The sequence below is a fragment of the Oryzias latipes genome, chromosome 18, assembly GCF_002234675.1.
Source record: "Oryzias latipes chromosome 18, ASM223467v1".
NCBI lineage: Eukaryota > Metazoa > Chordata > Actinopteri > Beloniformes > Adrianichthyidae > Oryzias > Oryzias latipes.
In genome coordinates, this window is record NC_019876.2 from 3,106,426 (window position 1) to 3,244,511 (window position 138,086).

The 138,086-nt window shown below is 44.6% G+C and overlaps 12 protein-coding genes across 22 annotated transcripts in view; 8 read left to right on the top strand and 4 right to left on the bottom strand.

The window, feature by feature from the left end:
- Positions 1-6,863, top strand: part of LOC101170709 (tyrosine-protein kinase Tec) — a 39,440-nt gene extending 32,577 nt beyond the window's left edge. For all 6 annotated transcript variants that reach the window (XM_023966087.1, XM_023966090.1, XM_023966088.1 and 3 more), the window contains 11 exons: positions 918-983; positions 1,253-1,307; positions 1,420-1,502; positions 1,825-1,958; positions 2,848-2,922; positions 3,188-3,359; positions 3,431-3,647; positions 3,719-3,783; positions 3,862-3,980; positions 5,164-5,321; positions 6,456-6,863. In XM_023966087.1, the coding sequence (XP_023821855.1) occupies positions 918-983; positions 1,253-1,307; positions 1,420-1,502; positions 1,825-1,958; positions 2,848-2,922; positions 3,188-3,359; positions 3,431-3,647; positions 3,719-3,783; positions 3,862-3,980; positions 5,164-5,321; positions 6,456-6,524 (1,213 nt within the window). In that variant the 3' untranslated portion in view covers positions 6,525-6,863. The remainder of the gene's footprint in view (positions 1-917; positions 984-1,252; positions 1,308-1,419; positions 1,503-1,824; positions 1,959-2,847; positions 2,923-3,187; positions 3,360-3,430; positions 3,648-3,718; positions 3,784-3,861; positions 3,981-5,163; positions 5,322-6,455) is intronic.
- Positions 6,864-8,261: 1,398 nt separating this feature from the next.
- LOC105356328 lies at positions 8,262-11,409 on the top strand. The gene is made up of 3 exons (XM_011487230.3): positions 8,262-8,517; positions 8,871-9,224; positions 10,080-11,409. The coding sequence occupies exons 2-3, from the start codon at positions 8,871-8,873 to the stop codon at positions 10,725-10,727; spliced, it is 1,002 nt and encodes a 333-aa protein (XP_011485532.1). The 5' UTR covers positions 8,262-8,517; the 3' UTR covers positions 10,728-11,409.
- Positions 11,410-14,883: 3,474 nt separating this feature from the next.
- Positions 14,884-41,091, top strand: LOC105356329 (endonuclease domain-containing 1 protein-like). Of its 3 annotated transcripts, none has more exons than XM_011487231.2 (3): positions 14,884-14,967; positions 15,986-16,333; positions 17,913-18,896. In XM_011487231.2, the coding sequence occupies exons 2-3, from the start codon at positions 15,986-15,988 to the stop codon at positions 18,603-18,605; spliced, it is 1,041 nt and encodes a 346-aa protein (XP_011485533.1). In that variant the 5' UTR covers positions 14,884-14,967; the 3' UTR covers positions 18,606-18,896. The 3 variants fall into 3 exon arrangements, with proteins under 3 accessions (XP_011485533.1, XP_020567131.1, XP_020567130.1); XM_020711472.1 differs by lacking the exons at positions 15,986-16,333; positions 17,913-18,896 and adding exons at positions 38,351-38,707; positions 40,409-41,091 and having other exon boundaries at positions 14,920-14,967; XM_020711471.2 differs by lacking the exons at positions 14,884-14,967; positions 15,986-16,333; positions 17,913-18,896 and adding exons at positions 37,724-37,923; positions 38,351-38,707; positions 40,409-41,091.
- A 3,831-nt stretch (positions 41,092-44,922) lies between these two features.
- Positions 44,923-47,079, top strand: LOC105356330 (endonuclease domain-containing 1 protein-like). Its single transcript, XM_011487232.3, has 3 exons — positions 44,923-45,421; positions 45,606-45,953; positions 46,052-47,079. The coding sequence occupies exons 2-3, from the start codon at positions 45,606-45,608 to the stop codon at positions 46,682-46,684; spliced, it is 981 nt and encodes a 326-aa protein (XP_011485534.1). The 5' UTR covers positions 44,923-45,421; the 3' UTR covers positions 46,685-47,079.
- A 114-nt stretch (positions 47,080-47,193) lies between these two features.
- LOC101171197 (tripartite motif-containing protein 16) lies at positions 47,194-52,413 on the bottom strand. The gene is made up of 2 exons (XM_004079615.4): positions 52,109-52,413; positions 47,194-50,485 (listed from the first exon to the last, which is right to left on the bottom strand). The coding sequence occupies exon 2, from the start codon at positions 50,425-50,427 to the stop codon at positions 48,745-48,747; it is 1,683 nt and encodes a 560-aa protein (XP_004079663.1). The 5' UTR covers positions 50,428-50,485; positions 52,109-52,413; the 3' UTR covers positions 47,194-48,744.
- A 9,921-nt stretch (positions 52,414-62,334) lies between these two features.
- Positions 62,335-78,854, top strand: LOC101171440 (F-box/WD repeat-containing protein 7). The gene is made up of 13 exons (XM_004079616.4): positions 62,335-62,602; positions 66,122-66,204; positions 67,683-67,818; positions 68,360-68,494; positions 68,567-68,690; positions 71,697-71,836; positions 72,387-72,500; positions 75,461-75,642; positions 75,830-76,055; positions 76,132-76,198; positions 76,280-76,423; positions 76,569-76,718; positions 77,630-78,854. Exons 1-13 carry the CDS (start codon positions 62,564-62,566, stop codon positions 77,761-77,763), a joined length of 1,674 nt encoding a protein of 557 aa, XP_004079664.1. The 5' UTR covers positions 62,335-62,563; the 3' UTR covers positions 77,764-78,854.
- A 797-nt stretch (positions 78,855-79,651) lies between these two features.
- On the top strand, positions 79,652-81,158 carry LOC101171697 (tripartite motif-containing protein 16-like). Its single transcript, XM_011487267.3, has one exon. The coding sequence runs from the start codon at positions 79,707-79,709 to the stop codon at positions 81,054-81,056; it is 1,350 nt and encodes a 449-aa protein (XP_011485569.1). The 5' UTR covers positions 79,652-79,706; the 3' UTR covers positions 81,057-81,158.
- A 920-nt stretch (positions 81,159-82,078) lies between these two features.
- On the top strand, positions 82,079-84,806 carry LOC101171944 (tripartite motif-containing protein 65-like). Its single transcript, XM_004079617.4, has one exon. The coding sequence runs from the start codon at positions 82,763-82,765 to the stop codon at positions 84,398-84,400; it is 1,638 nt and encodes a 545-aa protein (XP_004079665.1). The 5' UTR covers positions 82,079-82,762; the 3' UTR covers positions 84,401-84,806.
- A 1,616-nt stretch (positions 84,807-86,422) lies between these two features.
- On the bottom strand, positions 86,423-89,010 carry anapc10 (anaphase promoting complex subunit 10). Of its 2 annotated transcripts, none has more exons than XM_023966107.1 (6): positions 88,852-89,010; positions 88,253-88,368; positions 88,094-88,184; positions 87,878-87,998; positions 87,748-87,798; positions 86,423-86,835 (listed from the first exon to the last, which is right to left on the bottom strand). In XM_023966107.1, the coding sequence occupies exons 2-6, from the start codon at positions 88,365-88,367 to the stop codon at positions 86,656-86,658; spliced, it is 558 nt and encodes a 185-aa protein (XP_023821875.1). In that variant the 5' UTR covers position 88,368; positions 88,852-89,010; the 3' UTR covers positions 86,423-86,655. The 2 variants fall into 2 exon arrangements, with proteins under 2 accessions (XP_023821875.1, XP_004079652.1); XM_004079604.4 differs by having other exon boundaries at positions 87,748-87,801.
- A 5-nt stretch (positions 89,011-89,015) lies between these two features.
- On the top strand, positions 89,016-95,345 carry abce1 (ATP binding cassette subfamily E member 1). 2 transcript variants are annotated; one of them, XM_020711491.2, is made up of 19 exons: positions 89,016-89,136; positions 90,311-90,467; positions 90,548-90,633; positions 90,703-90,800; positions 91,350-91,467; positions 91,548-91,685; positions 91,764-91,833; positions 91,911-92,007; positions 92,080-92,169; positions 92,239-92,360; positions 92,445-92,569; positions 92,924-93,020; positions 93,620-93,679; positions 93,760-93,818; positions 93,889-93,999; positions 94,075-94,217; positions 94,689-94,811; positions 94,884-94,995; positions 95,063-95,345. In XM_020711491.2, exons 2-19 carry the CDS (start codon positions 90,365-90,367, stop codon positions 95,108-95,110), a joined length of 1,800 nt encoding a protein of 599 aa, XP_020567150.1. In that variant the 5' UTR covers positions 89,016-89,136; positions 90,311-90,364; the 3' UTR covers positions 95,111-95,345. The 2 variants fall into 2 exon arrangements, with proteins under 2 accessions (XP_020567150.1, XP_023821863.1); XM_023966095.1 differs by having other exon boundaries at positions 89,028-89,136; positions 90,308-90,467.
- A 2,853-nt stretch (positions 95,346-98,198) lies between these two features.
- On the bottom strand, positions 98,199-113,705 carry otud4 (OTU deubiquitinase 4). The gene is made up of 21 exons (XM_023966067.1): positions 113,101-113,705; positions 112,813-112,896; positions 109,124-109,174; positions 108,993-109,039; positions 108,760-108,832; positions 108,567-108,648; positions 107,157-107,316; positions 106,342-106,396; positions 106,140-106,242; positions 105,963-106,027; positions 105,792-105,892; positions 105,622-105,722; positions 105,399-105,549; positions 104,777-104,909; positions 103,043-103,117; positions 102,493-102,973; positions 101,732-102,283; positions 100,868-100,908; positions 99,813-100,467; positions 99,663-99,736; positions 98,199-99,229 (listed from the first exon to the last, which is right to left on the bottom strand). The coding sequence occupies exons 1-21, from the start codon at positions 113,239-113,241 to the stop codon at positions 98,837-98,839; spliced, it is 3,618 nt and encodes a 1,205-aa protein (XP_023821835.1). The 5' UTR covers positions 113,242-113,705; the 3' UTR covers positions 98,199-98,836.
- Positions 113,706-119,295: 5,590 nt separating this feature from the next.
- Positions 119,296-136,915, bottom strand: LOC101172442 (zinc finger protein 483). Of its 2 annotated transcripts, none has more exons than XM_023966082.1 (9): positions 136,589-136,915; positions 135,090-135,529; positions 134,485-134,670; positions 133,674-134,297; positions 130,747-130,807; positions 130,594-130,664; positions 124,426-124,480; positions 123,515-123,700; positions 119,296-122,439 (listed from the first exon to the last, which is right to left on the bottom strand). In XM_023966082.1, exons 2-9 carry the CDS (start codon positions 135,316-135,318, stop codon positions 121,800-121,802), a joined length of 2,052 nt encoding a protein of 683 aa, XP_023821850.1. In that variant the 5' UTR covers positions 135,319-135,529; positions 136,589-136,915; the 3' UTR covers positions 119,296-121,799. The 2 variants fall into 2 exon arrangements, with proteins under 2 accessions (XP_023821850.1, XP_023821851.1); XM_023966083.1 differs by lacking the exon at positions 136,589-136,915 and adding an exon at positions 136,194-136,395.
- Positions 136,916-138,086: the final 1,171 nt, after the last annotated feature.

Consider the following 138,086-nt stretch of genomic DNA (forward strand, 5'->3'; position numbering starts at 1 on the left):
CATTTCTGAGGTACCATGTAACCGGTATGGAGAAGTTAGCACGTTCTTAAGTACATAGTAATAGGTACAGATGAGTCAGAACTTTCTTAAGTACATAGTGACAGGTACGGATGAGTCAGCACTTTCTAAAGATTCAGTGTAACAGGGACGAGTGAGTCAGCACTTTCTAAAGATTCAGTGTAACAGGGACGGGTGAGTCAGCACTTTCTTAAGTACATAGTAACGGTACGGATGAGTCAGCACTTTCTAAAGATTCAGTGTAACAGACGGGTGAGTCAGGACTTTCTTAAGTACATAGTAACAGGTACGGATGAGTCAGCACTTTCTAAAGATTCAGTGTAACAGGGACGGGTGAGTCAGCACTTTCTAAAGTACATAGTAACAGGTACGGATGAGTCAGCACTTTCTAAAGGTACAGTGTAACAGGGACCGGAGAGTCAGCACTTTCTTAAGTACATAGTAACAGGTACGGATGAGTCAGCACTTTCTAAAGATTCAGTGTAACAGGGACCGGAGAGTCAGCACTGTCCTAAGTACATAGTAACAGGTACGGATGAGTCATCTCTTTCTAAAGGTACAGGGACAGGTGAGATGGAGATGCTTGAGGCTGCTGCTGTCAGGTCTAATCTGTCCAAGCCGGAAACCATGATAAGAAATGGTCTGAACCCAAACTGGACCTTTTTTTTGGTAGTTAAAACTCTGTTTTACCAGCAGGGGGAGCAACTTCTGATCTTGTCTGTCTTTGTTGTCTTTTCCTAAAACACTGAACAGGAAGTTTTCAGGGTTACTGTGTAAAAAATGGCTGCTGCTTCTTCCAACAGACTTAGTTTGACTTGTTCCTGTGACCTGAGAGCAGATATGTTTCCGCGGGTTTTCAATTTTTTTGCTTACGTTTTTTGCTAACTGTGTGTTTGCAGTGAGGAAGGCTACATTCCAAGTAACTATGTCACAGAGAAGATATCTGGAAACCTGGTGCAGTATGGGTAAGTGGCCCGACTGAAAGATGCTTTCAGCATTTTTGCCTTTTATTAATTTTATAAAAAATAAAAGCAGGGTTGTTGAACCCAGTGATGGGACCAGAGGATCTTAATCTGAGAATCCTTGGAGGGGCCTTGGGCTTATTTTTAGCCGTTAGTTTGAGCTGCCAACAGGAAGTGGTTTGTTTCAGCGGCACCACAAACAAAACACATCTGTACTCCCACTGGGGTTTAAATAAAGTTTTGTGTTTTCAATCGTTGTGTGGCTTTTGCAGCTGGTACAGTAAACAGGTGAACAGGAACAAGGCAGAGGAGCTGCTGAGGAACGAGGTGGGTCTCCTGTTCCACGTTTTCCCTCTCTGGATCATCAGGAAAACACTTTTTTTCCCCCATTGAAGTAAAACTGAAGTTTGTGAATTCAGGAGTTTGTCGCCCCCTGCAGGACAAAGCGGGAGCCTTCATGGTGAGAGACTCCAGCACCCCGGGAACCTACACGGTGTCTGTGTACACCAAGGCCCCCGCAGGGTACCAACAAGCTTTATTCATTTATTTGATACTCGATCGACGTTTTGATTCTGCTTTTGTTTTCACTTTCAAACATTTTTCTCATCGTCTGTTTTTGACGTTTGAGGATAAATGTAGTTCCGATGACCTTGTTTGTAATTTTATCACCATTTGATTATGAATTCTGTAGTTTATTATTAGCAAAATTACTTCTTCTAATGGGGTTTGAGGTCATTTTGGTTTTTGTCTCTTGGAGATTGGGATCTGAGGATAAATCCAGGATGGAGGACTCTCTGACCATCCGTCGCTTATCGGAAATCCTTTTCCTTATTTTTGCCTGCAGAGACGGCGGCGGAGCCATCAAGCATTACCACATTAAGAAGACGGAGGCTTCACCCCCCCAGTTTTACCTGGCTGAGAAGCACCTGTTTTACTCCATCCCGGAGCTGATCGAGTACCACAAACACAACGCAGCAGGTAACTCCGCCCCTCCCACAGCTACGCTCCATCTGCAGACGGGAGCGCCGGGGTCGCTTCACCACGTCTGTGGAAACGTATGATCATTTGGACCAAATGAAGTTCTTCAAACTCTAAATCCTAAAAGCAATCTCCTTTTTATCTTTGTGGAGCAAATGTCTCCTCAGGAAGATGTGGTGAATTACCTCATTAAAATCAATCAATTATCTTTTTTTATATACATAGAAACTTCTATGTGGAGCTGTTGCTCGTGACACAGAAATGAATCATAGGAGTCCTGAGTTTTTGATCCTGGTTACCAGGATCACATGGATCCGCTGATCCTGAAGTATCTGGATGGATCAGGATGGTTTTGACCCGCTCAGCGTTTCTGCGTCACAAATACTGTCTTTCATTTTAAACGGCATTTTTTTTACGACATTTGAACAAAGAAATGAAGCTTAAGAGTCTTTGTAAATGTGCTCCATGGTCAGAAAAAGAACATTTTAACAGCACCGTTTCCATTGGAGGAGGTCTTCAAATGTTCACTGCAGCCTGTCGTCCACACGTGGAAAATACGTGCACGGACATTTCCTCTCGACGGGATCCCCAAGCTTCCTGCGGGTCACCCGCCTGCCCCGTACGGGCTGGACCACAGACCGCCCTTCTCCCCCCGGAAATGAAGTTGGAACTGGACCTACATTATCTCAGCCTTCCGTGTTTAAACTCCTGCATCTCTACGCACATTTTTTAAGTCCGTATGCAGGTTCTACGTTGAAAACACACTTCAAGTTAAACGAAAAAGTTAACAAAATAAAGTCAAACGAGCTGAACTTTGACCTATCAGCAGATTAGCTTTGACGTTTCCCACTGAGCTGATCCTTCATCCCCGCTCCTCTGCCTCCTTCAGGTCTGGTGACCAGGCTGCGATATCCGGTCGGGAAACCGGACAAATCTGCTCCGTCCACGGCCGGCTTCAGTTACGGTGAGTTACCGCCCCGCGGCGTCTTCTTTGGGCGTCTACCCCGCGGCGTCTGCCCCGCGGCGTCTGTCTGCCCCGTGGCGTCTGCCCCGTGGCGTCTGCCCCGTGGCGTCTGCCCCGCGGCGTCTGCCCCGCGGCGTCTGCCCCGCGGCGTCTGCCCCGCGGCGTCTGCCCCGCGGCGTCTGCCCCGCGGCGTCTGCCCCGTGGCGTCTGCCCCGCGGCGTCTGTACGGCGCTCTCCCCTCACCTCTGCTGCCTCTCCTCCTCAGAAATGTGGGAGATCAACCCGAGCGAGCTGACCTTCATGAAGGAGCTGGGCTGCGGTCAGTTCGGACAGGTGCGGCTGGGGAAGTGGCGGGCTCAGCACAAAGTGGCCATCAAGTTCATCAGGGAGGGGGCCATGTCTGAGGAGGACTTCATCGAGGAGGCCAAGATCATGATGTGAGGAGAACGCTCATAGCAGAGGAGTCTGTGAGGGAGCAGATTGGGGAGTCTTTTGCGTGTCCCAACAGGAAACTGTCCCACCCCAAGCTGGTGCAGCTGTACGGCGTGTGCAGCCAGCAGAAGCCCATCTACATCGTCACCGAGTTCATGGAGCACGGCTCCCTGCTCCACTTCCTGCAGCGGGGGCGGGGTGGCTTCAGCCTGGGGTCCCTGCTGAGCATCTCACTGGACGTGTGTGAGGGCATGGAGTACCTGGAGGCCCACGGCTTCATCCACAGAGACCTGGTGAGCTCCTCGCCGCAGAACGCCCGCCGGCCTCTGCGCGATGCCTGACATATGTTCGATTCCCCCTGAAGGCTTCCAGGAACTGCCTGGTGAACGACTCCCTGGCGGTGAAGGTGTCAGACTTCGGCATGACCCGGTAAGAGACCTTCTCTGCTCTCTCTCTCTCGGACCGACTCGCTGGGCGGCGGGTGACGGCGACTCTTGAACGCTGCAGGTTCGTGTTGGACGACCAGTACACCAGCTCGTCCGGCGCCAGGTTTCCAGTCAAGTGGTCACCGCCGGAAGTCTTCAACTTCTGCAAGTACAGCAGCAAGTCGGACGTGTGGTCCTATGGTGAGTCTGTTTAAGCCCCTCCCCCCCGCCATCTCTTTCAAAACGATGCAGTTCCACATATGACCACTGGAGGCTGGTTTCAGAAGGTTTCAAAGATCAGCTGTTTGAGTTGATTGGATCTTGTTTTTGAACCATTATGGGCGTGTCTTTTTTACCTTCAGGTGGGTGGAGCCATAGGTGGACGCAGTAGAACCCTCACTTTACTTTGTCCCGCCCAATCACCTTTTTTCAGACTGTTGGGTGGAGTCAGAGTTACGAAAGAAGAGCTTAGAGACAGGAATTCTGTCTGTAGAAAAGTAGAAAAAATAAGAGCGGCGAATGGCGTTAAAGGTGCGACCCTCCCCCTCACTGGCTGCCACACCCGCTTATCTCTCCCTTTTGGCCCATTCCTTTCTTCCAAATGGTAAATTTTCTGTTGTTTCATCTCCATAGCAACCATTTCATGTCTTAATTGTCTGGGGGTGACAAACAGGTCTTTGTAGTTTTTAGAAGAATCGTCAGAAGTAAACTATTGCATTTCCTTGGCTACTGACGGTTTTTATTATTAACCACGCCCACAATCATGATCGATTCAGCTTCAGCCAACGATTCATTTACTCAGTTTTTATAATATTCTGGTAAAAACGATGCTGGCAACAGGGGAACGACACTTTTCGGAGCTTGCTACGCTAATGTCTTAACGTCTAAAAATCGAAAACCTCCAACTTTAGCATTTTTCCTCGCATAGCTTCCCTTCAACGCTCCAGGACTCCTTTAGATGTGTCCTTCTTTAAGAACAGCAAGGTTCCCGCGGTTTGGTCTTTTCCACGTTTCGCTTTTGCTGCGTCTGCAGAACCTGAAGGTCTGAAGAGACCCTGGAGGTCTCAGAAAAACCTGGAGGTCTGAGGAGAACCTGAAGGTCTGAGGAGAACCTGAAGGTCTCAGAAAAACCTGGAGGTCTGAGGAGAACCTAGCCGAGAAAATGATGGTCTCTGCTTTAGAGCAAAGACCCCAAAACCCAAATGTGTTTAAACTAAAATGATGCTAAGAGCAGGAAGTGACTCCTCGCCCACGCTGATGTGGGCTGCAGATAAAGTCAGACAGGAAGTGGTAGGTGACGCAGCGGTGCTGCGTTCCAGAACCACGCTGGCCTGAGGCCTGAACTCCGTCCCGCAGCTTTAATCGGGTCTCTGTTTGTGTCCAGGTGTGTTGATGTGGGAGGTGTTCACTGAGGGCCGCATGCCGTTCGATAACAACCTCAACCACGAGGTCGTTACCCTGGTAATGCAGGGACACCGCCTCTACAAGCCCAAGTTGGCCACGCCCACCCTGTATGAGATCATGCACCTCTGCTGGAAGGAGGTAAATGCACTAATCACACAAACGTAAAAAAAAGGCAAAGACGGCAGAGACTTAACAGGAAGAGAAAGTGACAACAACCAATGACTGACTTCCTGATCAGGTTTATGCCTTTTTACCAACAAGGAGATGTTTGTATCTGTGGTTTGACTGCTGTCACTGCTGTGTCTGTATCTTTATCTCCCTCACTCTGCAGCTTCAGAATCTGTTGGAATTACATTCATTGCGTAAATGACTAAAAAGTAACTGTTGTTCAACGAATGTGTGCGATTTTGTGCCGTTCGATGTTTCATGACCACCCCAACAAATTTCAAAAAAATTGTTGGCATCCGTCAGGCAGGAATTACAGCAAAAGGAAATCAGGTGGCAGCCGGGCGGCAGCCGGGTAGCAGCTGGGTGGCAGCCGGGTGGCAGCCGGGCGGCAGCCGAGTGGCAGCCGGGCGGCAGGTGGATCACCGGATGGCAGAATCTCTGATCAGACGATGTGTAAACGTCTCCAGACGGCGGCCGTCCTAATCAAGTGCCAAGTGGGATCTCCAGATAGACATCTGGTCATCGCCCAGCCCATGTCAACAGCTAATGAAGTGTTCTCATTGCTATCGTACGATTTCTAACCATCAGATGGTGGCACGGGGGCGGGAGGTGGTCTGGAGGGCGGCAGTCTGAAATTGGCCGAACGTCAGACCTTGGCGACCCTTCCATCAGTAAATTATGGCGCTGCTGCCTTCCTGTCACCCGCCTGTCACTGGACTGCCACCATGTGACCTCCAAATGAACCCTGACTGTCAAATAATCGTCCTGTCGCCGTTTCATTTGAACCTTTTCCTAAAACCTCAGCGGCCGCCATGCGGTTTGTGAAAATGCGGCTGACGCCGCAGGATTACAAATGTCGCAGAAAAACGGCATTTAGGTTGCTGAGCTGGTGCATTTTGGGAAATGTGACTGGAATCTAAAGCTTTGGCCGTGTGACAGATTACTTCTTCTTTAGATCCGTTTGAATATTTTTATTTTAAATAAACGACTCCCCAGTGAAGCTTTAGACACGTGCAGACTTTTATTTTGGACTGAAAGGTTCATGTTCCCTCTAAACCTCATCATTGTCTCTGTTCTGAATGACTGAAAGTTCTCCGTCCACAGAGACCCGAGGACCGGCCCAGCTTCTCCAGACTCTGCGTCATGCTCTCCGACACTCTGGAGGACGGCTGACCTCCTCCACGCTGCCTCTGGTGGCCACATCACGCTGATGCCAGCTTCAGTAGAACCGACCGATGAAGAGGAGAAGTGAAGCAGCTGATTTCCCGCCGAGAACTGCCAGCAGTTCAGGAAAACGTTGGATCAGGAGGTCAGGCAGAACGGCTGACCCGGACGAGCCGCTCCATCACAAGGTTCTGGTTCTGTTAAAGAGGAACAGATGTGTAGATTTTTGCTGAAGATCCTCACAAAGTCTAGATTTTTTTGATGCTGTTGTTTTTCTCAAAGATCATGTTTTTTGATGTTTTGTGTCATTTTCACAACCTTCTAATAAAGCATTGAAAACTAAAAGCAGGAGGGATTTTCTGTGTGATCTTGTGGAACCTTACGGGGGTCAGAACGGCACCAAAGTAGATTTTGACCTCATTTCAGTCAGACAACTCATGCAGTAGAGATTAATTTATTTTCCATATTTTTCTCTTAGTTTGGCATAAGACTCCGTTCAGATACAATAAACAAAGATCTCCATAGAAAACTCCGGGTATAAAATTACCCTAACGGAGCTCACAGGTGGTGGGGGGACAAACGCAGAGCTCGTGGAAATGGATGAAGAAGGCGTAGAACACACACCAGGTTCTGTAAGTCGGACCTGGAACAGGTGAGTTAATTGGACTGAACCACCTGTGGGGAGGAGTAAACAGATAAACGCACCGCTGAGCTGCCAGCCTGAAATCCCCCCAGGGTCGTTCATTTAAAGTATCAGGGCCCCCACATCCATGTGGGTCTTTGTAGACATGAAGAACTTTCTGATCGAGAAAGTCCAACAGAACAGACGCTGGTGGATGTTTATACTGGTTTTCTGCCTTCCTTTGAGGCCTAAAGGACTTTATTCATTCACACACTGATGCACTAACCTGGAACCACCAGGAACAACATGAAACAGTGTCTTGGCCAAGGACACTTCAACACATGGACGAGAAAGGCAGGAACCGGCCTGCTCTGCCTCTGCACCACAGCAGCCCTAACAGTGATGCAACACAGAACCAGTAGAGGGCAGTGTCACAACTAACGTAGTTAAAACCCTTTTCAGGGCACTCACTATCATTCTTTCTGATTTTTGCTTTTTTCTGATTTTGCTATAATTTATTTTCATTATCATATCTTCTGATTTTCACCATAGTTTTTTCTGAATTAACATTACATTATTTTAGAAAAAAAATAAACGAAGATCATCAGTTTTATTTATTTTTTATTGAGTATAATACACTTCCACATTGGGGCTATAAACATGTTTTTCTGTTTTAGAAGTTTTCTGAAGAATACAGTGTTGCGGGCAGAGAGAACGTTGCTCATGTCATAATTCCTGTTTATCGCTATGTTTAGAAAAATACCACAGTTTTCATGCAGGTCATATTACTTTGTTGTACTGTAGTGTCGGTCACGTAAATGTTTGGTCTGCTGTCGGCGTTCCACAGGCTGCAGGGGTCACTGTCGGAGCTGGCATCACAGGGAATTATGGGATACAATCCCCTTTGCCTGCTTTGGTCAAAATACGGTTGAACACGGTGTTTCTTTTTGCCTACAGGTCCTTTCATCTGGCAGTTCTGTTGTTTCACCCTTAGTTATTTCTTCCTGTTGTGTTTACTTCTTTTTAGCACCATGAGTGTGGGAAGGGGAGAGGATGATGACACCTGTGCGATGTACAATGTTTAGCGTGTCAAAATAAAAGCTTAGCGTGGACATGTCACGTCTGTCTGCCTCCTGCTACAGTGTTAGTCCATCACATTTAAATGAGCGGTTCATGAGAAGTTAATCTGACATCAAACCGGTGTGTGACACAGTGAAGATTAGGGACCGCTGATCTAAATCACCTGAGTTTCTTGAGAAACTTCCTTTTTCTGCTTTACTTCCTTCACAGTCACAAATAAAAGGTTTCCAAGTTCTCTTTTTTCAGAACATTTGAAGAAATCTGTGAAGCAACAAAGATAGAACAGAACTCAGTTTGAAGGTTTGTTTTAGTCTCTCTATATCTGTTTTTTGTTCTTATAGAATTTAATGTTCTTTTTTTTCAATGTAAAGTTCAATTGTTAGCATTTTAAATTCAGATTGGTGGTAAACATTTCAACAGGACATTATTTTTAGTCTATGTTTTATTTTTAATCCAAGAAAATGGCAGAACGAGGTTTAATTTTGGATTAGCAAAAACCAATAATAGTTTATCTGTTTTATGTTCTCTTTATAACTGTGACTTTTTTTGCATTATTTTCAACAAAAAAAACTGTTTCAAAACATAATTTTATTTAATTTTAAATGTTCCATTTTTGGTGATTAGTGACCTCTTTCTTTGTCTTCTCTGGACAGATGATGTTTCTGCCTCTGGGGTGTTTTCTGCCCCGCACAGCCTTCCTCCTCCTCCTCCTCCTCTTCTTCTTTTCGTCTTTCAGGCCCACACAAACTGAAGTGGTGAGGTCCATTTTGAACTGTGCCGACTTCCTTTTGAACCAAAGTCCTCCTCAAATTCCAAACATCCTGGAGGACGGGAAGATCCTGGACCAGAACCGATACAAGCCCATCTGCCAGACCTACAGGAACACCAGAACCTTTCTGACGATTTATGACACCACAGAAAGGATCCCTGTGTTTTCTGCTATCAGGTTTGTTCAAGACCAAAACCCTGAAGGAAGACCCAAAAACAACTGGATGATTGAACCTCAGGTAACCTCAATAAAAAACACGTTTTATCAACATAGAATTTAAATACTAGAACAAGCTAAACTCGCGTTCAGCCTCTAGTGTTCACACTGTACAAGCAGGGAGGGGCTTCTTTTTCTTCTTCTCTTTACTTCTACACTTAGATGAGGCTTGGTGTGACATTTTGTCATCGTGGATTTGGAAGCCACCTACAACGCGTGAGGCTGGTTGCTTCCAGGTCTTTGTCTGACGGGGTGCTTGGATTGGCCGGGCTGCCGAGCTCTGGGGTGTGGGGTGCCGGGCCTCCTGCCCCTGCTGAAGCATTCTATGTGATCAAAAAGCACACTTTCAGTCAACCCACCTGCCTATTTACTTTTACACAAATATGGGCATGGGCACAGTTTTTACACCCTTCTTGAAGAATATTGTACCTCAAACGCAAAAGGGGTTTATACAAATTTATACTCTGCTTAGCTGTTGGACGGGACAAGTTAGGAAATAAAACATACAGACAGCTTCTGTTCAGAAACATTTACACATCGTCAAATCACATCTCCTGCTGGCCGACAAATTCGGGCGCCCTGTGGCTGCGCAGCTTTGTCATGACCTTTTCCCCTCCTGACCACGCCAACAACTGTCAAAGAAATGGGGCGGCAGCAGCTAATCTGGAAGGATTTGCTGATGCCTCCCCACCACACAGCAGCAGTCGTACATGTAACCGTAGCTTAAACGGTGTCGGAGGTTGGAGGAGTAAATTCTGTTTGGTGTTTCAGACTTCTCCCACTAGAGGGAGCTTTTGTCAAGAATTTTGGAGGAGAACTGTTTATGTTATTTTGTGTGTCCATTTATATAAAGATGTCAACTTTTCTGCTTTTACAGCTTGAAAATAAATCTCCTAACAAGAACATGAGAAGGGACTATAAGAAACAAGGAGCCTACAAAGACCAAGCGTCAAATTTTGATTACAAAAGCAGTGCAATATATGACAGAGGTCATTTATGTCCACGCTCCTATGGCTCCACCCCAACGGCCAAAAACTCCACCTTCACCCTGACCAACATTGTTCCACAAGTGAAATCGTTCAACGGTGGAAGCTGGGAGAAGATGGAGACCTGCGTTAAATGTTTCATGGAAAAGTTCTGCAAAAACAGCAATGGTGTTACTGAAGGCTACGTGGTGACTGGAGCACAGAGCGGTGACAAATATCTCAATAACCGGGTCAACATTCCCTCCCTCATGTGGTCGGCGTTCTGTTGCTATAGTGATGACCAAAAGGCGTGGTTAGCAAGTGCGCACTGGGGTGAGAACGTTCCTGATGAGCCCAAAGACAAATATCTGCCGACAAAGAGTCTGAACGATCTCAACGAGGCTATGGACAAGCTCTACAAGGATCCGAAGGAAAAAACCTTCAGCGTCTTTCCTGGAACAAAGTGTCCTCCAGAAATGAATGTCGCCATGTCTTACCCAAAGTTAGACAAGTCCTGCAAATGCCCCCCGCCTACCTTTAAGCATAGGCAGACCAAGTAGATGGTCTACAATATTTTTTATCTTTGGTTAAAAAAAAAGGGAAAGCTTTTTCTTGGGTTTTTATACTAATTAACTACGACAACTCACAACCAAAACATAAAACTGATCAAATGTACAGTAAAAAGCTGTTTTCTACTTCTGTGAAGCGTCCGGACAAACCAAAATAATAAATAATTACATAATCATTGCAGGACCTGAAATGAACAGTAAATACTTGGTGTTGGGCTGTCAGAGCTACAATCATTCAGCTTCTGAACTGTGAGTGATTGGAGAACACAAAAATAAATAGTAAGAACCGGAGAATCCGGATGCAAAATATGATCATAAACACATCTATAAGTCAAATGTCAGAAGTCAGAACTCTGGCTCCCCCTCTGGTCATCGGCAGGAACCGTCTTCAGAGTACTTCCTCTCCCAGCAACCCCAGCGCACACTTCCTGGATGCCGCACACCTGACTGTCAATCATCAATCAACCACAGTCTACTTAAGCTCTGCACTGAGCCTCACTCAGTGTGAAGTATTGTTTGTGTTACTCTGCCTTCATTAGCGAGTGTCATATTTGAATCTGATCTTCTGTTTGCCTGCCCCGTCTCTCTTCTGATGATCTCATGCCTGTTATTGACCCTGAATTAGCTTCGTTGACCTTTAGCTGACCTAATAAACCTGCTGCATTTGGATCCAGCCGTCTGCCTGTTCTTGTGACATCTAATAATCAATAACAATTAATCTATAAGAGTTTTGTTTACAATAACACAATCATGTTGAAGCATGAATGTGTTCATTCATATTTTTTTGCTAAAAACAAAAAAATGTAAATGGAAAAGATTTCTCATGTTAGGAAAGTTTAGACACATTTTTAAATATAAAGATTCTCATTTGTTTGTCATTTAAATCATTTTTTCATCATTTTTTTCTGTCCTTTCATTCACTTTTATTTGATTGCTTGATTTCGTTACATTTTTTTAAATCTAAAATACTATTGGATTTGTCTTTTTAAAATCTTTCTGTTAAATCTGTAAATCCTCTAAAGTGGAGTTCGCTTTCAAAAAGTGATAAATAAAAATTCCAATCAGGAAGATCGACAGTCCGTCTGGAGCTCTTGGCTGCTGCTCCCTCCCTCTACATGCCACTCACCCTTAGACCTTCATTCTGACCAATAGCTAAATGGCCCACATTCTTCTCAGCCAATCACCATCCTGTTGTCCCCTTTGGACTCAGAGGTTCGTGGCTCCACATTCCAGACGGTGCCAGGCTCTCCTTCGCCATGAGTGCTGCTGTAACACGGTCCACGGAAACGAGTGTGTCCTCACATTATGACATCACAAAGTGAGGAACCGCCCCTTCCAGGAAAAGTCTGTGCTGCCAGCCCCGCCCCCAGGCTAACACACACTCACTTTCTCCATTGAGCTAGCAGCGATCGGCTAAAATACCTTTCAGGCTTCACACATAAAGATATAAAACTGTAATCTTTTGTGAGGAATAAACAACAAGTGAGGAACATTTAGGAATTGTAACGAAATTTATTGGATATTTCTAACCTTTTTCACAAATAAAAAACTATAATAGTGGGCAAGCAAATTTATTCCGCATTGGAGACACACCAAACTTGTGGAAGGAGGAGCTCCGGTCAGGTGAAACAGACCGGAACCTGGCAACAATGCTAAATGTTCTGTTTGGCATAAAAGCAACACAGCTGAACACACCATCCCCACTGTCAAACATGGTGGTGGCAGCATCGTGGTTTGGGCCTGCTTTTCTTCAGCAGGGACAGGGAGGACGGTTAGAATTGATGGGAAGATGGGTGGAGAAAAAATACAGGAGCATTCTGATGGAGTCTATTTTGATTTTTGCCATATTATCTAATCTTTGCAATAATCTTTTCTGATTTTGGCTATTATTTCTGATTTATGCCATCTTTTTTTCACTTTGATATTTTCTGATTTTTCAATATTTTTTTCGGATTTTTGTTGTCATTTTTTTCTGATATTTGCTATATGTCATGTTTACTATGAATGAAAACAGACCTGGTTGCTGGACCCCAAAAGATCACAGACACAGGGATCGAAATAGTCACTGATTTATTGCCCAATGGAGGAGTTTGAGACTCAGTGGAAGAGGAAGTGAGAACTGGATGCAGTCCAAGAAGGGGAGTAAAGCACTCCTCTGTTCTGTAGCGATGCGTAGTTCACTTTTGGAGCGGCCCAGCGGTGCTTGTCTTGAAGGATGGTGGTGGCGGCTGCATGGCATAAAGTCGTGGCGTGGCTGGAGGTCAGGAGCTCAGGAGTAACCAGACAGAGAGAGTTGATGATGTATCACCACTAGTGGACCCGACACTAGTGGTGATACATCATGTTGACAAGAAGGCAAACGTGAGTACATGAGAGAGCGAAGGTCTAGATATAATTTCAGGTTATTAGATAACATCAAACCAAGAACTGCAGCATAACTGAAAAGAACTGGTGATGAATACTGGAGCAGGTTCATCTAGCAGTCAAAGCAGAGTGCTGATGGGGAGAGTACCCACAGCTGGGTTCCATTTGGAAGGGTGGAACCCAAGGAGTGGGTTCAATCTGAACACCTGAAATTCTGCTACAAAAGTTAAGTTAAAGTCCCATTAGCTTTGTTCTCTGCATCTGACCCCTCCCATGGGGGAGTGGTCACGCTTGAGAGCCATTTGGTGGTTAAACCCCCCAATCCAACCCTTTATGCTGAGTGTCAAGCAGGGAGGCACTGGGTCCCATTTTTAGAGTCTTTGGTATGACTTGGCCTGGATTTGAAATCACAGCAATCCAGTCACAGGGCGGACACTCTACCACTAGGCCATTGAGCTATGACAAAAGTCTTAAAAGGAACATTGCATTTGTAATGTACCAGCCTGAACATTAGAAATCTGAATTAATAAAGAATGATGTCATCTTTCCTTTGGAAGTAACAAGTAAAGATCTGCTCAAATGTTGGCTTTTTTCAGAATAATTTAGCATTTTGTCTCAAATCTTTTTTGGGGCAAACTTGTATAAAAGTTTTTTTTTTAAATACCAAGATGCATTTCTCTGCCACGTAGAAACTCTGGTGGTCTTTGGTCTGGTGACATTTTCCTCTGCATGATTGTAGTCATGAGTCTTAAATGCACAAATATTATTGTCCTTAAACTGCTGACAGGGTTTTAGATCAGTGATTTTAACCTTTTTTGGCCACGACACACTTTAACCTTAACAAAAATCCTACGGCACACCAGCATCCAAAAATTATAAAAGGAGAAACTCAGTCTATATTGATCTACAGTCTCTCCACAATCTAATGCGCATTTTTGTAATTACTGTGGCAGAAAAAGCTTGAAGCTGCAGCTGTTTTTTCTAAAAGATGGAATAAAAGTTAAGTTAGAAGATTTAAAAACTGTCTGATGTGTGTTTGTTGTTGTTTCAAGATGTTTAGCAATGAAGACTCATTGTGCGCTGAGATGCTGTCACTTTAACCCAATGCATCATGGGAGATGTAGTGATGTCAGACAGACTCTCGTCTCTGAGCTTCATGGTTTTGTTGACTTGTTCCACGGTCTGACACTGGATTCTGTGGGAAGCTACACCGCTAAAGACGAGCTTTAGCTGGTATTTTTGTTAGTACTGAGCCACTTTATGAGCAGATTCAGAACAAGGAAGTGAAAACTTGAACCACCTCTGATTGGTCAGACTGATGACATGTGATTAAGACTCCAAGAATGATTGGTGGAGACAGTTATAGGGGCGGGACTTCTTCGCAAACAGCTTTAGCTGCAGCCAAATCGCGGTACCGTTATTCTTATCAAAATGTCTTTAATAGAATCAAATAAACACAAAGAAAAAAGTATTTTACGATCTTTCACATTCCTAACTACTCAGTGCTTTATCAGTGTTTGTTTGGATGAACACAGAGCTGAAATCCTGGAGATGGAAAATGTTTTTAGATCAGTGAATGAGGGCAATTTCCCACGGCACACTGGTTAAAAAACACTGCATTAGGGGACCAATTCTTGAATAAATACACATTTCTAAAACCTTCATGTTCTAATGTTCTCTAGTTAGAAATGTTAAGTTCTACGCAGCAGACAAGTTTAATCATCTAAATCATCTGAGTTTTTTGAGAAACTTCCTCTTACTGCTTTACTTCCTTCTCAGAAAAATAAAAGGTTTCCAAGTTCTCTTTTCCCTGAACATTTGAAGAAGTCAGTGAAGCTACAAAGACAGAACAGAGGCGACTTTGAAGGTTTGTTTGAAGTGTTATTTGTTCTATTTGTATAATGTTCTATTTTTAATGTAAAGTTCAATTATTGGCATCATTAGCATTCAGATTGGTGGTAAACATTTCAACAGGACATTATTTTTGATCTATGTTTTTTTTTAACCCAAGAAAATGACAGAATGAGGCTTAACTTTAAAGTAGGAGAAATGCTTCGTCTGTTTTTCTTTCAACAGTTCTGCTTTTTTGCCATTTTTGTCAACAAAAAATGATTTCAAAAGATTTGATTTGAAATGGTTTCTTTCAAGCAATCAGATAAGAATAATACACAAAAACAATACAATCATCAGTTATACATTCATGCAATAACTAATGAAACTTATTATTATGAGACATATTAATAAATATTGCTTGAAAGGGGGTGGAATGAAGCAAATTTATATAATCCCACCCCATTATACTATAACCATTTATTACATGATTTATCAATATCCGGTTCATAACTTTTATCAGACAGAATTAAGAATCCTGAAATATCAATAAAGCACATGACAAAATATGAATTACTTAATTATTATGTGAAAAATAACTTTTAGAAATCAACATGGCAAATGCAGATCAGGTATCCAAAATATATGCAAATTATGTCACTTAGAAAAGTCATTTATATGATTAATGAAAATAATACTATATCAGTAAAATAGACATAACACTGTTTCAGAAATCTTCATAGCAAAAATTGCTCAGGTATCAAAAGTTAAAATATGTGCAAAATTGTTTTACATTAGGAAAAGTCATGAATCAATTTTTTCATTTTTTTGAGCAAGTGAAGTATTATCATTAGAAATAAATCAATTTAACGATTTTTAATATTTGATTAAGCATTTATTATTTTTTTATTTTTAATGACAAGTTAATGCTGTTGAGTAAAATGAAAAGGGTCCATAATCTGTCAAATGACCAATGTTGGTAAAAGATAATTTTGTTTAATTTTAAATATTCCTTTTGGTGATTTGTGACCTCTTTCTTTGTCTTCTCTGGACAGATGATGTTTCTGCCTCTGGGGTGTTTTCTGCCCCGCACAGCCTTCCTCCTCCTCCTTCTCTTTTTCTTTTCGTCTTTCGGGCCCACACAAACTGAAGTGGCGAGGTCCATTTCAGACTGTGCCGACTTCCTTCTGAACCAAAGTCCTCCTCAAATTCCAAACATCCTGAAGGACGGGAAGATCCTGGACCAGAACCGATACAAGCCCATCTGCCAGACCTACAGGAACATCAGAACCTTTCTGACACTTTATGACACCAAAGAAAGGATCCCTGTGTTTTCTGCTATCAGGGTTGGTCAAGACCAAAAAGCTGGAAAAAGACCCAAAAAATGGATGATTGAACCTCAGGTAACCTATATATATATACATGTTTTATCAACATAGAATTTGAAGTTAATTAATTTGCAAGTTTGTCAGCAAAACGCAGGCGCCAGCGCTGCTACATTTGTAATCGGGAGGTGTCAGTTGGATTTCATTTGGAGGTTGCGCGGTTGCAATCCAGTGGCAGGCGGGTGGCATTCCAGTGGCAGGCGGGTGGCATTCCAGTGGCAGGCGGGTGGCAGTCCAGTGGCAGGCGAGTGGCAGTCCAGTGGCAGGCGGGTGGCGGGAAGTCAGCAGCACCATCATTGACTGAGGGTCTCTTGGGAGGGTCTTCAAGAACCCCATTATCGTCTGATCTTTGGCCGATTTCACACTGCTGCCCTCCAGCCCCCCCCCCCAGCCCCTGTGCTGCCATCTCATTGCCACCCTCCAATTTCTAGTGATTGGAACTTAACGACGACTGTTGACGTGGGCCACAGAGTCTTGGCAATGTTTAGAGGTCAATCTGGCGATCCCGGCCACTGTGAGTCCCGCATATAAACACAGCTGTGCTTGGAACGCTTGGACCTTCGTTTTAGGCACTGAGGCTTTGCTGTTGATGTGTTTTTGAGAGGCATGTTGTCTAAAAATTACAACTTGTGCAGCTTTTTATATGCTACCGGGCAGCTGGTGGCCGCTGGCACTTGACATGGACAGCTGTCCAGGCAGTGGCGAGCCTCTCATTTGGCCACCAGTGTAGGTCTTAGAGCATTGGGTCTGGGCCGGGAGCGCCTTGGGGTGGGGTGGGTCCCTGCCCTGGCGGGGGGCTCTTACTCTGCGGCTCTGGAGTTCCTCCTACTCCATGCTCGGGGGGGCTGCCAGGTCTAGTCCTCAATCGCGTTGTGTGGGGTCCAGTGCTCGTGAGGGTGGCTGCGTCCAGGTCTTTGTCTGACGGGGTGCCTGGATCGGCTGGGCTGCCGAGCTCTGGGGTGTGGGGTGCCGGGCCTCCTGCCCTTGCTGGAGTATTCTATGTGATCAAGAAGCACACTTTCATTCAACCCACCTGCTTATATACTTTTACACAAATATGGGCATGGGTACACCCCTCTTCAACAAGATTCCACCTCAATTACAGAAGGGGTTTATACAAATACAGTCTCTGTTTGTCTAAAGATCCATAAACCCCCATTGTAACAGTAAAATCTGTCCAACACAAGAGGCTTTCAGCTCTGACCTGCTCCGCTGTTGGACAGGACAAGTTAAAAAACAAAAAAACATACAGGCAGCTGCTGTATGGAGACATTTACACATCGTCCAATCACATCTCCTGCTGGCTGATGGCCCGAATTCGTCATGACCTTTTCCCCTCCTGACCACACCAACAACTGTTAAAGAAATGGGGCGGCAGCAGCTAATCTGGAAGGATTTGCCGATGCCTCCCCACCACACGGCAGCAGTTGTAAATATGACCGTAGCTTAAACGGTGTCGGAGGTTGGAGGAGTAAATTCTGTTTGGTGTTTCAGACTTCTCCCACTAGAGGGAGCTTTTGTCAAGAATGTTGGAAGACTGTTCATGTTATTTTGTGTGTCCATTTATCTAAAGATTTAAACGTTTCTGCTTTTACAGCTTGAAGATGAATCTGCTGACAAGAACATGAAAAGGGACAATAAGAAACAAGGAGCCTACAAACACCAAGCGTCAAATTTTGATTACAAAAACAGTGGAATATATGACAGAGGTCATGTATGTCCAAGCTCCTATGGCTCCACCCCAACGGCCAAAAACTCCACCTTCACCCTGACCAACATTGTTCCACAAGTGAAATCGTTCAACGGTGGAAGCTGGGCGAAGATGGAGAAATGCGTCAAATGTTTCATGAAAACTTTCTGCAAAAACAGCAATGGTGTTACTGAAGGCTTCGTGGTGACTGGAGCACAGCCCGGTACCGGAAAACTCAAGAACCGAGTCAACATTCCCTCCCGGATGTGGTCGGCGTTCTGTTGCTATAGTGATGACCAAAAGGCGTGGTTAGCAAGTGCGCACTGGGGTGAGAACGTTCCTGATGAGCCCAAAGACAAATATCTGCAGACAAAGAGTCTGAACGATCTCTACAAGGATCTGGGGACACCAACCTTTAGCGTCTTTCCTGGAACAAAGTGTCCTCTGGGGACGACTGTCTCCAAGTTTTACCCAAAGTTAGACAAGTCCTGCAAATGCCCCCCGCCAGTTTCAAACAGAAGCAGACCAAGTGGATGGTCTAAAAACAATTTTTATTTATTTTTTTATTACTTTATTTTTATTAGTTTTTGTTACATGTAAACAAAAGAAAAACCACAACAACAATCAAAAACAAGGGTCAATTCTAGGTGCTTCTTGTGTCTATTTGTTGTAAAGTGTCCATTTTTCTCATTTTCGGTGTAATTGTGCCTCTTGCAGTCTCAGCCTGTATGTTATTGTTTCCTTTGAATAGATGTTAATTGTTGAAGTTCATTGCTCCTTTGATGGGATGGACTTACAGCCCAAGTTCCTGGTCAATGATTTTTTCGCGGCTAGTGACATAACTTTACATAAGTATTCCTAAGAACATATATAAATAAAACAGTTCTGGTTCCAGAGGATTTGTATATCCCAGCACTTTACATGCTACATCACACACCATCTTCCAAAAACCTGTCACATTTGAACACTTCCAACATACATGAGAATGGTCTACATTTACTTCTCCACATCCACACCAACAGCTCTGATTTGTTTTTATCTGTTTGTTCTTCAGTTTCGGTGTTATAAAAAAATCGTATAAGCTTCTTCCAGGCGAACTCTCTCCATGTTTGTGATCCAGTGGTGGTATGGTGGTGTCTCCACATGTCTGACCAGTCCTGCTGAGGTATCTTTATGTTTAATTCTTTTTCCCAGTTACATTTTACTTTTAAAGTTGTGTTTTTGTCATACTCCATTAAAGATTTATATAGCGTACTAATCACTTTAGAATTGCTGTCTCTGTATGCCTTTATTATTGTTTGAATGATCCCACCCTCATCCCCAGAAGAGCCACTGTGTATCACAGTCTTATAATCAAAGTCAAAGTCAACTTTATTGTCAATTCTTCAAATGTGCATCACATACAATGAATCGAAATTCCGTTTCTTGCTCTCTCGTGTCTGTTCAGGAGAAGAAAAATAAAAAAGTATATGTATAAAATAAAATAGAATAAGTAGAAAGAAAGAAAAAGATACAATTTACAACGTTGAGCAATTTGCTATTAAAAGTGTGAGTGCACTTAAGGCAGTGTCTCAAAGCAGCGGGGGGGGGGGGGGGGGGGGGGGTCATTTGAGCACTGTTCATGGGGGGAGATGGGTGGATGGAAAGGGTGTTTGGCATCCTGATGGCCTGGTGTGTGAAGCTGTTTCTGAGTCTAGTGGTCCGGGAGCGGAGGCTCCTGTACCTCCTCCCCGAGGGCAGAAGGCTGAACAGGTTGTGTTCAGGGTGGTGTGTGTCCTTGATTATTGTTAGTGCTTTGCGGGTGAGGCGGGTGATGTATAAGTCCTGCAGGGAGGGGAGTGGTGCTCCAATGATTCTCCTGGCTGTGTTGACTATGCGCTGCAGGGTTCTCCTGTTGCTGTGTGTGCAGCTACCATCCAACACACTGATGCAACTGGAGAGGATGCTCTCAATGGTTCCTCTGTAGAATGTGGTCATGATGGTTGGTGAGGCACCTGATCTTTTTAGTTTTTGCAGGAAGTAGAGACGTTGTTGACCTTTCTTTGCCAATGATGTGGTGTTGGCGGTCCAGGAGAGGTCCTCACTGATGTGAACCCCCAGGAATTTTGTGCTGCTCACTCTCTCCACAGCAGTACCATCAATGATCAGTGGCAGGTGTTGAGTGTTGCCCCTCTGGAAGTTGACAACAATCTCCTTTGTCTTGCTGACATTTAGCAGGAGGTTATTGTCTCTGCACCATTTTGTCAGCAGATCCACCTCTTCCCTGTAGTGGGTCTCATCGCCCTTGGTGATGAAAACCACCAGAGTTGTGTCGTCTGCAAATTTCACAAGGTGGTTTGTGCTGTGGGTTGTTGTGCAGTCATGTGTCAGCAGGGTGAAGAGCAGCGGACTAAGCACACAGCCTTGAGGTGCCCCGGTGTTGAGAATGATTGTATTTGAGGTGTTGTTGCCGGCTCGTACTGTCTGTGGTCTTTGGCTGAGGAAGTCCAGTAGCTAGTTGAAGATGGGGGTGTTAACACCCAGCTTGTCTAGTTTGCAAATGAGTTGCTGTGGTATTATTGTGTTAAATGCAGAGCTGAAGTCTATGAACAGCATTCTCACATATGCGTCCTTTTTGTCTAAGTGGGTGAGAGCTGGATGGAGAGCAGAACAAATGGCGTCCTCTGTCGATCGTTTGGGTCGGTATGCAAACTGAAAAGGGTCCAGGGTGGGGGGAAGGGTGGATTTTATGTGTGACATGACTAGCCGTTCAAAGCACTTCATGATAATGGGCGTTAGTGCTATGGGGCGGTAGTCATTGAAGCAGGATGGTGATGGTTTCTTTGGCACAGGGATGATGGTTGTAGCCTTGAAGCATGATGGGACGATGGCTTGCTCCAAGGAGATGTTAAAGATGTCTGTGAAGACGTCCTTTAGCTCTTCTGCGCAGTCCTTCAGCACACGGCCTGGGATATTGTCTGGACCCGCTGCTTTCCGTGGGTTGATGGTGGAGAGTGTCCTCTTCACGCTGGCAGTTGTCAGGTGCAAATGTGACAGACAGGGCTGTGGGTGGTAGTTTGTCCCTCATGGTGTTCCATAGATGAACATTCATGGCCAGCACCTGTTTGTTGAGCTGTGATTGGCTCACAAGGCTGATAAATAGCAGCAGTGGGAGTTCCATCTAGGTGCTGGTTTCCTGGTTTGGCCTTGGTGGGTGAGCTTGACATGTGGACCTTTTTTACTAAAGCTTTTAATCATTTGAGTCCTTTTAAAGTTTTTAAGCATTTGAGTTTGCAAGATTTTAAACTCTATTTATATTAACAGGTGGTGGCATGATTTCTGACCCTGGGGCATGAGAGGTAATATAAGGGTTTGTAAAACATGTGTTTTTTCCCAGGGGAGAACTAACTTATTTTTCTTTTCCCAGCAGAGTTGCCACTGCTGTTTTGCTTAGCGTTTTTAGTCATTGTTTTTAATGTTTTAATCAAGCTTGACACCCTTGCTTTTATCCATTTTTAAACTGTTTTGTGCTCGTTTTTAGTATCTTGGTGTCTGGACCTGACTGAAGGTGGCTGCCTCCTCCTTTTATCCTTATGGTAGCTGGTGGGTGCCATATTTAGTATTGTGTAAGGGGGACCCCCCTGTTTTCAGCCCGTAAATTAGTGGTGACCTGCTCAGGTGCACCTCTTCTGTTTTGTATTTTCTTTTAATCACTGTTTGGGTTGTGGTGGGTTTTGTTTGCATTTGGGCCCTGAGCAGGTACTCCTGGTGAGAGTTGGATCAGAGATCTCCCTTGGTGGTGTTTGTGGCTACCCGCCGGTGCAGTGGGGCTGAGTCGATCCAGGAGGCAGCCGCCCTCATGCAGTGTTGGAGTGCGGTCCAACTGTCCGAGTCTATTTTAACTTTCTCTTTTATGGAATTTGTGTCAAGTTTTTAATAAATTGTATATTCTTAACCTTTATGAAATCCAGTCTCCATTTGGGGTGCACATGTAAGAGGGCGTTTGGTCACACAGAGTTTGATCCTGGGGGCAGGGGGGCGTCTTCTGTGGGTGTGTGCTGTTTAGTACTTCAAAGCGTGCAGGCTTGTAGTCTGTGATGGCCTGGATGCCCTGCCACAGGCTCCGTGCATCTCTGCTGTCGTTGAAGTTGGAAGAGACTTTGTGCATATAGTCCTTTTTTGCTTTCCTGATGCCCCGGGACAGGTTGGCTCTTGCTGTTCTTAGGCCAGCTTCATCCCCTGCTCTGAAGGCCTTGTCTCTGCCTCTCAATAGCCATTTGACTTCCCCTGTCAGCCAGGGCTTCTGGTTGGCTCGAATGATGATGGTTTTTGTGTGTGTCACATCATCGATGCACTTTGTGATGTAGGAGGTTACTGTGTCTGTGTACTCCTCGATGTCTGTCAGGTTGTTGTAGGTGGCAGTTTGTTTAAACATTTCCCAGTCTGTTGTTTCAAAGCAGTTCTGAAGGGCAGAAGATGCTCCCTCTGGCCACACTCTTATTTTCTTCAAGACAGGTTTTGCAAGTTTCACCCTTTGTCTGTATGCAGGCGTTAGCATGACACTGAGGTGGTCTGATGTTCCGATGTGGGGGAGGGGGGTTGCTCTGTAAGCTTTTTTGTGAGGAGTGTAAACAAGGTCCAGTATGTTGTTTCCTCTTGTTGGAAAGTGCACATGCTGATGAAATTTTGGTAGGACTGTTTTGGGATCAGCGTGGTTGAAGTCTCCGGCGAGAATGATGAAGCCATCTGGATGTGCTGTTTGTTGTTCACCAATGGCTGGAATAGTTCATTTAGCGCCGCATTTCTGTCACTGTTGTTGGTTGTCGGGGGGATGTATACTGCCAGTAATAAAATCGCAGTGAACTCCCTCGGCAGGTAGAAAGGACGACACTTCAGGATCATGAACTCCGCCCGCGGTGAACAGTGTTTGCTCACCAGCTGAGCGTCCCGGCACCATGCGTCAAGAATGTAAACACAGACCCCGCCGCTGCGTGTTTTTCCTCCGTCTACGATGTCTCTGTCCGCCCGATAGCACGTTAGTTGTTCCAGTTGCATGGCAGAGTCGGGAATGTTGTTGTTTAGCCATGTTTCAGTGAAGATGAACACACAGCAGTTACTCGTTGTCCGGTTTGCTGATCGGAGTAGACGAACATCATCCATCTTGCTGTCCAGGGACCTCACGTTAGCCAGAAGTATAGATGGTATGGCTGGACGAGTTGGGTTAGCTGCCAGTCGGGCTTTGATACCTCCACGATGTCCCCTCCTCCTTGTCCTTGCACACCGTTTTCGGTGCGACCTTCCTGGGGTGGGCGCGGCTGGTGAGTTCCGTGTAGTGGTTTCTGGCTGGCGTAGTAGTCCCAGCTCTTCCAGTATCCCTGGTTTAATGTCCAAAACATCACATAGTTTGCTGTTTCTAATTTCCAACAGTCTTCGTCGACTGTACTTGTGTTTTGTTGTAACATCAAAAAGCATCATAAATAGAACCAAAAAGAAATAAGAAAAATAAAAATAAGATAAGCAAAAAATAAATAAATAAACGCAAACAAAAATAAACACAGACACGCGCACTGAGAGCACGGGGCCGCTGCGACTGCTCGCGCCGCTCCCTACTTAGTGCATCTAATCTGTAGATTAGATGCATAGTTTCTCATTTGTAAATTTCTACAAAAAAATCCAGATTTTCAAAGTGAAATTGTTTAGCCAACTTCTCAAAACTCTCCAGCTGTCCATCCTTCTTTTCTAACAAGCACCATGCCGTTATTCCTTTTGTAGTCCAATAATTAAAGGTTTGGTCATATTCTGCTGGTTTAAATTGCCTATCATGTGCTACACATTTTAATTTTTTGCACTATTTAGGATTTTGCAGTAATTTGAACCGTACATTTAGTGTATGATTTGTTATGGGATTTATTTTCTTTGTTTCATATAGTTCTTTATCTCCATTAATATTTTGAATGGGTTCTTGTAAAGTTTTAGATTCTATATTTTTTTCCATTTTCCAGTATACTGGGGATTACACCAGCAGTAAAAGTATCGTAGTTGTGAAGCGGTATAGTATTCTCTCAGCTTTGGAAGTGCCACACCTCCTTTATTCTGGATCTTTTATTGTCCCATATGAATCTGGTTTTGTCCCACAGTGTAAATTGCGTGTTACAGACCTGTGTTGGTAGAGCCTGAAAGAGAAATAGAAACTGGGGCAAAATGTTCATTTTTACTATTTCAATTCTAGAGCAGAAATCTAGTGGAAGTGTTGACCATTTTTTAATGTCTTTTTGTATCTTTTCTTGTACTACTGAATAATTTTTACTGTTTATATTTTGAAAATCTTGTGTTATTTCCACACCTAAATATTTTAATGTTTTTCATATTACAATTGAATTTAAAATAGTTTCTAATACCTTGAGAGGGAACGTAATTGAATTTTAAAATTTGAGTTTTGTAAATATTTATTTTATATCCAGATAAATGTTTAAATGTTTCCAATATGTCCATAAAATGAGGAATTGATGTTTCTGGTTGTTCGATGTACGCTATTAACCCCTGTGCTATCCTAGGCACTTTGACGTTAGGAGTTGGGTCATCTAGACCCACTAGACAGTGCTCTGAACCTTTTTTCTTCAATGATTTGTGATCTTCACTGGTGTCCATGGATTACATGAAATCTTTCCACCTTTATCCACCTTTGTCATGGTGGGGAGAACCCGTCAAAGTAAGGTGGGGGGGTCATAGGATAGCACAAGGGTTATGTCATCAGCAAACAATCCTATTTTGTGTTCAACTCCATTCAGTGAAACTCCTTTAATGTCAGGTTTTTCATGAATTGCCTGTGCCAGACTCGATAAAGAGAGCAAACAGAGTCGGGGAGGGTCCACAACCCTGCCTTGTGGATCTTTCCAATTTAAATGTTCCTATTAAATTCCCGTTTATTTTAATTCTAGCCGTTGGTTGTGAATATATTGTTTTTATTATTTCTACCGATTTGTTAAATCCCATTTTTTCTAGGACTAGTAATAAAAATTTCCAAAAGCTTTTTCTGCATCTATACTTAAGAGAACTGTACTTCTATGTTCTCTTTGGGCTCTTTCAGTTCTATGCAAGGTTCTCCAAATGTTATCGTGTGTCTGCCGACTCTTTAGGATTCCCGTCTGGTCTTCATCGATAAGGTCAGGAAGTAATGTATTTATCCTATTACAAATTATAGATGTATAGATTTTGTAATCTGTGTTTAGTACTGAAATAGGTTTATAATTAGCACATGACTGTTTGTTTTCCCCCGGTTTTAATATAGTTGAAATTATTGCTAATAACCATGAAATAGGCCTTTTATTATTTTGTAGGGTCCAGTTCAGAGATCTGCGTAAAATTGGGGTAAGTTTCATTTTAAATGTTTTATACCATCAGCTGGGAAGCCGTCGCTGCCTGGTGATTTATTGTTTTTCAGAGTATTTATAGTTTTTAATATTTCCTCTTTTGTAATTTCAGCTGTGAGCAGTTTATTTTGATTCAATCCAATAGATGGTAGATCTGTATTTTCTTTTATCTTGGTCACAAGCTGAGAGAGGCTGGGAATATAGTATTTTTTAGTAGTGAATATTTTTTGGATTTCCTCTGGGCTATTTGTTACTTTATTAGTTTCTGGATCGATAACTTCATAAATTGCATTTAGCACCTGTTGTTTTTTATCTAAATTTTGGCTAATAATTTCGTTGATTTAGGCCCTGCTTCCTGAAAACTTTTGTTCAAAATAACTGTTTTTTTCTAATTCTTCCTCTAACACGTGATTGATTTGTTTTTTAATGTTTTGTATTTGTGAATATATTTCTGTTGTATTTGCTTTTATGAACTGTTATTCAAGTTCTTTCAATTTTGTAGAATATTCTTCATACTTTATATTTCTATTTTTCCACAACCATATTGTTTTTGCTATTAGTTTTCCCCTCATTACTGCTTTAAGAGTATCCCATAATACTGTGGGGTCTGCGGCTCCGTTATCATTTTCCTCCAAATATGGTTTTATATCAGTTTTATGTCTTTTATATTTGGGTCAGTATTCAAAATACCAACATTTAATCTCCACGTTGTTTGTTTTTTCCTGTTTGAAATATTTATTTCTGCTGATATCAGATTTAGAAATGAAAAAATAATCTATTTATAATCATTTATATAATAATCTACTTTGTGACTTGGGGAGTAATGTGTGTAACCTTTCTTATGGGGATCATCAATCAGTCCTAATACTTCTATGGATATTTTGACAAATTTGGTGACAGTCTTTTTATGTTTGTGTATGCTAGTGGTGTCTAACCTGAAGTGTAAGGCTACATTAAAGTCTCCACCGCAGATTAATATCCCCTCAGCTTCCACAGGAATTACATTAAGCAAAGATTTAAAAAAATGTTTATTGCTTTCAGGTGGGGCATATACATTGCCTATTGTTAAAACTGCGTCTCCCATTCGTCCTTTTACTGTAATGTACTGCCCGTCCTTCCCCTTTATCACTTTGTCAATCTCAAAGTTGGTTTTGTTGGAAATCAAAAAAGCAACTCCTCGTTTACGACCTTGTTTATATGAACTGAAATATGTATTTCTGAATTCTAGTTTTTTAAGTTTCTCATGTTCTTGGTCATTCAAATGGGTTTCTTGCAATAGAGCTAACTGTATTTTTTCCTTTCTTAATTTTTGTAGAATTATCCCCCTTTTTTTGGCGTGGTTAGCCCATTCACATTCAGTGAGGCAATACTCAAACTATACATTTATTAATCCCTTCATATCCATGCACCTAGATAGTGGACAACTCAATGACCAACTAAAAAACAAATGTAAAGAACTGTACAACCTGATCATAAAAAAGAACTCTGACTTCCACATGGAGATGGTCTCCGTCTCTCCTCTCATGTCCCTGTTGGTGGGTGGGCAGGGTGACCTCATTCCAGATGGGGGTCTGCCGCTAGACATGAGTCTGGAATTGTCCAACATTCCTCTGTCTTCAGTCTTTGAGCTCTGCCTCGGCATTGTGGCTTGAATCGGCTCCATTTGCAGATTCCATGTGGTTATTTCCTCTGGTATTCCTGAAGACTCTCCTGCGCACGCCGCGCTGTCCCTCCGACCCGCTGCCATCTCTCCGCTGCTTGGGTCCGGTCCGGTCCCCTGGTGCTTTCGCTGCTCGGTGGATTGACATCAATCCCCCCTCTTTAAATCCTGTGCAGCTTCCACCGCACAGTTGTAACTCTGGCTTGTAAACTTGTAAACATACAGCCAAAGCAACTCAGGAGTTTATTAAAGCAAAGAAGTGGAATATTCTTGAACGGCCAAGTCAGTCACCTGATCTTAACCCAATTGAGCAGCATTTCACTTGTTGAAGACTAAACTTCAGACAGAAAGGCCCACAAACAAACAGCAACTGAAAGCCGCTGCAGTAAAGGCCTGGCAGAGCATTCAGAAGGAGAAAACCCAGCATCTGGTGATGTCCATGAGTTCAAGACTTCAGGCTGTCATTGCCCACAAAGGGTTTGCAACCAAATATTAGGAATGACCATTTGGTTTTCAGTTATTTCATTTTCCCAATTACTTACCAACCCATGAAATGAAGGGATTGTGTTTAAAAAATGCTTTAGTTTTTCACATTTTTATGCAATCTTTTTGTTCAATCCATGGAATAAAAGCTGAAAGTCTGCACTTCAATGGCATCTGAGTGGTTTTATTTAAAATTCACTGTGGTAATGTACAGAAACTAAATTAGAAAGTGTCTCTGTTCAAATATTTATGGTCCTGACTGTATATACAATACATCTATCTTTGTAAAAGTTCGGATGTTGTTTGTTTTTGTGGATGAAATGCAGTCACACCGCTCTAAGATGACTTCAGGAAATGGGTCTGAGTCAACGTTTCTATGGCAACTACTGCCACCAAGCAGGAGTGACAGTAGTCCACACCCCTTCCACTGAAAATGGCTTGAGAGAATTTGTCAAACGTTCGAGGTTGGGGGCCAGCAGGCACCACATGCTTTTCCTGAGGCATCCGATTGGTCGAATTAGAACTTAAATAACTTCAAATAAAGAAAAATATCAAGAAAAAAATAGGATTTTCAAGAAGATGTTAAAAAGATGTAGTGAATGAGTAAAGGAAGTCTACAAGATTTTGGCTTCTTGGAGCCACTTCCTGTTTGGAAAGCGAGGGGGAGGAGTCTCTCAGTCCAGCTCTGCACCACAACCTTTACACAGGAGTTCTATTTTCATTCTGCGGCAAGAAGCCGGAGAATCGGAATCAGGTCCAGGTTAAAAAAAGAATCTTCCGTTGTGCCTTCAAGATAAAATGTATTAAAATGTTATTTTATATTTAAGGTAACAGGCCGTCAAGATAACTTACCGTAACACTACACAAAAATAAAATAACTGCCATCCCTTTTCGCCGTGGAGAAGAACTCAGTCAGGAAAAAGAGTTTTGGATGAGCGAATACAGCAGGAAGAAATGTGCAATAAGTCACAGCATCCTTAAAAACAGGAAGCCCAGGTGTCAAAATAAAAGCGAGGGCAGGAATTTGGTCTAAAACCAACACTTCTTATTAAAAAATAAAAATACTGGGCGCGCAAAATGATTCTACCCCTTTCCTTTCAATGCAGCAAACTCTCTCCAGATGTTCAGTGAGGATTTCTGAATGATCCAATGTTGACCTCAATGACAAATGATGATAAATAGAATCCACCTGTCAATCAAGTCTCTGTATAAAGGCTCCTGCTCTGTGAGAGTCTCAGAGGTCCGTTTAAAGCGCAGAGAGCATCATGAAGAGCAAGGAGCACACCAGGCAGGTCTGAGATGCTGTTGTGAAGTTTAAACCTGGATTTGGATACAAAAAGATTCCCCAAGCTTTAAACATCCAAGGAGAACTGTGCAAGTGATAATATGGAAATGGAAGGAGTATCAGACCATTACAGATCTACAAAGACCAGACCGTCCGTCTAAACTTTCAGCTCAAACAAGGAGAAGACGGATCAGAGATGCAGCCAAGAAGCCTATGATTACTCTGGATGAACTGCAGAGATCTGCAGCTGAGGTGGAGTGTCTGTCCACAGGACAACAGTCAGTCGTGTACTGATTGGAGAGACACACCAAACCTGTGAAAGGAGGAGCTCCTCATTTGTTTCTGACCAATGAGGGTCTGATTACACAAAGTTGCTTACAAGTGATTACTGTAGTGCAAGGCTGGCGTACCTGGCAGATATTTTTCATCATCTGAATGAACTGAAAACACAAATGCAAGGCTGAAAGGAAAATCTGCTTACAACTGCAGATAAAATAAACAGATTCTGTTCAAAGGTGCAACTCTGGCAGCAACATGTGGAAAGTGGCAATCTTGAAACGTTCCCACTCACCAATAAATGGCAAGATGTTAATACTGCAGCACTGGGTGAGATAGCAGTTAAACATTTGAAAACTCTTAAGGAGAATATGTCATTGCATTTTCCTTCAACCTCCACGGACTGCCTTGACGGGTTAGGGACCCATTCAGCTCAGCATCAGCTGTTGGAAAGGACAGGACTTTAGAGGAGCAGGAGGAACTAACTGAACTGAGACAAGATCGTGGTCTCAAGCTACATTTTGCTGATTAACGTTTGGACAGTTTTTATTGGAAGCTGCAAAGGAGTTCCCCCTGCTGGCCAACAAAGCTGTTTTGACATAAACAGAGAAAGACTGAGAGCTGTTGAGGAAGAGCTTCGTGTGTGGAAGAAGAGCTTTGTGTGTGGAGGAAGAGCTTTGTGTGTGGAGGAAGAGCTTTGTGTGTGGAAGAAGAGTTTCGTGTGTGGAGGAAGAGCTTGGTGTGTGGAGGAAGAGCTTTGTGTGTGGAGGAAGAGCTTTGTGTGTGGAGGAAGAGATTCGTGTGTGGAGGAAGAGCTTCGTCTGTGGAGGAAGAGATTCGTGTGTGGAGGAAGAGCTTTGTGTGTGGAGGAAGAGCTTTGTGTGTGGAAGAAGAGTTTCGTGTGTGGAGGAAGAGCTTCCTCTGTGGAGGAAGAGCTTCGTTAGTGGAAGAAGACCTTGGTCTGTGGAGGAAGAGCTTCGTGTGTGGAGGAGGAGCTTTGTGTATGGAGGAAGAGCTTTGCGTTAGTGGAGGAAGAGCTTCGTCTGTGGAGGAAGAGCTTGGTCTGTGGAGGAAGAGCTTCGTGTGTGGAGGAAGAGCTTGGTCTGTGGAGGAAGAGCTTCGTGTGTGGAGGAAGAGCTTCGTGTGTGGAGGAAGAGCTTCGTCTGTGGAGGAAGAGCTTCGTGTGTGGAGGAAGAGCTTTGTGTGTGGAGGAAGAGCTTTGTGTGTGGAAGAAGAGTTTCGTGTGTGGAGGAAGAGCTTCCTCTGTGGAGGAAGAGCTTCGTTAGTGGAAGAAGACCTTGGTCTGTGGAGGAAGAGCTTGGTCTGTGAAGGAAGAGCTTTGTGTGTGGAGGAAGAGCTTTGTGTGTGGAAGAATGGCTTTGTGTGTGGAGGAAGAGCTTGGTCTGTGGAGGAAGAGTTTCGTGTGTGGAGGAAGAGCTTGGTCTGTGGAGGAAGAGCTTCGTGTGTGGAGGAAGAGCTTCGTGTGTGGAGGAAGAGCTTCGTCTGTGGAGGAAGAGCTTCGTGTGTGGAGGAAGAGCTTTGTGTGTGGAGGAAGAGCTTTGTGTGTGGAAGAAGAGTTTCGTGTGTGGAGGAAGAGCTTCCTCTGTGGAGGAAGAGCTTCGTTAGTGGAAGAAAACCTTGGTCTGTGGAGGAAGAGCTTGGTCTGTGAAGGAAGAGCTTTGTGTGTGGAGGAAGAGCTTTGTGTGTGGAAGAATGGCTTTGTGTGTGGAGGAAGAGCTTGGTCTGTGGAGGAAGAGCTTCGTGTGTGGAGGAAGAGCTTGGTCTGTGGAGGAAGAGCTTTGTGTGTGGAGGAAGAGCTTCATGTGTGGAGGAAGAGCTTCATGTGTGGAGGAAGAGCTTCATGTGTGGAGGAAGAGCTTTGCGTTAGTGGAGAAAGAGCTTTGTCTGTGGAGGACGAGCTTCGTCAGTGGAGGAAGAGCTTCGTCTGTGGATGAAGAGCTTTGTCTGTGGAGGACGAGCTTCGTCAGTGGAGGAAGAGCTTCGTCAGTGGAGGAAGAGCTTCGTCTGTGGAGGAAGAGCTTGGTCTGTGGAGGAAGAGCTTCGTCTGTGGAGGAAGAGCTTCGTCTGTGGATGAAGAGCTTGGTGTGTGGAGGAAGAGCTTCGTCTGTGGAGGAAGAGCTTCGTCCGTGGAGGAAGAGCTTGGTCTGTGGAGGAAGAGCTTTGCGTTAGTGGAGGAAGAGCTTGGTCTGTGGAGGAAGAGCTTCGTCAGTGGAGGAAGACCTTGGTGCGTGGAGGAAGACCTTGGTCCGTGGAGGAAGAGCTTCGTCAGTGGAGGAAGAGCTTGGTCTGTGGAGGAAGAGCTTGGTCTGTGGAGGAAGAGCTTCGTCGGTGGAGGAAGAGCTTCGTCTGTGGAGGAAGAGCTTGGTCTGTGGAGGAAGAGCTTCGTCGGTGGAGGAAGAGCTTGGTCTGTGGATGAAGAGCTTCGTGTGTGGAGGAAGGGCTTTGTGTGTGGAGAAAGAGCTTCGTCTGTGGAGGAAGAGCTTGGACTGTGGAGGAAGAGCTTGGTCTGTGGAGGCAGAGCTTTGCGTTAGTGGAGGAAGAGCTTCGTGTGTGGAAGAGGAGCTTTGTGTGTGGAGGAAGAGCTTGGTGTGTGGAGGAAGAGCTTCGTCTGTGGAGGAAGAGCTTCGTCTGTGGAGGAAGAGCTCTGCGTTAGTGGAGGAAGAGCTTGGTCTGTGGAGGAAGAGCTTTGTGTGTGGAGGAGGAGCTTTGTGTGTGGAGGAAGAGCTTCGTCAGTGGAGGAAGACCTTGGTCTGTGGAGGAAGACCTTGGTGCGTGGAGGAAGACCTTGGTCCGTGGAGGAAGAGCTTCGTCAGTGGAGGAAGAGCTTGGTGTGTGGAGGAAGAGCTTTGTCTGTGGAGGAAGAGCTTCGTCTGTGGAGGAAGAGCTTCGTCTGTGGAGGAAGAGCTTCGTCAGTGGAGGAAGACCTTGGTCTGTGGAGGAAGAGCTTTGCGTTAGTGGAGGAAGACCTTGGTCTGTGGAGGAAGAGCTTCGTGTGTGGAGGAGGAGCTTCGTCAGTGGAGGAAGAGCTTGGTCTGTGGAGGAAGAGCTTTGCATTAGTGGAGGAAGACCTTGGTCTGTGGAGGAAGAGCTTTGCGTTAGTGGAGGAAGAGCTTCGTCAGTGGAGGAAGAGCTTCGTGTGTGGAAGAGGAGCTTTGTGTGTGGAGGAAGAGCTTGGTGTGTGGAGGAAGAACTTCGTCTGTGGAGGAAGAGCTTCGTCCGTGGAGGAAGACCTTGGTCTGTGGAGGAAGAGCTTTGCGTTAGTGGAGGAAGACCTTGGTCTGTGGAGGAAGACCTTTGTGTGTGGAGGAGGAGATTTGTGTGTGGAGGAAGAGCTTCGTCTGTGGAGGAAGAGCTTCGTCAGTGGAGGAAGACCTTGGTGCGTGGAGGAAGAGCTTCGTCAGTGGAGGAAGAGCTTGGTGTGTGGAGGAAGAACTTTGTCTGTGGAGGAAGAGCTTCGTCTGTGGAGGAAGAGCTTCGTCTGTGGAGGAAGAGCTTGGTGTGTGGAGGAGGAGCTTTGCGTTAGTGGAGGAAGACCTTGGTCTGTGGAGGAAGAGCTTCGTGTGTGGAGGAGGAGCTTTGTGTATGGAGGAAGAGCTTTGCGTTAGTGGAGGAAGAGCTTCGTCTGTGGAGGAAGAGCTTCGTCAGTGGAGGAAGACCTTGGTCCGTGGAGGAAGAGCTTCGTCAGTGGAGGAAGAGCTTGGTCTGTGGAGGAAGAGCTTTGCGTTAGTGGAGGAATAGCTTGGTCTGTGGAGGAAGAGCTTGGTGTGTGGAGGAAGAGCTTTGCGTTAGTGGAGGAAGAGCTTCGTCTGTGGAGGAAGAGCTTCGTCAGTGGAGGAAGACCTTGGTCCGTGGAGGAAGAGCTTCGTCAGTGGAGGAAGAGCTTTGCGTTAGTGGAGGAATAGCTTGGTCTGTGGAGGAAGAGCTTGGTCTGTGGAGGAAGAGCTTTGCGTTAGTGGAGGAATAGCTTGGTCTGTGGAGGAAGAGCTTCGTCTGTGGAGGAAGAGCTTCGTCAGTGGAGGAAGACCTTGGTCCGTGGAGGAAGAGCTTCGTCAGTGGAGAAAGAGCTTGGTCTGTGGAGGAAGAGCTTTGCGTTAGTGGAGGAAGAGCTTGGTCTGTGGAGGAAGAGCTTGGTGTGTGGAGGAAGACCTTGGTCCGTGGAGGAAGAGCTTCGTCAGTGGAGAAAGAGCTTGGTCTGTGGAGGAAGAGCTTTGCGTTAGTGGAGGAAGAGCTTGGTCTGTGGAGGAAGAGCTTGGTCTGTGGAGGAAGAGCTTGGTGTGTGGAGGAGGAGCTTTGTGTGTGGAGGAAGAGCTTCGTCTGTGGAGGAAGAGCTTCGTCAGTGGAGGAAGAGCTTGGTCCGTGGAAGAAGAGCTTCGTCAGTGGAGGAAGAGCTTGGTGTGTGGAGGAAGAGCTTCGTGTGTGGAGGAAGGGCTTTGTGTGTGGAGAAAGAGCTTCGTCTGTGGAGGAAGAGCTTCGTGTGTGGAGGAAGAGCTTGGTCTGTGGAGGAGGAGCTTGGACTGTGGAGGAAGAGCTTGGTCTGTGGAGGCAGAGCTTTGCATTAGTGGAGGAAGACCTTGGTCTGTGGAGGAAGAGCTTTGCGTTAGTGGAGGAAGAGCTTCGTCAGTGGAGGAAGAGCTTCGTGTGTGGAAGAGGAGCTTTGTGTGTGGAGGAAGAGCTTGGTGTGTGGAGGAAGAGCTTCGTCTGTGGAGGAAGAGCTTTGTGTGTGGAGGAAGAGCTTGGTGTGTGGAGGAAGAGCTTCGTCTGTGGAGGAAGAGCTTCGTCCGTGGAGGAAGAGCTTCGTCTGTGGAGGAAGAGCTCTGAGTTAGTGGAGGAAGAGCTTGGTCTGTGGAGGAAGAGGAGCTTTGTGTGTGGAGGAGGAGCTTTGTGTGTGGAGGAAGAGCTTCATCTGTGGAGGAAGAGCTTTGTCAGTGGAGGAAGACCTTAGTGCGTGGAGGAAGACCTTGGTCCGTGGAGGAAGAGCTTCGTCAGTGGAAGAAGAGCTTGGTGTGTGGAGGAAGAGCTTTGTCTGTGGAGGAAGAGCTTCCTCTGTGGAGGAAGAGCTTCGTCTGTGGAGGAAGAGCTTGGTCTGTGGAGGAGGAGCTTGGACTGTGGAGGAAGAGCTTGGTCTGTGGAGGCAGAGCTTTGCATTAGTGGAGGAAGACCTTGGTCTGTGGAGGAGAGCTTTGCGTTAGTGGAGGAAGAGCTTCGTCAGTGGAGGAAGAGCTTCGTGTGTGGAAGAGGAGCTTTGTGTGTGGAGGAAGAGCTTGGTGTGTGGAGGAAGAGCTTCGTCTGTGGAGGAAGAGCTTTGTGTGTGGAGGAAGAGCTTGGTGTGTGGAGGAAGAGCTTCGTCTGTGGAGGAAGAGCTTCGTCCGTGGAGGAAAAGCTTCGTCTGTGGAGGAAGAGCTCTGAGTTAGTGGAGGAAGAGCTTGGTCTGTGGAGGAAGAGGAGCTTTGTGTGTGGAGGAAGAGCTTCGTCTGTGGAGGAAGAGCTTCGTCAGTGGAGGAAGACCTTGGTGCGTGGAGGAAGACCTTGGTCCGTGGAGGAAGAGCTTCGTCAGTGGAGGAAGAGCTTGGTGTGTGGAGGAAGAGCTTTGTCTGTGGAGGAAGAGCTTCGTCTGTGGAGGAAGAGCTTCGTCTGTGGAGGAAGACCTTGGTCTGTGGAGGAAAAGCTTTGCGTTAGTGGAGGAAGACCTTGGTCTGTGGAGGAGGAGCTTCGTCAGTGGAGGAAGAGCTTGGTCTGTGGAGGAAGAGCTTTGCCTTAGTGGAGGAAGAGCGTCGTCAGTGGAGGAAGAGCTTCGTGTGTGGAGGAGGAGCTTTGTGTGTGGAGGAAGAGCTTTGCGTTAGTGGAGGAAGAGCTTGGTCTGTGGAGGAAGAGCTTGGTGTGTGGAGGAAGAGCTTTGCATTAGTGGAGGAAGACCTTGGTCTGTGGAGGAAGAGCTTTGCGTTAGTGGAGGAAGAGCTTCGTCAGTGGAGGAAGAGCTTCGTGTGTGGAAGAGGAGCTTTGTGTGTGGAGGAAGAGCTTGGTGTGTGGAGGAAGAGCTTCGTCTGTGGAGGAAGAGCTTCGTCCGTGGAGGAAGAGCTTCGTCTGTGGAGGAAGAGCTCTGCGTTAGTGGAGGAAGAGCTTGGTCTGTGGAGGAAGAGCTTTGTGTGTGGAGGAGGAGCTTTGTGTGTGGAGGAAGAGCTTCGTCTGTGGAGGAAGAGCTTCGTCAGTGGAGGAAGACCTTGGTGTGTGGAGGAAGAGCTTTGTCTGTGGAGGAAGAGCTTCGTCTGTGGAGGAAGAGCTTCGTCTGTGGAGGAAGAGCTTGGTGTGTGGAGGAGGAGCTTCGTCAGTGGAGGAAGACCTTGGTCTGTGGAGGAAGAGCTTTGCGTTAGTGGAGGAAGACCTTGGTCTGTGGAGGAAGAGCTTCGTGTGTGGAGGAGGAGCTTCGTCAGTGGAGGAAGAGCTTGGTCTGTGGAGGAAGAGCTTTGCCTTAGTGGAGGAAGAGCGTCGTCAGTGGAGGAAGAGCTTCGTGTTTGGAGGAGGAGCTTTGTGTGTGGAGGAAGAGCTTTGCGTTAGTGGAGGAAGACCTTGGTCTGTGGAGGAAGAGCTTGGTGTGTGGAGGAAGAGCTTTGCGTTAGTGGAGGAAGAGCTTCGTCTGTGGAGGAAGAGCTTCGTCAGTGGAGGAAGACCTTGGTCCGTGGAGGAAGAGCTTCGTCAGTGGAGGAAGAGCTTGGTCTGTGGAGGAAGAGCTTTGCGTTAGTGGAGGAAGAGCTTGGTCTGTGGAGGAAGAGAGTTGGTGTGTGGAGGAAGAGATTGGTCTGTGGAGGAAGAGCTTTGTGTGTGGAGGAGGAGCTTTGTGTGTGGAGGAAGAGCTTCGTCTGTGGAGGAAGAGCTTCGTCAGTGGAGGAAGAGCTTGGTCCGTGGAAGAAGAGCTTCGTCAGTGGAGGAAGAGCTTGGTGTGTGGAGGAAGAGCTTTGTCTGTGGAGGAAGAGCTTCGTCTGTGGAGGAAGACCTTGGTCTGTGGAGGAAGAGCTTCGTGTGTGGAGGAGGAGCTTCGTCAGTGGAGGAAGAGCTTGGTCTGTGGAGGAAGAGCTTTGCGTTAGTGGAGGAAGAGCTTCGTCTGTGGAGGAAGAGCTTGGTGTGTGGAGGAAGAGCTTCGTCTGTGGAGGAAGAGCTTGGTCTGTGGAGGAAGAGCTTTGTGTGTGGAGGAGGAGCTTGGTCTGTGGAGGAAGAGCTTCGTGTGTGGAGGAGGAGCTTCGTCAGTGGAGGAAGAGCTTGGTCTGTGGAGGAAGAGCTTTGTGTGTGGAGGAGGAGCTTGGTCTGTGGAGGAAGAGCTTTGTGTGTGGAGGAAGAGCTTTGTGTGTGGAGGAAGAGCTTCATCTGTGGAGGAAGAGCTTCATCTGTGGAGGAAGAGCTTCATCTGTGGAGGAAGAGCTTCATCTGTGGAGGAAGAGCTTTGTCTGTGGAGTTCTCTCCTGAGAACCTGTGTTAGCTGTGTCTAAAATGAATGGAAGGACGCTCTGTGTTAGTTTATCTGAGAAACGGCTTTGCAGGTCCAGAGAGGATTTGGGAAGACTGTGGAAGGATGGACATGTTGTAATAAATGCTTTCTGATAGCGCTGCAGCTGTGTTTTTATCTGTTTCCCCTCCTTTGAGCTCAGCGCATGTGTAACTTAGGGACAACCCAAATCAACTTATTAAAAGAGGAGGCAGCAGAATTTGCGCCAGAGTGGAGAGAGATTGTTTACTGGGTAGATCTCTGTCTGCTCTCTTCGTAAAGGTACCTTTGTCCGTTGGTCTTTCTTTCCTTTTTGAATTATGATGTTGCAGGTTGTTTTAACTCAACATTAATTTGGTGTGTCTCTTTCTTCAGTTCCTGCCAGGATATCAGCTCTGTGCTTTTCCAAACTGGCCCAGGTTTTACTCTGAGTATAAACATGAACGATTATAAAATGACCCATGTGCCATGTTCCACGTTGTGTGCGGTTCAAAATAAATGGGCTTCATTATTCCTTCAACTTCTCTTTCTGCGTCTTCCTCTCTGAGTCAGTGCAGTCGTGTGGGGTGTTGGACACAGACAGCTCTCCAGTGCAGCCAGTTGATTGACAGCTAGGCTGTCGTTTTCCCATAAAGTTTTTTATTTTTTCACTCTATCAGTGGGAAGTGTGCCATGGGTCCAAACAGGTTGAAAAACACTGGCTTATTGATTGTAATTCAAACACTTTCAGAAGTTTTCTAAAGAATTGTTTCCCTTTTCTCTATTTTGCGTTGGGTTGTGTTCTGTTGTGGCTTTTTTCTTTTTACTTCTTGTTTTTGTACTTGTTCCTAAAATTGCAAACTAATAAAGTGTTAGTGTGATAAATAACATGCTGCCACTCCCCTGAATGAACCTCCCCGGTCCCAAAGAACCACAAACCCGACCCATACGGGTCAAACCCCCCCTTGATGGTGCATTCGACAAGAGCCCAGTAAAATCGTAGTTTAGACGCGTTTCAAAAAAAATACCAAGATGCATTTCTCTGCCACGTAGAAACTCTGCTGGTCTTTGGTTTGGTGACATTTTCCTCTGCATGATTGCCATAAATATTATTGTCCTTAAACTGCTGACGTGGCTTAAGGGACCAATTCTTGAATAAAATACACATTTCTAAAACCTTCATGTTCTAAATTGATGTTCTCCAATTAGAAATGTTGAGTTCTACAGAAGAGGCGAGACTAATCATCTAAATCATCTGAGTTTTTTGAGAAACTTCCTCTTACTGCTTTACTTCCTTCTCAGAAAAATAAAAGGTTTCCAAGTTCTCTTTTCTCTGAACATTTGAAGAAGTCAGTGAAGCTACAAAGACAGAACAGAGGCCACTTTTTAAGGTTTGTTTGAGGCTCCTTATGTGTTGTGTGTTCTATTTGTATTTTATGTTCATTTTCTTCAATGTAAAGTTCAATTGTTAGCATCTTTAACATTCAGGTTGGTGGTAAACATTTCAACAGGACATTATTTTTGGTTTATGTCTTATTTTAACCCAAGAAAATGACAGAATGAGGTTCAACTTTAAAGTAGGAGAAACCCTTAATAAATTATCTGCATTTTCTTTTTTCAACAAAAAAAACTATTAAAAAAAATAATAGTTTTTATTTTTAAATGCTTAATATGTTTTTGTTAAGTTCATTTTTTTGGCTAATCAGCTGTACAAATTCTGATTCTGATTCATTTGGATGGATTTTTAAATCGAATACAAGTTTTTTTTTTGGTGATGTTTGGTGATTAGTGACCTCTTCCTTTGTCTTCTCTGGACAGATGATGTTTCTGCCTCTGGGGTGTTTTCTGCCCCACACAGCCTTCCTCCTCCTCCTCCTCCTCTTCGTCTTTTCGTCTTTCAGGCCCACACAAACTGAAGTGGTGAGGTCCATTTCAGACTGTGCCGACTTCCTTCTGAACCAAAGTCCTCCTCAAATCCCAAACATCCTGGAGGACGGGAAGATCCTGGACCAGAACCGATACAAGCCCATCTGCCAGACCTACAGGAACATCAGAACCTTTCTGACGCTTTATGACACCATAGGAAAGATCCCTGTGTTTTCTGCTATCAAGTTTGTTCAAGACAAAAACCCTGGAAAAAGACCCAAAAACCCCAAATGGATGATTGAACCTCAGGTAACCTCAAAAGAATCGCGGTTCATCAACTTAACCCTTGTGCTATTCTATGGGGTCAAGATGACCATTGACGTGTTCTCCCTACCACGATAAAGGTGGAGAGGATGTCATGTAATCTATGGACACCAGTGAAGATCACAAATCATTGAAGAAAAAAGGTTCAGAGCACCGTCTAGTGGGGTCATCTAGACCCCACTCCCAATGTTAAAGTGACTAGGATAACACAAGGATTAAGGTGACCTGCCTTTTATGTTAACCAGGCCACTTATTACATTTTACAGTGAGGTTAATAAGTATTTGATCACCCTGTGATTTAGCAAGTTCTCCCAATTTGAAAACATGGAAAATCTCCGATTTTATTTTTTTTAAATTCAATTTCTGATTTTTCCTGACCCCCCCCCCCCCCCGCCCCACTTAAGGAAAGCAATAAGTATGACCGGCAGACAACTTAAAGCTAATTTTGCTTTTATTTAATCAAACGCAAGACAAATGTAACACCCATTTCTGGGAAGAATAATACATAAATGAACACACTCTTGGAATCAAAGTCCCAGCTGTGTTTTGAGTCACACTTTTAGTCTAGACTAAAAGGAGACAAGCATTCACCTTGAGAGTAGCACCATTTTCTAAAGGATTAACAACACAGCTCAGATCTGGGGTCTAAGGTTTTGATAAATTAATAATACCCGTCTACCCCACGGTATCTACGGGTACCATATCTTTGGCTGTGTGCAAAGCGACCCCTTCGGTGATTGTTCTCCACCGTGCCCCTTTCCCAGGGATGGGTACCGAGCCGATATTGAACGAGCCCGGGGCAACATTCTTCAGTTCTTCAACATTCAGCGGTTTCCGTAAGATCTGACCTCAACAGTTCTGCTATCGGTACTGGAGAAGTTTTTTTGAGTTTTTTTGTGTACCACAAGATATAAACCAGAGCTGTGACGGTGTGGGATTTATGATCACCGCGCTGATGAAGCAGCAGGAGTTGCAGTCAACAACGTTGCGTGTGGAAGATGGGTAATGAGCGCGTGCTGCGCGAGAGTTTGGGGAAGTGTTGGGGGCGCATGTTCATGTTTGGTGTTACGGCGTGAAGGAGAACGGTGAAAGGTTTCCCTCAGGAATAGGTTTGTGGTGCTGCTGCCTTTGACTGTGATGGGCTTTAGGCAAATGTTGTAGCGTGGGGGGGGGTCTATTCCTCCACGTCTGTGGCAGTAGACCCATTCAAGTTCCAAACAAGAGAGGATTTGATTCCGTTAGGAACAAACGTCCCTCTCTCACTGGTAGCCATGCTGTCGATTGATGTGTCGTGTGTGCTATGATGTTGTTGTTTGTGGCTCGCCATACTGCCGTGTAAAACTGACGCTACAGAAGCTCTGGGGAGCCAAAATTGCGCCATTACACAAAAACTCGATTTAGTTGTTTTTTAAATAGCCGTAATAAAAAATTTTAATAAGGATTTGTGCTAGAATAACAAGCAAACATGTTTTCTGTGCAACTGTAACTGTCACTTTAAAGAGTTATGATAAATAACTTAAACGCTTAAACGGTGTTGGAGGTTTGTTCAAGTAAACTTTGTTTGGTGTTTTCAGACTTACTTTCAGACTCCCACTAGAGGGAGCTTTTGTCAAGGATGTTGGAGGACTGTTCATGTTATTTTGGGTGTCCATTTATCTAACGATTTCAACTTTTCTGCTTTTACAGCTTGAAGATGAACCTGCTGGCGAGAACATTAAGAGGGACAAGAACACGAAGAGGAACAAGAACATGGAAATAGACAAAGAAGAAGTACCCTACAAATCCCAAGCGTCAAATTTAGATTACCAAAACAGTGAACTATATAACAGAGGTCATTTATATCCAAGCTCCTACGCCTCCAACAAAACGACCAAAACCTCCACCTTCACCCTGACCAACAATGTTCCACAAGTGAAATCGTTCAACGGTGTAAGCTGGGGGAAGATGGAGACCTGCGTTAAATGTTTCATGGAAAAGTTCTGCAAGAACAGCAATGGTGTTACTGAAGGCTACGTGGTGACTGGAGCACAGCCCGGTACCGAAAAACTCAAGAACCGGGTCAACATTCCCTCTCGGATGTGGTCGGCGTTCTGTTGCTATAGTGATGACCAAAAGGCGTGGTTAGCAAGTGCGCACTGGGGCGAGAACGTTGCTGATAAGTCCCAAGACGAATATCTGCAGACAAAGAGTCTGAACGATCTCTACAAGGATCTGAAAGATCTCTATAAGGATCTGAAGGTTCCAACCTTCAACATCTTTCCTGGAACAAAGTGTCCTCCAGACATGGATGTCTCCAAGCTTTACCCAGAGTTAAACAAGTCCTGCAAATGCCCCCCCCCGGACTAGCTTCAAGCAGAAAGACAAAAAAATGGCCCACATGCGCTACTCGCCTTCACCCTGGCCACCCTCTATGCGCCATCTACCCTCGCTGCCCAACTCTACACCGTACCCACCCTTGCTGCCCGGGTCTAAGCACCAAAAGTGCTAGTATAGCGATCAGCTTTATCAATTTACTCAGAAAAACACATAGCTTCAGATGATTATACTGGTAAGATCTACAGTGAGTTCAATAAGTATTTGATAACCCTGTGATTTAGTAAGTTCTCCCACTTAGAAATCATGGAGGGGTCTAAAATGTTCATCATAGGTGCATTTCCACAGTGAGAGACAGAATCTGAAGAAACATTCAGAAATCACGTTGTACGATCTTTTTTAAACTATTTATTTGTATAATATTGTGATAAATAAATATTGGCCTGGTTTACATAAAAGGCAGGTCACCTTAATCCTTGTGTTATCCTAGTCCCTTTAACATTGGGAGTGGGGTCTAGATGACCCCACTAGACAGTGCTCTGAACCTTTTTTCTTCAATGATTTGTGATCTTCACTGGTGTCCATGGATTACATGAAATCCTCTCCACCTTTATCTTGGTAGGGAGAACACGTCAATGGTCATCTTGACCCTATAGAATAGCACAAGGGTTAAGTAGCAGTCAAAGCAGAGTGCTGATGAGGGGAGTGCCCACAGCTGGGTCCAATTAGGATGGGTGGAACCCAAGGAGTGGGTTCAATCTGAACACCTGAAGTATTCGAAATTCTGCAACAAAAATTAAGTTAAAGTCCAATTAGCTTTGTTCTTCGCATTTGCGCTTTGAGACAATGGTAAAAAATCCCTAGGACGAGTTTTCATTTGTATCTGGCGCTAAAGGGGCTTTTTTTTTTAAATGCATGATGCTGGCCTTTTCCCAAGGTCAAAGGTCAACGACACTTCTGTGGTGTTTGTCGTCTGGAGCTGGCAGCAAGTGTGTGCAATTTCATGAAAATCACTCAAACAAAAGTGTCGTTTTCCCATATCGTGGGAAAACACAAAAATCAGCAATTCTCAAAGTTCGCCACAAAATGGCCGCCATGGCCGTAACTTTCTTGGGATATCCTCAACGCGTGTGTTTTGGTTTCGTAACTGTATTTTGAAGTAAAAAAAATTTGGCCCCATTAGCGATTTTCGGCCCATTAATTTTCTTACGGGATTGCCGTGATGTCATCGTCTTCGGGGGGGTGACGTTGACTTTGTGGAAAATTCATTTGCAATTTATCCCAGGTGTGTGCACATTTTGGTGACTTTTCGAGAATGCGGCGGGGGTCACATTTTGGCTGAAAGGCACCAAAATCGTTCCAACTGCGAAAACAGTATGGTCCTTGCAGTCAGTGACTGCTGCTGCGGGCCATAAAAAGTGAACTATTAAAAAATAATTTTGTCTTTCCTTTGGGAGTAACAAGTAAAGGTCTTCTCAAATGTTGGCACTTTTCAGAATAATTTTAGCATTTTGTCTCAAATCTAAACTTATTTTAAAGTTTTTTTTCTTTTTAAATACCAAGATGCATTTCGCTTTAGCTCCAGCGTCCACGTTCTCTGAACTAACCAAACTCTTCAAAGGGCCGGCTGTGGTGCAGCAGTAGGGCGGTCGACCATGATCGTAACATTCCAGGTTCGATTCCCACCTTGCACGCCCATGAGTCGTCCTTGGGCAAGACACTGAACCCCACCTTGCCTCTGGTGGGAGGTTGGCGCTAGTGTTCGGCAGCGGAGCCGCCATCAGTGTGTGAATGTGTGAGTGAATGGGACTGTGACTTTAAAGCGCTTTGGGCCTTCGAAAGAAGGTAGAAAGCGTTATATAAGTTTAGGCCATTTACCATTCAACCGTTTACGTAACAAACGTATTTCCATCTGAAGCTGATGCTGCTTTTCCTGTCGTCAGAATCTGTTGGAATTACGTTTATTTGCTTTAATGGTCGAAGAGTTACGATGTTGTTGTTTTGCCGTCGTCGGCGACAGCTCCGATGTCAAAGGGTTAACTATCACAGCTCGCAACCGAAATGTAAAACTGTGATAAAATGTTGAAAAAAAAAGAACGCCTGTTGTTTTCTACTGCTGTGCTTGCTTTTAAAGAGTGCTGAATAAAAATGGAGTTAAACTGCACTGAGTTTGTCTTTAATTTTGAACAAATGTTAAAATAATTCAACTATTTTTTTCTGGTCTCTGGAAAAATAAAGAAAGAATCTTATGATTTCTTTAATTTGTAAACATATTTCAACAAAAAAGCTGCTAAATGTATTTAGATTCTTCTCAAAAGAATAACTCGTGTAGATCCGCTGACAAAAGGAAAACTTTAAATTTAAACAAACTAACGTTTTTAGCCCCTCCCACATCATCTATAGAGTTGTAACCAGTGGAGAGCCAGAAATTATTACAAAGTACGAACTTATAGTTAGTTCGCTTTTAATAATAAAACTGCAGGAAACAAAATAACTCCTCATGAAAATTGATTTTTCTGATTTTATGCTTTTGTTTTTACAAAAAAGTAAAAAAATAGATTTATTCTGAATTTAAGTATTTCTCTCCCAATCCAGGAAAATGAGCGGGTTTTGACGAGCTGACTTAGATAAGTGAGGAACCGCCCCTTCCAGGAAGAGTTTGTCCTGCCAGCCCCGCCCCCAGGCTAACAGACACCCACTTTCTCCGTTGAGCTAGCAGTGATCGGCTAAACACTTTCATGTTATTTATACAATATCCACATCCATCTTTGTAAAAGGTCAGATGTTGTTGTTTTTTGTGGACAAAATTCAGAGCGACTGAGGCCGACTCTAGGATGACATCACAAAATGGGCGGTAACCACAAGTAGAGGAAGGCGGAGCCTCAGACATCATGTCATCTCAATTCTGGGTTAAAAAAAAGTGTAATTAAAAAACGTTTTTTTTGTGTCTCAAAGGTAATATATTATCATTTACATGGATATTGTTTATTATAAAAGTCATCAGAATAGCATGATATAGTGTGTGTGTGACTGTGTGTGTGACTGGGTGAATGGGTCTGTGACTGTAAAGCGCTTTGTCCTTGTAGGAAGAAAGGCGCTATATAAGTATACGCCATTTACCCCATATAGGATCAATCAGATTGTTTACATCTCCTCCGTCACGTCTGTGTCTCACGTCCATCTCTCTGACTGTATAAGAGACCTGGACTGAGCGGCTGTGACGTCACCCATAGACAATGACTTTCCATGGTTCCAACCAAATGAAGCCAATTCAGTCGCCATTTCTCTGCGATACGGACATCTTAAAGCCAGACGTCAGTGATTGGTCCAAGTCGGTCTGAGTTAACTTTTCTATGGCAACCACTGTCACCAATCAGGAGTGAGCTTGTTCCAAGTCCTGAAAATGGCTCTCGAGGTTGGGGGCCAGCGGGCACCACGTGCTTTTACTGAGGCATCTGATTGGTCGGATTAGAACCTAAATAACTTCAAATAAAGAAAAGTATCAAGAAAAAAAATTAAGATTATTATCAAGATGTTAAAAAGATGTGGAGCACATGTGTCAAACTCAAGGCCCACGGGCCAAATGTGGCCCCCCCATGTCATTTTATGTGGCCCGCGAGAGCACAAAGTTTTTAATTTCTTAAAAAAAGGGTGTGTTTTTATTCACATAGGGGGTATCAAACTTGAAATATGGGATTGGGCAACTATACATTAGGACTTAAACACTGTCCATATAACCTAACCTGACAGAATCAAATGTTAAAGGATTTATGCTAGAATAACAAGCAAACATATGTTTTCTATGCAACTGGAATTGTCACTTTAAAAAGTTATAATAAATAAATAATGAGTTATTTAACATTAAGGAGTAGTTACATTTATTTTTCATTACATTTAGTTACATGTATAAGTTATATCTGGCCCTTTGAGGACAAACGCTATGCTGATGTGGCCCTCAGAGAAAATGAGTTGGACACCCCTGATGTATTGACTTTATGGGATTTTGGCGACACTTTGGAGACACTTCCTGTTTGAAAAGCAAGGGGGAGGGGTCACTGAAAGTGCTAAATATTTAGCACTTTCATAAATGTTTAAAAGAAAAATGTTCTATAAGACCCTCTTAATAACTACCAAAACATAAAGCATATTTCTCTGAGCAGACAGTGGAACTGTGAGGGTTTTGGTCAGTAGAAAACTGGATCAAAAGGCTCTTTTAGTGCTAAAGGTTGCAGCCCCCTGATGTAGCCCACCTGAGTTCAGAGAATTGAAAACCTCTTCCTGCTCAACTTCCTTTGTGGTCACAGACAGCAGATAAAAGAGGCGTTCTAATTTTTTCTCACAGGACGTTTGAATTCATCTGTGAAGCTGCAACGGACAAACACAAAGGTGAGCCTTAAAGGTTTGTTTATCCCTCATACGTGTGATTTTTGTTTCCTAAATGTAAGTTCACGTGGAGCTCTGGGTCGCTTATAGCTGCACAAATTCTGATTCATTTGAACATCAAGACTTTAAATAAAATTTAAGTTTCTTTTGGTGATTAGTGACCTCTTTCTTTGTCTTCTCTGGACAGATGATGTTTCTGCCTCTGGGGTGTTTTCTGCCCCGCACAGCCTTCCTCCTCCTCCTCCTCTTCTTCTTTTCGTCTTTCAGGCCCACACAAACTGAAGTAGTGAGGTCCATTTCAGACTGTGCCGACTTCCTTCTGAACCAAAGTCCTCCTCAAATTCCAAACATCCTGGAGGACGGGGAGATCCTGGACCAGAACCGATACAAGCCCATCTGCCAGACCTACAGGAACACCAGAACCTTTCTGACGCTTTATGACACCAAAGAAAGGATCCCTGTGTTTTCTGCTATCAGGGTTGGTCAAGACCAAAACTCTGGAAAAAGACCCAAAAACTGGATGATTGAACCTCAGGTAACTAAATTACGGGAATTTGAATTACTGCTCCATGTAACCAGTGAATCCGTTAGACATTTTAATTTTAATGCCAATATAAAATCTTTTTTCTGTAGCTTGAAAATAAATCTGCTGACAAGAACATGAAAGAAGACAATAAAAGACGAGGAACCTACGGACACCAGGCCTCCGATTTAGATTACAAAAACAGTAAAATATATAACAGAGGTCATTTATGTCCAAGCTCCTACGCCTCCAACGAAACGGCCAGAACCTCCACCTTCACCCTGACCAACATTGTTCCACAAGTGCAATCGTTCAACGGTGGAAGCTGGGAGAAGATGGAGAAATGCGTCAAATGTTTCATGGAAAAGTTCTGCAAGAACAGCCGCGGTGCTACTGAAGGCTTCGTGGTGACTGGAGCACAGGCCGGTACCGAAAAACTCAAGAACCAGGTCAACGTTCCCTCCCTGATGTGGTCGGCGTTCTGTTGCTATAGCAACAACAACAAAAAGTGGTTAGCGGGTGCGCACTGGGGTGAGAACGTCGCTGATAAGTCCAAAGACGAATCTCTGCAGACAAAGAGTCTGAACGATCTCTACGAGGATCTGGGGACACCAACCTTCAACGTCTTTCCTGGAACAGAGTGTCCTCTGGGGACGACCGTCTCCATGTTTTACCCAAAGTTAGACAAGTCCTGCAAATGCCCCCCGCCTACCTTCAAGCAAAGGAACAAATGGATAGGCTAGACTATTCTCATCTGTGGTTAAAGATGCATAGCTTCTTCTGGGGGGTTTATCTCCCCTAACCCTTTCACACCAGAGCTTTAGCTCCAGCGTCCACGTTCTATTAACTAACCAAACTCCTCAACCGTTTACGTAACAAACGTATTTCCAACTGAAGCTGATGCTGCTTTTCCTGTCGTCAGAATCTGTTGGAATTATGTTTATGTGCTTTAATGGTCGAAAAGTTACAATATTGTTGTTTTGCCGTCGGCGGCGACAGCTCTGATGTCAAAGGGTTATTGACAGCTCGGAACAGAAATGTAAAACTGTGATAAAATGTTCCAAAAAAAGAGACGCCTGTTGTTTTCTACTGCTGTGCTTGCTTTTAAAATGTGCTGAATAAAGACGGAGTTAAACTGCACTGAGTTTGTCTTTAATTGTGAACAGATGTTAAAATAATTCAACTATTTTTCTTTAGTCTCTGGAAAAATAAAGAAAGAATTACGAATTTTACGAATTTTTTTACTTACGAATTTTTAAATTGGTAACCTTCATTGTAAACATGTTTCAACAACTTTACACGAGCAAAAAAAGCTGCTAAATGCATTTAGTGTCTTCTCACAAAAAATAACTCTTGATTAGCCACTGACAAAAGGAAAACTTTGAATTTCAAACCTACAAATGAACGTTTGTAGCCACTCCCACATCATCTATAGTGTTGTAACCAGTGGAGAGCCAGAAATTATTACACAGTACAAGACATAAACATATTATAGTTAGTTCGCTTTTAATGATAAAACTGCAGGAAACAAAATATCTGCTCATGAAAAATAATTATTCTGATTTTATGTTGTTTTTTTTACAAGAAAGTAAAAAAACAGAATTATAGTGGATTTAATTATTGCTGTCCTTATCGGAAACTGCTTCCATCCGTCACTAATTCTAGCTACGTCTTTTGTAGCCCTAATGTGGGAACACGAACCCCAAACTCTAGTAATTAGTAAAATACTAGTAAGAAACATTAGTAATAAAATGACAACAAAAATGACAGAAAACGTATCCAAAATGAAACCTACACCAACAGTGTTGTAGTAAACTAAAGCAGATAATGCTAAATGCTAAAGCTAGCTGAAGATCAAGTTAGCTAACTGGGAAACTGCTGTTGTGTTTTTTGCATAGAAGCTACAATCTTCAGAAAGATTCCTGAGGTAGTTAGTAACAAAAGTAATCACTCCCTCAAAACCAAAGTAACTGCATTACATTTATTTTATTTTATAAATAAAACTAATGTTTTATTCCTGTAACTGTCTTTATGGTTGTTTTGTAAGGCGACTTTCGGGGCCCAGAAAGCTGCCACATAAATACTATTTACTACCATCATTACATTTTCTTACTAAAACGCTGCTAGCTAAACCCGCAGCATGTGTCCATGTGGCATGCGCTGTTGTCATTGACAAAGCAGCGTTTGGTGGCGTTTGACTATCTGGTGGGATAACCTGCGTCAACATTAAACGCCTGTAAACTTCTTCCGCCCGCCCTCTGCTTCACTGCGAATGAATGCGTGATTATTTTTAAAATGCTTCGTAGAAACGTGTTCATTAAGATGAAATGTACAGTGTTGTTTAAATTAACCTGTGTTCCCCTCGTTTAACCTACTAATTTTTCCAAACATTCTAAACCTTTAACACCGGAGATTTTGCCGGTGACACATTAATAACTCGCATCGTAAATCTATTTAAATTTAAACGTTTCAACGATAACAAGCTGATTCAAACGTGGAGAAAACAAAAAAACTGAATGAGTTTGACCAAAGACCAGACATGAAAGATGCTTGTCTTTGTTCTGGAACCTCACAACCCCTTGGGCGGTACCAACACCCCCATGTTTGGGGCTTGAAGGTAGCGACAAACAAATGTACCTGACAGTAGAAGCAAACCCGTTGACTGTTCCTTCAGATTGAGTAGTAGTTTTAACTCCGTAACGGTCCAATGACTGAACTCTACCAGGGTCTCCCCAACAGCTCTTGAAAAGTGCTTGATGTTGGGAACCTGAACAGCTGGGGGTGTTTATGGATTTTCAGGTGGTTAGAGGTCTTTTTCTGGTTTGATGAACTCAGCAGCGTCTCCATCAGAGTAGAACAGGAGTCCGGCGTGGAGCGGCTGAGTGAAGGTGGTCTGGACTCTGTGGAGCAGGGTCATGGTTTCAGAGACGCTGTAGAAGGCCAGAACACCTGCCCCGTGGTCCAGGTACACCCCCACCCTGAAGGGCTGCGGGCCGGACACGGCCGTTTTGACGTTGTTGTGCCAGAACGTGTAGCTGTTGGGTTCGCAGCACAGCGCCCAGGACTTGTCGTTGCAACCCAGCAAGCACTCGTTGAGACGGCCTGCTCTCCGGATGTTTCTGTAGGTGACCGCTACTCGAACCCCGCCCCGCCTGGACTCCACCTCCCAGTAGCAGCGTCCGGTCAGACTCTCTCTGCTCAGGACCTGATGCCACGCCGTGAATCTGTCGGGGTGGCTGGGATGAGGCTGCTCTTCCTTCATGTACGTGGCTTTCCTGTCGTCCTCGGACAACAGCAGGTGCGGGTGGGCCGTGTTCGGATCCATGGTTAGCTCACACGAATGTCGTAAGAATCCAGCCCGGCTCTTTGGTTCTGGTTCTGACAGTAACACATCAACTTCAGCCACAGTCAGGGAGATCTCTGCCTGTTTGTCCCTCAGGAGCTCCTGTAGTTTGTCTCTGGTGTCTACCACAGCTGCTGTCGCCTCCTCAAAGTACCTGAGAGGACGAAGGTGGAAGCTGGATGAGTGTGTGGACTCACTGAGTGCAGACAGTGAGGGGTATCTGTGCAGGAACTGGCTGTGGTCCTCTGTGTGAGAGAGCTGCTCCATCTCTCTGTCTTTGCTCTGCAGATCTCTGATCTCCTGCTCCAGCTTCTCCTGAAGATCCAGGACTCGATTCACTTCAGCCTCCTGCTGGGATCTGATCTGCTGCTTCACCTCAGAACGGGCTTTCTTTAGGTGATGAATGAGTTCTGTTAGGATGAGTTCGGTTTCCTGGACTGCTTTGTCTGCCCCGCCGCTGATGTTCCCTGCCTCCAGTTGAAGGATTTTCACATCTTTGGTTCGGTCTTCGATTTTCTCCAGGATCTGCTCTCGAGTCTCCTGGAGCTTCTTCTGCTTCTCGGCTCTTTCCGCTGCTGTTGAGACCGTCTCGTGGCCCTCGTGTTCGTCCATCACACAGAGATAACAGATGCACCGCTGGTCAGTACGACAGAAGATCTTCATCTCCTCGTCGTGAAGAGAGCAGACGTTCTCCTGAGGTTTCTTGGTGTCGACCAGTTTGTGCTTTTCAAAAGCAGGAGATTCATAATGAAGCTTCAGGTGTTCCTCGCAGTAAGACGCCCGACAGACCAGACAGGACTTGACGGCTTTCATCTTCCTCCCAGAGCAGACGTCACAGGGCTCGTCTTCAGGTCCAGCGTAGCAGTGATCACCCGACACCGAGCTGAGGCCAGTCTTCTTCAGCTCCTCCACCAGCTCCTCTAACGTGGTGTTCTTGACCAGGACCGGCCTCGCCGGGAAGGTCTGCTTACAGTGAGGACAGCTGTGGGTTTCCCTCTGGTCTTCATCATCCCAGTGGGCTTTGATACAGTCCATACAGTAGCTGTGTCCACAGGGAACCGTCACCGGATCCTTCAGGAGGTCCATGCAGATTAGACATGAGATGGAGTCTCCTTCCAGCTGAACGACTCCGCTCTGCTCCATTTGAACCTCCTGTTAGAGCCGTTTGAGGACCGGTTCTGGATCGTCTTTCTACTTTCTTCTGTTTTCAAAGGGAAAGAAAATAAGTCTGTGTGGTGACCAGGTAAGAAAAAACACACATTTTACTGAAATACACCAAAATTCTCCTACTGCTTCCATCAGAGCGTTTAAAGCTTTCATGTGGAAAACCGTCACCAGACGTTTGAATCCCCCCTTCAACCACAAAAACTTTCAGAAATGTGAACGTCGGTCAGACTAATCTGGACATTTTGGTTAGAAAAATTCCGATTTGTTTGTTATCAAGGGTGCGTTTTCACTAAAATCCTCACTCTTACTTTGTCCCGCCCAACTGTCGAACTGGGCGGAGTTGACTGCTGTCATTACAGCAGCTCAGGTTTCACTGAATTTGTGTGGGGTCAAAGGTTGAAGACCTCATCAGACCCATAACGTGGCGACCACTAAGACAAAACGTTGTCATTATGAGGTTCTAGTGATAAGGGTTAGAGATCTTTACTACATGACATTTGTTACTGTTAGACCAACATGGTACATTAATATATCAGAGATCCATAATACTAAGTAAATGGATAGAAAATGTCCTATATTTTAGATTTGATTGATTTCTATTTCTTCAACACATCAGAATGCTACAGGAAACTTCTCTGCATTGACAGAGAACAATTACCCAAACCTCTCAAGGATTTCCAAAACGGTTAGGTTGGTGAGGCAAATGCTTGAGCCTCACTAAAGATAGGCTCCACCTATTTTTCATTAAAGGCATCCGATTGGTCTGTTTATAACTTGACCTCCAGGAAAAATATCAGAAAAATAAATGAGGATTATCAAGAACTTGATCAAGAACGGTTCTTCTGACCAACAGAATGGCCGAGTAACAGCTACTTATTTCTCTATAGACTATTATGGGAATTTGGCTTCTTGGAGCCAGCTGGTACTTCCTGTTTGGAACATTGGGGGGGAGGGGACTCAGTCCAGTTGTCATGTACAGTCAATGGTGACACCGCAGCAGTTTTCCTCCACTTTGAAGCATGTGAAGCTTCTGAAACTGATCTCAACGCAATTCTGAGCCACAATTAGCGCTGCCCTTCAAAATATGAGCGAATATGAAGATTTCTGCTATTTAAAAACAAAAAGATTTTCTAACGGTTTATTTATTTATTTATTTATTTATTTATTCGTTTATTTAACAGGGACAGTGCACATTAAAAGCATCACTGCAATGCGCCAGAATTAGCCCAAAGGCTATTTTTCATCCGTAGTCCCCGGACAGGTGTTAAAAATAGTCAACCTAAAAACCTAAAAACATCAATTAAGTACATTAATTAAAAATATACATTTACCATTAAATTATCATCTAAAATACATATACTAATAAAAACATGGTTCAAGCAGGAGCTTCTTTGTCCTTTAGGCGTCGCCATCATCATAAATACTTATTGCACATATCAAAATATTTAATTTAAATATTTCCCAAACCCGTCTAGCAAAGGTCTCCAAAAATTAATCTGCAGCTGAAGAATTCAATTCACAAGAAATTATTACAAATTTTTACAATAAACATAGAAATGTTTAGTCTTAAACCCACCAAAACTAACTCTAAGATGAAGGTTAGACAATAAATGAAGATCAAAAAGTGTAAAAGAATAAAATATAATGCAATACAAACCTGCTAAGTGAATTTTCTAAAGTGTTTCCAGGTCTGCTCACTTATTATAAACGGAGACAATCAATCTTTGAGGGGGGCTCCTGATCACGTGACCCAGCGTTTGTAACAAAGAGGAGAAAAAAACCTAAACGTTTGAATGAAAATGTTCTTCAAAGCGTCTTAAATCCGCTGGTTTGGTTTAAACAAACAACCAAACGCGGCAAACTTCCAGCAGCGCCACGGAAACGAGCCGATAACGAAGAAAACGGACACTGGAGAGAAGAAGCAGCGATTTTTTCAGGATACCAACCCCCCAGCAACGGAGCTGCGCCGTGATGGACACGCCCACGGAACCCCATTTACGGTCTAACAATGGAATCTCCGGTGTCGTTACCATAGCAACGTCTTTGATCTTTTTTTATTATCTGCTTGAGCTAAGAATTTTATTTCAGAAAAAAATACACTTTTAACAACTGAACCTTTGATTAAAATAAAAAGTAGAAAAAATATGAAGTGATGAAAATGCCAGCACTAAAGGATCATGGGAAACTGAGTCATTTTTCTTTCGAGATTCAAACAAAATTACTAAAACAATCTCATTTACAATGTATATCTACTCAGGTAAGTAATAAAACTCATTTTTACTTTCAATGTTTGTTTAATTTATAAATAGTGATATTTGAAGTTTACAGTAACACGAAGAGAACATTTTAAGAAAAGTTTGCTAGCTGAAAGCTGCTAACTTTTTTAGCTTCACCTTGATGCATATGGATTAGCATGTTGGGTCTTCCAGGAAAAAAGTGGTTTTTGGAGTTTTTTTTATTTTAAAATGTTTTTGTCGCGTTATTTTGATGATGGAGGGCATGTATAAAAAAATTAAAACGTCTTTTCTGAGGATTTATTCAAATTGTTGTAAATCCAACTGAAACATGCCGTTTGAAAACGCTTGCACAATCTGCGGGCCACAAACTCAGCTGCGTCCACTGTCAGACAAACAGATCTGTGAACGTCTTTGTTTTCCTCGTCTGAGCTGGAATCTGGATCCAAACTGTACGACTGGATAGCTCGCCATTTTTATTGTCCAGTTTATGTTAGCTTGGGTTTGTAAACTAGCAGGAGAGAGTGTAAACAAAGGGATGATGGAAAATGATTGTAGGCGCCAACAGTCCTGCCAACGACTCAGAGGTGAATTTTTAAAGAACTCCTGCCGCTCTGCAGAAACTATGTCCTAGAAAACAACCTAGGTTTTTTGGTTTTGGTTCTCTTCAGTCATTGGCCAGGAATTATGAGGGCGGGGCAAGGCAACGCGAGAAAGAATAATGAAAGTCCTACATTTTGCAATCCTTGTCAGGATAGTTCACGGATTCAAACTTTATATTTCACTGATCATTCGGTATCAACGTCAGGTTTGACACTTTTGACTTAGGTTTGGTGGAGGCGTGCTGCAAAACGGTTACTGAGGAGACAGTTTTTGACCAGTTTCAAAATTGGTCCTTTGATGTTTCCTTGTAGACTTTTAATCTATTTTTATCTGATTATTTACATGTTGTGTTCTCGGCCATTGTACAGCACTTTGGGTCTGTATGGGCAATTTAAGTGCTTTATAAATGAAGGTTATCATTTTTATTACTATTTCTATGTAGGAGTTGTAGACCAGTGTTTTTTAACCAGTGTGCCGCAGCACACTGGTGTGCCGTGGGAAATTGCCCTCATTAACTGATCTAAAAACGTTTACCGTCTCCAGGATATCAGTTCTGAGTTCATCCAAACAGGCCCTGATAAAACACTGAGTAGTTAGGAATTTGAAAGATCATAAAATACTTTTTTCTTTGTGTTTATTTGATTAAATTAAAGACATTTTCATAAGAATGACGGTACCGCGATTTAGCCGTATCGTCAGCTGTTTTCTTAAAAGTCCCGCCCCTTTAACTGTCTCCACCAATCATTCTTGGAGGCTTAATCACATGTCATCAGTCTGACCAATCAAAAGTGGTTAAAGTCTTCACTTCCTTGTCCCGATTTAACTCATAAAGTCGCTCAGTTCTAACAAAAATACCAGCTAAAGCTCGTCTTTAGCGGTGTAGCTTTCCACAGAATCTGGTATCAGACCGTGGAACAAGTGAACAAAATAATAAAGCTCAGAGACGCTAGTCTGTCTGCGTTTGGCGGCTGTTTGCACTACATCTCCCATGATGCATTGGGTTAAAGTGACAGCGTCTCAGCGTACAATGAGACTTCCTTGTAAAACGTCTTGAAACAACAACAAACACACATCAAACAGTTTTTAAATCTTCTAAGTTAACTTTCATTACATCTTTTAGAAAAAACAGCTGCAGCTTCCAGCTTTTTCTGCCACAATTATCACAAAAATGAATCTGAGATTGTGGAGGGACTGTACATCAATACAGACTATAGAGTTTCTCCTCTTTTTTTTTTTTCTGGATGCTGGTGTGCCGCGGGATTTTTGTCAAGGTTAAAGTGTGCCGTGGCTCAATAAAGGTTGAAAAACAATTCATTAGAGGAACGTGCACTGATGGACGGTTTTCATCCTCTGCTAACGTCAGGAGACTGAAATAAGACAATTCTGAGAGGACCAGACAAGTCACCCATTTTCTGCTGAACATTGTTTATTTCTTTGTTTTTTTCTGTAAGGTGGACTGCAGGCCTCAGATCCACTGCAGTACTTCATCACCATCCAACAATTTACTCCTCAGACCAGCAGGTGGCAGTAACATTCAAAAAAATGTCTGCAGAAGAGCTGAGGCTGATGAACAGGAACAGAATCCTTTAGATTCATAGCAGTTCTTTCTCTGAACAAAATGTTCAGCAGAAAATTGATAATTCAAATAGTTTTGTTGGAGTTTGAGGGGATTTTCTACCTCCATGCTGCACGTTCTTCATGACTGATCTCTGTTCCTAAGATTCAAGTTTTCACTGATTGTTTGATGTTTCAGGTGGAAATTAATCCACTTTAGTGAATATATAGGCATAATGAGGATATCGTTTAGGCCCTAATCATAAATATTCTTTAAAAAATGAATAATTTTGCAGCAAAGATGCAGAAATCCTCTTTTCTTCTATGGTCCTCATAGACAGCAGGTGAACTTATGAACTGTGAGTCATTGTTGACCTTTTGAGGATTTCCTCGTTAGTAGAACACGAGGTTTAAAGGTGGGCGTGGCTTAGTCAACAGGCAGACTGTGTGGTTATAGGCACGCCTTGTTTAGGAGCCCGACTGACGGTCCTTCATTGGTCTGCTTCCCTTGTCGTGGTTCCGGTTCACACGGCACCTTTGAGGCTGGATCATTCCCGTCTTTGTGTTTCCTTCTTCCCAAAGCATTCTGGGAATGAACAACCAAGGTGAGTGACACAATTGCTGTGTGTTTACGTTACACACTGTGTTTGTGGAGTTCGCTGTCAATGACCCAAGTGGATCTTTTCCTGTCACAACCAAAAACCAAGAAGAATCTTTTTGGGTCCAAACTCTGTTATCTGGAAACAAGATTCAAAGAACTGGATTTGAACTGCAATTTATCATCAAAATAAAATTGTTTTAAGGTGAAATAAATCATTTGTTGATGGAATACAGTAAAAAGAGCTTCAGGAGAACTGAGACAGCCCAACACCTGAATGCACCAAGCACAGGGGGAGGGGCTAAACTGCAGAGCTCCGGTGCCAAAAATCGTAATTTTGTTGTATTAGTCACTGCGTTTTTAACCTGTTCCTGTATCTGCCGCTGTCCTCCATCACGATCAACCCATAGGCTGTATATGAGAACGGTACCTAGCGACTCCTCCCCCCTGGCGTTCCAAACAGGAAGTACAAATCCCATAAACTTCTGTAGAGAAATAAACAGCTGTTACTCAGTCATTCTATTGGTCAGAAGATCAATTCTTTTATTCTAACATGTTCTTGATAATCCTCATTATGAAAGTAGGTGGAGCCTGCTGGTCCCACGTCCAACGTTCATAACGTATGACGTGAGGGGTTCTCCAAAAATCAGAGTGAAGAAGTTCACGCCCATCAACAGGACATCACAAGTGTTTGTCAGCTTTTTCTGTTGTCATGACAACATCAAGATAGATTTTCCAACAACTTCCTGTCGTTTTCCAAAATGTATCTTGATAGCTAACGAGCTCTACCAAACAAGGGGGGGATTCCACATAGCGAAAGAGTCAGCATTCTTGAAATTCCCCCCACAACTGAAGGATCATGGGATATGAAAGCTGCTCTCATGGGAGCTGCACTGCTGCAGGAAGTTTGGTGTAAAGTGATGTTGGTTGAGGGCGAGTTCTCTCTGTACCAGCAGAGGCCATGTTGGCGTTCTGGCGGATCTGAAAGGATCAGAGGACGAATTTCTGTGCGTTTCCAAACAGATGTGTGATAAAAAAGGACATCTTTAAATGGGGAGGACAGGAAGTCTTCAAAAGTGCAATAGCATAGCTGTTTGAGCTCAGGCGAGAGGGAAAATTAGGTCACTAATCTGCTGGGCAGAGGTTTCAATCTAAGAGCATTTTTCTCCTGGATTACGGGAGATTAAACACGCACACACTGACTCAGAGGAATTCATGTTTAGAAAGTCCCTCTTTGTTTTAAATCGGTTTGTCCGTGTCACTCTTGGGTCAGATGACTGAACATTAGAGAGCCGGCATCACGTCTGGAATGTCAACACACACGATGGCGAGACGCCGAATCGTCGACGGTTGGATGAGGTCAGGAGGAAGCACTGGAACCTCACGTCACAGATGTGTCGACATTTTTAACAAAACAAAGAAGAAAACGTGTTTGCTTTGGTCCATCTGGATCAAGGTGATGGAAAACCGGGAAAAAGCACTTAGGAACCTTTTTTTTCAGAAAACAACCGTGTACTTCATAATCCAGCTCTGTATGCGCATTTATAATATTTGTTCACCCTAACGTGGTTTGTTTATGAGCATTTAAATAAAAAAAAAGACACACACAGGACTTATTACTATTATTGCTGTTTGGTCTTTAATGTGTGTTTGATATTAACAATTGTTTCTTTATTGTGCAACTGAATGTGAATGTTCTGTAAATTGAAAAATGTGCAATAAAGTTTATTGGGGAAAAAAACAACAAAAAAAACGTCATAATCTGGAGCAGTTTATATATGAACTCATTGTGGTTTCGTTAACTGACGTCGAAGAGATTTTGCGCTGGCAAAATGTCTATTTTTTTACCAGTTCCAAACAAGGTTGAGTCTTGTGGTAACTTGGCTAACGTGTAGCGTATCAGAGAGTGTCTTTTTTTACATTGTGACTAACAAGGTTGAGAGTTACGAGTATTGTGAACATGCTAACGTGGCTAACATGGCTAATGGGGCTAACATGGCTAACGTGGTTCATATGGCTAACGTGGCTAACAAGGCCAACGTGCTAGTGTGTCACAAACAAGTCATTGGCTACGTCTGAATTCCTTCACTACTTACTGGAATTGTAGATTCGGACGGCTCTACGAAACGGGAAGCGCGCCGTATAGCGCGCTATGTAGCGAGTAATGACGGTATTCAGACATAACCTACAATTCTAAAACTAAGTGCCCAAGAAGGTTCCCATTAGTCTCTGCGAAAAACTAATTTGCATCCATGCTTACTAGATTGGTGAAAACATAGACCACAATGTGTTGCACAATGCATTGCGTTTAAACAATTTTTGCAAAATAAAACGTGTTTTCAATGTACTTTCTAATACACCGTCAACGTTTCAGTCAGTCCACTTCTCGTTTACAGTCACTATCCAAGCAAAAGCTTTAAAACTACAAAAACAGACACGGAAGCAGACAATTCTAATGTTTATATTGCCCTTTTTTACAGTTTTTATTCACTTTTTGCAAACTTTTCAGGCTTTTATTTAATTCCTTGAAACCTGAAATGATTGAGATAGTTCCCTCGTGTTTTTGTTTTCAGGTTGACGCTAAATGAAGGTAATTTTGAGCTGCAATGGTTTGATGCTTCAGCAAGCGTCAAAGGTTTAAAGTCAGTGTGATGTTTTGTTTCGCTGGAGCTTTTCTGTGCGACCACAGAGGAAACGGCTCGACCTTCTGTCTTTATCTGCTGATCTCATGCTGCTCTGACGCTGAACGCGTCTCTGTTTTTACTGCTAAGCCGTTTTCCTGTTTTCGCTTCTCTGCCACATTCCTTTGGGTTTCGGGTTCTTTCTTTGGCTCCTACACACCTTAACACACCCTCACGGCGGCAGCGCCGCGTGTCCAGGGGCCACATTCCAGCACAATCAGGCCCTCCTCTGGTCTGCGGGACGGTGGCTTGAGCGTCTGACCGTCCCGTTTCAGAGTAACTCCACCTTTAGGATCAAACCTTCAGTCGCTGCTGTCAGATCTGCTGATCATTCAGATTCATGTTTCTGCTCTAATATGTTATGTTTCCTCAAGTTTTTACAACTTTTTAAGTTACTTTTTTGTGATTGAAGTAATGTGATTGAAGTATCAAAACCCACTAAGAACAGTTTGAGTTTTGTAGTTTGAGAGATCTGTTTAGTACGGTGGCCCTGAGGGCCAAATCACACCAACGCATCACTCAATGCACAAACATTTTGAACGTCACAAAAAAAGCAAAAATTGGAAGATAACACTAGATTGTAGAAACCAAAACGCAAAACAAAAAAATGAAACGTTTTGGAAAACAAAAATAATTCCCAGAAATCAAAATGAAATGCTAAAAAAAACAAAAGCAGATAAGGCGGGAACTATGGGACATCGCTGATTGGATAATGACCTCTTATTTTTGACGCATGTGGTTTTTAAAAATGTGTCGTCAATGTCTGCATACTAATAAAGTTTTGCTTTAATCTGGATTAAAGGTCCAGGATCGCTTCCTGCCAAAAAACCTTGGGTTGAAATGATGGACAAACATTATCCATCCATCCATTCATTCATACATTCATCCACCAATTTATGCATCCATCCATCTCTGCAGCATAGTACTTACCACATTTGATGAAGGATTTATTAATAAAAATGTGAGTTTTGTATGTTTAAATAAAGGTTTGATATTTTTTATTGAAAAAGAGCTGCTTTTTCATTTAAGCCTCTTTGGTCTTTTGTGTTTTTAAGTTTAGAATAAAGTCCAGGTATGAAAACAGACAAATAGAAGGAGGTGGGGGGTTTTCTTCCAGTCGTTTCTCCTCTTCCTCCATCTTCGGTCCTTCTCTGTATTCTGACTGCAAACAGCAAATCTCCGCCTCCCTCTCCCCAGAGGAGGCTGGAGCTCCCACGCAGACCCGGCTCCTCATTAAAGAACCCAGAGCCCCTCACATCCAGGCTGCACGGCCAGCGTTCATTTTTCACCCGCTCTCTGCAGGCTGCAGCAGCGGCTGCTCCACCAGCCGCATGCTCTGCTGCATTGCAGCGCCGTCCGGCTCGCCAGCCGGCTGACAGAAACTCTCTGAACTTCTCCGGACTCAGACGGATCTACAGATGTTCCTCCGATCCAGACGATTGAACGTCGAGCAGCTTCTCTAAGTGTAAATGTCTGTTCTGGTGGAAGCGTCTATGCTCATCAGTTCATCGTAAATACTGTGAAGTACATGTGTAGTACTTATTGAGTCATCACTACAGAGAAAGTGTGTACTGAGAAAGAGCAGCCATGACTCAATGACGTCTCAGGAATTTTAACACGAATTTTCCACATTTTTACATCAGAATCTTCACTAAAACTCTTCGTTTCAGTCCAGTTTTTATCAACCAGAATTTTTAAAGAGTGTCCTAAATCATGAAAGAGAGTTAAATCTCTGCGCATGTTTGATCCACAGAAAAACATGTCTGAATGAATTCTGCCGCCGCCGGTTGAAACATTGTCCTTCGTTCAGTTATTCTTCATTTTAAACTCTCAGTGGTTTTGGCTAAAAAACAGTTTTTACATTTTACCAAAGCAGCTTTTTTTCTACCAAATAAGAAAAGCTTTGGTTTTGGTTTATTAGGTTTTCTTCATTTTTTAACGCAGCAAGTGACGTAAGGTGATGAGAGAAACTGTTTACCTTTTTTAGAGTAGTTTTATTTAAAAAATATTCTTTATTTGCGGAATTTCCAGGACTATTTACGATCAATAATTACTCCTGTAAATTAGTTTTCATAAACTCTCTGTGTGACATCATTTATTATTGTTTTTGTCCGGCATAAGCAGGGACCGGGGAGGGTCTCGCCCGGGGATTAGTTCAGCGTAGAACAGTCGCTGACACCACATTTCCTGATTCTGGTGAAAGCCAACCGGTAAGACCTGACCTTTCAGGTGCAAGTGGATCCTGCTGCGGTTTATTACTGTACGAATGCAGGAGGACTAACCGGGCAATCACAGAATGGAGAGAAAACGGACAAACAGAAAAGATGAGATAAGATTCGCCCCTCGGTGGGGAAATTTCTGCAATCATTGTTGGAAGTAAGCCGGATCTGTTGATCAGACCCCCCCTCCCCCCATGGTCTGCTGTCTCTGGTCATCCAGATGTTTGACTCGTGCGATCCGACCGAGAGTCTCGTTCCTTCTGAAAGAACCGCACCCCCCTTGTTTGTGAGGAATAAAGACACATTTCTCTATACTAGCACCCCCCCCCCCCCCACACACACACACACTCACCACCATCCATCAGCTGATCCCCCCCCCCCCTTTGACAGATCTTCACTCCTCCTGTGTAAGTACACAACAAAGCGCCGATGCAGGCTGGGAACCAGGCCGTTCTGGCTTCAGGTTTTACAAGGCCGTCAGTCTGCATACCGCGGGGGGGGGTGGGGTGACCTTTACAGCTGAGAACAGACTGAAGAGGAGGCCGACGAAGAGGAGCGTTAGAAGAGCTCAGAAACCGATCCAGCTTCCTCTTTACAAACCAAACTTCTCTGCATTCCAGCGGAGAAGTTTCCGCTCCGAGGAGAAACCAGATGAGCGGCAGAACTGAAAGATATAAATTGGAAACAGAGAGTCGGGGGGGGGGGCAAATTTATGACAATCTGGACGAGGAAGGAGGAAGAGGAAGGAGGAGAATTGGTCCCAGACATGAGGGAAGGAAGAGAAATGTTGTGACGGATCTGAGAGGACAGAAATTAAAAGCAGAGATGGAGAGAAGACGGAGGAATGAAGATGGAGGAGGTGGAGTTTAAAAAACATCCTGAAGGTGGAGCTGATCTAAGGGTTGTTTCAGAGACCCGCTCCAAACTGTCCCATCAGGACCTGGGGAAACATTTTCTTTGTTGATGACATAATCTTTACAGGGTCAAGGCCTCCCGAGAACGAGAAGACTGATAAGTCAGAGGTCGCACAAAAATGAGAAAGATGTTCATGACAGAAAGTGAGAGTGCGACACACATGTCTTTTGAACACATGTCAAATAATAAATGACCTTTTTTTCCGCTAACCTGTGTGTATTTGTGATGGAAACGTTTTTTCTTTGACCTTCACATGAAGGTGTCATCAGCAAATTGAAGCACCAGCAGACTTGCATGTAGCGCCAAATAACATCCCTTATGGTACTTTTTAGTGGACATGAACACATTCTGGTCTAAATCAAGTAAGTTGTGAGAGTCTTCAAAGTTGAGCGCAAGAACGTAAGAATCGATTAACGAGAGAAAAGAAGAGTTACAGTAGTTTGAAGGGCGTTTCTTATCTTGCTGTCGCCGGCGACGTCTCCAGTGTTAAAGGGTTAAACATAAAAAGCAGTTTATCTGACATGTGACGCCAAGATTTATCTGCGCTAGATTGTTATTTAAGTCAATAAATACGAACAAGTAGCAAAACCCGCTAACAATAAACTAGCAGATATAAGAAGTAGCAAAACCTGCTAACAACAAGCTACCAGATATTTGTGCCTTAAATGTGTACATCTAAAGTAAACATTAGCTTATTTAGCTATTTCTGCCTTTTTTGTGCTATTATTTTCTGCTCATGTAGTTTTCTCGGTTTGATTAGTTTGGTCTGCTAATAATCTTAAGAACAGTTTGCTAGCAGGTAAGGCTAAAATGAACCATAGTTTTCCCACCCGCCAGTCAAAGCAGACTACAACGGAAATGCACTGTAGTGCAGATCGCAGTTGCCGGTGTGCACGCGCCCCTTGCACCCATCACAGAAAGGCTGACGTGGTGATTTTACATTGACAGGCTCATCCTACAGTTTCTATGATTTATCACCTATGTACTGTTTGTTTTCTGCATCACACACCCGCGCGCGCGCATACACACCCCTGCACGCGGCTCCACCCTCTCTAGAGCACGAGGCACGGGGAGGCATGTCCCTGCGTGTTCCTGCTGGAGGGCGAGCGACGTAGAGTCAGAGCGCAGAGAGAGAGAGCGAAGGGGAAGGCGGACCTGCGAGGAAGCAGCACGAGCGCTCTCCGCGTTTACGTTTCATCGATACCGCAAATCGATCGGATGGATCCGTGACGTGACGTATGGTCGGATTCGCCTCGGAGGGACGTTGTCGCGCTCGTGTTCGGCTCGCGGTGTCACGGAGGGGCAGCCATGGGCTTCTACGGAACGCTGAAGCTCATCTTCTACAAGGTGAGCACCGATCCGCCGTCGGGACGGGGCTCGCGCGCCCCACGGAGGGGCTCTGGCTGCTCGCGCTCCGCCGGGGATGACGCGGCGTTTCTGCCGCTGACCAGCGGAATGCCTCTGCGGCGCGTGCGAGTGTCCGCGCGTCTGTGTGAGCGCGAGGCAGATGCACTGCGGAGCTTTTGAATATTGATTAATGTCCGATCAGCGACTCAGAAGACGGAAAAGCTGGACTTTACGCCTTAAACTGATCATTTTTCAATATTCAACCTGAAATTAATTTACTATTACAATTTAAACGATCAATTAAATGCCTGAACTTAAAAAAATCCCATTTAAATAATTATATTTGGTGAAAAACTTCAGAGTGAATCACTCTAGGAAACCTGAAGGATGTTGAGGTTCTCGTTGGGATCAGGAATGGATCCATTAGGAAAATTGTAGATGTTCTGGAGATAAACGCAGGGAAGCAGATGGAGATGTTTGGACAGGAGGAGGATGAGGAAGACCAAAGAAGAGGAGGAGGAGGAGGGATGGTTGTGGAAACCTGTGGTAGAAGATGGAACAAACAGAAGATCCTAAATATTGTCTTTTATAGCTGTAAATGACAAAAATAAATGTATAAAAGAGAAGCTAAATAGATGTTTGTTAAGGGGGGGAACAGCTGTCATCTGTCTACATGATGAAGCGACTTCACCAAAGAACCCGAGTCTGTGGATCCACGGATCTGCTGCTTTCCTGCCTCACTGATCGATCCCAGCAGCGGATTCCTTCAGCGCTGAAGTGTCAGAGATGGAGGATTCAAACAGAACGCCCCAAACCATCCACGTGACTTCTGCTCTCCAGGGAGGATTTTCCTGCAGGGATTAGCTGGGATGCAGAGCAAACTCTGGAAAATCTGCTCCTCATCCTCACACCGTCCACGCTGGTGTTTTTAACACTTTCTTGTGGCTTTTATCTGACGATTGGGGGACATTTAGTAAGGAAATTAAGCTCTAAATTAAGTTTCTGAGTATTTCTTCAGTCAAATTATTGTTAATCAGGAGACGATTAAAAAATGCCTTTTGAAAACCATCGCATTTGTGGGCGGGGCCACAAGCTCCTTCCTGACAGATCCACCTGTGGATGAATAGATCCATACACGACTTTATTTTCCTCGGTATCGCTCGCCTTTTTTTGGTTTTTGCATTGCTAACAGTTGGGGGGGGGGGGGGGGGTTGTATGCTAGCTGGAGAAAGTGTAAACAGAGAGCTCTCAGTTGTGGGTGACGGCAAGGGGAGGCAGCTTCTGCCTCTGCAGGAGTTCAGGATGAGGTCACAGTTGGCCCTCACCTGGTTGCCGTGGCGATGCTGCAGTTTCCCCTGCAGGGCGCTGACGCTGAAACCCAGACCGAGTGAGCAGGAACGTTCCCATCAGCCGCTGAGAGCCAGAGGATGAAAGGCGGAGTTTGTGAATGAGCGGCATGAAGGTCACAGGCGCATTCCTTTGGATTTTCTGCATTCCTGTGTTCGGCTGGCGAGAGGAGGCGGACTCAGAGCTTTGCAGGGGCGGCGGCGGTTCCTCGCCGCGTGGGTGCTCCCCGTGAATCAGCAGAGGGGAGCTGCAGCTCATCTGCAGAGTAATTCCAATCTTAGTGTAATTCCATTGTGATGAACTCTGACAGCAGAGAGTTTACTTTGAAATTCCTTGATAGATCTGACAGAGGAGGATTGAAAATCTATTCTCTATAGTTCTAAGTTCACTTTAGATCAGAGTCTGTTGTCTTCTTCATAGAACCAGAACAAAAAGAGAGAATATTCCCGGAAGGCCGTGGCACACAGCCACAACGTACATTAGCGCTTATTGAAAATGGGTCAGACGTGAAAAAGTGAGAAAATTTGTGGTCTTTACGTGAAATTCTAACCGATGTATCATGAATAAACCACGCGAAGAACACGTAAACTAACGTAGAACATGAACTGCGTGTGATCATTGCACTGTTTATATGTAATTCATTCCTGATTCGTGCTTCAATTACGTCATTTGAAGGTGATGTGTGCGCCAAATACGCCATAAAAAATTATACATTGCTGTGAAAAGTCTGTTAGACGTACGTGAAACGTTCGTTAAAAAAAACAAGTGCATCTCGCAAAAGTCACGCACAATTGCATAAGATTTACGTAATAAGTCCGAGATAATGGCTGACGGATTGGAGGACGGCTGCATGCGTTGATTCTGATAATGCAAACTTTGCAGCCATTATCCCACTTATTTACAAAAGAAATAAATATTTAATCAGTTTTTAGTACTTTATTCTTGTTATTTTTCCGGTTTGGATCGCTTTTTTCACAAAAAGCAGAGTATTTGTTACATGGTGCTGAATCACAGCTGGGCCGGGACCGACCTCGAATGCAGCGGTAAAGGAAAGCTATTTATATATGCTGATGATCACGATGTGTTGAATAAAGCATCTGTCCAGAGAGAAAGTTCACCTGCTACTGCTTGTTTTTGTCCTGATGATAAAGCCAAAGGTTGTTTTAACTCTTGTGGGGTCAAAATGACCCCACCCTTCCATTGACGTGTCCTCTCTACCATGACAAAGGTGGAAAGATTTCATGTAATCCGTGGACACCAGTGAAGATCACAAATCATTGAAGAAAAAAGGTTCAGAGCACTGTCTAGTGGGTCTAGATGACCCAACTCCTAATGTTAAAGTGCCTAGGATAGCACAAGGGTTACAGAAGCCAGCACAGTGATACAGAATGTTTAACCTACGTGACCAGAACTACATTTTTGAGGTGTGCATTATCACTGTTTCCACACCCAGCAGGCAATCAGAATCCAGTATTCACCCAGACAATGGTATAGGTGTACTTAAACTACGAGTAAACAGCGTAATTCTCGCTTATCTCCCACGATTGGGAACAATGCTGGAACAGACGGTTGGGTTTGGGAACTCTGGCAAAGATCAGCTGTTTGTTAAATGAAAAGTTTACTTTGATAATGAAACAGAGCAATCGGTCGGGCAGAAAACCTTTAATCTTAAAAAAGATTCATATACGCCGATGATACACTGATGAGTAGTCAGAGAGTCACAGCTGCTTTCAAAATAAAAGCTCCAAAAGTGTGCAGAAGATCCAGAACTGAACCGTTTCTCACTTCTAAGGACCCGAACGAGGAAAACTTCCACAGACAGAACTTTCCGTCAAACCATTGAAACTGTGTTGGTTTGCTCTAGAACGCCTCATTTCACAGAAAGGAACCAAAAGTAAAAACCCTGAGTGGAACCATCTCTCTCATGTGTCAGACTTGTGTTTTTTGGTTCTTTAATACTGATCAGGTGATTTGTTTGAAGTTCTGCATCCTCTCTGATTCTGTTCGTGTTCTACCAGAGATGGTTTTTGTTCTTGCGGTCGGATTCTTCCTTAACTGGACTTTCCTTTAAAGGTTTTGTTTTAATTCAACAACGGAAAAACACATTTGGAAGTTTTTCTTGATCTCTAAAAGGAAAGTCCAGCAGCTTAATCTCCAAACTCTGGTTTTCAGATGAAGAGGAAGCTGGATCACGGTCCAGACGGACGCCCGTTCCCCGCAGGAAAGAAACACTGCAAAGGCGGCGGCTACCTCAGGTAACACGCCACTGCAGCCCGCCGGGACACGTGTTTAGATTTACACTTGTCTTCATCGGAACAGAGATTTTAACTTTACAACTTTGCAGTAAAATTACATATTTTACTGCAAAGAATTGGACTTTATTAGAGATTTAAAAAAATAAAAAACAAAACTCAATCATGGCTTTTATGGAAAATTTAAACTGGTTAGAATTTATATTTGAACATTTTAAAAATAATTTTGTTTTTTTATCCAGATGTTCTTTGAATGGTCCTGATGTGACCGCTTATTGTAGATTAAAGAAAGAGGTGAAACCAAAAAATAAAACAGAATAACCTGTAGCTTCAGCAAAGGAACCGTTCCTTTAAGACCCGCTCCCATGAAAATTATGTTTTTGGTGTTTTATCATGTTCTTGTAGCGTTTTTTCTCATAAATGTGGTTATATTTAAAAGAATTGACGGTTAAAACTGGTTTTATGAATAATCACATTAGATAAGGAGCAGATGAAAAACCGAATGTTTGAAGAAGGTCGGTCTCATGATGTAGCTACTGGCATAGGCGGGCCTAAGTCTCACTTTCTCCGCTCCAATTCGAAATACAGAAAAATAGATCCGTGTACGTTTTCAGTTCCTCGCCTGAGCAGCCATCAGCCTAACCCATCTGGCCGGATAGCTCTGATAATGTTCGCCATTTTTTTTGATACGCTAACGTTAGCTTGGACTTTTGAGGACCTAGAGGCAAGTGTAAAAAAAGGCATGCTGGGAAATTAGCAAGGCTAACTTGTGACAGTCCCATCCACAACCCAAAAGCGAATTCCTAGTGAGCTCCTGCCCTGTGCAAAGAATACTTTTTAAAAAAATGACACTGGATTTTTGATCATGACTAAAACCTTCATAATCATAACAAAAAGGTCTATTTTTTTTTTTTTTGCAAATACACACAATGATTTTTGTCCGATGCTGTCAGCATGCAGCTAGCACAGCTAGCTAATGCACTGTAATTAAGATAGCTGTGCTGGCTACAGCGCTGTCTCTAGCTGTACTACAGTTAGTTACAATACTGTAGCTAGCTACAGTACAGCTAGCTACAGTGCAGTACAAAAGCATAGCCATCTGCAGCAGAGCTAGATACAGTACAGTACTTAAGCTAGCTACAGTAATGCTGTTAGCTACAGTAATGCAGCTAGCTTTAGCTAATGTACAGATGCTAACTGTAGCATTGCTAGCTACCTTACAGGATTGAAGTTAGCTACATTTAGCAGAGCTACAGCTTATTTATTAGTCTAGCTACTGAACTGTACTATAGCTAACTGTAGCACAGCTAGCTGTACTGTACTGTATCTGTTAACTGCAACCAAATCTTTCGAGATTTTATTTGAAAAACATCTACGGGTTAACTGCTCTAAAGTTTTGCATAAACTTTTCTAAAAGCCTCGTACCAACGAAACACCAACTATCTGCGCCTCTGTCTGATAAATGTAACTTTTCTTTGTAGTCCTTCATGTCTGGCTCAAGCCACACCCACCACTTTCGGGGATCTTCGGCTGGCCAATGGGCATTCAGCTCAGCGGCGGCGTGTCACCTCTGGCCCGCCTCCCTCTGGCCTGCAGGACTGGCTTCAGACCTTCCAGGTGAGGCCTACGGGGGTGTAGCTGCAGGTCACACAAACACTTTTCTTATTTAAATGTTCCTCCGGTTCCAGCCAGATGATCCAATTTAGAGTTTTTTCTAACCTAAATGCGTAGTTTGTTTACTGTGAATAATAAACAGGACTCAGCAGAGAGCGAGTTAATGAAGAAGCACTCGTGTCCTGCAGCACCTCTTGATGGTCTGCATGTGCTGGATGTTGATGCACGTCTTCCGCTGACTGCATTCATACAGAGCAGCAGCAAAGCGCTGCCTTCAAGCTGTCCTTATGCAACCAGTAAAGGAAACATACAAGGACTCACGAGAACACACATACCCGTCCTCTACAGCTTCAGGGGGAAGATCAAATGATCTCAGGGATGTGGAGGCAAAGTGAAGGAGACAGAAAAAGAGAAACCACAAAAGCTAAAAGGAAACACATGTGAATAATGGATGTACAGACACACGCTTAAAAAAGGAAAACAAAGACAAGAAAGGGAAGCAGAGAAACTGAGGACATCTTCTTCTCTACATCCTTCCATGCAGATGTGGAGCGGACCTGAAAGGCTGTTGGCTCTGGACGAGTTGATTGACAGGTGCGAGACCAGCCAGGTGAAGCACGTGATGCAGGTCATCGAGCCCCAGTTCCAGAGGGACTTCATATCCCTGCTGCCCAAAGAGGTGGAGCCGCAGGACAGCCACACACTTCCTTCAGAGTCCGGCGCGAGGCTAACAAGCTGTTTCTGACCGCAGCTCGCCCTGTACGTCCTCACCTTCCTGCCTCCCAGAGACCTGCTGCGGGCCGCCCAGACCTGCAGGTACTGGAGGATCCTGGCGGAGGACAACCTGCTGTGGAGGGAGAAGTGCCGGGAGGAAGGTAAGCGGTCCTCTTTGTCCTCGCCGTACACTCCGTCCTCAGTGACACACTCCACTGGCCTCGTTTCTTTGTCCTTTAATAACTCAAGTGGTACAAACGGTTGCAGATGGACCAAGAACCTGCAGGTCAAGTCTGCAATTGAAAACTTTACATTTTAAATTTAGACGTGTTAAGACAATCTGACCTGATGAGCCCTTTTGATGATGTCACTAGCTACATAAACGCAAAACTTTATCGAAATTGTAAAAATGTTGAAAAAACAAAATGTTTTAATCACACTGTTTCCATTAAATCCTAATTATGTGAATAAACACAAACCAACTCACACGATAAGTCGTTCAAAAACACGGCTACAGATGTGACAGATGCTTTGATTGACAGCAGATACATTCACATTCCTGCCACGGCTCTAGCGCTCATCATCATCTATCAAAAGAGACGTCTGCGTCTTCTTCAAGCCGTGGAGTGATGAGCTCCTCACAAGTGGGAGGGGCTACGGATGAAGTCTTTTTGGAAAATGGTGGTTGGTGATTTTCCAGAGGAGCTGTGGACAATTCCTCAACCTTTGATGAGCTGTGTGACGCTGTGGGACCTCTTGTGGCGCCGCTGTGCAGCGCCCAACGCAGCCGGTTCCTACGTTGTTGGTCACATGACTCATTTAATTAGAAAAACAGTGTTTCCATTGCAGTTTTTGCAAAATAAGTAAATTTCAGTACACCTAAACCCCCCCCCCCCTCCCCCCAAACGTTTTTTAAGTTGTTCCATTAGGCGGATTTATTATCGCAAATCCAATTAAAAGTCGGGAGATAAAAACTTTTATGGCACAAACAATTAAAACATGAAAGTATTTTTATCCTTTTGACTGAAACACACTTTAAAAAGCTTTGACAACAGCAGGCACTCCTTCATCTCTTGGAGATGTTGTTGTTATTTTTACTTTATCTGGTGGAATCCCAGACAAACACTAAAAGTGAGTCTTCTTCAAAAGCCAGAGATGGGAGTTTACTCGACAGAAAGCTCTTTGCAGCTTTAGTGTCAGATGCAAACACTGCTTCACAGTTTTATCGCTCCTGCGTTCGGCGCAATGCGGTGGCTGGGTGTGTGTGTGTGTGTGTGTGTCTGTGTGTCTGGGCTTCCTGCCAGTCAGTGGAGATTCACTGCCAGCACTCAGCTGCCATACCAATGAGGCTACCTAGCTTTAGCACCACGCCCTGGCCATACTAATGAAGCCGGCATTAGCTGCAGCTCAGCGCTCCCATTAAAAAGGGCTGCTGTTGATTCGGTGAGCTGAGGCACCACTGGGAGGAGAGATGGCTTTAGCAAGAAGTCAGTGAGACTGCAGATGCAGTTAGCCTTCATTAGCATTGATCCGCTTAAATACTAACGACAGGAACACTAAAGTTCTCCAAAACAGAGAAATAAAACCATTTATATTCTGCTTTTAGAAACCATTGATCAGAACTGGTGTTTGAAACAGACAATGTTAGACAATGCTAACATACAAACATAATGAGTTAGCTTTCATGGTTTCATTTTATTGACAACTTTCTGCTCTCTAAATCACAACAAACTACAACAGATTAGCTTTGGTTATCTTAACGTACTTTTTTTCACAAAAACCCGCAACCGATTACGTCTGGTTAGCTTAATGTTCTTTTTTATTTTATTTTTATTTTTTACAAAAACACAACCGATTAGCAGCTGTTAGCTTAGCCTAATTTGTTTTTCTTTACCTTAAACACAACCGACTAGCCATGGTTAGCTTTCTTTTATCATTATTATTATTATTATTTACAAAAAACTAAAGTAGGTTAGCTATCATTATCCTATTTATTTGTTCACAACAAACTACAACAGATTAGTTGTGGTTAGCTTAACGTACTTTTTTTTAACGAGAAAATACAACTGATTAGCTGTTGCTAGCTTACTTTATTTACCATGAACTAAAACAGTTTATTGTAGCTATACTTGGTTACTTCATCCTCATACTAGCAGTTACCTGCTTAAAGCTGTTTTCATAGATAAACTACAAACTAGTACTATTACTAGCTACTAATGCCTTAAATATGCATTGAATATTATATATAATACATATGAAACTTCTCAAATATTTAGCATGAACATTTATAGACCTATCTGAACGTGAAATGCTAACTCTGTCCACCTCAGTCTGAGAACTAACACTTTCCTTCCCAGTCCTTCCTGTCTGCCTCAGGCCACACCCACCACATTTGGTGGCATTTTCAGCTGGCCAATGGGTATTCAGCTCAGTGGCGGCGTGCCACTTCGGCCAACCTATCTTACAAACAGAAGGCCTATTTTATACATATAATTATTTATATTATTTATTATGTTTATCTATAATATTGTGCTTTTTTTTGTGCTGGTCAAATGAGTTTGGCCGACTAGCTGCAAAAATGGCAAAGAAATATGCAACTTTAACTAATTTAACAGTTTCATGTTATGTGGTATGTGTGTTAGTTTGTATGTTTGGTAAATTTTAATTCCATAGCAAAAATATTTGAATGCCAAGATGGAAATCGTACAAATACAAAACACTTGTTAGAGATATTATATTTTAATTTTTTTGCAAGAGCTTTGAATTGATAGGTTATTAAAGCTCTTGTCTGGGTTCATTCTCCTGACATTATCACGTTGTTGTTCTATGCTTGTATTTGAGTTTTGTTAGCAGCCTGATTCCTCAACGTCTTTTCTGCTCGAGCGCTCATCAAAAGTTATGCAACACTGATGATTGCCTAACAAGTGCAGCTATTACAGCTCAGAGGAGTCGGGTTCTTCCCCACTGGAGTCTTTCAAAGGTCACTCAGTCTCCAGAAAGTCAGATTAAAGGAGGAGCAGCTTAAAAAGTTGATGAAAAAGGGAAGAGTATTAACTTTAATGACAGTTTGTCTGCAGAGCCGCAGTGTGGAGAGACTCAACGGTAGAAGTCGGGGCTTCTGCTGTGAATTTTTCGCTGACCGGCATCCGTCTTCCCTTCTCCCTCAGGTATCTCAGAGTCTGCGTCATATCGCCGCAGGGAGAGTGTGCGGCCAAGCGCAGCAGCGGTCAGCCCGTGGAAATCCGCCTACATTCGACAGCATCGGATAGAAACCAACTGGAGGAAGGGGGATACGGGGGAACCCATGGTATGGGGATCACCGCGGATCTTAGGCCTTAGTCCCAACTGCCCCTACGGGTGGGTACGGGTGTGGACGGGCTGTCTGAGGGTGAAAAATGAACAAACCCGTACATGAGTAATCCAAAGATGTAAACCGCTCGGTGAAGCAGTACGGGTTCACTGTGAGTGACAGGTCGTAGTAAACATTTAACAACACACAGGCGCTAGTACTCGCCAGTACTCGTGCCTTACTAACGACTAGCGTGTGGCGTAAGGACACCGTACGTCGTTAGCATGTGCTAATTACCATAAATCATCCTCACGAATACGTTACAATACCCTTACCACGACAGTGGTATGTTCCATTTTCATGACATCCTTCGATGTGTCAAGAGAACTAAGAGACACCTGCGCTCCTCTCTACGACCCTCCACACACCCGGACAACCCAAAAGCCGTACGGGTCAACCCACTTCTAGGGGCAACCCCCCCGTAGGGCAGCATGTGACTATGGCTTCACTCCATCTGGAGGAGTCCAAACAGGCTTGAAGTGTCAGACGTCCCTCTGTCTCACTGCAGGTGCTGAAAGGTCACGACGACCACGTGATCACCTGCCTCCAGTTCAGCGGCGACCTGATCGTGAGCGGCTCTGATGACAACACCCTGAAAGTCTGGTCTGCCGTCACGGGAAAGGTGGGACGCTGCAGCACAGGCAGATGTATTGGTCATGTAGAGACGCACACACAAGACAATCAACTAATGGGGTCTTTTTTTAAACCAAACTTGGGTTTATTGCATCCGTTTGTGTGAGTAACTGACAGAAAGTGTTGAGAATCGACTTTTCACCTGACGGTGGAACCACAGAGCAAAGCGGGTTGTGTGAGTCTCTGGGTGTGTCGCTGTGTGTGTTGTGTGTGTGTGTGTGTGTGTGTGTGTGTGCGCACCGACAGCCTCAGGCATCTGTGCAGGAATGCAGGACTCATCCAGAGAGTGTGTTTGTTAGAGAGGTGAAGCGTCGGTCGTCTGTTTGCTCACAGTCTGCTGTCCTTCCTGCCCCCCCCCACCCTGTAACGCCTCAAAAACACGCCTCATTCATCCACCAACCTGAACGCCTCGCTGTCCGCCACCAGAGCTGCAGCAAGAATTTAGAAATTAGAATAATATAAAAGCCTGAAAAGACCTGAAAATCTTTTATAGGAAACAAGTTGAATTTGTCTAAACTGGTTGTTTTTTTTAACCTAAAATAAATTCAATGATTGCAAAACAGTATTTAAAACAAAAATCTATATTTTTGTGCGATTATCTTAATTTAAAACGTTTATATTTTAAGCCTTTTTTTTCAATTTCTGTTTTTTTTTTAACTCAAGATAAGGGCGGAGCTACAAGGGGGGGCTAAGGGGGGCAGCTGCCCCACCAGCAGAACTCTCTGCCCCACACTTGGCCTCCCCCAATTTTCTACTCCATAGGGTCACATTATTGACAAAGATTGAGAAATCATCAAGACGAGCTTCTTGAAGCTAAAATGACAAAAGCAACATTTTTAAACAAAGTAAAACCAACAACTGGTAGAAAGACGTACTCCTGATCCTTTCATTTGTAATAGTGCTCCGTTCTGCTGTTTTGCCCCTCCCCACCCAATATCAAATGTTGTAGCTCCGCCCCTAACTCCAAACTAAAACGCATTTATAAAAAAAAAGGAAAAAGTTCTGAAATATTTTAGGCATTTTAAAGTTATGGATGGATGACAGACTGTAGTTTTTAAAAAAGAAGAGGACTTTACATGAAGACTGATACACGGCTCAGAAATTGACCGTCGTCATGGCGATGAGCGGTGAAATCCGTCTTTACTTCCACGTGTGTGAAATCAGAGATGCAGAGATGCAGCGCTGCGGCGCGGCGTGTTTTTTCATCTTCTAAGAACCGGATAAAATCCACACGGTATTGTTTTTCTGTTTTGGCGTGTGTCCTCCTCTCTACCTTTTTTTTTTTTGCCGTGCTTTGGTGGCGGCTAACGATGGAGAGGAACATCTCCTGAGGGGTCAGGACCTGTGAGCGGGTTGAGTCCGGTCTCTTCAGGATCTGGCCTGCAGCAGCAGCAGGAAACGTGCTACCCGCGGCGCGTCTTGGTGTGCAGGAACACATGCAGCCTGCGGCGGCGCGGCGCGTCTGTCTGGTTTCGGTGGAACATTCTTTCACCTGACACACCTGCTGCCTCCTCCGCCCGGACTTGCCTGCATGTTCCTCCTCACTGTGGAGACTCCGGTCTCTATGGGGACCATCGTCTCAGAGGGGAACACGGTTTCCCATGATGCACCAGTCCCCCGCAGTGCAACCCGGCTTGGGCACGTCTGCAGAAACAGACCTCCTGGGATGATGAGGGAAGTTGCCGCCTCCTCCCTAAACGCCGTCAGCGGGACGCGACGGCTCGCGTGGCGAGACAGAGCCCTTCACGCCGCCCTCCTGCGTATCTGCAACAGTTGCCAGGGAAAAAGGTTTCCCCTCACTGTTGCCACAGCAACCTCCAACACAACACCTCCGAGTTGAAATGTTTTGTTATTTTTCCCGCTCAGACAACGTCCTTCAGCGGTTTCCAGGAGGGCGGAACAAATATTGACTCAAGCAGCAAAAAATGTACAAAAGGAGCAGAAGCGAAAAGGAAAGATGACGTTCAGGAGCCGTCGGAGCGTCTGAACAAGCCATCTTTTATTGATTATAAAGGTTTGACCTCTGAGGTCAAACACTGTGGTTCTCAATCCTCAGACGTCTCCCTCGTCTGTGTTTTGAAGTGTTTACAGCTCATTTAAATGGAAGAAAACGCTGGAAAAATGTCAAAATGATGTCAGACAGAGTAAAGAAAAAAACACTATTTATGAAACAACAGCAGTCTGAACAAACTTTACACGTTTACAGACCAGAAGCACTGATGACTTAACATGTAATATTGAACATACAGAAGACATGACCCAAGTTATACCTGAATAAACACATTTTTACCTAATGGAGCTCCTAACACGAACGCCTAAAGGCGATTTGACCTTTCTGTAGGCGACCACTTTGAATATTCAGACAGGCAAAACCAGAGGTGGGCAAATTACGGCCCAGGGGCCAAATATGGCCTGTTAAACTAGTTCATCTGCCCCGCCAAACTGCACCAAATGACATTGATTTTTTCCCATCATTCCAACATCACATGAACTCCGTGTTTCTCTAAATTTGCGTTTTTTTCCCCCCAAGGGACATCAACCCATTGGTGCATTTGGTACTAAAACAAAAACTCTGGTTTTGAATTAAAAACGCCAACATTTTCTTTTTTTATATCATTTTTCAATCAAAATGAAAGCATATTCCATCGTATTATTTCTTTCTCTTGTGGCCTGTAGGGAAGCACATGACCTTCAGAACCTTTGACTTTTAAAGGATCTGCAGAAGCATGGCTTTATAACAATAGAAAAAGGATTTAAAGTAATCCAGAATAATATTCAGGAACTACCGGGTGCTGTAAGTTATTCCAACCACATGGGGGCGCTCTTGCGGGACACTTTTGCTTATTCAGTATGTGCTTGTCCCAAGTCTGGGTCACTGTCCTGAAGCGAACATCGCAATAAAAGAGCAAACGCGCACGGTTCTAAAGCTTCTCCTTTTCTTGTGTCCAGTGTCTGCAGACGTTGACGGGTCACACCGGCGGGGTGTGGTGCAGCCAAATGGCCGTCGCCACGGTGATCAGCGGCTCCACAGACCGGACGCTGCGCGTGTGGGACGCAGAGAGCGGGGAGTGTGTGCACACTCTGTACGGACACACGTCCACCGTGCGCTGCATGCATCTCCATGGCAACCGGTAACTCACCCCCCCTTCCACACAACCAAATCACACTCAGGAACAGCAATCTGAACTTATCTGCATAGCAACACACCCACAGGATTGTTTGTATCCACACGTTTCCATGGTAACAAGCCCAACTGCCTCAAACTGTAAACCCGCCTGCCTGCTGATGCTGCAGTGACGCCGTCCGTGGGTCTTTCAGGGTGGTGTCGGGGTCCCGGGACACGACGCTGCGCGTGTGGAACGTGACGACGGGCCAATGCGAGCACGTGCTGACCGGCCACGTGGCAGCGGTGCGGTGCGTTCAGTACGACGGCCGGCGCGTGGTGTCGGGCGGCTACGACTACATGGTGAAGGTGTGGGACCCGGAAACAGAGGTGTGTCTGCACACGCTGCAGGGACACACCAACAGAGTTTACTCACTGCAGGTAACCGCAACCCTGAGCCTCCGGGACTCTCAGCTTTCAGGATCCAGGTTAACCTTTTCTGTTCTTCTCTCTGCAGTTTGACGGTGCGTTCGTGGTCAGCGGATCTTTAGATACCTCAATAAGAGTCTGGGATGCAGAGACAGGTGCTCAAGGATTTGAAATCATGCCCAGCGCAGAAACAACCACAGTCATAGCCCTCTAACCTCCACGCCTGTTCTCCTCAGGCGGGTGTGTCCATACGTTGACTGGTCACCAGTCCCTCACCTCTGGCATGGAGCTACGAGACAACATCCTGGTGTCCGGGAATGCTGACTCCACCGTGCGGGTTTGGGACATCCGGACTGGACTGTGTTTGCACACGCTGCAGGGTAAGACAAGCTACAAAAAGCAGAGGATGATGGATCAACATAGAGAGCCAGACATTCCTCTCTGGTGTCCAAGCACCTGTTTGGAGAACTGCTCCAGAAAGCCCAGAAAACACTTCAGCTTAGGCATCCATGTTTTTTGGTCTAGGTCCGAACAAACACCAGTCTGCGGTGACGTGTCTGCAGTTCTGCAGAGGTCTGGTTCTTTCCAGTTCAGATGACGGGACAGTCAAGCTGTGGGACCTCCGGACCGGAGCGTGGCTGCGGGATGTGGTGGCGCTGCAGAGCCGAGGATCAGGTCAGAACCCGACACGTAGTCCGAAGCTTTGTTTGTTTTGATAGTAACAGGACTGCAAATGGGAAATGAATGAAGGACTACTTCTCTTGTTTTTAGTGGGACAGATGAGTCGATCAATAAAATGACCAACAAACAAACAGATGTTGCATTTTTAAATCAGGAAAAGCGATGGGCTCAGTACGGATCCCTGTGGAACACCCTTTTCTTCATTTGAGCCTAAATGTCAGTTAAATAACAGAACATTTTAAAAAACATTTGGCCTTGCATAATAAAGTGACTGTAGTTCTTAAACTTTACTATCAGGTTGTGTTTTATTTCACATCGTTGGAGGTATTTGTTTTCTTCATTTAAATTCATCTAGTTTTCCCAGAACAGGCAGGGTTTTCCATTGGATTCTGTTAATGAAATCCTTTTTCCACAAAGTACAGGTGGATTGCTTGAGTGAACTCCCATGAACCCTCGTGGATTCTGTAAGATGTAGAGTTAATCCACGACAAAAACCGCACTTCGACCTGAATCAGAATTTCCACTGCTGTCCAAATTCTTTTCTGCCTGACCGTGGAGGAGACTTTCCCAGGAAGGCTTACTAGTGTATTCACCCGTAGTTGGAGCGTAACTTTCAGGACCCCTCCTTAAAAAGAGGGACCAGACCCCTATAGGTACTGTCCCCAACCATCACACAACGTAGCCCAAGATGGCTTTACGACATCCAGAGACAAACCCAACCAACCCCTTTGCTGCTTACCATGGACAACTCCAGAACAGGAAAGAATCCAAAACCTTCTCCGGAATTTGGGTTAATAACAGAAAAAGAAATGACGGTTCTGTAGTTTAGTCCTTATGGTGGTGGAGGTTTGGATCGATTTACCAGATCTTTGCAGCTCCGGTGACCTCCTTCTGCTCTCCAACAGGTGGCGTCGTGTGGAGAATCAAGGCGTCCGACACCCGTCTGGTGTGTGCTGCTGGCAGCCGCAACGGCACCGAGGAGACCAAGCTGCTCATCATGGATTTTGACCTGGAGGACAGGAAGACGGAGGCCGACTAAAGAAGAAACGGCGTCACAGGGAGAGCGGGACGTATATTAGGTTTTACTTTCGACCAAAGTCCTGTTTGGATCCAGCAGAACTAGAGGGCAGCCGCCTGATGGACATGAAGAGTGATGCTGGCAGACAGGTTCCAGCTTTTTAAGGGTCTCTAACGAGCATCAGACGATGGATGAAGAGCGTTTTAAGTTCTGAATGTATCCCGTTGGAGAAGAAGAAAAAATATTTCAGTTTTTGCTGCTGAACCGACGCAGATGTTTGACACAAACCCGCTAAAGCTACCAGGCAGAGGGTCAACGGCGCCCCCTGAAGCCGACGTGGAGACCGCCGGAGCCCAAGCGCTCTGGATTCAGACCGGCTTCAGGACGTCTGGGATGAAAAGTTCTTCCCTGCTGCTCACCTTTGAGCTGAAATGGATGTAAAATTAAAGTTTGGAGCGTTTCAGTCAGAAGTAAATATCGCCACCTGGGGGCGGGGCTTAAAGTCGGCCCATGACTTTCTCTGAAACACATAAATCCAGGTCGTTCTGTGTTTGAAGCCAAAGTGATGCTGAGCCACTTTCATTCAACATCAGTGTGAAGATGTTTTTGTTTTGTATCGTCCTAAAATGACATTTAAATGTTTTGGAATTTATTGACCTCTATTTTCACCAAAATCCTTTATTTTTCAATTCCAAATGATGATTTTAAGGCGATCAGCAGATTTTCTTCCGCTTCCATCCATCAGAGGGAATCAAATCCCTCCTCCAACCCCTTTGCTGCTGACGTTCCTCCGTCACCGTTTCTGCTGTCCGTGAAGTGAGCAGAAAAGGTAAATCATTTAAAAAAATTGCTCTTTGGAGATGAGTCGGTGATAAGCCGTTGTTGCCAGGCAACAGCTGGAGCCGGCAAAGCGGCGAATCTCCCACAGCAACCGGCGGTATTTCAGGCTGCGGCGTTGACCTTCAGCCTCTGTGGTGACGTGTAGATTGTTGTAAATACAGGAAGGATGTACATAATTCAAGGTTTTATAATAGAAACAGAAACTTATTGTCCTGGGGAATCAAGAAAAGAGGTATGAACAAAAATGAATAAATGAGGAGGAGTTTTGTAAACTTCTGTCTGGTTGTTCTTCTCTTTTGCTCAAAATGCAAAACTCTTGTTCAAGGCGGGAACTTTCTCTGCTCTGAGGAGCAGAACTGGTGTATTTTTTACTTTTAAGATGTTTTTTGAACGTCCATCCGTTCGTTTTCTGAACCCAGTGCATCGCCATCTATGGTTGCCGGAGTCTGTCGTGGCTGCTGTTGAGCGTGGGCGGGGCTAACCCTGGACAGGCCGGCAGTCTGCCCCAGGACCACACCATCGCACACACACACCTAGAAACACTCACAAACTGTTTGAACCCTTGGAATTCTGGGAGCCTTTTGTTTATCTTAAAAACTCATTTTGTGACAAAACCTGGTCTCCATCCGTTTAGTAAAACCTGAGCTTCAGTTTTTAAAGATGTTTTTTATTATAATTCCACAATAAACATGAAACGGTAAAAAAGAAACTCATTTCCTGTTGCTAAATGTAGTTTTTTTTACTGATAAAATCTAAAAGTTTTCATGTTTTATAGTGAAAAATCAAACATACAGAGACAAAAGAGACGAGGACTAAACAAAGATGTCTAGAATCACTATGATCTATTTGTCTTTAAACCAGAAACTTTTTCAAACCATGTTAAATTTGAATGAAAACCGGGAAACCTGCTCTGTCTGTTTGGGTCTACTGGAGGACCCGACGACGCTCCCCTGTGGACACAGCTACTGCTTGAGCTGCATCAGGACCTACTGGAGTAAAGGAAACCAGAGGAGAACCCCCAGCTGTCCTCAGTGCAGGAGAACCTTCACCTTCAGGCCGGTTCTGGAGAGAAAAACAACATCATTTTGGTAGAGTTAGTGGAACAGAAGAAGACATCCGACGGTATGAAACAACAGTTTGGACTTTCAGCTTCACAAAAAGACAAACAGGAAATCTGCCCCCATCACAATGAGGAGTTGAAGATCTTCTGTCGCACTGATCAGCAGTTCATCTGTCACGTCTGTCTGATGGATGAACATCGGGGTCATGAAGCAGCCCAAATAGCAGAAGGAAGGTCTGAGAAGCAGAAGAAGCTCCAGGAGACTCGACAACGAGCCCAGAAGAAGATCCAGGACTGTGCAAAAGCTGTGAAGGAGCTCCAGCAGGAGGTGGAGGACATCAACACTGCTGCTGACAAATCAGTGGAGGACAGTGAGGAGATCTTCTCTGAGATGATCCGTCTCCTCCAGAACAGAAGCTCTGAGGTGAAGCAGCAGATCAGATCCCAGCAGGAGGACGAAGTGAATCGAGTCCTGGATCTTCAGGAGAAGCTGGAGCAGGAGATCAGAGATCTGAAGAGCAAAGACAGAGAGATGGAGCAGCTCTCTCACACAGAGGAGCACAGCCAGTTCCTGCACAGATACCCCTCACTGTCTGCACTCAGTGAGTCCACACACTCATCCAGCTTCCACCTTCGTCCTCTGAGGTACTTTGAGGAGGTGACAGATGTTGTGGCAGACACCAGAGACAAACTACAGGATCTCCTGAGGGACAAACGAGCAAACATCTCACAGAAGTTCTTCAGTTTCATTCACATCTCTTCTTTTTTTATCAATTTGATTTTAATTACATTTACGATGGAGCAAAATTTCCTGAAGTATTCAGAACTCACACTGGATCCAAACACAGCACACCCCCGTCTGAAACTGTCTGCAGCAAACAGAAAAGCAACATTCACTCTCCATAGGAACGACTACCACATGCATGCAGACCGGTTCGCTTCCTGGATTCAGGTTCTGAGCAGAGAGAGTCTGACCGGGCGTCATTACTGGGGGGTGGAGTGGACCGGTGGAGCAATTTACGTTGCAGTCACATACAAAAACATCCAAACATCACAGTATGACCAAGCGTTTGGAAGTGATGACAAATCCTGGGCCTTATACTGCGACAGAAACAGTTACATCTTCTACCACAAAGACATGCAGACCTGTCTCTCTGGTCCCGGTTCCTCTAGGGTGGGAGTGTACCTGGACCACGGAGCAGGTGTTCTGGCCTTCTACAGTGTCTCTGAAACCATGACTCTTCTACACAGAGTCCAGACCACCTTCACTCAGCCACTTCATGCCGGTCTGCGCTTCTACGACTACTTCCTGTACTCAGGAGGAGACTCCGCAGAGTTTGTTCAGCTAAATGAAAACCCTGATGGCAACGGGGGATTTGGCTATGTCCAAAGTCCCTCCCTACTGCCCAACTAATACAAAACTAAATAGTACGGGACTTTCTAGTGGCCTGGATTCAATTCAGACACCATGCCCGTTACTTTTTTTAGTCGTTACAGATCGGATCGCCGTTACAGTTTGGGCAGTTCTTACAGATCGGGTAGTTCTTACAGATCAGGTAGTCGTCACAGAATGGGTATTTCTTACAGATCGGATAGACCTTACAGATCGAGTAGTCGTAACAGATCAAGTAGTCATTACAGATTGGGTAGAGACAGTCATCAATGCACACTGGTTTTTCACAGAGACTTGTGAAATTTTTAGGCCACTGGATCTGAGACTTTAAAGTTTTTGATAGATGTTTCTTTGGTTCTCCTGTCTGTGGTTTTGTCAGAATGGTTCTTATAATCAAAGCAGAACAATCATGAATGTGTTTATCGGATGACATCTGAGATGTGTTCAGATCCATTCAACTGTAGTTTATGTTTAAAATAAAAACCATTATGTGCTGTTTGTGTATTTTTCATTCGGTGCATTTCTGAGAGTAAACTGCATTTGAGCTGCTGCTCCTGAGTCACACTTCCAGCTGCAACATCGAGTCTAGGTGCATTCACACTGAAGTGAACCGCAGCGCGATTCGTTTGGAGCTGAAACCACATCCTTGTTTGGTAATACATTAATAATGAATTAATGCTTTATTATGCAGTGACTTACAATAATAAAAGCCTTTACTAATGTTAGTTACTGCATAGCAGTAGTTAACTATTGAATGAAGATAACATCTTTTTATTACATTCAGCAAAGTTGAATTAACTGCAGACTAATACATTAAATAATACACTTAATAATAAAAAGTAATGCATAAAAGTGTCTAACACTTTACCTAATAGTTAGTTGATGCTTAATTATGCAGTAAAAAACATTAATAAAGGACTTGCTACCTATTTTCCTGAGAATGGAGGATATATATCAACAAATTGGAGCATAAAATTGCATTTGAACATGTCTTTATTCTAGTTCATGCGGTTTGAAAGAGACATTGGTGATGTAGAAGCTACAATCAGCGGCCAGCAGCTCCCAGCTCTGCTCCATTCTGATGCATCCACCTGTAGACCACTAGCTCCATGCCCGTCTTTGCTTTCATCGTGTAACAGATGGATGATGGGAAGTGGGGACGGGCTTACTTTTCACCAACAGTTCTGCCCACGCTTTAGAAGTAATTTCTACTAAACTCCTGCCGCTCTACAGAAACTATGTCCTTTTTTAATTTTAGCTAACAGCATCATACTAATGAAAAGACAGCTGGGAAGACTTTAACCAAAGCTCAAAGGATGAATGGCGAGGGTCTTTTGGTCTTTGCGGCACCACGTTTAACCGCATTCTTCTGAACTCTGCAGATTTTGCTGACATCGACCGACTGGGTTTTATGATGACGTTCTCTGCTGTTAAACAGAAGATCTGCTTTGACTTTGAGGAAGTTCTTCTGTTCTGAGGTGGGTTTGGTTGTAAGGTTGACCGTAATCTAGTCACTGTTCCTTGATGAAACTTGGAAATACTTTATTTTCACTTTAGACAAAGAAAACTGAGCTTCCTCCATTCCTTTGCACGTTCCACCTTATTCCGTAAATGGGCGTGGCTGAAAAGTGATGAAGGGCTGGTGCCTGGAAATGTCACTGAGCTGGTTCTAGACGTTCCGTGTTCCAGACAGGGTGATTCAGAGAGCAGGTTTGGAGCCGAAAGACATGCAGCCGGACGAAGAAGCTCTGTCCTGCTCTGTCTGTTTGGGTCTACTGGAGGACCCGACGACGCTCCCCTGTGGTCACAGCTACTGCATGAGCTGCATTAGGACCTACTGGAGTAAAGGAAACCAGAGGATAAGCCCCAGCTGTCCTCAGTGCAGGAGAACCTTCACACCCAGGCCAGTTCTGGAGAAAAACATCATGTTGGCAGAGTTAGTGGAACAGAAGAAGACATCCGACGGTAAGAAACAACAGTTTGGACCTTCAGCTTCACAAAAAGACAAACAGAAAATCTGCCCCCATCACAATGAGGAGTTGAAGATCTTCTGTCGCACTGATCAGCAGTTCATCTGTCACGTCTGTCTGATGGATGAACATCGGGGTCATGAAACAGCCCAAATAGCAGAAGAAAGGTCTGAGAAGCAGAGGAAGCTCCAGGAGACTCGACAACGAGCCCAGAAGAAGATCCAGGACTGTGCAAAAGCTGTGAAGGAGCTCCAGCAGAAGGTGAAGAACATTAAGGTTGGTTTTGAAAAAACTTTGGAAGACAATGAGGGGATCTTCTCTGAGATGATTCGTCTCATCCTGACAAGAAGATCTGAGGCAAAGGAGCTGATCAGATACCTGCAGGAATTCGAAGTGAGTCGAGTCCTGGATCTTCAGGAGAAGCTGGAGCAGGAGATCAGAGATCTGAAGAGCAAAGACAGAGAGATGGAGCAGCTCTCTCACACAGAGGACCACAGCCAGTTCCTGCACAGATACCCCTCACTGTCAGCACTCAGTGAGTCCACACACTCATCCAGCTTCCACCTTCGTCCTGTGAGGAACGGTGAGGAGGTGACAGCAGCTGTGGCACATGTCAGGGACAAATTAAAGAAGCTCCTGGAGGACAACTGGATAAACATCTCACCAAAGTCCTTCTTTGGTGAGATGTTTGGTTCGAAGTGCTTCAGCTTCTATCACATCTGTTTGATCATCAGTTTGGTTTTAATTATATTTTCGATGCAGAAGAAGGCTGAACCGTCAGAACCAAAGACCAAGAAAGACTTTCTGAAGTATTCAGAACTCACACTGGATCTGAACACAGCACACCCCCATCTGGAACTGTCTGCTGCAAACAGAAAAGCAACATTCACGGTCAATACCGGGGGTTATCACAGCCATCCGGACCGGTTCACTTCCTGGATTCAGGTTCTGAGCAGAGAGAGTCTGACCGGGCGCCATTACTGGGAAGTGAAGTGGACCGGAGGAGCAATTTACGTTGCAGTCGCGTACAAGAATGTTGGAACATCACAGTTTGGAAGTGATGACAAATCCTGGGCCTTATACTGCGACAGAAACAGTTACATCTTCTACCACAAAGACATGCAGACCTGTCTCTCTGGTCCCGGTTCCTCTAGGGTGGGAGTGTACCTGGACCACGGAGCAGGTGTTCTGGCCTTCTACAGTGTCTCTGAAACCATGACTCTTCTCCACAGAGTCCAGACCACCTTCACTCAGCCACTTCATGCTGGTCTGCGCTTCTACGACTACTTCCTGTACTCAGGAGGAGACTCCGCTGAGTTTGTTCAGCTAAATGAAAACCCTGATGGCAACGGGGGATTTGGCTATGTCCAAAGTCCCTCCCTACTGCCCAACTAATACAAAACTAAATAGTACGGGACTTTCTAGTGGCCTGGATTCAATTTAGATACCATGCCCGTTACTTTTTTAGTCATTACAGATCAGGTAGTTCTTACAGATGGGGTAGTTGTTACAGATCAGATAGTTGCTACAGATCAGGTAGTCATTACAGTTTGGGTAGAGACAGGCATCAGTGCACACTGTTTTTTCACATAGACTTGTGAAATTTCTAGGCCACTGGATCTGAGACTTTAAAGTTTTTGGTAGAAGTTTTTTTTTTTGGTTCTCCTGTCTGTGGTTTTGTCAGAATGGTTCTTATAATCAAAGCAGAACAATCATGAATGTGTTTCTCTGATAATGACTGGTGTGTGTTCAGATTTATTCAACTGCAGTTTATGTTTAAAATAAAAACCATTATCTGCTGTTTGTGGAGTCTTCATTCTGTGCATTTATGAGAGTAAACTGCATGTGAGCTGCTGCTCTTGAGTCACACTTCCTGCTGCAACAGCCAGCCCCTCTGCTGATACTCCCTCCACCTGTTCTATTCCAACCCCGGCTGATGATGCTGATAGTCGTCCTGCGGCGTTCCACTGCCAGACCCGCAACTGGCAAACATCTGAGACGTGATGCTGCAGCCCAAAGCTGTGAAGATCCTCCTCTCGGGTCTGCCATCATCATCAGTCAATGAAGGGGGAGGTGGTTTCATAGTGAGATGAAACCAGTTGAACACTATCCTCTGCTATCACATTAACAGTTTCCTAACACAGCATCACATCACTGGAGACCCGTAAAGACCTCCGTCCCGCAGAGTGTGATAGAGGTTACAGATGGGCCGGTGGTATCAGATCTGGTAGCTGTTTCGGTATAAACATTTTAAGATGTTATTTTTGTTATGAACATTTGAAGACATTCCCAGACTGTAAGACGCTGTAGTGGAAGTGAGCATGTGCAGACTGATCGGGTAATGACAAGCTGCAGTTTCAGGCTCTTCCTGGTTCCTCGGGTCTCGTGAGACACGGTGGGGGTGGGATCATGTTTGATACGAGAATGGTCCCTTCAAGAACCAAACCCGTTTACATTGAGTAGGTTGACTCCCTCCTCCTGGGGGCTCCTGCCTTCAATAAACCTTCCTTTCCTTCACCTTTTTTTTTTAAAGTCCAAACCTGCACGTTGAATGCTGGGAAATCGGATACGCTGGTTTCTGTGGATCAGAACCAGGAAGCGAAAGAGACGCAGAACTGACTCAAGAGGATGAAGATGTACACATGAGAGCCATTCAAGCTCATCCAGCCACTCCTACACATGCGGTTACCATGGAAACCAGAGAGTTCTGCTCTCTCTGCGTGTGATCTGGCTCCCTCTGCTGGTCAAACAACCAAACTGCATCACTGAAATCTGAGTTTCTCAGGAAGATTTTAGCATTTAGATCCTTAATTTGTCTGTATTAATAGCTGTTTGAGAGAAAGATTTTAATTATTAAAAGTAGTCAACCAATAAAGTTTTACATACTGTATATGAGAAAAAATCACATTGTTAGAAATTAGTCAAATTGCATGTAAATTAAGTCGTTCAATGACGAGAAATGTCATAAAATTATGAGAAAGAAGTCGTAAAACTATAACAAAGTCAACATTTTACGTGAATGAAGCTGTAAAATTAGGAGAAAAAGTTGTAGAATTATGAGATAAGAATCATCTTAAGAAGTCAAAGTCACAATTTTACGTGAACATTAAACTATGAAAGAAAAGTTGTAAAATTAAGAGAAAGAAGTCAAAACATACGTTAAAGTTTTACAGTTATGAGGAAAAAAAATCATAATATTAGGAGAAACAAATATAAAAATGTTACGTTAAAGTTCTACAAAAAACATATTTTCTGTTTCCTTATTAAAATTGGTTTCAAGGATGTTAATAGTTTTCAATTTGGCACATATAAGAGACAGTAATAACAAAAAACCAGAAATGTTTGAAAGAGTTTAGCTTATTAAAACTTATTAATTGAAGTTTTTTCCTCAAACTTTCCTCAAAAACAACAAATCTGTGAATTTGTGAAAAGGTTTTATTTACATTAAAAAAGGAGAATTCCACATGTCAAGTGTTCAGACTGCAGCTGTTTCCACATAAAGTTGAATATTTTGTCTAGAAAATGTTTGTTGGTGGGAAACGTCCCGCTCTGGGCCTGCAGGCTCTTCCCTCTTCATCCTCTAAGTTTGGCACGAAGGTTCTTCAGAACCGTCCCGGCCGGCGCCGCTCCGGGTCCAGCACCTCCCGGGATCACCTGATGGTGCGGTACATCATGAAGTCCACCGTGGTGCATCGTGGGAACTTGCCGATGGAGCTCTCCTCCACCGGCGTGTAGACCTTGATCTGCCGCATGTGTGTGTCCCGGCCGTTCTGGTGGTTGGCCAGAACCGCGATCTGGATCATGAAGGTGCTGATGGGCTCGTTGGTCCGCTGGAAGGCAGAGGAGAGACGGCAGCTGCAACCGCCACCCAAAACGCCAAAACACCCTCCAACACCTCTGAGGTTAGACTGGACCGTCTCTCAGTTCATCATCACTTCACTTGGTTTATTTGTCGGATTTCTGATTTAATTTTCTTTTGTCAAACTATTTCAACGCAGTCAGACGTCTGAACTGAACAGAAGTGAAGCTGTTGTCAAGAAATGAGGAATTTCTATGATAAAAAGTGACAAAAAAGCAGTTTGTGCTAGAAAAATAAGAAGTACAGGAATTTATTAAAGAATAAAAAAAAAATCATCTAAAACATTTGAAGAATCGCTAAAGTAAAGATCGGCTGAAATCTCTGATGAAAACGATGATTTCAACTGTTTTTAACATGTTTTTTGTGGCATTTTTCTGAAGTTAGACGACTTCTATCAGGAAAGTTAAACTCAAAATGGCATCTCTGAGTTGTTCTAAATTCAAATCACTGTGAATCAGCAGCAGATGAAAAAAAGCTGTTGGTATAGAGCTGGTTTGGGACGCCGGGCGTCCCACAAGCTCCGCTCCTCTACACGAGGGGAAGAGGGGCGGGGTCGCTCACTGCCAACAATCCCGCTCACAACTCAAGAGGTGAATTTCTAACAAACTCCTGCCGCTCTGCAGAAACTATGTCCTAGAATAAGACAAGAATTTTTGATTAAAAGACCCCTGCTTTGAAAATCGATGAAACGATAATCGAAATGCGACTTTGAGACCAAATCCCCTCAAAGATTAAAAAATCACTTTAGTGCTGAAAACATATTTTCATATTTATGTCTGATTTCAAATCTCTGCTATTCGTGCAAATAAAACATTTTTCCGTTTGAAAATGTTTTAGCAACGTTTCCATTGAACTCTGTGGACAGTTTCCTGTGTGTTTCTACCTGGTTGAGCAGAGAGATGTGGATCCAGCCGCTCGGTTCCACCATCTCCAGCTGCTGCAGGGATCAGAACAGCAGACTGAGGTCAGCAGAGTCAGACGGACGCCGATCATCCGACTTTACTGGACGTTACCCGGATCTCCTGCAGGTTGTGAAAGTTGTTGCCCACTCGGACGGAGATCTTACTGGGGGTGTAGCTCTCGTCCGATTTGTAGTCGGCGTAGATGCAAAGCATCTTCACGGTGGTCCTCCTCCTGGATTCACAACACCAACATCTGAGGTGAAGAGCAGGAGACCCCAACCTTCCCCCCAACGTTCCCCCCAACGTTCCCCGCGGTTCCACTCACACCTGAACTGTATGTTGACCAGGTGAGGCTGTGAGCCGTCCGACTGCCAGTACGTCTCCAGGTTGTCGTCCCTCAGCTGATCCACGCCGAACCCTGCAGACGTCATCAGGGTTTCAATGAGGCACACAGAGGAGGGGGGGCACACAGACCGTCGGTTCTACCTGGTTTGCAGGAAGACAGCGACCACACGGCCTGGGAGCCGATCTCTCGAACCGTGCCGGTCCGCTCCAGCTGCTTCGGGTCGGCACCAGGTGGGGTTTTGCTTGCGGTGGCCATTCTGCAACCGGGAAACAAACGAACACCAAGGCTGGACCTCAGATAAAAGCATCACTGCCAACTCCATTGAAAATGTTGGGATTTTATTATCATTTGTATATAAAACAACAGATTGTGCAGGAAATAAAACTTTTTTGAACAAAAGGTTGAACAGGTAGAACTGGCGGAAAATTCGGCGCAACAATAGAAAACCGGAAGTATTAAATTTAGCAGATATTAGGAAAACATTAGGCTAACCTAACGAACCTCCATTATAAAACAGCAAATGAGTTATTGCAGACAGAAAACAAGTCAGAGTAGCAATAAAACTTTAACAAGTTGTTAAATATTTCACAATAAAGCAGTAAAAACGGAAAAACTAAGATCACGAATGGTAATGTGTGTTAGCTACGTACGCTAATAAAACACTATCGTTTAGGTTCCCCAAACAAACAAACAAAAATGTAAAAATCAAACAAAAACAAGCCTCAACAATGGTTTTCACCTTTAGAACGTCGCATCAACACATTTAAAGGGCGTTTTTCCTCTTTAAAATCCACTTTTGTTTTGGTTCAAAATGTGTTGCTTCGATCCGAGCATCTATGTCGCATCTCGATGACGTCAGAGGTCCTGGTCGCTCACAAACCCACGCGCCTCCCGCCATCTTTCCTGCCGGCTTCCAGCAAAGAAACACGTTGCTGAAAAACAGAAGTTTTTACTCCGACTTCTCCCCTCTGAATACTCCGGGAGTTCGGTGTGTTTTGAAGCCGGAACTCGGGAGCCAAAAAGGGTGAGTTTTTACCAAACACCCCGGAAGTGGCGCAGACTTTATCTGCGTGAATCACCATAGAAACGAGCAGCTGTCATGTGTGAGGCCTTTGGGTTAGCGGTTAGCTTCCCCGATCACCGCCGTAGATCGTCTTTTTTGATCCACTCTTGATTTTAAACCACATAATTATTCCCATACTTCTTTATTTTGGTCGTTTAGATGTTCATACTTTAGTATTTCCCTCCACATTTGTCGTTATGGTCGCTATGGGGACGTTTAGCTCACACAGCGCCGAATTACGTCCGCCATTCATTCAAATTAAGAGTTTAGTCATTCTAAAACCAAAACCTACATATTAGATGTATTTCTGCACCGTAAAGTCGAACATTTGAATGGGATGATGGAATCGGCGTGTGAATTAGTGCTGTTCTGCTCTGTAATCTGGAATAATCTGGAGTTTAAAGACCGTCGTCTCCGCCCGTCACGTTTTTTCTTCATGTTGGGGGCGTAAAGGCCAAAAACCAAACTAACACAAAACACAAAACCTGACTTCAGTTTGAGTTCAAAAACTCAAACTGAAACCTGAGGACTTATTCTGGTGAGACGTTCACGTTGACTTTGGCATCAAAAGCTCAGATCAGCAGCGTCTGAAGCTCCACCCGTCTCTGCTGCGCCCTAAAACCCAGACGCTGCAGCGTTTGATTATTTTAGTTTTACTCTCAGCTTTTAGTTCATTTCTGGAGGAAACTTGATCTTCCTTCTGAACCGGATTTTATTTGGTTATTTAAACCGGTTTAGCATTTAGAATGACAAAAGTTGAAGTTTCATGACACAAATTAGGAATTTTCACATTAAATTTAATCGATTCTGTTATTTGATTTAATTGTTTTATTTTTTTAGTAAAAACTGTATTTAGGTAAAATTTCAGACCCGAGTTCATTCAAACAAAGCTTAGAATCTAAAGGGTTTCTTTTTTATCAAAATAAAAGCCTCTGCTGTGATCTTCCATGAGTTTATCAAAATAAAAGCCTCGGCTGTGATCTTCCATGAGTTTATCAAAATAAAAGCCTCGGCTGCGATTTTCCATTAATATAATGATGTTTATTTTATGTCCATTAAACTTAAATAGTCTGGATCTCCTGGTAGCTTTGGTTTCCCGACAGACCCCGCCTCTTTTGTGTGTTTGGTCCAGCAGCTCCGGCAGGTGAAAGCCCCTTCAGCGCTGCCCCCCCCCCCCTCCCCTTCCATCATGGCGGATAAAAACACCAGGATCGCCATCGTCAACCACGACAAATGCAAACCCAAGAAATGCCGTCAGGAGTGCAAGAAGAGCTGCCCGGTGGTGCGCATGGGTGAGTCCCCCCTCCCTAAAGGAGGCGGCGGCTGGTATGGCGGCGCTCTGATGCTGACCCCGCCCCCTCTGTGTGTGCAGGTAAGCTGTGCATCGAGGTGACCCCGCAGAGTAAGATCGTGTGGATCTCTGAGTCTCTCTGCATCGGCTGCGGAATCTGCATCAAGGTGAGTCAACCTGCAGGTGGCGACGGTGCTGCCAGCCGGGCCGGTTCTGACCCGTCTCTGTTCTCGTAGAAATGTCCGTTTGGAGCGCTGTCCATCGTCAACCTTCCCAGCAACCTGGAGAAGGAAACCACACACAGATACTGCGCCAACTCCTTCAAGCTGCACAGGTACGCCTGACGACCCGGACCGGAACCTCTCCTGGTTCCGACCCCGTCACGGGGCTCCATGCAGACCCATAACTGAGTTCTGGTAGAATAAAAATCTGATGTCAATGTCAAAGTCCAGATGATCACGTTCAAGTTCTGACGGTTTGGACTCCCAAGATCTTCTGAGTCCAGACCGGAAACAGCACTGAAGGCTGGAGGATCTGTTTTTGGTTCTTTTGGACTTTGTTCCCGTCTAGAGGTGCAGAATCGCACCACCATGCACGGTTGGAGCGCAGGAACTGCTGCAGAGAAAAAAGTCAAAGCATAATTTCTAAATAAAAAAAAAATCAGAAGATTTCCAAAATAAAGTGTTTGGGATCTGGTTTTTCTTTACTGTCTGGAGGGTAAAGTTTCCTTTTTTTGTCCAAACGTCTCTTTACGTTGTCATGGAAACGGGAAGCCGTGTTTCGTTGGTCTCTGGGCTCAAAAATAACCCCAAAGTTTCTGGACGTTTCTGGGTTCCTGCTGCCGTTCCAGCAGGGTTGATGGGTTTTTCTGCGTTTGTGTCAGGCTGCCCATCCCCAGACCCGGGGAGGTGCTGGGGTTGGTGGGGACCAACGGTATCGGCAAGTCCACGGCTCTGAAGATCCTGGCCGGGAAACAGAAGCCCAACCTGGGGAGGTTTGACGTGAGTGCCAGGGGCTGTCCAGTTCTGTCTTTGCTGGTCTCTCAGAGTTTGTTGGGTTTGAATCTTTTTTTTTCCCCCAGAATCCTCCAGACTGGCAGGAGATCCTGACCTACTTCAGAGGTTCAGAGCTGCAGAACTACTTCACCAAAATCCTGGAGGACGACCTGCGAGCCATCGTCAAGCCGCAGTACGTCGACCAGATCCCCAAAACTGTGAAGGTCTGGTTCTCTGCTGGGTTCTAGATGACAGGCTGTCTGTGGTTTGGCTACATCTTCACTTCCTACATCTGCCTGCAGGGGTCAGTAGGTTCCATCCTGGGCAGGAAGGACGACACAAACACACAAGACATCGTCTGCCAACAGCTGGGTAACGATGAACGCCTGTTCTGGGGAGCGTCTGGCGGTTCTTCGTCGGTTGACGTTGTAAGTCTGTTGCTGCTGCAGATCTGAGTCACCTGCGGGAGAGGAACGTGGAGGACCTGTCCGGAGGAGAGCTGCAGAGGTTTGCCTGCGCCGTCGTCTGCATCCAGAGGGCCGACATGTGAGTTCCTGGTTTCATCCTCATTTTCCCGCTCTTTGCTTTGATCTCACGGCCTCCGCTCTTCTGCCGCAGTTTCATGTTTGATGAGCCGTCCAGTTACCTGGATGTGAAGCAGAGGCTGAAGGCTGCCATCACCATCCGCTCCCTCATCACCCCAGACAGGTGAGGAACCAGCCGCCGCCTTTTCTCCTGGATCCTTTTCTTGTTCTTCAACGTCCTGTTCCATCTCAGGTACATCATTGTGGTGGAGCACGACCTGAGCGTGTTGGACTACCTGTCCGACTTCATCTGCTGTCTGTACGGAGTCCCCAGCGCCTACGGGGTCGTGACCATGCCCTTCAGCGTCCGAGAAGGTCAAGCTTAACTCAGACAGCGGAGGAGTGAAAGCCACGGCTGCAAAGTGTCCGATTCGCTCATTCACTCCGCTTCTCTTGCAGGTATCAACATCTTCCTGGACGGCTACGTTCCCACAGAGAACCTCAGGTTTCGGGAAACCTCATTGGTCTTTAAGGTGGCAGAAACGGCCAATGAAGAGGAAGTGAAAAGACTCAGACACTACCAGGTATGTGAGATTTGAATTTTTCTTTTGTTGTTGATATCCCGGACAAGCCTCCCAAAAATTGTTATTATCCCGGACAAGCCCCCCCAAAAACTGTTGCTGATATCCCGGACAAGCCCCTAAAAACTGTTGTTGATATCCCGGACAAGCCCCCCAAAACTGTTCTTGATATCCCGGACAAGCCCCCCAAAAATTGTTGTTATTATCCCGGACAAGCCCCTAAAAACTGTTGCTGATATCCCGGACAAGCCCCCAAAAACTGTCGTTGATATCCCGGATAAGCCCCCAAACCTCTAACTCTGTGCTGAATGTGAACATGACATTTCATTAATTTTCTGCCTCTGTTCTGGCGTTCAGTATCCAGACATGGTGAAGACGATGGGCGAGTTCACGCTGGCCATCAAAGGGGGAGAGTTCACGGACTCCGAGATCATGGTGATGCTGGGAGAGAATGGTGAGCCGCCCGGTTTTTTCGGCAGCTTCTGAGCCAAGAACCACAACTTTCTGACTCCAACCACTCAGCTTCTGAAGCAGCAACTCGTTTCTGAGTGCATGAAGTTTGGAGGCGGAGCTATCGTCACTTTAAAAAGCATTTTGTTTACATAAATAGAAGTCGGCGCGTCAGCGGCTTTGGAGTTCAGGGTTCATCCTCATTGAGGGCCGTTCAGCGGCTGTTTAACACGCAGACGACTCCTCAAAGACCAGATAAATGAAGCAAAACATGCTGATTTATGGAATAGGCGGAGTCATGGAGAACTCACAGGAGTAAAATGGCGTCTAAATTCACTCTAAAACACAATACCTTCTAAAAGCAGGATTCTTTTACAAGTAAACTAATGGGATGGTTACCTAATGCTTACAAAGTAACATGAGGAGCATCTTCCTGAGTGACCAGTTTGGGACTCAAACTTTAGACCAACATAGACGGTGTTTAACCCACTGAACCACAGACACAGAAAATGTAGCCAAACGCACTGTGGGGGGAGTCTCTGAGGCTGCCGCGGTTCTGGTTCTGTTCCTATTGGTCCTCTGGATCTTACATGATGTTTGCAGGAACGGGGAAGACCACCTTCATCCGGATGTTGGCCGGCGGACTCAAACCCGACAGTGGAGGTGAGTGTGCTCACAGACTGAGCCGCGCAGACAGGCTCTAAGCCGCGCAGGCGCGCTCTGACCTGCGCTCTGTCTCCTAGGCGAGGTTCCCATCCTGAACGTGAGCTACAAGCCTCAGACCATCAGCCCCAAGTTCAAGGTGAGAGCCGCTCAGTCGGTTACTTGCGTGGTCGTCTCAGAGGTGCCGACGCCGGTGTGTTTGTCCACAGGGCAGCGTCCGGGCGCTGCTACACGAGAAGATCCGGGACGCGTACACGCACCCGCAGTTCATCACCGACGTGATGAAGCCCATGCAGATCGAGAGCATCATCGACCAGGACGTAAGGCGCTCTGATGCCGACGCCGCACCGCTGCTCTGAGGCGCTTCTAAACGGGAAACCCCTCCCCCCCTGCAGGTGCAGAACCTCTCCGGCGGTGAGCTGCAGCGAGTCGCCCTCACGCTCTGTCTGGGGAAGCCGGCCGATGTTTACCTGGTCGACGAGCCGTCGGCGTACCTGGACTCCGAGCAGAGGTTGATGGCGGCCAGAGTCATCAAGAGGTGGAGCTTCTCTTCTATAGACCGAGGAAATGAAAGGATGTCAGAGTTTTCAGTGTTTTCGGTTGTAATTTACTGGAAAAACACCAAATTATACTGAAGAAAAACAAAAAAATATAATTTTAAATCTCTAAAATGTCAAACTGGTGTCGCCTTAAATTATAACTTCAGTTGTCAATGTGAGGGCCGTATTTCATCTAAAGTTGCTTTTAAGGTTGTTGTAAATTCTACTTGTTTTCTTTCCAATCAGAATTCTTTTACTTTTGTTTAAATTTTAATTTCTTTAAAAATGTCCAGAAAAACGGCATCATTTGTCGTCTTTTGTGTTTTCTGTACTGCTTCAGTCGAGCTACGGCTTCAGTTGGCCACCAGGTGTCCCTGTTGTTAGAACGAAGCTTCAAAGTTTTTAAGAACCTGCAGTTGCGCAGCCCGGCCTGTGTGGGGCGCCGTTTCTGATCTGACGTTTGTCGGCAGGTACATCCTCCACGCCAAGAAGACGGCGTTTGTGGTGGAGCACGACTTCATCATGGCGACGTACCTCGCCGACAGAGTCATCGTGTTCGACGGCATTCCCTCCAGGGAGACGCTGGCTAACACGTGAGGATCGTCCGCGCGGCGCGCTAACGTCCGGATGGTCGCCGTCTAACGGCCGTGTCTTTTCTCCGTCAGGCCTCAGGGTCTGCTGGCGGGGATGAACCGCTTCCTGTCGCTGCTGGAGATCACCTTCAGGAGGGACCCCAACAACTTTAGGCCGCGCATCAACAAGCTCAACTCCATCAAGGTTGGCGCCCGGCGGGATCCACGGTTCGTTTCTCCACACGATGCTAAATGTCTTTTGTTTCATCTAGGACACGGAACAGAAAAAGAGCGGGAACTATTTCTTCCTGGACGACTAAGACCCCGTCCCATGTGACCAACCGCGACTGCTCCTGAACGTCCGGCGCCGCGCCGGAACAGAAACCCATCAGCCTTTCGTGTTCCGGGCCGTTCATAGCCAGCATTGTTGTGACGTGTAACATGAAGAAGTGCATTATCACATCCTGTCCACGGGGGGGGGGGCGTCCGTCCGGGAGGCGGCCCCATCAAGGATCATCCACACATTTACATCGATAATAAATGGATGCTTCCCGACCTTTGGCCTCTTCTCTGCACAAACATTTAGACAAAAGCAAAACAAAAATCACCAGAAACCACAGTTTCCTGACTTATCAAGTGGTAGGGGTGTGGCCTTCCAATGAGTTCACTAGTGATTGGTGAGAGTGGTTGCCATAGAAACGTTGACCAACTCTGATGTTGTCTGGCGGCATCCAAATCGATAAAATGGCAACTGAATGGACTTCGTTTGGTCGGAGCCATAAGGAAACCGTTTTCGACGTCTCGCTCATCCTGTTCTCCAATACAGTCAATGATCTGGAGGCAGAGCGATTTGTACACACCCCTTTCCTGGAACTGATGATTGATTGGTCAACTGTCAATCAAGACAGAATGGGAAGGGGGGGGGGGTTAACCCTTGTGCTATCCTAGGCACTTTAAGATTGGTAGTAGGGTCATCTAGACCAAGGGTCCCCAAATCCAGGCCTCGAGGGCCAGTGGCCTGCTGGTTTTCCAGCAACCCTGCCTTACTTGCTGCTGATTACCTGGACCAGGTGTGTTTAGCCAATGAGGCGCTTCAATGGCAGGTTGGTTGGAATACATGTAGGACACTGGCCTACCAGGCCTGGATTTGGGGACCCCTGCACTAGACAGTGCTCTGAACCTTTCTTCAATGATTTGTGATCTTCACTGGTGTCGATGGATTACATGAAATCTTTTCACCTTTATCCACCAGGTTGTATTGGGGGGGGGGGTATTTTTTTTTATTTTTTTTTTTTTTTAAACTTTATTAATTTCAATCATGTCTGAAAATCTTTGGTGTTGGACCGGACGGAAAAGGAAAGAGGGGAAGAAGAGAGAGGGACGCTAGAGAGAGGGGGGGGTAGGGGGTGATAATAGGAGGGGAAGGGGGATAAGACCATGAAGCAGCATAGAGCAGACAGGTTTACTGGTTGTTAATCATTATGGTAAGGTTCAAATGCAGTACAAAAAGGGCGGGGCCTGTCCACACACACACTCAAATGTTATAAACACACCTGCTAGCTGCAAAAATGTCCACCTGTCGACATGTACACAAAACAGATAGTGTTCACACGCATACTTATGCCTGATAACCAACTAGTGTGAAATATTTCAGTCATTCAGTCATGCAAGCTATTAGTGCAAAGGTGAGCTAACACCAGTGCTCAGGTGAGGTTTTATGTTCTTCTAAAATGGATGGTGGAACGTGAAAAGAAGGAGGGAGAGTGCCCAGCCATCCCCATCCCAAGACCCCCACCGCAGCAGCAGCGGCAGCCGGAATCCCCCCAACGCCACACGGGAACCGGCAGGGAACAACCGCCGCCCGGGCGACCAAGCCCGCCACCCAGGCCAGGGCCAGCAGGGCCGCCGCAAGGCCCCCAGAGCCAGAGGCCAGGGAAGCACGGAGGGAAAGAGAGCGCCGCCCCAGCCCAACCAGGAGAGCAGCCCCCCCGCCGCGCCGGGAAAACCCAACGCAGAGCCCCACCGGAGAAGGACGCCCACAGCCCCAAACGAGCACCCCACCACCACCCAGGAGTTCCGGGCATCCCCCCGCCCCAACCCCAGGTACGAGCCAGGACCCCCCAAGGGAGACCCGCTCCGCACTCCAGGCAACCATCCGCCCGGCCCACGGTTGGTCCAGGGAGGAGCGAGGCAGGGGGCCCGCCGCCCCCGCCCAGGAGGGGGGAACCCCGGGGAAAAAAAAGGGCCCACAAGGGGTGTTATAAATATGGCCCGACCAGGCTCGGCCACAGTTGGAAATTTGGCGGGGCCCAGCACTCAGGAGCAAGGACCAGAACCCACCCCCCAGGGACCAGACACCCCCGGCTCAGATGTAATGTGAACTCCCCCACCGCGCGGAGAGAGCACCGCCGGGCCCAGGAAGCCAGCACCCCGGGGACACGGCCGCCGTTGCAAAGGGGGGCCCGCACCCCCCACCAGGGAAGAGGCAGGGGACAGATGGACCCAGGTCCCACCTTCCTTGCAAATTGTGTGTGCGTGTATGTGTGTTTGAGATGGTGTGTGTGTGCATGTGTGTGTGTTTATGTTGGGATGTATATATTGAGGGGGGAGGGGTGTGTGTACTAAGGGGGGGTGCAGTTAAAATTGGCGGGTAAGGCACTAAGGGGACATCTCCTGATTACTCACAGTGATGTCCCCTCACCCTCCCCACCAAGGGGCCCTAAATGTCTAAGGTGCGGTTAAAATTGGCGGGTAGGGTGCTAGGAGGACATCCGCTGCTTGCTGGCAGTGATGTCCAAGCACCCCCCCTACCAAGGGCCCTACATGTTTAAGGTGCAAATAAAACCGAAAGAGGGGGGGCCCACTCCATACGGCAACCATAGGAGGGGGGCCACTGCCTAGTAAACCCCCCCCCCCAAGGCTCATCGCAGGCTAAGCCCCCCACCCCCTCACCCTATTATGAGGTTATATGAGGAAGGGGGTAAGTTGGGGACAGCTGATAGACTGTCCCCCGGTGGTCAAACAGCTGTCCCCCGCCCCCAGCAAGGGGGCCAGGCCAGGGGGGGGGGGGGGGTAATTTTAACCCTTGTGCTATCTTAGATGACCCCAATGTTCGCACACGCATACTTATGCATTCAGACCAACACGTGAAATCAGTCACGCAAACTGTTACTGCATAGGTGGGCCAACACCTGTGCTCAGGCGAGTGTTTATGTTCTTCGCCAATTTTAACTCCACCCCTTACTACAAACTCTTCTTCCACATCATTACACACACGTGACATTCACGTTATGGAATGTGAAAAGGAGGGGGGGTGTCCAGGCATCCCCACCTCAAGACCCCCACCACCTACACGGTCTTTGGAGGATTTAGATTTTTAAGATGAAAGAGCATCAAAATAAGAAGAAGTCAGGTTCAAACCAGAGTTTTATTTATTTAATCACATAGAAAAAACCAACAATTGTTTTGTACAGCAGTGTTTTCAGGAACACAGAGGTAAAAGCAGCAAACATAAGGCACTGACTCCACCGAGGTTAGAGTTGATCAAAGGAAACGACAAACCCTCTGAAGAAAACCTGAGCTCTGCAGAGGCTCTCTGCGTGTAATACTTCTATACGCCGCGGTGCATTCACGTGACGTGGGAAATCAGAAAACTGAAGTCTTTTCATGGGCTTTGGATGTTGTGCTGCTAAAAGAAACCAGGCAGCAGGAGAGAAACCCGGAACGCCATTCTTCGGGCGGTTTTTCGTTCCACAGCCTCGTTTGCAGCGTAAAGCGTGAACGCCATCCCAGCATGAGTGCAGCAACGGTGAACATTTCATCTCTATACAGGCTCCTCCCACCGCCCGTCCACTAAATTCGTACATTCAGTTGTGCAGAATTGTAAACTTAAGATTGTTTATGCTAACCTAAGCTAGGCTGTCAGCTAGGAGTTAAAAAATTCCAGCAACCACCTTTTTTTTGTCTTTTACTTTTTTTAGGGGAACAATTTGGATAAATGGCGAGATTTCGTGTTTTTGGAACAAAGTCGTCGTACTTTTAGTTCGCTAGTATCCCCTCTCCCGGCCCCGCCCCTTAAAGGAGGAGTTATACTGGACATAGCTCTGCCTCACATCCATGTCTCCGTGGCGCCTCCTTGGCCCGCCCCTCCCGGCATCATAGCCCCTCCTCCCTCGTCCCCTGTAGCTCCTGCTCGGCCCCATGGGGCCCCCCGGCCTCAGCCCCTCCTCCTCCCAGCGGTCCTCGGTGCTGCAGGCCACCGACAGAGGATCGGGCATGGTGACTGTTACCGCGTAACCCTGCTGACCCGGCTCCGCGCTGCCCAGCTGGAGGTAGGGGGCGCCGCGGTTTCGGATTTGCCGGTACGCGGGAGAGGAGCCAGGACTGCTGCTGGACTTGAAGGGGACGTCCTTCATGTCGGGGTTTGACACCACAGCCAGCTGAAAGAAAATAAAGGAAAATGTAAAATATCCTCAAAATTTGTTCTTCAATCTCTTTGAAGTCTTGATCCAGAACAGATCATCAGATCGGCTTTGTTAGGGCCACTCGTACCCGGGCCAATTGTACCCGGGTATAGAATGAATGACAGTGTAAACAGCCCAGAAAACAATCAAAGTAAAGTTTGCACTTTTAAAGGTCGAAGGTCAGGGTTGGTGGCAGTAATGTTTCTTTAACCCTCCAACACCAGAGACGTCGCTGTCAACAGCAAAAAGAAAATCCGTCCTCTGAACTAGCGTAGCCGTTTGCGATATTAGCATAATTCCGGTCGATCGTGAAGCTGCGTCAGAATCGGCTGGACCTGCCTGAACAAATTAAGATTTAGGTATCTGGCTAAAGCTGCGGTTAAACCGCCGGGGGGGTTTGAGAACTCACTATGGGTTTGTTGTTGAGAGGCGGGTCCACCAGCAGCACCGTTCGGGTCAAACTCTCCGTCTCCTTTTTCTGGCCTGACGAAGGAAAAACAAACTCCTGTTAACAACGATCGCCGCCCCTTCAACCCCCCGCCCCTTCAGACTCACGCACCAAAACCAGCAGGAAGCATCATGGCTCGGTTGTTGGCACTCGCCACATTCGGAGCAGCGGGACTGTCCGGGGGCCCCATGGCGGCTCTCAGGTGGGCGTGGCCGGCCAGCGTGTCCCCGTTGGGCGGCTGCAGCTGCTCCAGGGGCTCCGGGCCCTGCTGGAGGTCTTCAGGGACAGAAGAAGACTGATAGCCCAGATTATAGGGGGGATACTGGGGCCCTGAGGGGTACAGCGGGTGAACGGGGGCCTGTCCAGGGTGGTAGACCTGGGCTGAGGGAGGGGCCCCTGAGTATTGCGGAGTGGGGGAGGGGTACCGGACAGAGTAAGTGGGGGTGTGTGGAGCCATCTGCTGCCAGGGCATGGAGTGGGGGGGCATCCTGTGGGAGGTGGGGGTGTTCCCCTGGAAGCCAGGCTGGCTGAATGGGGGGTCCCCAGGATTGGGCCTCTCTGGAAAAGGAGGCGGGTGCTCATAATGCTGAGGGGGCGGAGCGGACGGCGGGGGGGCGAGGGGGACAGAGTACGTCTCCTGTTGCCTGGGGGGCGGGGCGGGTTGGGGGTACTGGGGGGTGGGGGAGGGGGGCTTGAGCTGCAGGCTGTAGGCCTGCAGGAGGGGGAGCAGATACATGTAGGGGGGGTACATGGACATGGAGTAAGCCTGGAAGGAGCAGAAGAGCTTTTGAAAAAAACATTTTTTCCGTCTTATTCAAATAAACATTTATTTGGTATTTCAAACTTATTTTTGAAATTTTCTGTTAATTTTATAATAAAAAAAACCTTGAATAAAAATGTAAATGTAAAGACAAACGTATGGATTTGAGCTTTAAATATTTTTATGAAGGCAGACAAAAGGAAAAAAAATATACTTAATTTATTTGAATTTATTTATTATTTATAATTCACTGAATGATTTTAATAATTTATGATTAATTATTTTAATACATATTTGAACTTTTAACTGTTACTTCTGCACATTGACCACCTGTAGGACAGGAAATTAAGGTAAATGTGAGTGAATCACCTGTGAAGTGAGGAATGTAGACGACCTTTGACCTTACCTTCACTCCTAAGTTGAAGAAAAACCTCAGGATGTTGGAGTCTGCACAGAAAACCACATTCATGTTTTCTCTTCCATTTGATTGCTGGAGCATTTTTTAACCTAGTGACCAAACCATTTGTCTGATTGCTGAAAGCAATCATCTCAGCTCATCTCATCTTATTTCTTCATGTTTGGCTTTTACATATTCCACACCGAAAGTCGTAGAACCACAATTCAGAGCGCTTATTTGGACCGCCCACTTTTGACGCCCATTTCAACTTAGTTAACGCAATCCTCACATCTCCATGGTAACCCTATTCCCACGTTAACACAAATCCAACGAAACCGCTCGTGACACCATGTGGCGCCGCAAAACATGCCACTGCTAAACGTGATTGTAGCTCCAAATTCCCTCTTTACTCCAGAACCCAGAGGACGAACGCCATGATCACGACTTTTGACCGTTTTTGAAGCGTTAATTATGACGTCAACCAACAAAACCCAATAAATGTGAACTTTTTACGAGGACAATTTATGAATCGACTGTGTTCAGATGTTTTATAGATCCACACATTTTTCTAAATTGACAAAACATTCAAACGCAATGCATTGTGGTCTATATTTGCCAATCCAGTGAACATCAGTGCACACTGGATTATTGCAGAGACTTCTGGAACATTTCTAAAGATCTTGGATTTGTCGTATATAATGTGTATAAAAGCTCCGCCCACTTCACTATGATGTCATCATTCACCAAATGTGGACATTCAGCAAATCAGCTGCTTACATTCAGCAACTTAGAGTGGTTAAAACAGCAATCAGCTTTCAGCAATCAGACACTTTAAATGCATTCATTCAAAGGTTTCTGGGGGCGGAGCCTCACCCTTCGGCAGGTCGTCTCCCGACTTGTCAGAGGAGTACGGCGGGATCTGTGCCACGTCGCCCTTTTCCCCCTGAGGGAAGCCGGGGTACAGGGGGTCCTGGTAGACCTGCGACAGCTGCTGCAGGGGGACCACGCCGGGGAGGGACTGGGGGAGGGGGAAAGATGGCAGCTGTGGGGGCTGCAGGGGGTTAGGGGGCTGCTGGGAGGAAGGCGGAGACTCGGGTTTGAGAGGCGGAGCTTCAGTCTGACCCTGAGCGCTGGAAGACTCGAGGGATTCAGAGGCACCGAGGGAGGGGGCAGAAGACAAGACCTGGGGGGCCTGAAGAGCTGGCTGGAGGGGGGCGGCAGGAGGCGGTTGGGGGGGCTGGACCTGCACCTCCTCAGACTGCGACTGAAGCTGCGTCTCTGCTGGGGAGGAGGCAGACCCCCCCTCATTCTGGGATTCAGACGCCTGCCTTTGGTGCTGTGGAGTAGCGGTCGGAGAAGGAGCCTGGATCTGAGGGGCGTGGCTTTGAGGTGCCGTCACAGTCACTTCAGATTTGGACAAAACAGCTGAAAAGAAACAAGAAGGAGATTAAAAAAGGAAGAAAAGAAATGACCACACCTACACTTTTATTTTGATAGACACTCAAACTAAAGGACTTCCTGTTGTGAACAGTGACCCCTACTGGTGGAAACATGGACTGAACCATAAATGGAGTAAAGTTCTTATCTCAGACGGTTCTGGAGAACCTTCTGGAAGGATCAGGAGCGGTTCTTACTTGAAGGAGGAGCAGCTGAAGGAGAAACCACAGAGGAAGAGGAGGGTGGAGTCTGGGAGCGAGGAAGAGAGGCGATGGGGGAGAACGCTCGGGGGAAGCACTTGGCGGCTATGGGGGAGGGGGCGATGGGGGCGATGAAGGTGGGAGCTGAGGAAGAGGAGGAGGAAGGTGAAGCGGCAGGAAGGTTGGAGGGGAGGAAGCTAAGGGAGAGCAGGGAGGAGGGTTTGGAGGGGGCAGCAGCGGGAGGGGGGCTCAGTGAGGTCGGAGCCAAAGGACGGGGCTTGGGGTTAGTAATTTGGGGTGGGGCATTGGGGGCGGGGCCACTAACAGTGGAAACGTTAGGGGCGGAGTCAGAGCTGACGGGTGGGGGCTTGGGAGCAGCAGGGGTGGGCGCAATGGGGGTCGCGGGAGGCGTGGAGGAGAGTTTTGACGCGTCTCCAGCAGGTGGCGACGGTGCTGATGCGCCTCCAACGGGACTGTTCTGTAACAGGAACAGAAGGTCAAAAACGTAACCATGGCAACACCTGACAAAGCCGTCAGAGAGACTTACCGCCTTGTTTCTCTGGGAGCGTTTCCGGTCTCCACCCTTCCTCCGCCCTCCTTCTGCCAAAGTCGCAGTTTGACTCTGAGAAGAGAAAAAAAAAAACATGAAGAAGAAAAGTCAAGTTAAAGTCCTTTTATCCGACAGAGTAGCTTAAATAACAGCGGATTAACAGAAGTTGCTCAGACTTCAGACGTTTCGTTCACAGGGTTTCTATGTTCAGCAGCTGGAAACGTGGAAGGTTTTGGCAGAAGCAGATGCTAACAGACGTGGAACCGTGTTGGACGCTTCCCGCAGACATTTGATGGAAACACAAAGGGACAAACAACTGAACAGACGTGCGACACCTCAGCGCTCCGATGGGTTTCGTTTGGTCACCGATTAGCATATTAATTGATTGGCGTGTCAGAGGCATCCAGTTCCAACGTTTGGTCAACGTACAGAAGCGGTCAGACTCCTCCCCATTGGTCCAGTTGTAGGGCCGTTTGCAGCTGTATTGGTGTCCCGAAGTGTTTTTTTTAAGGCGGAGCCGTAGGGACTTAGGGATGGGAACCCCAGTAGGGTGATCCACATCACGCCTTGGCGTGGAGGAGAAACGTTCTTTTCACGTGGGTGTTCTCCTCAGGCACAGACGTTTACGCTTAAATGTTAGTATTGAGTTTTTGTTTTAGTGAGACTTCTAGAGTTATAAAACACGTTTTGATGTATTTTCTGAGCGCTAGCAGCTACGCGCTAACGTAGATGACCAGCGACTATCGATGATGTCATTGAGTGGGAGTGAAGTCCAAATTTGGAAACACTCTTTTCCTACATCTCCCCGTTTGGACATCAAAATGTAGCGGTAGCGAAGAAATTGGATTTGGCCTCTAGGCGCAGTCGGGTGGTCCCAGAGTCTGGTTGGCCCCCAAAGCCCTTTGGTCACTGTGGGGCCCTTCCCAACACCGGGCCCTGCACTGCAGAACAGGATGGTGATACTGCGGACGGACAGTGACCCTTTCAAGGGCGATCGTGGATGGTGCTTGGCCCCGCCTTAAGCCACGCAGCAGGACGTCAGCAGGGGCGGTTCAAAGAAGTCGTACTGTTGGGTAACCTAAAGGGTCGTTTCCACCGAGTGGTACGGTCCGGTATTCTGAACATCTCCACTCTAAAACTGACCCATTAAACCAGACTGAACGGTACCATTTTTGGGTCCCCGTTTGTTGTACGTCAATAGAAAAATGGAACGGACAAGTTAAGGCGGAGCTACTGTCCTCATACGATGAAACCCGTTGATTGGCGGGATGTCAAAAGAAATCTATCAACCTATTTTTGGCTGTATTCCTCCTCGCCGCCCACAATTTTCTCTCAGACAGCATCAAACGACTTTTAGATTCAAAGAACCAGAAACCAAAAACGGGGGAAAATGAGCCGCTGGATGACCTCCATTGGTGTTGTTGTTAGCTTCCCCCCGCATGCGTCCACGCCGTCACGGTCCAACTTTACGTGGAAACGCTCACCCGAATTACCTGGACTGTTCCAAACCGGACTGTACCACTCAGTGGAAACGAGGGTTAAGGTTAGTTTCAGCCGGCGAAACTGCCGTTATCAGAATTACAAGAGTTTACATGAGTTTTCTTTTAAATTTACAGGTGTCCATCTTTCACGTCTGTTTGGATGTTTTGTTTTGTCCCTTTTACTGATCCAAACCAAACCAACCCCCCCCGTGGCCCAACTTTAGAGCCATGTGTACGATCCCGGACTCACCCCGAGTGCAGGGAAACTGTTCTCATCTCGGAGCTGGATCTCCACCAGCGCCACGTTCCTCTCCTCTTCCTCTTTGGCCAGACGCTCCTCCTCAGTCACGCCCAACGCCGCCTCTACAGCGCTCACAGACTTCCTATATAAATACAAGCAGGACGATCTGATTTAAAGTCTGCAGGGTAAAGACACAAAAACAATGTCAACGTTTTCTTTTCCCTAAGTAGTTATACTCTTGAAATGGGCGTGGCTAATTTGGATGAAAATATTACATTTAAAATTTCTCTCCAGAATAAAATTTGAAGACCTATTGAGTAAGTAAAACTTCCAATGGGCGGAGCCTTACAGTAGCTCCACCCCTGGAGTATTCATGAAGTACAGGAAGGACAAAGTTATTTAGAAACAGGCTCCGCCTCCTCTCACTATTGATACGTTCCTTCACCTCCTCCTTGCACCAAATTTGTCCTCTTTTTTACTCAAAACTCTGCAGTGATGTCACTTCCTGTTTTTTATATGCAGAATAACTTGTCTGTATTTACATTGAAGTGAACCACACCAGGGTTCGCTTGCAACCAGAAAAGTAGACATTGTTTTGTCCACACCGACAGCTCCGCCTGCTTTCACAAACCTGCTGGGTTTAAGCTCCTCCCCCGAGGTCTGCAGGGGCCACGAGTGCTGCTTCTGCACACGCACACCAGAGCCTGACGCCGGCGCCGGGGAACCAGCGGCCAGTGGCGTTGACTTGCCCCTCCCTCTGCCTCTCCCCTTGTCGTCTGGCTCTGAGCAGAGACACAGTTTAGACCAGACAAGCCCCCGGCGTGGCACCACCCACTCACACGCATGTGCTCTACCTCCGTGCCCGTTGCTCAGCCTCTTGTCGCGGTGGCAGACGGTTCTCCAGCTGCCCTCCTTGCTGGGGGGGCGGAGACTCCACACAGGAACGGTGAACTGCCTGTGTGAAAACGAACATGATCAGACCCCCAAACCGCCACCAAGGTGGAGCTGTGGCGAGGTCACCCACTTCTTCCCCAGCTCCTCTATGAGCACCGTCACAGTGCCGTCGTCTGAAGGAACCTCTTTGACCGTGGCGCCGTAGCTCCGCCCATTGTTCTCCAGACGAACCTGCGTGGAGCAGCACATTGAAGGGAACGCCGGATCTGCAGTTCAAACAAGAGTGCAGGAACCCACAGACCTGACAGCGATCTCCCACCGTGAACTGCATCCCAGCGGCGATGGAGTAATCCAGCTTCTGCTGAGCTGCAAGGAAGAACAAACCATCGTATTCACCGACCATCATCATCATCACCATCATCATCATCATCAAAGGAGAAGGCATTTTTTCATCTGTGTGAAAGAAACCCGCGATCACCTCGTTTGCTCCGGTTCCAGACGTCGTACTCCACGTTCCGGAGCATCGTCGGGTTTAGGGAGCGTTTCACTCGCTCTGGCAGCTGCCGACCGCGACCGCGACCCTAAAACACACACAGGGTTAGAGAGAGCAGACAGAACAGGCGTGAGGACGAGTTTAGAACGTCACAGAGGAGTTTAGAACGTCAGAGGAGTTCCATTACCCTGTAGCTCTGGTTGCTTTGTTTCCAGGACGACTGGCTGGTTCCGTCTTCAACCCTGAGTTAGAGAACACTCCAGTAAACCAGTGACAGTTCAGTCAGAAAGCTGCTTTCACACCGTTTGGTCTGGACTCATCGTTGCAAGTGAACTCTGCTTTGATCTGGTACAGTGTTTTTATGACATTTGATAATTAGAGTATTAGTGGAACCAGTTCTGTTTCTCCATGTGTTTTTTTTTTCCAGGACGGTGCTCATGAGGAGCAGCAGCTCCTTGTAGTGCTGTAAGAACGTTTCACACACGGTCCGGTTCACTGAGCACAATAAAAACAATAACATTAGATTAGAAGAGAACAATGTATTTGGTTTTAGCCTGAACTTGAACATAGATGGACCAACAGCTTCAGGAAGAAGATTCTGTTAAACCATGAAGGAACATACATACATGTAAACCTGAGTATCATCTGCATATTACATGGCCCAGAGGAAGCAGGTACAGAAGAGACCCCAGGATTGATCCCTGAGGGACTCCATAGCTCTAATTCACCATCATAAACTTCAACCACTTCCTGTTTTAAAGGCAGGACTTCGACAGTTTAAGGTGGTAGCAGTCTTGGTGAGTCAGTCTTCTGACCTTTGGAGTAACAACACCTGGTCAGAAGGTCGTTCACTTTTTTAGGTATAAAACCTGAAAACCATCTAAACTAGTATTAAGAAGGAAGTCAGTGGGCTGATGGGAAATGGTTCTGTGTGAATTGGTTCACTAGGACATCAAGTCCTCCTCAAACAGGACCTTTCACTGTTGGGGAGGCGTGTCTTACCACAGCGGGTCGTCGGTCTCCAGGTCAGACTCGTCGCTGCTGTGGACCGGCAAGCCGTCGTCGCTCAGAAAGTCGGACTGCCGGCTGCTGCGCTGACAGATGCCCAGAGAGCTGCGGTCCACCTTGAACACGCCCTCGTACAGCACCTCGTACAGGATGGCTGCGGGACACCACCCACTCAGAGATTCAAACCACCAAAGGTTTTTAAAACACTTTTAACTTCTTTCAAGACATGTTTAGATGGCGATGATGGTTTCTACGTCTTCTCTGAGTTCCGCCACGATGGGAACAAGGACTAATGTAAGGCCCTGAAGTTACACCTCCAAACACAAGAGGGCAGTCTACACTCATCTGTAACATTGGAACATCTGCAGAGGTGGTTTCTGACAGAAAAGGGGAATTTAAAGCGTCAGGATTGAAAGATTAAATATAAGTAAGGAGATTATTCAAATAAAAGCCTTTGGTTTAAAATCAAATTGTGTGGACATTCATGGTTCCTGCATGCAAAGATGTTTGATACGGGTCATGGGAGGGCACTGACTAAATACTGGAGTCACACAGCAAATGCTTTTATTTTGTTGAGTAAAAGCCCATAAAAGGTTTTTTTTCTGCCTCAGATTTCTTCTAAAGACAGTTCACTGAAAACTAAACTTTATTATATTGTTAGAAATGTTTGAAATTCCTACGTTTAGCTTAAAAAACTAGTAAAAATCTTTTCTGACCATCACATTTGTGAAGTTTGAAGAAGACCCAGCCTGGATATTCATTAGAAACGTTTAGTGTTTTTGTCTTTAACTGAACCTAAACTAACAAGCAGCTTGTTTAGAGTTTATTGTCTTTTGTCTTTGTGTTTTCATTTCAAATAAGACTATTAAGCTGTGCTCGGCGACAGCAGAGCATCTCACCGATCCTGTTTGCCGAGGACGGAGGAAGTTATGTAAGGCCGGAGAACCGAAGACGGAATTCTCTGGGTGTGTTCCTGAGCACACAATCCTGACCGAGTACACAAAAACAACCAGGAAACACCAAGAGAATCAATATTTACCTTTAGTTCTTAGTTTTCTGGAGATAAATCTGAGTGGTTTGCGTCAGGAGGAAGGTGTGTCATGTGACCATTAGAGGCTCCAGCATAGAGCCCTGTGGAGCGCCTGCTGCTCCTCTTTAACACCTTCTTTGATTTATTTGAACCAAACATTTGAATTCTGCGGCGGTTTGCCTGCTTTAACATCTATAAATCTTTTAGCTAAACATCAACATAAATATTCCACGATTGCCAGAGTTTAACGTAGAAATTGTTTCAGTTTTATTCTACTTTTTTCTGTTTTTAGTTCATTAATGTAAACAAACTTTTTCCGTAATTTACCCCGACTTCCTGCAGGACACCGAGTCACTGCTGCTCTCTGGACTTACACTGGCACAGGGCGCTGCTCCGGATGTGACTGATGGGATAAACTGAGTCGTAATGATTTCCATTCAGGAAACACAACTGGACCTGGAACACAGAAACGCCGGCGTTGGATCAAAGCCGACGGTAAACGAGTGTCTGCACAGCAGAGGAACCAGAGACATGCAGCTGAAGTTCTGACACCGGCGGTCGTCTCACCTTCTCCTTGAAGTTGTTGTCTGTGATGTTGACGGCCGGTTTGCCCGGTTCCTGGAAGATCAGGAAGTCTCTCCTGGAAAACGGGATTTGGAGACGGACAAATGAGAGAAGACGGTCTGGTTAAACTGCTTCAAGACTCAGCCATTCCCCACATATACACAAAAAGGGGAGTTTGGTGTTCCACAGGGCTCTGGACTGGGCCCCACTCTGTTAGCTTCCAGGAAGTGACTTACTTGTACATGACGGCCAGCGCGTTGATCTCCACCTCCCCCACCCACTGCTGCAGGAGCAGGAAAAGCCACAGATATGAACTCCGTCAGGCTTTAAGAACACACAGAGGCTGAAACGGGACTGTGGGGTTTACCTGGGGGTCCCGCAGCTTGGCCAGGTACTCCTCAAAGTCGCCTTCAATGAACTGCAGAGGACACAAAGCATAAACTCTGAGTGACGTGGAGTTCCGACCAGGGTTCCAGCGGTTTATGGAGGTTACATCTGAAGTTTTAAGACCCTTCAGGGTCACTTAGAGCGGCGTTTACGGCTCGTTTTATGGCGTAACGGGTCTTAAAAGTGAACCCAGCAGAGGAATCGTGTCCTCCAGCTCTTTAACTGTGCTTCTTTAAAATTCACAGAAATCAGCTCCAACTTTGAGAACAAAGTGTGGCGATAAAACGAAGGAAAAGCGAAGAACCGACAGAGCTCGTTTGTGGTTTGATGGTTTCACAAACACCTCAAAAGAAAACACAACAAACAGGTTTGTAAACATGTGAACAAATGCCGTTTGAAGGAATCCAAGAACTCTGAGAACACGAACAGACTTCCTGAAGAAAAGCGGAGTCTTTTTATGCTGATAGTTTGTACTTTGTGGACGTTCTCCGTCATCGTCACCGGTACAATAAAGTTGGAAGAGGAGATGATGTCAGAACGACTGAATGTGCACAGAACGTACAAAGAAAACCATCTAAACATAATTCCAACCATTCCAGCACGCGGCTGCTGCGGCTACGCACGCCGCCATGTTGGTCTGTCATCTAGACCAGCGGTTCCCAACCCCGGTACCGGTACCGGACCAGTACCGGTCGGTACTGAGCCACAGGGATCATTTTTAAAACATACGGCGTACATTTTTTCCATTTCATTTATAACCAGATTCTGAAGGAAGTTTTATTTTGAAAAACTCCTGGGTTCTCTGCAGCACATCCGACTCGTTCACGTCAAGTCGCTCGGCCACGTGTCCAAACTCCATCTGCTGCTTTTTTAAAGCGGCCGCACCGACCGCTGAACTGAAACCCGCAAGCTAGCAAAGCTAACAAGAAACAAACGTCTTTGGAGAACTTCTTTTGGCAGAACAGAAGAAACAGAAGAGCTTGGACTTCAAAATAAAAGCAGACAAAAACCAGAAGTCTTTGCTCCACATTTGGATTTATTCTGACAGTCGTTCCCACAGACCATAATAATAATAATAATTATGTAGAATATTCAGCAACTGGCTATCTATGGTTACCAGGATGATCAATTTTATCTAGAAAAAAAACAGTTTTAGTGACGGCGTGTAAAGAACGGCGTCTGATACTTTAGCTTTGACAGTTATGCGTAAAGGAAAACGTAGATCACCTTTGAAAGAAGATAAACGTCACCCTCAAAAGTTCAGCAAGTTCACTGGAAGCTAAAAATAAACAGATCAGACGCCACCTTCAGGGTCGCACAGACCGGTCTGTAAAAATGTGATCTGAAAGACGGATCCAGGGATCACGGATCTGATCTGGATCCCAGATTTCATTCAGATGTTTGTCAGATTGGTTCACTTGTTTGGGGCTGTGACGTAAACAAAACGCTGAACAGCTGAGCGTTCCACAGCAGGCGGAACTTCAGGATCTGCCGCTGCGACCCGACGCTCGTGACGCCGGTCACCGCGGCGACGCTAAAGATAGACCTGGAATATCTGATCTTCAGCCTCTGATCCGTCCTCGACTAGACTTCTGCTCCTTTACAGGAAACGTCTGCATTTTCCACTCGCTTCCTTCATTTTTGACTAAAAAATTCTACATTTTCATTAAAAAAACAAAGAATTTGATGAGGAGCTAAAACAGATTCAGCTTCCAGCAGAAAGAAAGAGGCGCGTCTGTGAATCTGCTGCAATAATAATGCTTCAGGCTGACATCCAATCAAAAACAACTTTAACAAACGTTTAAGGATCTTTGCAAACAGCAGAAATGTACTGAGGAGGTTTTCAGAACCAGAAAACTTTTATTCAAGACTCCTAAACCAGAAGATTTGGACTTTCTTTTCCTTTAAACGGTTTAAAACTCAACGATAGGCTTTTTACCGCCGTTCTCAATGACTTCCTGATGCTCTCCGTCTCTAATTATGATACATTTGGATCGTCAGACAGAAGAATCATTTTTATTTCATGTGAGGCGTTTAGCGGCATCATTTCAAAGTGAAAAACGTGAGATCTGAAAATGCTGTGACGGAGTTTTTGGGCCACCAGAGAAGAAAATGAAAATATGACAATAAAACCAAAAACAACATAAAAAATGTCAACATTTAACAGCAATAAATGTGTAAAGTTAAAGGAAAATGTCTAAAGTTTTTTAAAACAGAAAATTTATTAGATTTATGAAAATAAAGTTGGTAAATTAGGGGAAAAAATTATAATATTATAAAAGAAAATAGTCAACGTTTGATGAGAACAAAATCCCAAAATTAATTTTAAAAAATGCCAACGTTTGTCCTTAAAGTTGTTAAATTATAGAAATAAAGTCATAAAAAATATATGAATAAAAGTCAAAATATCATCAAACCAAAGTAGCAAAATGATAAGAAATAATTCAAAATGTGATGAGAATAAGATCATAAAATTATAGGGAAAAAATTGAAAAAAGCTAAATTTAACAAGAACAACTTTTTATAAGTATATGAGATACGGTAAAACCTTTACGAGAATAAAATCGTAAATGTATTAAATTAACAAGACTGAATTCTACAAGAAAAAGTAACACTTTAAAAATATATAGTTATTAAAAGGAATTTGACAGAAACGAGAAGCTGATTCAGCCGTACATAAACTAAACAGGTTTAATGATCATTAACAAAACATTTTATTTTAAAAAAAAGAACGACTTTTTCCCTGAAAAACGATGACTAATGAAGCATCAAGTCACTGCTTTACTCTCATCATTTTATGCATTTATTCTTATAAAATTAGACCTTTGATTTTATGACCCTCTTTAGCTTTATTTTAGTAACATTTTGATTTTTTTCATGTCTGACTTTATTCTGGTATATTTGTTCATTTTTCTTCTTTTATATTGTGTCACTAACACTTTTATTTTCTTTCTTTCCTGTTTTTCAATATTTGAGGAAAAGTAAACATCAGACAGTCAGAGGGAAACAGACCTGATGGTCACAAATATTATTGTGAATTCATAACTGCATATTTTTCATTCTAGACACATTCTTGGAGGCTAAAATGTGCATTTATGCCGTTTTACTGCAGGATTCAGCTTTGGGGTCAAAAGTGATCAAAAATAGATTTTTATTTACATTTAAAAACATTTTTAAACTCAACGTGGTAAACTTGTGAAAATGTAAAAGTAATGAAATACTTGAACAGAAAAAACCAAGAATGAACCTAAAAGTGTTACTAGATTTAAAAAAACTGTTTTTTTTCAATAACATCTGTTGCTTTGTATTTTTTTATCCTCAATTTAGTTCTGAATTTTGGGAGTTGATCCTCAGTTGACGTGGGGGCGGGGCTTTGAGCCCATTGGCTACTAGAACATAATGGACATGGCGGCGCCGCCTGCATCCTCCGCCGTCTGATGTCCCAAACTTTGGGAGAGCATCATCACCACGACGACGGCGTCAGAGGAGGGAACTTATGGTGCGAATTATTTCAGTTTACAATCTGCACTTTACAGTTCAAAGCTGTCTTAAAAGTCTGTAGTTGTTTTTTAAATTTACAGTGTTTTTTCCTTCACTGTCAGTAGCTGTGACGTCACACTCGGCTAAACCAAAGCCCAGCAGCAGCCTGGGGGGCTGCGGGTCACGTACCGCCTCATAGCTGTCTCTGTTCTGCTTCAGGAAGTCCACGCATTTAGCTCGAACCTCACGGTGGAGGCTCTGGCAGTGCAGCACCTGGACGGGGTCAAAGGTCACAGGAAGACAGGCGTCATTTTCACGGCTTAAAATACGTTTTACTGCCGCAAACATTATTACAAAAAAGTACATAAACGTCAGTGTTTCAAGTTCCAGTGGACGTTTCTTCATATTGTTAGCATAACAATTCCAGCTGCTATTATTATTATTTAGCCAAACTAGTTTTATTTTTCCAAACTTTACCTGCTCCGCCACAGCCCGGAACAGGCACGAGCCGTCTTTGGCGATCTTTTTCCGGTGCAGACCGATCGACTTCAGGTAGACATCCATGGATTTCTCCACACTCCTCTCCTCGCTGCTCGACATGTTTCCGCAGCTCTCCATGCTAGCGGGGTTAGCCGCCGAAGCTAGCGGCTGAACGACGCCGCCTGCGCCGGCGGGGCAAAACTTTCACGCGCCGCGGGCTCAAAGCTCCGAATGTGGCCGCTGCGCGAGCTCCAAGGCGGACATTTGGGAGGCGGAAGCGGTCAAACGCGACTCCGACCGCCGCAGGTTTCGTTTCCGAGGAAGCGGCGTTTCGAACTGCGGGTTTTCCCGACCAGCAGAAAGTGAAACTTAATGCTGCGAGGTTAGCATCGGGGGGGCTAACGGCTAACGACACGCCCCCTTTTTGCTCTGCCGAGTAAAGCACTGCGCAGTGACACGCCCAACTTCCGGTTTATCCACGAAATAAAAGCCCAACCAGCGAAGAATATCACATAAAATAAACACTTAAAAAGATTTTGTTCAAAAAAATAAGAAAAATAACGTCCGATTTTGTAATTCTATAAAAAATAACCACTCAATTTAGAATGCAACAGCTTTTGAAATGAGTTTAAAGTAAAACCACTTCACAACTCTGAAACATCCGGTGACGCTTACCAAAATAAAAGTCTCAAAAATAGGCGTGCAGGGCATCCGGCGTAAAATCTCTCCCCTGTGCGAATCCATGAAAGCTGATTCGCCGTGGTGACCCCTCACAGGATGGTGAGAGGTGCATCAACAAGAAGGGATCATAAAAACATGCAAACAGTAAGAAAAACGAATGAAAAACGTGAAAATTAACTTTAAAGAGCGACCTTGGGTGTGTTGTAACCTCTTAAAGTCTGTTATATTAAAATGTATTGACTTAGTTTCCTTGATTTACTAAACATGTCACTTAAAGTCAAAACACAGAAAAGCAGAAACACCAAATCATTAAAAAATAATTTTTTACTTCTATCACAGCTATTACTTTTACTACTACTAATAATAATAAATGGATCTAAAGTTTTAATTCAAAGTTCATTTCCCTTCTTTTTTTCTGTCTGTTTTTTTTGGAAAAATTACAAATATATTTAGTCTTTTTTTCTTCCCTTTCAACGTTTTCAAACGTGTCACCATGAGCCTTAAGTCTCATCCAGCAGACAAATGTCTGATAATTAAAAAAAAAGAGTAAAAGTTAAGCATCAAGAAATTTCCTTTTGGTTCTTATTGGTCTTGTTTCCATCAAAGGGCCAGTAAGCCTTCTCATCCTCATCCTCATCACCTCTGTGCGCCGCAGCAGCATTGATTTTGGCTGCCGAGCGTTCGTGGCGCTGTGAGGCAGACCGTCTGGGTGTTGGCTGACATTGTCTGGGACGTGACCTCTGGTCTGCTGCTGCTTTCATCGGGGAGCCTTGTGGAGCATTTTGAAGCAGAAAAATGCTGGGAGAGGCTGTAGGCTCCTCTTCTCACCACAAGGGGGCGGTGCTCTACCAACTGTTTAAGTTTAGGGGTCTTCATCTCGTTTGCATTTCCGTCTTGTGTCCCGTTGGGTTCAGATGTTGATGCTGTGACGGACTGAAGGTTGATGTAAAAACATCGGGTCCTGATGTTCCACATCTGCAGGGCTCTCATTGGTTCCTGATGTTCCACACCTGCAGCGCTCTCATTCGGGCTTTGATTGGTTGTGTTGACTTTAGTTTCCCACTTGATTTATGTTTACACGCCTGCAAACCAGCAGGGACTGAAACCAGCAGCAGGTTTTACTCCATGCTCCTCTTTTTGGGTCAGCGCAGAGGAAACCGCGAGCGTCGGGGGGGAAAGTGGTGGGAAATCTGCCACAGAGGAACAAAGATCAATGCTGTTTCTCAGGTCGACTGTCTGCTGGTTCTCTGCTCTTGAGGTTCACTCAGACAGGATGACACCGTTCCACACGGCTGGAGGATGTTCTGGACAGGAACGCGTTCTTCACAAAATGAAGATTTGGCCAAATCTGGTTGACTTTAACTCAAAATAGAACTACCTTCTTCTGATTGGCCTTCGTCTCAAACCCCAAAGGCTCATCCTCTAAGCCAGTGTTTTTCAACCTTTTCTGAGCAACGGCACACTTTAACCTTAAAAAAAATCCCGCGGCACACCAGGATCCAAAAATTAAAAAAAAAAAAAACGGAGAAACTCCTAGTCTGTATTGATCTACAGCCCCTCCACAATCTCACATGCATTTTTGAGATAATTGTTGCAGAAAAAGCTGGAAACTGCAGCTGTTTTTTTTCCTAAAAGATGCAATAAAAGTTAAGTTAGAAGATTTAAAAACAGTTTGTGTGTTCGTTGGTTTCAAGACGTTTAACAACAGATCTCCTTGTGCGCTGTCACTCTCACAACCCAATGCATCATGGGAGATGTAGTGCATAAAACGGCCGGCGGAGATCGCGTCTCTGAGCTTCATTGTTTTGTTCACTTGTTCCACGGATTCTGTGGGAAGCTACACCGATAAAGACGAGCTTTAGCTGGTATTTTTGTTAGAACTGAGCAATTTTACGAGCTAAATCGGGACAAGTAAGTGAAGACTTTAACCACTTCTGATTGGTCAGACTGATGACATGTGATTAAGTTCCCTAAGAATGATTGGTGGAGACAGTTAAAGGGCCGGGACTTTTCTAAAATACAGCCGGAGCTGCAGCTGAATCGCGGTACGTCATTCTTATCAAAATGTCTTTAATAAAATAAAATAAACACAAAGAAAAAGTATTTTACGATCTTTTATATTCCTAACTACTCAGTGTTTTATCAGGGGCTGTTTTGATGAACAGAGAGCTGAAATCCCGGAGATGGGAAATGTTTTTATATCAGTTAATGAGTGTGATTTCCCACGGCACACTTGACCATCTCCCACGGCACACTAGTGTGCCGCGGCACACTGGTTGAAAAACACTGAACTAAGCCACTTTAAGACACACTCTGATGAAAACAGTGTTTTTGGCGATGTTTACATGTTTTTGTGGCATTTTTCTTAGGATGGAGAACAACACTACAACACTATACTACACTTTACTAGAGTAAAGCGTTACACTTTACTTCACTTTACTAAAGTGTTACAATTTACAACAAATTTAGTAAAATAATAAGGCTGTTACAACTTACTTCTGTAATGTGTTACACATTACAGAAGTAAGTTGTTGTGGCGTTGTCGTAAAGTGTAACACTGTACATCTGTGAAGTGTTACATCTGACTACACTATCTTAGTGTAAAGTGTTACATTTGACTACAAATGTAGTAAAATATATAAGGCTGTTACACCTTACTTATTTAATGTGTTACACATTACTTCACTTTACTAGTGTAAAGTGTTTCACTTTAGTACAACACTTTACTATTGTACAGTATTACACATCACTACACCTTAGTATTGTAAAGTGTTATTCTTTACTACACTTTACATCTGTAAAGTAGTAGTAAGGTGTAACACTGTACATCTTTAGTGTTACAGTTCACCACTCTTTACTACTGTAAAGTGTTACACTTTACTACGACACTTAATACTGTAATGTTACACTTTACTACGACACTTAATACTGTAATGTTACACTTTACTACAACACTTTATACTGTGAAGTGTTGCATATCGGTGCATCAGGATTCGTTGGAATGACGTTACTTGTGTAAACAGTTGAAGAGGTGTGGTACCTTATAGAGAGTGCGTTACTTTGTCGTCTCCGGTGACGTGTCTGGTGTTAAAGAGGTACACATGTCCGTTGCACACATGTAAGCATTAACGTTAACGCTTCGCCAGTCACCATTAAAAGTTGAAAAATAATTAATATATGTTTCCTAAATTTTTTAACAATTGCGATGTTTGTCAAGCAGAGGGCACTGTGAGCTTGTGCTACATCGCTAGCCGGTTTGGAGCATTCAGCTCTAGTAGCTGAAAATAGCCAAAATGCTAACTAGGCAGTAACTTCCTGTTGAAAACTGATTGTTAACTGCAGGAAATACAAATACTAGAGCTTCCATCATTGTTGCTGCAGAGGGAAGACTGATTAGCCATCAAAGATCGGCAGCCTTTGGTGCACAAGTTGTCCTCCAAAGACCTCCAATAAAAACGCTCCGTAGCCTCATGTGTAGTTTCCCTCTGGTGTGAAATCTGGCACTTGATGACTAACACCAAAAACGGCGTCTCTTTGAAGCGTCTGCCTTTGACTGATGGTGCAGACGCCGGCTCCTCTTCCTCCCTCTGATGCCATTTACCCGAATCTAATAATGACCTTTGCGTCCGCGGGAGAGCGCGGCCTTCACGCTGCATGATGATCCGCAGAGTCCTGAGCTGCCGTGGAAACCTACAACATGTCAGGTAGCCATGGCAACTGGCGAGGAGGGGACAGAACCCATGGCGACAGACACTTATCTTCCCACTCGTGTGGTGAGAGTGGTGCATGACCTTCATCCCTGAAATTCTCAGATTCTCATGTTTGCTTCTCGATGTTTCAAACCAAACCAGATGAACGAGGCGGCGGCAGAGCTGTTATAACACCACAGCCTCCGTGGGGGTGGGGAGGTGGGTCCACTCATGCTTCGTAACATGATCCCCCCCTCTAGGCAGTAAAGACATGGGAGCAGATGTGATGAAATTAAACTTTATTGATAACTGCAGCAGCAAACAGTGACAAGACACATTAGAGAAACCTGGAAATAAAAGGCAAAAGAGAGAAAACTGGGCGGGTGTCTTTAAAGGTGAGGGGACTTAAATTTTTCATGCTCGTTTGTGGACCCCCCCCCGAAAACTCTCAAAAAAACGTGCAGGCAAACATCAGGCTCTGCAGATTCTAGCACCATTGATCGGATCTGATCCTGGAACACTGGCTGAAGCTGCGGCTTCCCTCCCCGCATGATCGCTAACATCACATCTAACGACACACATCACCTCTACTGCAGATGCTCGGGTGCTAAAGTGTGCAACAGAAACATGAATCAAGAGAAACTTACTGTAAAAGTCATATTATATCGCATAAACCTGCAACAAACCACAACAACATAAAGAAAGTCTGCTTTTCCGCATGCTAACTCACCAGGTTTGACCAGGGCGAGCGGAAATGCTAGCTAACCAGGAAGCGAACGCCGGCTTCCGTTAGCGTGATGAAGGCAGCTGTTGCCTGATCTGTTTTTACAAAACAGTTTGAAAAAACATTTGTGCAAACGATCATTTATGAAGAGAATGGGACGACTTGCAAGTCATTTCAATGTCGCCTATTTCAGTCGAAATGTGGGTTTCATGCTAATGTTAGCATGCTAACTCTTTAAAATATTTTATCCACAAACAAAAGTTTACTTCTGATTTTCAACAAAGGTAAAAATCACATAAATATTACTAATAAAACATTCCGTTTTTTTATAGACATACTATAAAAGTATACAGTTAGCGAAATGATTATGGATGTGGAAAACGTACAATTAGCCTGTCATCACGTGTTTCAGGCTAGCTAAAGAGCTAGTTTAGCAACCAAACTAAACCTGCAGAGGTGAGGAAACAAACTATATAAAACTGCAACGCGTGAAAGATTTAAAACAAAAAAAATAACTTTTAATAGCAAAAGTTGCAACAAATTAAAACATTTGAATACATTCAATTTAAGAACAATTTTTTTTAGGCTTTCAAAATTAATTTTTTGGAGCCCCTAAAGGGCCATTGATAGAAAAAAAAATGGAGGAAAAAAAAGTAAAAAAAAAATTTTGAAGTAAAAAAAAAGAAGAAAAAAAAACTAACAGGTGCGCACCAGTTAGTTTCAGGTGCGCACCAGTTAGTATCAGAAGATATCAGATAGTTGACTTGCTTGCTCATTGTGCACCAAATAGCTACAGTTGTCTTTAGAATGGCTAAAGTTGAGGATACAGACCTTGTAAACTTTCTGAAAACACGAAATATTACTGACAATGTCTTAATGTCACCTGAAACTAATTGGTGCGCACCTGAAACTAACTGGTGCGCACCTGATACTAACTGGTGCGCACCTGATACTAACTGGAGCACACCTGAAACTAACTGGTGCGCACCTGAAACTAACTGGTGCGCACCAGTAATTTTTTTCCTTTTTTACTTAAAAAAAAAATGTTTTACTCCCAAAGAATTTTTTTTTACTTCAAAAAAGTCTTTTTTCCTCCAGTTTTTTTTTTTTTATCAATGGCCCTTTAGGGGCTCCGTAGCTTTCCTTAGATCTATCCTAGAAATTCTGCAGCCGATGGAACACAGAGGAACAAATAAAGACGATTGTTTTTTTCACGGACTGAATTCAGAGATTGTAGAAGACTGTAGAACGTTCTCTGCTTCGATGCTTTTGCATCATTTAGCTCAGCTGACAAACTTCATCAATTCTCACCAATTATTTCACAATTTTTGGCTGTTTTACAACCAGAATACTTCAGTTTTATTTATTTAGTCTTTACTTTTGCCAGGCCACAGTTGAAAGTTGAAATTTCTTCTCTTAATCTGTGTTGCCTGGATAAAAAGTGTAATTATTCCTCTTTTTTTTACCTTAAATGAGACAAACTATCTGAAAATGTTCCCACACTCCGGTTTAAAGTGATTTAAGGAAAGAGCAAGTCGTCCCATTCTCCTGTTATTTACATTTCCCTTAAAAACCTGTAAATAAAGCTCCCCATGATCACTAACTGTAGCTTCTCTTCTTTGTGTCCAGTGCCCTTTTTTTTTTTTTTAAATAAATGATTGATTTCTTTCAAGTTCCTGCTCCACGTTTGTGTGAAAGTAACAGAGTTTTTGCTTTTTTTCCTCTAAATTCACAGAAAAAACATGCAAAAATGCACAAGTCCTCTAGTTTAAGTCTTATACTATGATTAAATACATATTGATAACATGTTAGTTAATCCACGCCTTTGACGTGGATTAGGTGCGTTCAACACAGAGATGTTAGATGGCATAATCTGGTTAATCTGGACCAAAGGAACCCAAGTTTCAGATTCTCCCTCAGTGGTACAAAAATGGCTTAAAGTGGTTCCAGTTTTTGTCAGGAAAACTACATTGTAGTGCAACTTTAACACACTTGAGCCTCCTATAGGAGGTCTGTGTCATTATGTAAACACAAATACATTGTTTAGTAATACACAACACAAATGCCATCCAAAAAAAACCTTAAATTATGAAGAAGCAGCTGATGATTGAAGAGAGAAGTGAAACTAAAGTAACATCAAGAGCAACTCTCAAGTTCACATTTGACTAAATAAATTCATAACTTTTAATTTAAAGTCGTTTTCAGACTTTGATCGAGTGTTAACGAAGACTAAATCCCTTAAAGTGAGTCGTCCCGCAGATAATTGTGTTTTTATACATCAGGTGTTTCCTTCAGTGGGCGGGGCTTCCATGTGGGCGGGGCTTCCCTGCTGGATGCAAACAAAAAGGTTTGCAGCTCTCTATGCTGACGTAAGCTAGCATGAGCTCTTTGAAGCTCCACAGTAAAATGTATTTTAGTACAAATATGATAACTAACAAACAGGAGCAGAGGAATGTATGACCAAATATGGTCTGTTTCCTGTTGTCGTCAGCAGTGAACTGATGTCAGTAAATGTCATTTAACTTCCTCTTCAGGTTGTTTTAGTCTGCATTTGTCGTTTCTGTTGAGGTTTTTCTGAACAGCTCAGGCAGCAGCATTTATAAAACGCATTTCTTTCGAGTTTAGCGAGACTTTAACCTAAAGACGAAAGCTTTTATGAACATTTAAAGCTGTTCGTTACAGATTCTGTGAATTGAGTTTGATCCTCATTGAGTAAAAAAAGAATCAAATTGTTTGGTTTTTAAATAACTTATTGAATCAAATCCTTTTTTACTGTTTCATTATACAAATACATTCTTTGCAAATCAAACAATTTGATTTCTTTTGATTCTTTTATCACATTCATTTCACAAACTAAGCTAAGATTTTAATTCAAAACATGCATAAGGCTCTTTAAAAGTCTTCATGAGATCAAATCATCACTTTTGTTGACTTGGAATCAATGGTTGAATATTAACCTTCCTCAGAAATGAATTAAAGTAATTGCAGTGGAAATAAAATGTTGTTTTTTCTGCAAACATGAACCTGAGAGGTGCTCTTATTTTGAAAAGGCTCTGATTAAAGCTAGAGGTTTCTAGCATCAGTTTCTGAACTGATGTTGAAGCGCTGGAGAGTCTTCAGTCAGAAACTGTGAGCCTCTTCCTCCGATGAGGCTGAAAGATGAAGCTTCTGAAGGGAGGTGCAGGCCCCGCCCCCTCCTCCAGGAGGACCTCTCCTTCTGAAGGAGGTTCTAAAGTCACTGACCTCCTTTGGCCCAAACTGTCTTCCCTGTGAAGCTTTTCGGTCTTTTCTCAGTGCCGGACGAAGGAAAGGCGGAAAACGTGTGGTCAGAGATGTGGGTGGAACTAAAGCGGACGGCAGGGAGAGCGTAGGAAACGGTGAATGAAGAGAAAAAGCTCCTTTTGGAACAGATGACCTCTAGATGACCTGCAGACGACCTCTAGATGACCTCTAGATGATCTGCTGATGACCTGCAGATGACCTGCAGCTCATTGCAGCAGACCTGCTGGTCTTTGACCTCTTCGGAGCTTTTTGGCAGCAGATCAAGCCCTTCCATCCCTCTCACTGTCCCGAGGACGGATGGAGAGGAAGAGGAGCAGCGTTCATGACGAAGCTGTCAGGCCGAGGTAACTGAGGAAGGAGTGTTTGCTGGAGAACGAGGAGGAGGAGGATGAAGGAGAGCGAGCTTTCAGGGAGATGAGGGTGGTGATGGGGAGGAGAGGAGATAAATCCCTCCATCCTGTGCGGTCAGAGAGCGCCGGCTGCAGAGGAGAGGAAGAGGAGGAGGAGGAGGCAGTGTGTGCGCTGGACGGCGTGTGCAGCCGCTGCACGTGTTTGTTGGAGCGCTGGCTGTCTGTGTGTGCGTAGGAGCGGTGAGTGTGCACGTCGCCGGGCGCGTCGGCGGCGTTCCCGTGCATGCCATGCTTCACCTTGCAGTGCAGCCGCAGACTGTCCCGCCGCTTGGCGCTGTAGGGGCACAGCTGGCAGGTGAAGGGGCGCTCCCCCGTGTGCACGCGCACGTGCTCCACCAGCTTGTTGGCTGTCCGTGTCAGGTGACCGCAGCGGTCGCACCGGTACTGGTTGCCTTGACGATGACCCTGGAAGTGAACCTGCAGCTCCTGTTGCCCTGGAAACGACCTCTGGCAGATGCGGCAGCAATGTTCTGAGCTGGTCTTTTCCGCCTGGGTTGCCACGGCAACTGCCAGGGCACTGCTGGAGGGGGCGGGAAGGGCAACACCGGATCTGAGAGGGGAGGGGACACGCCGACCAGGACACGGAACAGTGACTTTAGGGGAGGGGCTTCTGCTGCTTGAGCTTTACTACACACACACACTCACACAACAACACACAGATACTCACACACACTCAATGCATGTGCACAGAGCACACGCACACAAGACCCTAACACACACCCACATGTACACACAACAAACGCACACACACACACCCCTGCACAATGACACACACACAACAACACACACAAATACACGCCTCCCACATCCACATGGACACACAAACAACCATGCATACATGTACACACAACACACGCATATGCAGACACACACACCCCCCTTGCACAATTACACACACACAAACACACACACTCATACACAAGTTCACAACTCATACAGATATGCACCCAACATGAATGTGCACGTGCACACACACAGTAACACACACAACATACATGCACATTCACACACATGCTCTACACATGAACACACAAACACTTCTTGAAGCCATATCTCTGTACAGTAGCCATCTTAAGGGGTGGAGTCAAATACTAAGCTCCGCCCTTGGACTCCACTTTAAAATTAGAGTTACAGCCGATTGAAGTTAAACTGAGACACATTGGAAGATGATGAGAAATCTAATCTGATTTTTGAGAAACTCTGGATAATCTGATTATCAGACTGATAATCAGATTATCAGACTGATAATCAGATTGCCGTTTTTTTTATTTATTCAGATTCACTCACAACTTTTGTTGCACAGAAGAACAAAGAATAGCATTTAAAAAAATACTTAAAACATTAATTAATTAAAACTTCTCTTTTAAATTTAGGATAACTTGACAGAAATATCAGTTTGGGGGAAAAAGGAAGAAGTTCCTTCAGAGATCCTGGATCCAAATAAATCTGTTCCTGATGCCCTCAGAGTTTGGTACATTCAACCAACTTTTCAATCAGACTCAAATCAAATCAAACTTTCATAAATAGATTCATTTAGGCTCCATGAACTAACAAAGTGTTTGTTTTTTATTGTGTTTAGAATCTGTCACAGGACAGAAAACGGGTTTTCTGGGCCCTGAACTCACCGGGCGTCCCCTGCGTCTCCCTGTAGGTGCGTTTCCATGTGACCCCTCATCTCTGCCTCCTGATTGGTGGAGTGGCCGCAGACGCAGCAGTGCAGCGAGAAGCAGCTCTGCTCCCACTGGCGATGCTCTGTCAGGTGACTCTGGAAAAGGGCGTGGTCCTCTGTTTCAAAGCCACACATGTGACACCTGAAGGAGACGGACAGGAGACGTGAAGACCCCCCCTCCGACCAGACAAGCGGGGGTTACCATAGTAACGGGAACACTAGTCTAAGTAACGATTCCTATTAGGATAGAATGTTAGCAAAGTGTATCGACATTTTATTTGACACAGAGAAATTACCCAGAATTCAAAAAATTGCTCTACATTCTACTGACGGCCAGTAAGAAAACAATAACCAGAAATTGGCTTCAACCGGAATAAAGGACTGGCTTGACGTTGTACAAACAACTTATTCAATGGAAAGAATTTCTCTCTCACTAGAAATACAACTGGATGTTTTTTACGCAACTCGGTCTAAATGGACAGAATATATAAAGTCTATAAGATCTATGAGATTACGTGAAGTTCACAGAAATTGTGTAATACCATTTATGTTTGAAAAATCTCTATTTTCATTTAAAACTAAAAAAGCAAGAACATTGTAGTCTATCATTTATCATGTGCTTTTCAACATTTGAAAAATGCTACAAGAACATGTTAAAAACACCTCATAATTCTTAGTTTCTATTTGTCCCTTTTCTCTATTATAATGTATCTTCATCAAACTTCATCTGATTGCGTTTGAGACTCCAGTTTTATTAAACAAACCCCCTAATATTCTGAGATTTTCTAGCGTTCATTTGTTCCTGTCATGTTCCATCAACAGTCTCTCAGTTAGAAAGGGTCAAAAGTAGAAAAATTAAGAAGTTACCTGAAGAAGTAAGAGCAGCCCATGGTTGGATCTCTGCTGGGCCTGGTCCGGGTTTCTGTGGGGAATAAAAAGATGTTTAGAAATCAGCCAAGTGACTCGTGAAACAGGTCTGTTAATGAGGAGTCCCTCTGGAGGTTATTACGGTTTAACTTCTACCAGACTGCAGGCTGTGCCATTTCCCTTCACTACCTCCTTTGTTATGGAGCCAGGGGGCAGCCTTAACTCAGAACACTGACACAAGCCAACACAGCATAACGTGGTCCCTAAAAACGAATCTATCTGTGAGGGAAACTGGGTTGTCTGGGTCCGTGTGGGTCGTTGAGACGAGTGGCCACACCTTAGGGGAGCGCAGGTGTGTTGTGCTGTTTCCTTACGTGTCGTACGACCACTTCAAAGGAGGTCATGAAAATGGAACGTACCATTTTCATGAATCTGGTAAGTGTATTGTCAAGTATTCATAAAGATAATGGAGGTCACACTCTGATCGTGATTGTCAGTGAGGTACACTGGCTGTACACTGGCGCCTTACTGACCACGCATAAATGCTGCACGCACAGAGTGTGGACGCGATACTCAAGTGTCTTTAGGACATCCACACAAACTACACACTGATTGAGTCGTTTTCTCCTTGCTGTTTGAACAAAAATGCACCACTGTTTTCTGCGCCTGAGCCTTTTGGTTTTCTGGTTCATCTTGACGTTATGGACATCTTATTCAGCTGACTCTACAGCATGCGCCTCACTCTTCCAGGTAACCAAACATCCTCTGGGTTTCTTCATAGTTCCTATCTGCCTGTGAGACCTGAAGTCTCCTGTAACTGTCCTAAAAATCCAATATGCCGCTTTGTTTTGGTTCAGTCAAGGGTTTTCTTTCCTCTCTGTACCGTCTACGCTCATTGGTCCAATGTTACTGCCACTTAGATATATTAGGTGTGTATTCTCATGATACAAATATGAATAAATGTTTCACTCAATCCAATCACAGAACTTTATGTCATATATGTTAAAACGGGGGTGGATAGCTGATCAGCACCCACTGTAGCATAAATCTGGCTGATGGGTTCAGGTCCAAACAGAATACAAGTACATAATCCAGTATGTAATTGGTATATATCAGAGATGTCCCACCTCAGGCCTCAAGGCCTTCAGTCTTGCTTCTTTTTCAGTTTTTCCTGCCCCCAATAGAAAGCTGCGATATCAGGGGTGTTAGGAAAAGAAGCAGGAAAGTTTCCCCCAAGGCCTGGACATCTGTTATGGTGTCTACCATCCTTGATGGTAAATGATATCTTCTATTCAGGTCTTTAAAAGTTAAGAAATGTTCAATGTTGATGCACATCTATGAACATTCATTCCATTCTTCCTGTGTGTTTTAGTGAGATTTTCTTTTATCCAGTCCGGCTGATGCAGAACCCTTATGGTCGTCAACAGGTGGCAGACACATGAGGGTCCTTCCACAGGCTAACCATCTTCTCTGCAGTAATCCGTGCTGCATCTTGCATTTTCCATCATCCAATAGGTGGGAATTCTTGCTTGAACAAGCTTTTTGAATTTTAGCCACCATGGCAGCTGTGGTTGGCTCTTAGAATAGACGGCCATAGCACCAATTAGTTTATGGTGTCAACCACAAGCTTATCCAATGCTATCCAGCTTCTGCCTTATTACAAACCAGCATGAGAAGAACCCTTTAATGATCTGGTGGAGAACATCCTGTTCCTACTACGTCTGGGAACTGCATTCCTTTTGCACCGCATGCTTGTGTAACTCCTAAATTTATTTTTCAGGTCTCTCTACGAGACTTAATGAGTGTGCTACAAACCCAAATCCCAACCTGAGTAACCTTCAGTGACCATCTGCTTCCCATCTGACCTGTAGGTTGCGTTAGATCCCGTCAGGCCGTCGGTCCGTCCAGGCTGACAGTCAGTCATTTTTAATCACTGCACGTTACGGGGCAGCCAAGCACACCGACGATCCGCGTCACACGGTGACTCAATATGTGATGATAAGAAAACAGCCCCAGGAGACGACTATCAATATTCAAAAATCTACACCCCCTCAAAGAAAACAGGAGCAGCTGCACGGTCAGGCTCATCCATTCTGTGTTGAATTCAAACACGCTGGCGATCATGTGCTCGACTGTGACATCTGTACTCGTTACGCTCCAAACTTTATTGTCATTTCACACTAACGCCTGTCGCCATTGTATCTCTTTATGAAGAAAACATTATGAACCTGTTCCTGTAAATTAAAGGAGAAAACATCCGGAAAGAGACACACAAAAACCATAAAAACAGGGTGGTTTTTTTACACACCAGGCGCCATCCATAAAGGAGAAATGGGTGAAGACAATCCTTGGATGATAAAATAGAAAAACAAATACCGGTATCTGGAATTATTGAGAAGAATATACGAATTCTGCTGCCTGATTTGTTTCTACTCAGAAACAAATGCAGTGACGTCTCCCAGACTTGGACAAGACGTCAAAGGCAATCTGTGAAAAGGCAGGGTACACGGTGTACAGATGACCAACAAACAACATTAATTAAACATGTTCCCCAGTTCTGGTAAAATCCCAGGAGTCTCACACACAAAGATGGGGTCAGTTCCTATAGACGCCACCATTGATGCATTAGGAGTCAAGAGACACAACTGTGCCACAAAACAACTGCAGCTACAGCAGGTAACATGCCTGTAGACCACATGAACAGAGTGAAGGGCTGCTCTGATCTGGACGTCCAATAGTTTCACACACAAACAAAGAAAAACACTTTGAACTCCATTTCATAACCCGACTCGTAGAGGATTGTGTTAGTCAAAGCAAAACACTGATATGCACAATTAAAATCTCACAACTGCAATATGAGTGATTAGAAGACGCAAAATTTAGTATGACAGAAAGGTGGCTGATAACTGGCGTGACTTTTGGAATAGTACAGTTTTTATCTAACATCCCCTTTTTAAGCTCAATGTTTCCTTAGAACAGATTAGTTGCCCCTCTTCTTCAGTGCATGTGCTTCCAATGGTGCACCGCCGAAAATGTTAACTCCTAGTTTATAAACATAGCTGCTTCTGTCATGCATAAATCAATAATTTTTGTAGATTCTATAACTACGCCCGGCGCCACAAATCAGAAAAAAAAAATCTGCTATGTGTAACTTGATCTTTCTATAGAAGGTCCAAGTAGTTGAAACACATTAAGTTGTAATTTTTTATCAACATGTTGGTTCTGAAACATCTACAGGTAAACTGGTCAACAGTTAGAAACTATCAACACTTCCTCCATCAGATACACAAGAACGCTTTACAAGGTAAAGAATCATTCTCATTGCACTGAGATTAGACAGATTATACAATAATTAGATCTGTGATAATCCAACAATGAGATATCAGATAATCTAATAATAAAACATCAGATAATCCAATAATGAGATATCAGATAATCTAATAATGAAACATCAGATAATCCAATAATGAGATATCAGATAATCTAATAATGAAACATCAGATAATCCAATAATGAGATATCAGATAATCTAATAATGACATCTATGATAATCCAATAATGAAATATCACATAATCTAATAATGATACATCAGATAATCCAATAATGAGATATCAGATAATTCAATAACAAGAAATCAGATAATCCAATAAAGTGATATCAGATAATCCAACAATGAGATATAAAATAATACAACAATGAGTTATAAAATAATCCAATAATAAGACAGCAGATATACTAATAATGAGATCTATGATAATCCAATAATGAGATATCAGATAATCCAATAATGAGATATCAGACAATCCAATAATGAGATCCATGATAACCCGATGAGATACACTTTAATCCCATAATGAGAAATCAGATAATCCCATAATGAGATCTATAATTATCTAATAGTAAGATTTATGATAATCCAATAATGAGATCTATGAGAATCCCATAATTTTATTTCAGTTAATCCAATAATGATACTTCAGATAATTTAATAATGAGATCTACGATAATCCTATAATGAGATCTATGATAATCCCAATCTTTAGATAACAGTTAATCCAATAATGAGGTATCAGATAATCCAATAATGAGAAATCAGATATTCTAATATTTAGATCTATGATAATCCAATCATTAGATTTTAATTAATCCAATAGTGAAATTGATGATAATCCGATGAGATATAAAGAAATCCAATAATGAGATATATGATAATTGGATGAGATATAAAATAATCCAATAATATGACATCAGATAATCTAAAAATTAGATGTACGATAATCCAATAATTAGATCTAGGATAATCAAATAATGAGATCTATGATAATCCAATAATGAGATCTATAATGATCAAATAATTAAATCTATGATAATCCAATAATGAGATATATGATAATCCAATAATGAGATATCAGATAATCCAATAATTAGATATCGGATAATCCAATAATGAAATATCAGATAATCCAATAATGAGAAATCAGATAATCTAATATTGAGATCTATGATAATCCAATAATGATATCTCAGTTAATCCAATAATGACATCCATGATAACCCGATGAGATATACATTAATCCCATAATAAGACATCAGTCTTATCTTTAATTATCTAATAGTAAGACCTATGATAATCCAATAATGAGATCTATGATAATTCCATAATTTTTTATCAATTTATCCAATAATGATACATCAGATAATTTAATAATGATATCTATGATAATCCAATAATGAGATCTATGATAATCCCAATCTTGAGATATCAGTTAATCCAATAATGAGATATCAGATAATCCAATGATGAGAAATCAGATAATTTAATGTTGAGATCTATGATAATCCAATAATGAGATTTTAATTAATCCAATAGTGATATCTATGAGAATCCGATGAGATATAAAGAAATACAATAATGACACATTAGATAATCCAATAATAACATATATAATAATCTAATAATGAGATCTATGATAATCCGATGAGATATAAAATAATCCAATAATGTGACATCAGATAATCTAAAAATGAGATGTACGATAATCCAATAATGAGATCTATAATAATAAAATAATGAGAACTATGATACTCCAATAATGAGACATCAGATAATCCAAAAATTAGATCGATAATAATCCCAAAATGAGATATCAGTTAATCCAATAATGAGATCTAACATAATACGATGAGACATAAAACAGTCCAATAATGAGAAATCAGATAATCCAATAATGAGATCTATAATAATTCAAGAATGATATGTCGAATAATGCGATATTGAAATTTCAGATTTTCTAATAATGTGTTATAAGATTTTCAAAATAGATAATAAATATCAGTTTATCCAACAATGGAACATAAGGATATCAGATAACGAGCATCAGATAATCCGAGAATGGTTTATCAGATGAGAAAAACTAAATTTGAGATTGTGCGTGGTAAAATACGAGAAAGATATGTCAGATAGATACTACCCTGGCATATTCCATGTCAGATTGATACATTTAGTAGTTTTACATTTGAATTTGTGTAAATAAAAGTCAGGGAGCTGCTGGTAAACTTCAGTTTTAGTGGTTAAGGGGGACAAAGATGTTTACAAAACAATCGCTTTGGCTCAGGTATAATTTACATCCTCTGTACAGTTAGTAAATACATATACTGTAGGATTTGAGTTGAGATATACTAGTCAAATAAAATGTAGTTTTTCTTGTCATCATTACAGATACCTTATTTTTTTAAAGTAGAAACTGATACATTACACCATAACACATTTCTGATTCCTATTTGTTTCCCTTAATTTTACCCCTAAAAAAAATGGTATCTTCCACATTCTGACTGAATATGCTTCATCCTGGTTTCTCGTGACTGAAAAGAGAGCAAGCAGAGAAGTATCCTCAGACACCAAGACTGGACAGTCCTGGACCAGTTCCAGACTGTGTGGAACCCAAAGGTGAAACATCAAAACCATCTGTATAATTGTACCCCTTAAAGGTTCCTCGGTTGTCTACAAGACTGTTTTGAAACCATGAAACCATCACGAGAACAGAGGTGTGTTCGCCCATTTCTCTGGTAGAAAGCTGTTGGTAAATGTGCGGTGAAACGCATAAGTGTGCAGTCACACCACTGTGTTCACAAAGACGGAGAATGCAGGAGTGAGTGCAGCCTTTTACCAGGTGGAGTGTCCTTGGAAGTCAAAGGTTTGAGAGGGTAGAAGTGCTCCATGGTCACCTTCAGAGCGGCACTGCGGCGAGGGAGACAAAGGCAGAGCGTCATCAACCGGCCGAGCGGCAAAAGTCCACAGGAGACAGGAAGGCGGCTTCTACCTGTTTCTAGTAGGCGGAGTCATCCTCCCCACCTGCTGGCTGCTGGACTTACCGACTCTCTCTGAGGAAGAACAACATCTAGTCATTCCAATGAAATCGCATAAAAGAGACCAAAAAGCAGACATCAAAATAAAAAACGATAACTAGTAAAGTTGTTGATTTGATCTGTCGCAGGATAATTACTAAAGCGCACTGCCCACTTTATTAGGAACATTTAAAGCCACTCAATGCAGCAGCTGGACCGTAAAATCCACTTTACGATCTTTGAATATCTGGAGGCTTCAGCTCCGCATCATCAAAACAGAAGAAACTTCCGGATTTCTTTACGGCTGTGGAGAAACTGAAGGGACTTGAACCCTGAATAATAGAAAATGTACTGATTAGTATGTAAACAAAAAAAATGAACAGGGAAAAATATCAACACGTGCTAAATTTACAGCCAAAAGTTATCAGAAAAAGAATTCTAACAGACGTAAAGAGGTGTTTTAGAATTTTGGTTTAATTGTAAAAACAGAAAAGTGTTTGCAACAGAAAATCCAGAAATTCCAGGAAATGCGGGATTCGCTATGGTCCTGATAAATTCTAAAGATGCTCAAATGAAACTGAATGAAATAAAAGTTTTATGTTAAATGAGCCAATTAGCTCAACAAGGTTAATAAAAAGTGAACTAAGTCACTCTGAAAAGGTCATCTAAATCACAGAATATGTCAAACCTTTAAATATCTGCAGAAATGGAACAAACTTCAAATCCTTGGTCACATTCGGCTGTCTGCATGTGAACCTGTTCAGGAAATATTCCGACCGTAGATCGCTCTGTGAGCCCGTAGAAATGCAAACGCACATTTTCTCTACGGGCATGCTGCGGGCGACAGGCTAAGGTGAACACGTTTACAACACGTAGGGAAGGATATGTAAAGGGGAAGTAGATGAGACGCAGGCGCGCTGTGCACATTGGTCATTTTTTCTACCAACCCAAACCCTACGCACCGCGCAGGGAGCCGTTTAGTGCTGTTCAAGTGACAGGTTTGTGTGGGCCTCCCACGGGCATCTTACAGGAGTCCTATGGGGGTGTACTAGGGGCGGCCGTGGTGCAGCGGTAGGGCTGTCGACACATGATCATAATATTGCAGGTTTGATTCCCGCCCATGAGTCGATGTGTCCTTGGGCAAGACACTGAACCCCACCTTGCCTCTGGTGGGGTTGGCCAGTGTTCACCAGCAGAGCTACCACCAGTGTCTGACTGGGTGAATGGGACTGTGACTGTAAAGCACTTTGGGCCTTGTGGGTAAAAAAGCTCTATATATGTGTACGCCATTTACCATTCCTACAGTAGTCTACAGGTGTCCTACGGGCACTTACATATAACATCTCAAGTAGCCAGTACTTGCACCTTACTAACGACAAAAGGATTGAGTACGGACACCAAACAACAGCATCACTTGCACGTCATAAGTTCATGTAACTTCTATAACCTTAAGAATACTTCACGATACACACACGATACACGACAACGGTAGGTCTTCATGATGTCCTTTAAGGTGGTTGTACAAGCCTAAAGGGAACTGCAAGACACACCTGCGCTCCCCTTAAAGTCCCACTCTGATGGTCTTTTGATTCATTTTCAAAGCGTTTCCAGTGGTCTCTTAATTCTAATGACGCCGTTTTTAGCCAAAACAAACAAACCTGTGTCGTTTTCTAGAACATAGTTTCTGCAGAAACTTGATTAGAAATTCACCTCCGAGTTGTGGGCGGGACCATTGGCGCGGAATAAGCTTGATAATGACATATAAAGAGCCTTCCCAATCATCACTGTCCTGCTAGTTTCTGCACTAAATCAGATCATAGGAGCTCAAGAAAACAATCACGCCGTCCCAATGGCTGCTCCTTTGGGGGCGCTGTTGCCTAAAACAACCCTTGACCAGGAAACAAAAAACAAAACCAGAAAATCCGACCACTTCTCTAACCGTGATGCATTTGCTGTAACTCATTACAAACGTTTATGCTACACTCACGCGCGATGGAGAGGCAGCAGAACCTCATGCCGACATCTGATTTTTTGGAAATCGTTGGCTTGGTCATGACTGTAGACGGCGGCAGTCATGTGTCAGTCAGTTAGATGGGAATGACGCCTTTAGGAAATCAAGCGGCCCCAGCAGCTCTGATTAGACGATGTGTAAATGTCTCCAGACGGCGGTTGTCCATATCAAGTGCCAGCGGTCGCCCCTACCAAATTATATGCAAGACCCATGGTGGCCGCGATCGCCAGATTGGCGTCCAGTCCTCGCCAGGCTCCTGGCCCGTGTCTACAGCCTTCGTCGAGTGCCTGCACCACGGGTACCGTATGCTTTTCAACAATCAGACGGTGGCAGTGGGACAGCAGTCTGAAATCGGCCGATCATCAGACAAATTTGGAAACCTTGGTGACCTTTCCATTAGTCAATGATGGCACTGCTGCCTTCCTGCCACCCGCCTATCACTGGACCGCCACTGCGTGACCTCCTAATGTGCCCGGGCAGCCTAAAGTCTCAGCGGCCAGCGTGTAAAAATGCAACTACAGCCTCCTGCCGCGCAGCCACCTGCTGAATTTGCTGTAAAACTTGCATTGAAGTCGCCGCGTAGAGGCATTCTGGGATATGTGGCCATAATTTTACCCCCGAGATATTTTGCAACTTTTTCCTGATTTTTCTGTTTTCGGATAGCTGCTTTCCTCATAATCTGATCATTGATAACCTTTAGGTCACTTCTTGGATGTGTTGTGCACTTTGGACAGTCCACTAAACATTCACACTGAAGTGAACGGGGACCTTCCTCACCATGCAGACCAGATTCACTTGTTTGATCCAAAGTGAACTTGTCCTCTGAAAGGAGTCCTAGAGCTGCTCAAAGCTGTGACCGTAGAGACCAGAAGACCGGAGGGGGGTACTGACCTGAGAGCTGGTGCAGCAGGGTGGAGGCCAGGTTCACCGACATGTCTTGCCACAGGACGGCTCGGAGGCATTGGTCCTCCATCTTTGCCCCAAAAAGAAGCTGCTCGTCCGTTGGCGCCACAGAGAAAAGCTGGGCGGCCATCTTGGCTCCATGCAGAAACTTGTTGCCGGTCTTTGGACCTGATACAGGCCTCTCTGCAACTGTTGCTTTGACAGAAAGCTGCTCCTCCATGCTGGCTCCAGACGGAAGGTGGGAATCCATTCTGGCTCCAAAGACGCTACAATCCTCCACTTTCATTCGTACATGACTCTTGTTAGCCTTGGAGACATCGAGCTGGGACTTTGAACCCGTCTGGAAGCTTCCACCACAGAGCCTGTCCTCCGTCTGCAGTCCGAGGAGGTACTGACCTGACATTCTAGATCCAAGGAGGCACTGATCAGCCAGTCCGTTTCCAGGGAGACCGTCCTCCTCGGTTTTAACGGTGAAGAGATGCTGGCATTCCGTCCTTAACGTGGAATCAGGAATGTCCTCTTTAATCTGTTGGTTTTCAGCCATGGTGCCGATCTCCATGGGCTCCTCTTCCTCTTTGACCCGTAACACATGGCTGCTGACCTCCTGCCGCTCTGAAGGATTTGGAAGAAAAGCACTTTTATTGGCAATAAAACATCTTAGAACAACGATAAACAAGCTTTTGTAAACAATTCAATCTGTTTTCAAAATGAGCTTTTATTAAGCCGACTGATGGAGAACCCTGGAACCTAGCAACCCTTATTTTGAAAGAGCTGGTGGCAGGAAATGGAGGTTCTGTACCTGCCAACTTCCTGAGCAGATCCGACGCCAGCGTGTCGGCTGCCGTGCTGCTGTCAGGAGTATGGGTGAGGGACGGCGGTTCCGGACTGGCGCCGGGCCCGTCCGGGGACAAGGCCACGCCCGGCTCTTCCTGCTGCCCCGGATCCTCGCCGCTTCCAGGAAACAGGCACGTTTTCTGGGTGGCTTCTGGAAGAAGAAAAGATCATCTATGGCCATCGTTCCTCTCCTGATAGTTTGGTTTTTTTTTTAGATCTTTTTTGAAATCTCTTCTGGCTCCAACATGGCGACGTCCATGTGTTGAGGAAAATGGCGACTGCTTTGACTTTCTTTGGTTGGAGCTGGACATAAACCGTCTTGTGTCCAGTTCTCCCATAAGTCAAGGGTCAAACCATTTGACCCAATCTTTGGGCCTCACTGATGAAGTACTGTAGATGTACTACTACTTTAGTTTTTATCGTTACCTGTTGAAACTACGAGTGTTTTCCTTCACTTCCCTACAGACACTGTTTTAGTTAGAGGAGAGGATGGTGGTTTAATCCGTCTAATGTGGGGAAGTGAAAGGTTTCTTTGGATCAGTGTGAACTTCCTCAGAGTGTGCGAGCTACCTGACAGCCTGATGAGGAGGTCAGACGCCATCTTGGTGCTGACATCAGGGCTGAACAGAGAGGTGGCTGCTGGGAAGGGACTTGAACCGGCGGCGCATGTGCCCAGCGCGCTCTCACTCGGGGCGCGAGCAGCGTCGGTGGTGCGCGTCTTGGCGTGCGCGCCGGCGGGGTGTGAGCGGCGTTTGGCTGCATCCGAGGGAGGCTGCAGCACACTCGACCCACGCTTCATCTTCCAGCGTGTTTGACAAAAAAACTCAGAAAGAGAGGAGGGCAGGGGAGAAGGAGAAGGAGGAGGAGGAAGAGGAGGAGGAGGAGGAAGGCAGTGCTGCTAAAATAAGACGAGTGTGTTTTCCAACATATGGAAGTGGGGAGAGCATCGCAGAGACGGAGGAGAGGAGGTTGCAGAGGATCTGCTGCTGCTGCTGCTGCCTCTCACTGACCTGAAACACAGAGGAGGAGATGATGGAGAAAAGAGGGAGGCGAAGGGACGGATGGGAGGAAGGAGAACAGACGGCATGCAGGGCGGAAGTGGAAAGGGGAGGGAAAGAGAAAGAGGAGCATGAACAAAGTGAATCTGTGAATGAATAAATTATTGAATGCATAGGGCCCGATAATAAGGGGATAGATCACTCCGGTTATCGCCATGGTAACAGACCCCACGTGCCATCTCCCGCCCTGACCTCCACTTCCTAATAACCATCATCCAATTATGATCAATAATCATCAATAAGCACTTCGACCTGTCACCATCTGTTAGTGGTGATCACGTCCTTCCACAAAAATTCACATTCATTTTTATTATTTTAGTTTTTAATAAAAAAAAAATGTATAGGTAAATTTAAATAAACAAAGTTACGAAAAAATATTTTTAAAAATTAGAAAAATAAATAATTTTAAATAAAATGAATACATATGAAGCGTAAATGTGGTAAATCGTGTAAATCGTGTTTTTGTCGGTCCTCCGTTCCTCTCGACCCCGTTTTTCCCTCCGTCTCCAGGCGACCGTGCGCGCGCGGGCTTCCGCCGCCGCCGCATCCGCGCGGACAGCCCAGAATCCCCCGGGGGAACCAGATCCTTTACAACCCCCCCGTCCCCCCCTCTCACCTGCACGGTCCCGGCGGCTCCCCGGTGCCCACCGGTCGGTCGGTGACAGAACCCCCGGAGCCCCGCTGTTAGCTACGGTTCCCGCTGCCACATCATGGCTGAACGGCACTCCGGTAACCCCTCCACACCGACTCACCAAGTCGATTCCCGGTGTGGGATGTCGGTGCTCCGTTCAATTTCACCCCACGCTCCCCTCCCTTTTCCGTTACCGGGAACAAGGGCAGGTGTCACGAACCGTTACCCCCCTCCCCTCCGCCTCCCCGCAACATGGCTGAACGGTAACCCGACCTCACGAGACCTCAGAAGTCCGTTTCACGGGTCACTGATTGTCCCCCAGCAGCCCCCCCCCCCCCCCCCCGCGCTCCGGGACAATGCCACCCCCCCCTCCGGCTTACCTTCCCTCCGTGACTTGCCGGTACCAAGGGGGGCAGGTGGCGCGGGTGGTGGTGCTGCAGTCCGGGGCATAGCCTATTTTTAGACTGGAGATCCGTTCCATGTCAAATTAGCCCTTTTTACCCTCCGGTGCGCGGGTCCCGTTCGGTCCCCCCCCCCCCTCCTCCTTTTTTCTTCCGCATCCGCGGCAGGACAGAAGAGGAGCGGCCGCCGCGAGGATCCGGCCGAGCCCGCGGATGACGGGTCGGTCACCGAGCAGGGCAGATGGAGGTTCCCGCCTCCTCCGTGTCTGCGTGATGCTCGAGGGCAGATGCGGATCCAGAGATCACAGAACGTTCAGTCCGGGAACCGCGCGGGGAACCGTTTTCTTCACCGATAGTAAAGAAAACCGGCTTAGTGAGCCATAATGTGGCTTTAAAAAACCTTTGCTACATAACTTATAAACTGTCTTAGTACTTGTTGCAACAATACTAATAATCTACTATTGAAATATATTATTTCATATTATTTTATTTTCCTACTTTTATTTGAACAGTTAGAAGTTTGTCGATATAAATAGTTTAATGGAAAAAACAATCCTATTGTGCTAACAAAGGAAGCTAATTGTACAGATAACATAAACAGGAATAATATCTGCATCATCATCCATCTGTGTCTTCATCACAAACTGTACACTGGAAAAATACAAAAAAACAACTGACAAAAGCAAGAAAGCGTGGACTAGTTAAGTGAAATTTATATGATTATAAATTACATTAACCCTTTATAGTCCCACTCCGATCATCTTTTGATGTGTTTTTTAAAGTTTTCCCCGTGGTCTTTTAATTTTGACGTTTTTAGCTAAAATCCAATAACCGTCGTCGTCATAAATCCGAAATCCAGCTTCGATGCTCTGTAAACACGGTCATGTGATACAGGCGTTCTTAAACGTGCAGTTAGCATAGGGGGGACTATCACTACCCGATACTAAGGGCTTGTCTGAATTCCCACCCTAACCCCTACAAAGTGCACTATATAGTGCGTTCGCCGTTTTTTGTAGTGCTGTCCGAATCCACAATTCCCTAATCCAGTGCCCTAGAAATTTCCCAGAAGTCTCTGCAAAAAACCAGTGTGCATTGATTCTCACTAGATCGGCGAATATAGACCACAATGCATTGGGGCGGAACTATTTTTGCCAAAAAAACGCATTTAAATTTATTTTTTAAATAAATGTTTTTATCTTCAGAAGACAAATAATCATCGCAAAACGCTCATATTAATTTTGATTTTAACTTCGTGAAATCGATGACGTCATGTCCACGTTAAAAAACCGTAGTTCTGTTCCGACATATGAGAGATTTGGTGTCGTATAATTACAGCTGGGCAAAAACCGCAATTAACAATTTCATCTTCTGATCAATTTTCATGGTACTTTCGTATTTTGAAAAAGACACCACCCATACTGATTGGTCAAAGTTCAACTGGTTTAACTTTCAATTGGCATTCAATGTTTGTGCGGTT

Bases quoted from the DNA above. Each gene is read 5' to 3' on its own strand.
- LOC101171197 (XM_004079615.4), bottom strand. From the start codon at position 50,427: ATGGAGCAGAGCGGAGTCGTTCAGCTGGAAGGAGACTCCATCTCATGT.
- abce1 (XM_020711491.2), top strand. From the start codon at position 90,365: ATGGCGGATAAAAACACCAGGATCGCCATCGTCAACCACGACAAATGC. The intron at 92,170-92,238 runs GTGAGGAACCAG...GTTCCATCTCAG, and splicing joins TCCCTCATCACCCCAGACAG to GTACATCATTGTGGTGGAGC. The intron at 94,996-95,062 runs GTTGGCGCCCGG...TGTTTCATCTAG, and splicing joins ACAAGCTCAACTCCATCAAG to GACACGGAACAGAAAAAGAG.
- LOC101171440 (XM_004079616.4), top strand. From the start codon at position 62,564: ATGGGCTTCTACGGAACGCTGAAGCTCATCTTCTACAAG. The intron at 66,205-67,682 runs GTAACACGCCAC...TTTTCTTTGTAG, and splicing joins AAAGGCGGCGGCTACCTCAG to TCCTTCATGTCTGGCTCAAG. The intron at 76,424-76,568 runs GTAAGACAAGCT...TTTTTGGTCTAG, and splicing joins GTGTTTGCACACGCTGCAGG to GTCCGAACAAACACCAGTCT.
- LOC101171697 (XM_011487267.3), top strand. From the start codon at position 79,707: ATGAAACAACAGTTTGGACTTTCAGCTTCACAAAAAGACAAACAGGAA.
- anapc10 (XM_004079604.4), bottom strand. From the start codon at position 88,367: ATGGCCACCGCAAGCAAAACCCCACCTGGTGCCGACCCGAAGCAGCTG. The intron at 87,999-88,093 runs GTGTGAGTGGAA...TTGTGAATCCAG, and splicing joins CTGGTCAACATACAGTTCAG to GAGGAGGACCACCGTGAAGA. The intron at 87,802-87,877 runs GTAACGTCCAGT...TGATCCCTGCAG, and splicing joins ACAACCTGCAGGAGATCCGG to CAGCTGGAGATGGTGGAACC.
- LOC101171944 (XM_004079617.4), top strand. From the start codon at position 82,763: ATGCAGCCGGACGAAGAAGCTCTGTCCTGCTCTGTCTGTTTGGGTCTA.
- LOC101172442 (XM_023966082.1), bottom strand. From the start codon at position 135,318: ATGAAGCGTGGGTCGAGTGTGCTGCAGCCTCCCTCGGATGCAGCCAAA. The intron at 134,671-135,089 runs GTAGCTCGCACA...TTCTTCTTCCAG, and splicing joins CCTCCTCATCAGGCTGTCAG to AAGCCACCCAGAAAACGTGC. The intron at 130,665-130,746 runs GTAGAAGCCGCC...CCCTCGCCGCAG, and splicing joins ACTCCGCCTACTAGAAACAG to TGCCGCTCTGAAGGTGACCA.
- LOC105356329 (XM_011487231.2), top strand. From the start codon at position 15,986: ATGATGTTTCTGCCTCTGGGGTGTTTTCTGCCCCGCACAGCCTTCCTC. The intron at 16,334-17,912 runs GTAACCTATATA...CTGCTTTTACAG, and splicing joins AATGGATGATTGAACCTCAG to CTTGAAGATGAATCTGCTGA.
- LOC105356328 (XM_011487230.3), top strand. From the start codon at position 8,871: ATGATGTTTCTGCCTCTGGGGTGTTTTCTGCCCCGCACAGCCTTCCTC. The intron at 9,225-10,079 runs GTAACCTCAATA...CTGCTTTTACAG, and splicing joins ACTGGATGATTGAACCTCAG to CTTGAAAATAAATCTCCTAA.
- LOC105356330 (XM_011487232.3), top strand. From the start codon at position 45,606: ATGATGTTTCTGCCTCTGGGGTGTTTTCTGCCCCGCACAGCCTTCCTC. The intron at 45,954-46,051 runs GTAACTAAATTA...TTTTTTCTGTAG, and splicing joins ACTGGATGATTGAACCTCAG to CTTGAAAATAAATCTGCTGA.
- otud4 (XM_023966067.1), bottom strand. From the start codon at position 113,241: ATGGAGAGCTGCGGAAACATGTCGAGCAGCGAGGAGAGGAGTGTGGAG. The intron at 107,317-108,566 runs GTAAGTCCAGAG...GGTGTCCCGCAG, and splicing joins GAGCAGCGCCCTGTGCCAGT to CCATCCTGTACGAGGTGCTG. The intron at 105,723-105,791 runs GTGGGTGACCTC...GTTTTCACACAG, and splicing joins ATAGAGGAGCTGGGGAAGAA to GCAGTTCACCGTTCCTGTGT.